This window comes from Rattus norvegicus, chromosome 12 (assembly GCF_036323735.1).
Source record: "Rattus norvegicus strain BN/NHsdMcwi chromosome 12, GRCr8, whole genome shotgun sequence".
Taxonomy (NCBI): Eukaryota; Metazoa; Chordata; class Mammalia; order Rodentia; family Muridae; genus Rattus; species Rattus norvegicus.
Window position 1 is genome coordinate 24,399,791 of NC_086030.1, and position 102,029 is coordinate 24,501,819.

At 44.8% G+C, this 102,029-nt stretch overlaps 3 protein-coding genes, 1 long non-coding RNA gene and 3 pseudogenes across 11 annotated transcripts; 2 read left to right on the forward strand and 5 right to left on the reverse strand.

Moving 5' to 3' along the window:
• Window positions 1–8,858: 8,858 nt before the first annotated feature.
• Window positions 8,859–18,478, reverse strand: Pilrb-ps2 (paired immunoglobin-like type 2 receptor beta, pseudogene 2; annotated as a pseudogene).
• Window positions 18,479–29,855: 11,377 nt separating this feature from the next.
• Pilrbl1 (paired immunoglobin-like type 2 receptor beta like 1) lies at window positions 29,856–36,463 on the reverse strand. 3 transcript variants are annotated; one of them, NR_172124.1, is made up of 5 exons: window positions 35,502–35,674; window positions 34,823–35,206; window positions 32,466–32,655; window positions 30,704–30,911; window positions 29,856–30,166 (listed from the first exon to the last, which is right to left on the reverse strand). NR_172124.1 is itself a non-coding variant. In XM_039089745.2 (5 exons), the coding sequence occupies exons 1-4, from the start codon at window positions 35,513–35,515 to the stop codon at window positions 30,722–30,724; spliced, it is 630 nt and encodes a 209-aa protein (XP_038945673.1). In that variant the 5' UTR covers window positions 35,516–36,463; the 3' UTR covers window positions 29,856–30,166; window positions 30,704–30,721. The 3 variants fall into 3 exon arrangements, 2 of the variants coding, with proteins under 2 accessions (XP_038945673.1, NP_001381321.1); XM_039089745.2 differs by having other exon boundaries at window positions 30,704–30,734; window positions 34,823–35,235; window positions 35,502–36,463; NM_001394392.1 differs by having other exon boundaries at window positions 30,704–30,734.
• Window positions 36,464–38,688: 2,225 nt separating this feature from the next.
• Pilrb-ps3 (paired immunoglobin-like type 2 receptor beta, pseudogene 3) lies at window positions 38,689–44,581 on the reverse strand. The gene is made up of 3 exons (XR_010056495.1): window positions 44,248–44,581; window positions 40,289–42,129; window positions 38,689–39,796 (listed from the first exon to the last, which is right to left on the reverse strand). It is a non-coding gene; the product is annotated as a paired immunoglobin-like type 2 receptor beta, pseudogene 3 (long non-coding RNA).
• A 3,715-nt stretch (window positions 44,582–48,296) lies between these two features.
• On the reverse strand, window positions 48,297–74,527 carry Pilrb1l2 (paired immunoglobin-like type 2 receptor beta 1 like 2). Of its 6 annotated transcripts, none has more exons than XR_010056496.1 (5): window positions 74,285–74,526; window positions 71,259–71,448; window positions 53,878–53,908; window positions 53,305–53,332; window positions 48,297–52,629 (listed from the first exon to the last, which is right to left on the reverse strand). XR_010056496.1 is itself a non-coding variant. In XM_063271773.1 (4 exons), exons 1-3 carry the CDS (start codon window positions 74,367–74,369, stop codon window positions 53,896–53,898), a joined length of 288 nt encoding a protein of 95 aa, XP_063127843.1. In that variant the 5' UTR covers window positions 74,370–74,524; the 3' UTR covers window positions 52,637–53,332; window positions 53,878–53,895. The 6 variants fall into 6 exon arrangements, 3 of the variants coding, with proteins under 3 accessions (XP_063127843.1, XP_006249130.1, XP_001062063.4); XR_010056497.1 differs by lacking the exon at window positions 74,285–74,526 and adding an exon at window positions 72,838–73,260; XR_001840747.3 differs by lacking the exons at window positions 71,259–71,448; window positions 74,285–74,526 and adding exons at window positions 55,626–55,815; window positions 56,405–56,618.
• Window positions 58,162–59,681, forward strand: LOC103693637 (ras-related protein Rap-1b pseudogene; annotated as a pseudogene).
• A 633-nt stretch (window positions 74,528–75,160) lies between the features above and the next one.
• Window positions 75,161–77,159, forward strand: Rap1b-ps3 (RAP1B, member of RAS oncogene family, pseudogene 3; annotated as a pseudogene).
• Window positions 77,160–85,992: 8,833 nt separating this feature from the next.
• On the reverse strand, window positions 85,993–98,233 carry Pilrb2l7 (paired immunoglobin like type 2 receptor beta 2 like 7). Its single transcript, XM_063271774.1, has 4 exons — window positions 97,746–98,233; window positions 97,072–97,455; window positions 94,692–94,881; window positions 85,993–87,131 (listed from the first exon to the last, which is right to left on the reverse strand). Exons 1-4 carry the CDS (start codon window positions 97,792–97,794, stop codon window positions 87,044–87,046), a joined length of 711 nt encoding a protein of 236 aa, XP_063127844.1. The 5' UTR covers window positions 97,795–98,233; the 3' UTR covers window positions 85,993–87,043.
• Between the last annotated feature and the right edge of the window lie 3,796 nt (window positions 98,234–102,029).

Below are 102,029 nucleotides of genomic sequence, written 5' to 3' on the forward strand. Positions count from 1 at the left end.
AAAAAATTGTAGCTAAGGATCTTTAGGATAATGATTGTCAAACTCTCCATCAAAACTACAGCGTAACATAGCCCAATCATCTATCAAGGCACACAATGTTTCCATCTGAGCGGTAGTATATGGTATAATAATTTTCTTGGGTAAAATACCAAAATGCTGAATGCAAGATTTAACGCCTAACACAGCAAGCTGTGCAATGGCAGAAGGGTAACATTCAAGGGTCTTATTAGGAGAAATATGGGGATAAATCCAAAGAAGTGGTCCTTGTTGCCACAGCAGTCCTGTAGGCTGACGAAAGGTTCTCAGTATACACAAAAGGAGATCCTCCTTTTCCTTGTACCTTCTTAGCATTGCCTTTTCCAGTCTTTCTTCTACTTTCCTCAAGGATAATCATGCTTCCTTGGTTAAAGCACAGGGTGAAGTAAGCTGAGGATCCCCTTTCAGGATCTCATAGAGTGGTTGCAAATCAACATTGGGCATTTTAATATAGGGTCGAATCCAATTTATGTTTCCTAGTAATTTCTGAAAGTCATTTAATGTTTTTAAATGATCTTTTCATAATTCTATTTTTTGAGGGGAAATACTATGAGGAGTGATATTAGTTCCTAGATAGTCCCCTATTTGGCCCATTTGAACCTTTCCAGGTATTATGAACAATTGATTGTTTTCAGTCACCTTAACCACTTTCACATAAGCCACTTCTAGGGTGCCACAATCTATAGCTGAAGGCAAAATATCATCCATATAATGTATTATTCTTAATTTTGGGAATTGGTCATGTACAGGCTGTAGGGATTGTCCTACATAAAGCTGACACATAGTAGGGCTATTAGCCATACCTTGAGGCAAGAACACCCACTGATAGCGCTTATCAGGCTCTTCATTATTCATAGAGGGCAAAGTAAATGCAAATCGCACACTATCTTGTGGAGCAAGAGGGATGGAAAAAACAATCTTTAATATCAATAATAATAATAGGCCAATCAGCAGGGATGCTGGAGAGTAATGGTAAACCTCTCTGTATGGGACCCATTATTTGCAACTGAGAATTGATAGCTCTTAAATCATGTAATAATTGCCATTTTCCTGATTTTTTTTTTCTTAATAACAAATATGGGTGTATTCCAATGCGATCTGGATGGTTTAATATGTCCTGATTGTAATTGTTTGAATACTAATTCGGCAGCAGGAATTAATTTTTCAGAGTATAGAGGGCATTAAGGAACCCATACAGGCTCCTCTGTTTTCCACGAAATGGGTATTTCCCCCTCAATGGCCCCTAGGAAAAACCCAGACCCATCCTGTCTTGTTTTTGTTTCGATAGTACTGGGTCAACTTGTCCTTGTAAGTTTTTTCACACACCTTTTCTAGGCACGTAGCCCATTTCTGCCATCATATCCTTGACTTGCAGGGAGTAATCATTAGTCAGTTTCATGTCTAGATTTATCAAAACATCTCTGCCCCACAGTGTCACAGGAATGTCTATAACATAGGGAGTAATCTTTCCTGATCTCCCTTCTGTATCCTTCCATGTCAATTCTTTGGAGCTTATTAAAGGAGCCATTTCGTACCCTAGACCACGTAGGGCCTGAGATGATGTTTGTGTAGGCCACCTAGGTGGCCAGTCATGAGCAGAGATAATACTACGATCTGCTCCAGTGTCCAACAGGCCAAGGAATGATCGTCCCTCCACAATCAATGTTAACATTGGACGATCACCCAGTTCCAATGAGATAAAGGCAAATGGGGATCCTGTAGATCCTAAGTCCCTGTCTCCTCTGATTCTATTTTCAGCAGGAAAGTGTTTATGCAAGCCAGGCAGAAGCAGCATTTGAGCAATTCTGTCTCCAGGGGAAATGGCAGTGATTCCCTGGGGGCAGGCTACCAGGATTTTTACTGTGCCTAAATAATCAGGGCCAATTACTCCGGGCACAAGCTGTAAACCTTTCAGTGCAGAGGAGGAGCATCCCAACAATAGCCCAACTGTATCTTTAGGGAGGGGTCCTCTAAAATCTGTGTCTACAGGCTGCACTCCCATTTGGGGGTCAGTATGAGTCTGGTAGTAGAGTGAAGGTCCAGTCCTGCGGAGCCTTTAGTGGTTCTCCTCGGTCCTTTGGGTGGCAAAGGAAAGGCCAAAGCCTCTGTTTGTCCTGTCCCTGTCTGTTGCCCTGCAGAGCCCCATATATTTGAGGGCCCTGGGGACGTGGGCCCTGTTGTCCGTTTTTTGGCCATGCACCACCATATGGTGCAAGTCGATAGGGGTCGGCCATCCAAGTCTTTCACAGATCGAAACTCATTTGTCCACTGGTTTCCCTTCTTACACCGTGGACATAGTCCAGGCTGCATGGGTCTATCGCTAATTTTCCCCCTACTCCTTTCAGGACACTGTCTTCAATAATGCCCTTTACGGCCACATTTGAAACAGGTATCCGTGATGGTGGTTTTCCCTAACTGCACCACAGCTGCCGCTAGGCCAGCATTAGTCAATGGCCCTCCCATTTCCCTGCAGACTTTCATCCAAATTTCTAAACCTTTATGTTTATATGGTGTTATAGCAGTCCTACATTCTTTTGTACATTGTTCATACACTAGCTGTTTAATGAGAGGCATGGCTATATCAGGGTCTCCGAAGATCTTAGTAGCGGCCTCTACCAGGCGGGCTACAAAGTCTGAAAAAGGCTCTGTGGGCCCTTGCAGAACCTTGGTAAGGTTCCTGGAGACTGCAACCCTATTAGGCAGTGCTTTCCATGCCTTGATGGCTATTTCATTAATTAGGCTATAGACTTGTTCTGGAAAACCATCTGGTCCAGAGCAAATCTCCCTAGACCCAATAGCATGTCAGCGTCCCAATATCTCTGAGGGTCTACTCCTGAGGCCTTTTCTGTGTGCAGCTGCCTGTGGTGTTGCGATGCAAATGGACAACTATGGATGACTACACAGACCATCATGGCATCCTTCTATATGAACACATCAGGGATGCTCAGAGAAAACACCACCCCAGCTCCAAAGGTCACCATGCCCATGAGTGCTGCTGAGTTCAACCTTAAGAGGCTTGGGTGACAACCACTGCAGACACAACGAAAAAATTCCAGGACCCTTCACTTTAGCCATAAGAAGGCTTGATGACCACTCTATGACCCCAGTTATCTCCATTTACTCTCATAGGATTGGAGATAATTTTCCAAATACTTCAGCAAAGTCCCATGAATGATACTCATTTGAGGCTTGTAATTGGTGGACTGGAGATCATTGGTATAACACTGCAGCTATGACACACTGTGCTTGAAGGAACTCTATCAAACATGGGTCAGAATGGAAAGTTTCTGTGTTCAGTTAGGAGCAGGTCTGCTGACTATCAAAAGTTACGACAGACTGAACTTGGCAAAAAGGAATATCCTAGAAGAGAACCCAGAGTCCAGAATATCAACATGGAAGGAAATGAGAAAATTAGTGTGTATACTTGGACCTTTCAGGAAAAGCCCAACATGGGCCTTAAACATGACATGTTGTCTGTCACTGAATGTGAAACATGGAGGGATTGGGGGTCAAGTTTCTTGATGAGATGGCAGCGTGCAGGGAATAAGGGAGAGGGGAACCCTGATTCTCAGGCTGTTATTCTCAATATGGTCCTTGCCCCTGTCCCACTGACTTGTATCCTAGACAGAGTCTGCCACTCTCTTAGAGGTCACATATGGGAGAAAATGGTCAAGACAAATACTGAGAAGGACGCTTGGAGTGAGACTTTCATTTGCTGGACTGGTTCTTCTTCTGACCTTAAGGTCTACAGGAAAGATGAGCTCTCTGCTGGAAGGAGAGGAACAAAGTTTTTCCAGGGGTGTACACTCACAGGATCTCTTCTGAATTGTGTCCTGTGGAGAAACAGGTTTCTCTGAGAGGTTTTCAGTGATAGAGCTGTGATTTATTGGAAGTAACAGAGGCTAAATGAAATTTCCAAAATGATTATTGGTTATAGGATGAATGTACATGATTGGCTTGTGCTGAGGGTCTGAGAGAGCTTCATTTGCATGAAAAGATATTACAGGTTATGGATATGGCTCTATGGCAAAAAATGAAATTAGACCTGTAATTCGGCCATCTTGTTATTACTTCTTCAATAATGGCAGAGGTGGGGGTGGTACACGCTGCTTGGACCTGAACACGCAGACTGGAGAATGAGGCAACACTCCTAAGTTCTGCTCCTCTCAGAATGTGATTTTCTGGCTTGATCTTAGTATTGCTCTGAACTGGCTCCTTGAATTGTTTTATGTATTATCCCACATTCATTAAAAAGTACTACAAATTCTTAAACACACAGAGAACACCAGTCAGGCTCTCGTGACCAGAGACAGACAGGATGACATGGGTTCAAAGGAGAGGACATCAGAGCTGACATGGATTCCTAGGATGTGTCACACACAATCCTGCATCCATGTGCTCTCATTCTCATGCAGGAGGCAGGGAGGGTGGTGATATGCAGGGTGGGTACCCTCAATCACTATTTGAAGTAACTCACCTCCATGGTGAGAGGTCATGGCACCAGGAGATCTGTTACCTGAGGACTAACAGATGATGTGTCACCAGGAGGCTATGGGTGACCCTGACAGGCAGAGGACAATTGTCCACAGTCAGATTTCTCCATGTACCAATTGAGTCCCCAGGAATCACACCCAGGTCACTGTGCTAGGCAGCATTTCTACTGAGCCCATATCTCACTGCCATACACTGATTTGTTGTTCATTAATGTAGCATTTTAAAATACTTCATTTACTATAAACTTATAAAATGGTATGACCATGATGGATCATCTGGAGAAATCCACACATTTTTTATACCATGGCTCTCATGGGTTTTGACCTCACCAATTAGGCTAGACTAGGTATACGGTCAGCCCCATGCCTCTCTCTGTCTCTTGCTCATGCAGGGCTGGGATTACACATTCCTGCCATATCCCTGATTTATAGTGTGGCTGCTCCACATCAAACTCAGGCCCTGCTACCCATGTACACCTCTATAGCTGAAGCATCTCTCTTGCTCCCTTGCTTGACTCTCATAATAAACTTTCCCAAAGGGTCCCCAACCTTTTGGGATGACAAGTAAACATCTGACAGATATTTAGGCTGTGGTTTGGCCAAGCTTGTCCTTAAATGTGTTATGTATTCAAGGATGATCTGAAACTACTACAGACCCTCCTATCTGTGCCTCCCCGCAGTGGTGAATACAGGTGTACATAATCCTGCTCCTTTGTCTCTCAGTGGAGAAAGAACATCATTTTCTGTCCATGACAGGCAAGAACACACTCGACCAGATGAACATCTTTGGCTCAGTGAGGTAAAAATATCCTCATGGTCATGAGCACTCACACCCAGAGTTCATCTACTTTACCCTGCCTGTCAGAGTTCTCTGGGTAGACGGTCTTCTGGTTACTAACCCAACTAAGGAGTGCCTGGATCTAACAAGACTGTCATAAGTCAGCTGCTGGACACCAGGTTTTTAATACAGCAGGCTCTGCTGGTTTCTAAGGATGCCAACAACACCCTGTGCTCAGCTGCACTGCTACCACCTGCTGGCTCCTTAATCCCAAGTCATGATCTCCTCTTGGGATAGGAAGTCTGTGGTTTTCCTGTGCACACTGGGCTTTTGCATATCACAGGACCATGAGGAGTGTCACCTTACAGGGTTGGAATATGAGTGAGGCTCAGGGAGTAGCACATGTGTCCCTACCTACCCTACACACCCCAGAATGAATGAGTAAGTGTTATTTTAAAAATTATAACCCACATTGGTCATGGGCTTGCAAGTCTAGGGTTTGGGAGAAAGAAGACAGAAGCACATGGATCTCATTGAGTATGAAGCTGTATGGTCTATGTATCCGAATTTTAGACAGCAAAGGGAACAGGGTGAAAACTTGTGTCAAAGAATAAACAAACCAAAAAAAAATCCAACAACATAACCAATAAATCCCAGCCAAACCTACAAAAGTCTATGTATCAAACAAAACACCAACCAATCAAACACAGAAACACAAAGTTGATGGTGAATTTGGATGGTGTTGCTGATTACCATACCTGAGGTTGTCCTCTCCACTTCCACACATGAGCCCAAACTGACTTGCACACACATGCACCAAATCTCAAACATGTACCATCCAATGATTCTTTCACATATGATCTGCTACAACATATTGCCTGTCATCATCCTGACTAAACAAGGCCTCCCTAAGATGAGGCTCTGTGATTCTTGAGACTCTAGTTCCTGACATTGTTCACAACATTCAGACTCTCTGACTTTATAACTAATTAACTTATCCCATGACAGCAGAGGGAGAAAACAGGCTCAACCCTTCCTGTTTCTCTGTGGATGATTCAATTCCAGGGCCATCCCTCAGATAACACATACTGCAGGCTCTGTGGGCCCAGGAGATAACCTCATAGATGACAACTGTCCCTGTGTTCTCCATTCTTTTCACCACTTCCTTACACACACACTCATTGATCTCTCTTCCCTAGTGACAACCCAAAGATCCAGATTGTGGTCACAAAGTTAACCCCCAGACTGCTGCCGGAACAGAGTGGAGAAGCTAGAGAGGGTGGGGGAGGGATGGCAGCTGGTGGTGTAGTCAGGATGCTCAGGCCGAAGCTTCACTTTTACGATAGCACAGTTGCCTGCTGCCAACTGACCTCATGTTTCTTCCCTAGGATGACGTCATCATCTTCATCTGCCTCACCTGCTACCAAGCCTCAAATGAGCTCCTGCCTGGACCCCTGCCCAGGGGAGTGCCGAGTAAGAGACTCTACGCTGTGTTCTAAAGGTCCAGTGAGTGGGACTGGGGAAAGAGTTCAGTCTCCCCCAACATCTGCTGATAGTCAAGGACAGAGACATTTATAGGTATGTCATCAATTTGTGGTCACAGAAACAAAGAAACTCACACCCCCCTCCTCAGAGTTATTATATTTAGCTTAAAATAAACCAAAGCCAAAACAAATAAATGAAGAAAAACCGGAAAGTGTTAATACCCTACCATGTAGGTACATTTAGTAGGATGCAGCAGCAGGAGATTTTCTGACTTTGAGGCCAGCCTTTGTGTACAAAGCAAGTTCCAGGACAGTCAGATGTATGTAATAGAGAAAGCCCCTCCTCCAAAACAGGGGAAAACAAAAACAAACATACAAAAAACTGAAGTACTGTTAGTCACATTATATTTTATATAAATTTGGAGAGAAGCTAAGTATCATATTCAAGTTCTCCATCTCCAACAAAAAGGGAGCTAAGTGAGGCCCTTTCTTCATGACACACTTTACTGATTTCAGTTTTGTTAAGCTTTGCTGTTGATTTAAAGACAGAGTCTCATGTAACCCAGGCTGGCCTAAACTCAAGAACTACCAAGAATAGCCTCTAATACTGTGGTTCTCAAGCTTCCTAATGCTTTGACATTTCCTCATGTTGGGGCGACTCCAATCATAGGATTATTTCATTTATATTTCAAGATGGTAATTTTACTACAGTTATGATCATATTATAGACATCTGATATTCAAGATATCTGAAATGTGACTCCTGTGAAAATGTTCTCCTAGCTTCAAAGAGGTGGTGACCCACACCTTGAGAATCAGTGTTAAAATTGATAATATTCCCATCACTACCTCTCAATTGTTGCCATGACATGAATGTTATGATCCCCAATTTCTTTCAGTACTTTTTCTTACTCATCAGTTCGGTCTAGGAAATATAAATTCCAAACACTTGTCACCAGGGCAGAAGCCAATATCTACTTTCTAGTTGGAACATAATGTTCCCTTTTGGCAGATCAGAGACACAGGCTGCCTAAGTGTATACACCTGAGCTTAAGCACATATGTAGAGATGAGAATGTTGACTCTGAAAGTCTTTGCTCTGGGCTTATCTCTCGATTTTCCCTCTTATGCAATGGAAAAGGACCTGAGACGTCACGTGACCATTTGAACAAGTGGATTAAGGCCCCTTCTTTCAGGTGTTAAGACTCCTTGAGATGACTGGACAGAGCAGCATCTTGGTAGCCTTCTGTGTAAACACATCAGAAATGCCCAATATCACCATGCCCATGAGAGCTGCTGAGTTCAGGCTAAGGGGCTAGGATGCAGTCACAACCACAGTAGACATCTCACAGCTGCTCCAGGACACTTCACGTTAGCCACATGAGTTTTTGTGACCTCATCATGACCCCAAATATCTCCAGCTTGTCTCATGGCATTGGGAACAGCTTCCAAATAACCAAGAAAAGGCCCATGAATGATATTCATTTGAGGACTGTGATTGGAGAACTGGAGCTGTATCCATACCTCTTCATTTATGGCTCACTATCGTTGGTAGATCTCTATGGAGCATGACCATAAAATTCTTCTCCCATGAGAAGTATGGTTTCATTCATTCTGGGTCACTCTGGATGGTTTCCTCTGTACCCACAAATTTTAATTATAAGGTGACCTGCTGACTCTCAAATATTACGACAGACTGGACTGGAATCAAATTTCCAATTTTAGGAGAGAACCCAAAGGGCAGAATGTCAGCATGGCAGGAAATGAGAAAGTGAGTACATACAGTTGGGCTTGTGAGTAAAGAAACCTAAACATGGGACTCAAGCAAGCCACGCTCTGACATTTGATGTGAAGCATGTGGGGTGGGGGTTGGGCTCTAAATGAGATGTCAGCATCCAGAGAGCAAGGAAGAGGAGAACTCTGATTCTCAGGCTGTGGGTTTCAATGAAGACAATGGCCCTTACGTCTATTCCAGTGACCTACACCCTAGACACAGTCTACACTATCTAAGAAGTGTCAGGAAGGGGAAGGGATGGGGGCTCAGGAGAGAAACTGAGATGGATTGCTGGGAGTAAGATATTTATTAACAGTGTCAATAACTCCATGAGCAGGGAGACAACAGCACAGTCAGGCTCAAAGGCCCAGAGACTCACAGGAGGACCTTGGTTCCAGGAGAAGGTATCCGAGCCCCCATGGCAAAACTGGAGGTTATCCAAGAATGATTTTCACAAGAGAATCCTGCAGCCATGAGCTCTGACTCCCAGCGAGAAGACATGGAAGGCTGTGGGATGCAGGGTTTATAATCACAACTACTTTGATGTAAACTTGCCTCCCTGGTGGAGAGATCCTAGCATTGGGGAGCCTGTTATTTAAGGAATAAAAGATTATTTATCACCATGATCTGGTGGCCGACCATGAAACACAGATGACAGTGTTCTCTGTGTACAATTTGGGTCCCCAGAAATCATTCCCAGGTCAATGGGATAGGCAGCAGATTCCATTTCCGACTGAGCTATCTCCCTGGCATGTACTATTTTTCTTCCTTCATGTGTAATTTAAAATATTTAAGGTAACATCAATTTGGAAAATATTATGTCCATGATTCATCACCTTGAGCAATCCCCCTCGTTTTTAAAGACACAATCTTTCACAGGCCTGAACCTCACCAGTTGTTCTAGACTAGGTGTTCAGCCAATCTGTCTCTGCCTGTCTCTTGCTTGACCAGGGTTGGAATTGCAAATTCCTGATACATCCCTGGGTGCAAGCTCCTGATCCATCAAACTCAGGCCCTTGTACCTGTGTGCCATGCGTTTCTGACTGAATCATCGCTCAGGCTCCCTTCCATGCCTCTCATAATGGACTTCCAAGCAGCTCGTCATGTGTCCCTTGAGATGACAGGCACTCAACTTACTAGGGTTTAGTCTTTACTCTGCTGGCCTGTAGGAGAAGAAACTATGTCAGTGGGTCAGCCACGCTGGTTCTCATTCCTGCATCTCAGCTGTTGTGTGCACACAACAGGAGGGGACCAGGGCATCACACATGTCTGCAGCATCCAGGTAGGCACAGGTCTGAGAATCCGCAGGACCTGACACCAGGAGTCAGCCTACTTTCTGTACAACACAGCATGTCAGATGACTACTAGTGCACTCACCCATATCCCATCTCACTTTCTGACATTTTCCCTGCTCTGCTTTCTTAACACATCTCTGCCTCCTGTGCTCTGCACTCACTGTGTCTCCCTCTTGCCTCCCTGAAACCTTGCTTTCTAGCTGTCCCTCTCAGTGTAGGCTGCTGCATCCTGCAGTTTGAGACTCAGGGATTTCATCCCAGTCAGACTTCTGTGGTCGTTCAGGCTGCTGCTCTTCCACCTCTCAGTTCTTCTACTTACAGTTACAGGGGGCAGAGCCTGTCTGAACAGTGGGATGCACATTTAAATGTTCATTTGTAAACTCCCATTACACTCCAACATCTATGCATCTCTATCCATATCCTGTAGTCCCAATGGCTTTAAATCAACTCTGACCTCAGTTCACATGTAGGTCTTGTGTTGGGTGTACAAGACATTTGAAGCCCGGTGGCCTACAGCTTGCTATGTAACTGTAGATAGACTTGAACACCTGAATCCCTTCTCTGGATTTCACAATGGCTGGAATTTTTTGTGCCCCACTGTGTCCCCATCTTTATTTCTTAGAGTACCCATAAATATTTGAAGAAAATTTATTTATACAAAAATATAATGGGATTTTGCAAAAGAACACTGTATTTTCCAGTGTGTGTGTGTCTGTCTGTTTGTGTGTTGTGTATGTATGTGTGTGTTTTGCAGGGACATAACATATAAAATTTTCCATTCTGCCAATATGCTTGAATTTAGAGTACTTCCCTAATCTTTTTGTAAAATTTACTTTGAACAGAGCATAACCACATGTGAATATTTGCAAATGTGAACACTCATGTGCTGCTGGAGGACAACCTTGGGCATTTTCCTTTAGGAGCTGTCTTCTCTGGATTGTGAGACAGGTCAGTCATTGGTCTCACCCAGTAGATAAGGTTGGGAGCACAGGGAGCCTCAGGGATCTACTGCATCAGCCTGTCCTAGCATCTCACAACTCTTTATAAGGCTCCTGGGATGATGCTCATGTGACTGTGGAAAAATCACTTCGACTGAGACACTTCAATGGGTGTTTCATGATTTCACTGAGGGGGGTGAGATCTCTAGTGTCCAACTCTTGCTTGTTGTAGTGTTAACTTCTCCATACACATTTCTTTCCCTTTCTGTGTCCCTTAATTTCCACTTTAGTTACACATGCCCAACTCAAAGAGGTGTCTCTACTTATACATATCACTTCCTGTAACATGTTATCTGCAAAAGCTGGTCTACCCTCGTTTCTTCTACAGCAGACATAGTTCTTCCAGATGAACAGTCAGCCCCTGAGGTTCCTGCGTGCCTACTTGAATTCCGTAGGAGCAGGCATTGTGTTCATCTGCATTTGCTCCTCTGATTTCCAGATGGTCAGGAAGGACAGCAGGCTCCATGCAGTTCTTGAGGAGTTCAGGCAAATTTCTCTCCTTCTGTTCTCTTCACTGTTCCCTACCCTTCTCCATCTCCCACAGCTAAGAACACTCCCTGTGGGGAAGCTTGGGTGAGGTCTCTCCTGGACCACTTACCTTTGCTTCCACCACAGGAAGATCACCCATCCATAGAGGGGGATGATGACCACAACTTTGGACACAACCATCCCAACCATGGCTCCCAAGTTCAGCAGTGAAGGATTCCTCTGGCCCCTTGTGTCCTCCAGGCCAGTTGTGGGGACTGCAGAGGGGATGATGGAGGGGCTCCTCAGGGTAGTACTGAAAGCTGTGAAGAGATGAGAAGTGAGAACATCCTCCATGGATAAAGTGAGGAATGGGTGAATGTCACACCTTGTCTCCTCGGTTGGATGTGGGATTAAGAAGAGCAGTTAGAAGTTCACACAAGGAAGGGAACACATGCTTAAGACTGAGACTCCAGAAGAGTAAGCTCAGATGCACAGTCCCCAACTGTCCTGGCTCTGTACACACAAATTTTCATTGGCTCACAGGTAACTGAGTTAGAAAAATTCAGCAATATTTTTTCCACATAAATGTATGTAGCACACAGATAGACTTAGTTCAGAGTGAGTTTGCTGCCTAGACCCAAGAACCTGAGTTTGGTCCCCAATATCAATGTCAAGAACCTGGTGAAGTGTGCATGATCCTTGTTCCTAGCCCAAGAGACAGATGCAGGCAGAGCGGTGTGAGTAGATAGGTAACCTGGTCTATGTGACTAGTTCATGTCTAACAGAGCCAAGGGAGCTATAATCCTAGAGCTGAGGAAGTGGAGACAGACTTGTCTATGTGGCACACTGGCCTGCCAACCTAGCCTCCATGGAAAACTTAAACCAGTGAGAGAGCTAGTCCTCCAAAGTAAGGTGGATGTGACCTTAGGATCTCCTCTAGACACTTCAGACATAAACATATGTGTACACACACACACACACACACACACAAACACACACACACACACACACACACACATCTGCCTTTACAGACCCACATGTTCATACACACTGAATAAACCAAAATGTATAAAAGAAAAAACACAATTTTAGATTTATGTGTGCAGCTCTGTCCAGGGCAGAATACATTCCTATGCTTTACACACATAACTGAGAAAATTTTTCCCAATACTTACCTATTTGTGAATTCTATCCCAGGGGTTCTTGACCTGTGCATCATTTTCCATCATGGATTATATATCAGGTATCATACATTTAAGTTATTTCATTGTGATTGATAAAAACAGGATAATTAAAGATAGGAACTAGCAATGATATACTTTTAGGCATGTGGGTCCCCTGAACATGAAAAAATGTATAAAAGATTTGCAGCTTTAGTAAATTAGAGAATGACTCAACTAGACACATACATAAAATGGCTCACTTCTCTCTAAGTCCAGGCAGCGGCTCTCAAACTTTACTAGAGGTCAACATTGTAGCTATAACCTGCACAGATAACTGTGCTGTGCACATCCTCTCATAGTTTGGCTTAGGAGAGTCAAGAGGCACCTCCGGATGTTGTGAAACACACTGTACTGTCCACACTCAGGAGGCAGAGGCAAAGAAGATTGGTGTGAGTTCAAGACCAGATGGGTCTATATACTGAGTATTGGAAAAGCCAGGGCTACAAGCTGAGAAACTGATATAAAATAAATAAACAAGATAGAAATCAAACAGGAAATAAAGAAGTATTCACATTAAAAAAAGTGGGGTTGTGGGGAGCAGCAGAGAAAGGAGGAAGGAAACAATGCAGCAACACACAGGACCCAGATTCTCTTGGTTCCTATGCAGAAACACAAGTCACTACAAAGGGCTCAGGGCTTCCAATCCAGGGGTCTCCAGTTCCTTCAGCATCAAAGGGGCTGGAGGGATCAGAAGACAGAGCGGCCACATCATGGAAATGGAAACACTTTCTTAATCATGTTCTAATGACTGAAGAGACTGGGGAGAGAAGATAGGTGTGTCCTGGGGAACTATGAGGTGAAATGAGGGACTATGGTGACATGTAGCAGTTACAGTTAGACATGAGAACACCAGAACATCCAATGGCCCCTACTCTATGTTCTGTGCTGACATTGGAGCTATGTGAAGATGCAGCACAGAGGTACCAACTAGAGCCCTGCCATAGAAACAAGAGAGTCAGCTCCATCCTGGAGAATTATATTCACCTTGAGGTCACGGGCAAAAGAGGGCAGGACTGTAGTTAGTTTTGGGACAATAAGGGTGTGAACTATGGGGTACTGAAGCCTAGAGTCTACTCTGATTCTGTCTGAGCAGAGGATGACAGACATAGTAGGTAGCAAAGACATCTCCCAACTGCAAGAAAAGATGCTGGTGGCAGATGTTTGGGCAGGACCGAGGGAAAGGAATATGAAAAGAAGCTCAGACTTGTGGACCCTAATGTAATATCTAGGGAACCAGGAAGCCACAGGTGTCAAAGCCTGAGCCATGGTGACTCACCATGAATGATGAGTTGGGAGCCAGGGATTGACTGCCACAACTTGAGGTCTTCTGTTGTTTGCAGAAAAACTCAGCTGAAGTATGTGGCCTGGTCATTCTCCTTCAAGTTCAGGATTCTGAGGACTCCAGATGTCTGACCCTGTGTCCAGTTCATGATGAGCCGGCCCTTAAAATGCTCATGAATGAAAGGATGGGTGGAGTTGTAGATGAATTCCCCATGGAAGACCTTCCATCTCCAGGCTATGTTTATCAGCCGATCATTGGCCATCTCCCAGGGGAAATAGAAGGAGAAGGGGATCTCGATGGAGCAGCCCTGGACTCCAGAGAGGACAGCTGGTTGGTCCACAGCATAGTCATACTTTTTTGGATATCCTGCTGAATTCCCTATGAAAGACAGGGAGAATCTGAAGCCACTGCAGGGATTTAAAGGACAACCCTGAGCATCCTGAGCCTTCATCTGAAGGGAGGGGTGGGACAAAGGGCAGGACTGTCCCTATGGCTGCAGGGAGACAGAAAAAAGAGGGAAGGGTTGGGTTGTGCTCACTCTGAGTGTTGATCTCTTGGGGTAGAGAGTCCTGGCTGGCTCCTCTACCAGACACTGTTCACAAGACACCCACTTTTCCCAGCCACTCTGCCCCCTCCTCTGGTTCAGTCCCTGATAATGAGGGCCCCACCACTCACCAGTGTACAGACATGCTGCCGACAGCAAAAGAAGGAGAAGCCGAGCCATAGCCAGATTCTGTTCAGGAAGTGAGACCAGCAGGGCCATCAGGAAGTCGAGGTTGCCCTGTCTAGGGACACTGGGACACTCAGCAGTCCAGTGAGAATCAGGGTAAATAAAAACACACGCTCAGGCATTCTCAAGTGGAAGACTGAGGTGAGCAGGACCATCTCCACCTCCTTGTGGCCAGCATCTGCCTTTATTGATCTGGTTTCTTCTTTTCCAATATTGCAAAAGGTCCACCCATGTGGTTACTGACAACATGACAGGGCTCTTGGGCCCAGCCCCCACTCCTGGTTGGGAGACATATCCTAGCCCTTGGCATAGCTGGTTTTCCTCTCTGGTTTGAGCTGGTCTTTCTCTCTCTGACAGTGGCTTGACTCTCCTGTAATTCTGAATGTCAGCACTACTGAGAAACCAGCTCTCTCCCAGGGGTATTTGGGTACAGAGAGCAGTGGTTCAGGGTCAGGTCAGGGTGCAGGCAGAAACTGGGAGGAATCTATTCCAGATTGCTCATCACTTCCTGTATGCTGAGGGCTCCAGGCAGGTTCCTCTTCAACCAGATGTGAGCAGAAGGGGTGTGATGTGCATGAAGCAAAGGATTGTATTCTGCTCTTAACTGAGCTTTACACATATGGCTGTTTCATAGTTCTTTTACACATTCTGGTGTATCCAGTGTGTGTGAACATGTGGATCTGTTACATCAGATGTGTGTCTGTGTGTTTATGTGTGTGCATGTGAGTGTGTGTGTGTCTGTGTAAGAATCTGTGTCTGTATGTCTCTTTGGGTGTATGTACCAGTGTGTGTGTGTGTGTGTGTGTATGTGTGTTTGTGTGTTTCTTGTGTGTGTCTATGTATAAGTCTTTCTATAGGTGTGTCTGTGTATCTGATTGTATGTCTCTCTGTGTGCATCCCTGTCTGTGTGTCTATGTCCGTGTGTATCTGTGTATCTGTCTTTGTGTGCATGCATTGGTTTAGGCATGTTGAGGCTAGAGGAGAGCCTAAGGTCTCATCCTCCTCATTTCTTGGATCTGGCTCTCTCTCACTGACTTCAAGTTTCCCATGGACACTAGATTGACTGGCCAGTGAGCTGGACAGACAAGCCTGTCTGTACTTCCTCAGTCCAAGGATTAGAGCTCACTCAGCTCTGTTTGGTGTGGAACTAGACACATAGACCAGGCTAACTGTCCACTCACAGAGCTCTGCCTGCCTCTGTCACTTTTGTTAAAATTAAAGGTTTTGCTGGTCTCTTTACATGGACACTAGACATCAAATCTGGTTCCAAGGCCCGAGCAGCAAACTCAGAAATGGGGGTAACAAGGGTTATATGAAACTTTCTGTGTGATAGGTTCTTGAAAGCTTCATTTGCATGAAGAGAAATTCCATGTGCTTGCTGGATCTGTCCTTATAGCCCAAGAGAAAGATAGACCTGTCATTCAGCCATCTTTTTCCGTGACTACCACAAGGTTGTAGGAGTGGGGGTGGTATCTGGTTCCAAGGCCCAAGCCTTGCTTCTTGCTCCTGAATTTGCAGAACTGTCCTAACTCAGCTGGTGTCAGGATAAGATTTTCAGGGTTTGGACACATCTACACCTGAGCCTTGCTCTGAACTAGCTCCCTGAGTTGCCTGAATTTCTGATCCCACTTTTACTAAAAAGTATCATTAGCTCCATGAGCAAAGAGAGAACAGCACAGTTGGGCTCTCAGGACCAAAGACAGACAGGATGACCTGGGTTCTGAGGACAGGACATCAAACCCATATGGCAGAAGTGGGGTTATCTTGCTATCCCTGCTCAAGAATGTTTTGCAGAACAGTCCTGCAGCCATGCATGTTCTGATTCCCAACAACATGAATTTGAAGGTGTAGGATGCTGATATGGGTTCACCAATTACTACTTTGATGCACTCTCCTCCCTGGTGAGAGAAACTGGCACCTGGAGGTCTGTTAGCTGGGGACAAATAGACAATATCTCACCAGGAGCATGTGAGCAACCCTGAGAAGCAGAGGACAATTGTCCAAAGTCAGTGTTCTCTGTGTACAATTTGGGTTCCCTGGAATCGCACCCAGGTCACTGTGCTAGGCAGCTGACTACATTTCCCAATGACACACACTATTGTTTTTCAATTAATACATAATTCAAAATACTTCACTTCAAATTAATATAGAGTATGACTACTTTATCACCTTGAGAAATTTCCTCTTTTTTAAAAGGGATCTTTCATTAGCCCTGGAACTAATCAATTAGGCTAGAATACGTGGACAGTAAAACCATGACTGCCTGTCTCTTGCTTGTCCAGAGCTGTGACTACAAATTTAAGGCACATCCCTGGGTTATAATGTGTAAGCTCAGTATCAAACTCAGGTCCTTCTACCCATGTGTCATGCATTTCTAGCTGAATCATCTCTCTGTCTCGCTTGCATGCCTTTCAGGATAAACTTCCCAACGGATCCTCAGCTGTCCCTTGGAATGACATGTGCTCACCTGTCTGGGGTTTAGTCTTTACTCTGCTGGCCTGTAGGAGAAGAAACTGTGTCAATGTGTCAGCCAGATTCATTCTCAGTCCTCCCTTGGAGCTGTTCTCTGTGTTCAGACAACATGAGGGGTCCAAGACCACAAAGAGCTCTGCTGCAACCAATAGGGACAGGTCTGAGAATCAGTAGGTCCCAAAGGTAGCGCTCAGCTGACCTTCTGTACAACACAGCAAATCAAAGGAAAACTCTACTGGTCCACTGACCCATGTGCATCTCCCATCTCCCTTTCCCATCATCTCCCTGCTCTGACCTCTTGACCCTTTCATGCCTTCTCTGCTCTGCAGTCACCATGTCTCACCATGTCTGCGGCCACCCTAGCCTCAGGTTATGAATCCTAGTCAGACTTTTGCTGTCTCTTAGGCTGCTGGTCTCCTCTTCTAAGTTTTTCTACTTAACATTTAACATTGTTAAATGGTATTTATAAACCCTCTACCATCTATGCATATCAGTCCTTATCTTTTAATCTGCTAGGTCCCACGGCTTTAAATCCGCTATGACCTCAGTCCACACTTGAGTCTTGTGTTGTGTGTACAAGGTCTTTGGAGCCTAGTGACCCATGGTGCTATGCAACTGTAGATAACCTTGAACCACTCTGCATTATCCTCCGGCTGGAATTATTGTGTCCCCCTCTGTGTCCCCATTTTTATTTCTTAGATGAACCATGAATGTTTGAAGACAAATCATTTATTTTTACAGAAATGCATTTGTATTTCAGCACAGCGAGCCCCAGGAATCGCACTGTCTCTGCCTGTCCAAGTATCTGACAACTCTTTATGTGGTCTATGGGATACTCATGTCCCTGTTTGTGGGGCAATCACTTCAACTGAGACCCTTCAATAGATGTTTCATATTTTTGCTCAGGAGGATTAGATTTCTAGTGTCCAACTTTTTCTCTTGTTGTAGTGATAGTTCTGCATATAGATTTCTTTCTGTTTATGTGTCAATTACTTTCCATTTTAGTCATACATGCCAAACGAAAAGAGGTGTTACTTTTTATATGTATCAATGCCCTTAACATGTTGTCTGCAAATGCTGGTCTACACTCAGATATTCCTTGGCAGCCACAGCTCATTCCAGATGTCAGCCCCTGAGGCTCCAGCATGCCTCCTTGAATTCCTTAGGAGCAGGCTCTGTGTTCATCTGCATTTGCTACTCTAATTTCCAGATGGTCAGGAAGGACAACAGGCTTCATGGATGCAGTCCTTGTCCAGTTCAGGCACATTTCCCTTATTTTGTTCTCTTTACTGATCCCTGCACAAGCCTGCCATTCTCCAACTCCCACTGCTGAGAACACTCCTAGTGGGAAGTTCAGATGAGGCCTGTCATGAACCACTTACCTTTGCTTCCACAACATAAAGATCATCCATCCGTAGATGGGGAAGGTGACTACAACTTTGGCCATGATCATCCCTACTATGGCTACCAGATTCAGCAGTGAATGATTCATCTGACCTCCTGTGTCCTCCAGACTAGTTGTGAAGACTGCAGAAGAGATGATGGATGGGATCCCAATGGTGGTGCTGAGTGCTGTGGAGAGATGAGAAGTGAGCAGACCTTCCCTGAATGAGGGAGGATGGGTGACTTTCACATCTTGTCTACTCTGTGGGATGTGAAATGGGAAACAGCTGTCAGATGTTGACACAGAACAGGAAACACATCCTTGAGAGTGAGACTCTAGGAGAGCAAGCTCAAATTCACAGTTCCCAACTGTCCTGGCTGTGTGTCCACAGATTTTTATTGGGTCACAAATAACTAAGCCAGAGAAATACAGTGAATTTTGATGTAAACTTAAGTAAGTAACTGACATGAACCATCCACATTCTACTTGAATCTTAGAACCTGAGTTTGATCTTGAATATCCATATGAAGAACCACCTAAACCTTTAATCCCAGCCCAAGAGGCAGAAGCACGCAGAACTCTGTGAGCTGACAGCCAGCCTGTCTAGTTCCACACCAAACAGAGCAGAGTAAGCTGTAATCCTAGTACTTTGACGGTGGAATCAGGATTGTCCCTGTGGCTCACTGGCCAGCCAAAGTAGTGTCCTTGGGGAATTTCAAGGCAGTGAGAGCACCTGGTCCAAAATTGAACAAATTAAACCTTAGAATCTCCTCTACCCTCCACGTATAGATGAACAAATGTGCAATCACACGGGCACACACACACACACACACACACCTTAATAGACCCAGATGTTCACATATACTACATACAAAGTGTGTATAATAGGAACTATATCATTTAAGCTGTACAAAACAGCTCAGTGCAGGGCAGAGGTCATTCCTTTACTGTACAAACATCATAGACCAGCAGTTCTCAACCAGTAGGTAACTATGTCACCGGGGTCCAAAACAGGTATCTGGCATATCAGATATTTACACTATAACTCATAACAGTAGTAAAGTAAAATTATAAAGCAGCACATGATAGTGGTTTTTATTGTTTTTGTTTTGTTTTGTTTTTTGGTTTTGTTTTGTTTTGTTTTGTTTTTTTTGCTGTCACAAAATGAGGAACTGTGTTGAAGTATGGCAGCATTAGGAAGGCTGACTCCGGAAACAGTTATATTCTCTCTGTCGTGTAAACCCTAAAAATTGTGGTTTGAGATTGCATTAGGTCAATGTCCGCTGTAGCCTGCACAAATAATGAAGCTACAGGTATCCCTCTTGTAGGTGGACCTTGATGTGATCATAAGCTAATGTCAGCACTTATGAGGCAGATTCAACAGATTTCTCTGAGTTCCAGGCCAGCCTGGTCTACATACTGAGTATAAGGACAATCAGGATAAATGCTAAGACCCTGTCTTACAAAAACTTAAACACACAAACAAACAACAATGATAACAAGAGCCACTGAGTAAGGTCCTGATAAACACTGACAGTTGGGAGCATCCCCAATGCTGTAGGGCCAGGTGTAGGACCACACAATGACTAGGCTGGGGCTCAGGGTTCCTGGGAGAATGCGGTTACATCTGCTTACAAAGACCACAGGGATCAAAAGACAAAACATCCAAATCATGTAAATGGGGACATTATATTTGAAGAGCCTGCTGTCTTGTGTGAGAGAGGGGAGGGGAAGGGAGGGGAACCGGAAGTTGGAAAACCAAGACAGGACAGTAGATAGGGAGAAATGACAAATGTGTCCTGGGGAACAGGAAGGGATAATGAGGGACAACGAAGACAGGTGCAGTTACACTTAGACCAGAAGTTACCAAAATGATCCAGTGCTACCCACTATACGTTCTGGGTTTAGGTGGAACCATGTGGAGATGCTGCACACAGGGACCAATTGGAGCCCTGCCACAGGACCAAGAGTGTTAGCCATAACTGGACACTTTCATGCAACTTGAGGTCATAAGGAAGGGTGTACTTGGGGAGGACAGCAGTTGCACTGGGAGGAAAGTTTTGAGATAAGGGGGAGGGCACATGCTGAAGCCTAGGGAGTAGGTGTGATTCTGCCTGAGCAGAGAATAACAGACAAGAGCAGAGGAGTCCGGAAAGACTTGTCATGATTATACAGAAAAGATGCTGCTGGAAGAGGTGTTAGCAGGGCCAAGGGAAAGGGATGTGAAAGAAAGCTCGAAGCTGAGGAGACTGAGGTGACATCTAGGGGACAAGAAACCTGCAGCTGTCAAAGCCTGAGCCCTGGTGGCTCACCATGGACGATGGAGAGTTGTGTCCCAGGAATCCACTACAATCTCTTCCTATCTTCTGTGGTGCTCAGGCAGATGTTACAGAAGTATGTGTCCTGTTCATTCTCCTTCAAGTTAAGGATTCTGAGGAGTCCAGATATCTGTCCCTGTATCCAGTTCAGGATGAGCCTGTCCTTGAAGTGCTCATGAATGAAAGGTAGAGTGGAGTTGTAGATGAATTTCCCATGGTAGTCTTTCCATCTCCATGCTGTGCTCATCTGTGGATACTTGTCCAACTCCCAGCAGAAGCAGAAGAAAAAAGGGATCTCAATGGAGCCACCCTGGACTCCAGAAAAGAGAGCTGGTTGGTTAATACCATTGGCATTTTTTCTTCTGTATCCTGTTGAGTTCCCTGGGAAAGACAGGGAGGAGGACAAGGCCTGTGAATGCTTGCTGTCTTTGCCTGCCCCCTCTGGCACAGTTTCCAACTCCCTGGACTTTTTGGACAGGGACTCTAAAGCTACTCCACTTTCTAAAGGAGTCTTTCTACCTCCCCTCCACCTTCATAAAATACACACACACACACACACACACACACACACACACACACACACACACACACGAGAGAGAGAGAGAGAGAGAGAGAGACAGAGACAGACAGAGACAGAGAGACAAGGACAGATAGTCAGAGAGAGATGTAGACAGACCGAGACACACACAGAGAGAAAGAGAGACCCAGTCACAGAGACACAGAGAGAAAACAAGGCACTGTTGACAGCTGACCAGATTCTATGACCATCCCCAGTCTTCATCCTGAGCAAACATGGCCTCCCTCAGACCAGACTCAGTGACTATTCAGACACCAGTTCTTCACAAGACCCCAGCATTTAGACTCTCTGATTTTATGGGCAAGTTGTTTATTCCATAATAGACAGTGGTCAGAGAGGAAAGGCTCAAGCCGTCCTATTTCTTTCTGATGCCTCCCATTGCAGAAACTTCCCTCCCAGGACATCTCTTAGATAACACATACTGCAGGCTCTGTCTCCCCTCACATAGTAGTTAATGTCCTGGATGAAAACTATCCCTCTCTTCCTTCTTCGTGTAACACCACCTACCCACATACTTCCTGCTATCTCTTCCATAGTGACAACACCCAGATCCCAGATGGCACCCCAAAATACCTCACCCAGACTGGGACCTATGGAAAGTGAAAGAGATGATAGAGAGGGTGGTGGAAGAACAGTGGCAGGTGATTGTGGGGCAGTGGATTGTGCATCCACAAAAATGTGGTAAGGTTGAAAGGATTAAGCAACCCAGGCAATTATCATAATTGAAAATGGTGTTTAAATCTACTCCCAACCATATTGCTTGAGGGATGATGAAAGGAACCCTGGTTCCTGTTGAGGAGGCTTGAGGCCCCAGGGACACTGAAAGGAATGGTATGAGCTTCTCATGATTACCAGGACACTAGGACGGTCACTGGCTACAGTCCTCCATATATTTGTGGTTATCAATCACATAAGAGCAATGCCACAAGCCTTCCACAGGTAAAGGGCATGAAACAGGTCCCATAGGCTCAAGACAGATCTCCATTATAAGGAGGAACGTAAAGGCCTAGCAGCTTAGCAAATGAACCTTTCCTTACCAGACACTTCTCCCTGAAAAAGGTAATTAATCACAGGCCCACCTTGAGAAGTGGGGTAGAGTTTTATTCATCCACTTTCTGCCATGACAATAAGTGTCTTAAAACCATGGACCATCTCTTTTCATTGGGATACACCATGGAGAGCTGTAGAGAAACCCCTTTGCCTACAGAACCATTATCTACTCTCCCACACAAGGCCTCTCTGCACTCAAAGGCACCTCTACCATAAGGGCAAACCAAGCACACCATCCTCTAGCTAAGGACCCTCGCTGCTGGACCAGCCAGCCACAGCTCTCCCTTTTCACCCTCAGCCCTGGGCTAGATCCATCCTGTGGACACCCATTGTGTTGTCTACTCTTCCGTGGCATTACAGCAGTGCTTCAATGCACAAGAGCCTGAGAACCCAAAGGCTCTGACCTCCTTGGAGGCCCAGGGACTCCCAAGCCAGGTCCAGATGTGTCCTGCTTCAGACCATGCTTCCCCACACCTACAATGCTGTCTGGCTCTTTACTATAGGCAACCAGGTGGTAGCCTGTGGTAAGCATGTTCAACTTCCCTCAACCTGCTTCCCAGAGTAGCCTGATCCCTGCCGCGGAGCAGACAAGAAACCACATTAATCCTAAAATTGCTGTACTGAAACACATGACCATGAAACCCCATTGAGAGGACTATGACAATCTGTCTCAAAGGAGCAACAGACAAAGCCCATCCCCATGCAAATGAGGCATCCCTAACATCTCAAACCAAGCCAATAGAAATCATCTACCTTTAGACCCCATCCCACTGCAATGTATTTATAAGATTGTATCCATAAGGAATAAAGAACATAAGTTATTTCACCAAAGTCCCTCTGAGGCTGTGTTATGGGCCCTACCTTGGTGTTTCCCTCCCCACTCAATGAGCCTTTTAGCCTGCTATAGCAAGAAATTGTTTACACCCTTGGCAGCTGCTCTTAGCCCCTGATTTGGGGCTGGCATTTTCCATGGCACCCTTCCTCCACACCGAGCCTTCCTGCTTGTTGTTGTTAAGAAGTTGTTTATGCCCCTGATTGGGCTCAGGATTTTCCACCACACAGACTTTTCCTGTTTTCCTGGTTAGGGATTTTCACGTGCCTTGTTTTCCACGGCTTTTGCCTCTGGTATATAAGGAGATCTCAGTAAACCCTTGGTGGCATTTGTTGAAAACTTGTGACACATGTACGTGTTTTCTTTCAATCCCGCAGACCTATGCCCGATATTCACACACTGGCGGTGCAGGCACCGACAGCTGCTTGTTTTATTGAGCTGTAACACCCTAAGGAAAGAGTATTCTCTCCTGAAGCTTTGTCACAGGAAGCTGCTACAGCCTACTTCACCAATTCCTTTTATCATGCCCAAGTTCCTCTAGTACTTTTTCCTACTGTTTCTCTCAGGCCACAGAACATACACTGTAAACAAGTTTAGCCAGGGGAGAAGTCAACATCTACTCCCAACATGAACCCTAAAGTTCCCTTGTAGCAGATCACAGATTCTGTCTCCCTACATGTAATCAATTAAGGATAAGCACCTATGTGATGTTGAGAATGGTGGTTCTGTCTGAATCATTGCTGTGGGACTATCTATGGTTTTTCACTATTGAACAATGGAAATGGACCTGTGAAGTCACATGACAATTTGAGCAACTGCATTTAGGTCGCTTTTCTGTGTGCTGCTGCCTGTGGTGTTGAGATGCAAATGGACCACTATAGATGGCTACACAGACCATCATAATGACATCCTTCTGTATGAACACATCAGGGATGCTCAGAGAAAACACCACCCCAGCTCTATAGGTCACCATGCCCATAAGAGCTGCTGAGTTCAACCTCAAGAGGCTTGGGTGACAACCACTGCAGACACAACGGGAAAATATTCCAGGATCCTTCACTTTAGCCATAAGAAGCCTTAATGATCTCTTTATGACCCCAGATATCTCCATTTAGTCTCATGGGATTGGAGAAAATTTTCTAAATGCTTCAGCAAAGGACCATACATGATATTCATTTGAGGCTTGTGATTGGTGGACTGCAGTTCATTGGTATCACAGTACAGCTATGAAACACTGTGGTTGAAGGAACTCTATCAAGCATGTGTCAGAATGGAAAGTTTTTGTGTTCTGTTAAGAGCTGGTCTGCTGACTGTCAAATGTTAAGACAGACTGAACATGGCACAAAGGAACTCTCCTAGGAGAGAACCCAGAGTCCAGAATATCAACATGGCAGGAAGTAAGAAAATTAGTGTGTATAGTTGGACCTTTGAGGAAAGGAAGCCCAACATGGGGCTTAAACATGCCTTTGTCTGTCACTGAATGTGAAGCATGGAGGGAGGCGGGTCAAGTTTCTGGATGAGATGGCAGATTGCAGGAAATAAGGGAGAGGGGGACCCTGATTCTCAGGCTGTTATACTCAAAAAGGACCATGGTCCTTGCCCCTGTCCCTCTGACTTGTATCCTACACAGAGTCTGCCACTCTCTTAGAGGGCACATATAGAAGAAAAGGGTCAAGACAAATACTGAGAAGGATGCTTGGAGTGAGACTTTCATTTGCTGGACTGGTTCTTCTTCTGACCTTAAGGTCTACAGGAAAGATGAGCTCAGTGCTGGAAGGAGAGGAACAAAGTTTTTCCAGGGGTGTTCACTCACAAGATCTCTTCTGAATAGGGTCCTGTGGAGAAACAGGTTTCTCTGAGAGGTTTTCAGTGATAGAGCTGTGATTTATTGGAAATAACAGAGGCTATATGAAATTTCCAAAATGATTATTGGTTATAGGATGAATGTACATAATTGGCTTGTGCTGAGGGTCTGAGAAAGCTTCATTTGCATGAAAAGATATTACAGGGACTGGATAGGTCTCTATGGTGAAAAAGGAAATTAGACCTGTAATTCAGCCATCTTGTTATTACTTCCTCAAGTGTAGCAGAGGTGGGGGTGGTACACGCTACTTGGACCTGAACACACAGACTGGAGAAGGAGGGAACACTCCTAACTTCTGCTGTTCTCAGAATGAGATTTTCTGGTTTGATCTTAGTATTGCTCTGAACTGGCTCCTAGAATTGTTTTATTTATTATCCCACATTTATTAAAAGTATTACAAATTCATAAACCAACAGAGAACACCAGTCAGCCTCTCATGACCAGATTAACACATGTTGACATGGGTTCAAAGGAGAGGACATCAGAGCTGACATGGCTTCCTAGGATGTATCACACACAATCCTGCGTCCATGTGCTCTCATTCCCATGCAGGAGGCAGGGAGGGTGGTGATATGCAGGGTGAGTCCCCTCAATCACTATTTGAAGTAACTCACCTCCATGGTGAGAGGTCTTGGCACCAGGAGGTCTGCTACCTGAGGACTAACAGATGATGTGTCACCAGGAGGCTGTGGGTGATCCTGACAGGCAGAGGACAATTGTCCACAGTCAGATTTCTCCATGTACCATTTGAGTCCCCAGGAATCACACCCAGGTCACTGTGCTAGGCCGCATTTCTACTGGGCTCCATATCTCACTGCCATACACTGTTTTGTTGTTCATTAATGTAGCATTTTAAAATACTTCATTTACCATACGCTTATAAAATGTTGTGACCATGAAGGATCACCTTGAGAAATCCACACAGTTTTTTATACCATGGCTCTCATGGGTTTGCACCTCACCAATTAGGCTAGACTAGCTACATGGTCAGCCCCATGCCTCTCCCTCTCTCTTGCTCATGCAGGGCTGGGATTATAAATTCCTGCCATATCCCTGATTTATAGTGTGGCTGCTCCAGATCAACCTCAGGCCCTGATAACCATGTACACCTCTATAGCTGAATCATCTCTCTTGCTCCCTTGCATGCCTCTCATAATAAACTTCCCCAAAGGGTCCCCAACCTTTTGGGATGACAGATGCTCATCTGACAGATATTTAGGCTGTTGTTTGACCAAGCTTGTCCTTAAATTTGTTATGCATTCAAGGATGATCTGAAACTCCTACAGACCCTCCTATCTGTGCCTCTCCTCAGTGGTGAATACAGGTGTACATAATCCTGCTCCATTGTCTCTCAGTGGACAAAGAACATCATTTTCTGTCCATGACAGGCAAAAACACACTCTACCAGATGTCATCTTTGGCTCAGTGAGGTAAGAATGTCCTTGTGGTCATGAGCACTCACACCCAGAGTTCATCTACTTTACCCTGCCTGTCAGAGGTCTCTGGGTAGAAGGTCACCTGGTTACTAACCCACCCAAGGAGGGCCTGGACCTGACAAGACTGCCATAAGTCAGCTGCTGGACACCAGGTTTTTAATACAGCATGCTCTGGTGTGGTCTAAGGATGCCAACTACGCCCTGTGCTCAGCTGCATTGCTGCCACCTGCTGGCTCCTTAATCTCAAATCATGAACTATTCTTGGGACAAGAAGTCTGTGGTTTTGGTGTGCACACAGGGCTTTTGCATATCACAGGACCATGGGAAGTGTCAGGCTGCAGGACAGGAATATGAGTGATGCTGAGGGGGTAGCATATGTGTCCCTACCTACCCTACACACCCAAGAATGAATGAGTAAGTATTATTTAAAATATTATAACCCACATAGGTCATGGGCATACAAGTCTAGATTTGGGAGGAGGAAGACAGAAGCACATGGATCTCATAGAGTTTGAAGCTGTATTGTCTATGTATCCAGATTTTAGACAGCAAATGGAGCAGAGTGAAGACTTGTGTCAAAGAATAAACAAACCAAAGACAAAAACAAATCCAACAACATGACCAATAAATCCCAGCCAAACATACAAAAGTCTATGTATCAAACAAAACACCAACCAATCAAAAACAGAAACACAAGGTTGATGGTGAACTTGGAGGGTGTTGCTAATTACCATACCTGAGGTTGTCCTCTGGACTTCAATACCTGGGCCCAAACTTACTTGCACACACATGCACCAGATCTCAAACAAATATCATGCAAGGATCCTTTTACATATGTTCTGTTATAACATATTGCCCGTCATCATCCTGACTAAACAAGCCTCCATAAGATGAGGCTCTGTGATTCTTGACACTCTACTTCCTGACATTGTTCACAGCATTCAGACTCTCTGACTTTATAACTAATTAACTTATCCCATGACAGCAGGGGGAGAAAACAGGCTCAACCCTTCCTGTTTCTCTGTAGATGATCCAATTCCAGAGGCTTCCCTCAGATAACACATACTGCAGGCTCTGCGAGCCCAGCAGATACCCTCATAGATGAAAACTGTCCCTGTCTTCTCCATTCTTGTCACCACTTCCTTACACACACACTAATTGATCTCTCTTCCCTAGTGACAACACAAAGATCCAGAGTGTGATCACAAAGTAATCCCCCAGGCTGGTGCCAGGACAGAGTGGAGAAGCTAGAGAGGGTGGGGGAAGGATGGCAGCTGGTGGTGTAGACCTGGTCGTCAGCCTCAGATGAGCTCCTGCCTGCACCCCTGCGCAGGGGAGTCCCCAGGAAGAGACTCTATACTGTGGTCTAAAGGTCCAGTGAGTGGGACTGGGGAAAGAGTTCAGTCTGCCCCAACATCTGCTGATAGCCAAGGATAGAGACATTTATAGGTATGTCATCAAGTTTGTGGTCACAGAAACAGAGAAATTCACAGCCCCCTCCTCGGGGTTATTATATTTAGCTTAAAACAAACCAAAACCAAAAGAAATAAATGAACAAAAACCAGGAAAGTGTGAATATCCTAACATGTCGGGAAATTTAGTGCGATGCAGCAGGAGATTTTCTGACTTTGAGGCCAGATTTTTTGTACAAAGCAAGTTCCAGGACAGTCAGATGTATGTAATAGAGAAACCCCCTCCTCCAAAACAGAAGAAAACAAAGACAAACAAAAACTGAAGTACTGTTAGTCACATTATATTTTATATAAATCTGGAGAGAAGCTAAGTATCATATTCAAGTTCTCCATCTCCAGGGAAAAGGGAGCTAAGTAAGGGTCTTTTTTCATGACACACTTCACTAACTTCAGTTTTGTTAAGCTTTGCTGTTGATTTAAAGACAGAGTCCCATGTAACCCAGGCTGGCCTAAACTCAAGAAGTACCTAGAATATCCTCTAATTCTGTGGTTCTCAAGCTTCCTAATGCTCTGACATTTCTTCATGTTGTGGTGACTCCAATCATAGAATTATTTCATTGGTATCTCAGGACTGCAATTTTGCTACAGTTATGATCATAATATAAACATCTGATATTCAGGATATCTGAAATGTGACTCCTGTGAAAATGTTCTCCTAGCATCAAATGGTGGTGACACACAGGTTGGTAATCAGTGTTACAATTGATAATATTCCCATCACTACCTGTCAACTGTTGGGATGACAGGAATGCTATGATCCCCAATTTCTTTTAGTCCTTTTTCTTACTGATCAGTTCAGTCTAGGGAACATAAATTCCAAATATGCATCACCAGGGCAGAAGACAATATCTACTTTCTAGTTGGAACATAATGTTCCCTTTTGGCAGATCAGAGACACAGTCTGCCTAAGTGTATACAAGCTGAGCTTAAGCACATATGTAGAGATGAGAATCTTGGCTCTGTAAGTCTTTGCTGTAGGCTTATCTCTGGATTTTCCCTCTTATGCAATGGAAAAGGACCTGAGAAGTCACATGACCATTCGAACAAGTGAATTAAGGCTCCTTCTTTCTGGTGCATGAGACTCCTTGAGAGGACTAGACAGACCAGCATCTTGGCAGCCTTCTTAGTAAACACATCAGGAATGCCCAATATCACCATGCCCAGGAGAGCTGCAGAGTTCAGTCTCAGGGGCTAGGATGCAGTCACAACCACAGTTGACATCTCACAGCGGTTCCAAGACACTTCACGTTAGTCACATGAGTTTTGGTAACCTCCTCCAGACCAAACAGTTTCCCAATGACCAAAGAAAGGCCCATGAATGATATTCATTTGAGGCTTGTGATTGGACACCTGGAGCTATATCCATACCTCTTCATTTATGGTTCACTATGGTTGGTAGATCTCTATCGAGCATGGCCATGAAATTGTTCTATCATGAGAAGCATGGTTTCATTCTTTCTGGGTCACTGTGGATGGTTTCTTGTGCACCCACAAATTTATATTATAAGGTGACCTGCTGACTATCAAATATTAGGACACACTGGACTTGGGACAAATTTCCCATTTTAGGAGAGAATTGAGACTGCAGAATGTCAACATGGCAGGAAATGAGAACTTTATACGGTTGGGTTTGTGAGTAAAGAAAGCTCAACATGGGTCCCAAGCAAGCCATGCTCTGACACTTGATGTGAAGCATGTGGGGAGGGGTGGCTCTGGATGAGATGTCAGCATCCAGAGAGTAGGAAGAGGAGAAATCTGCTTCTCAGGCTGTGGCTTTCAATGAAAACCATGGCCCTTACATCTATTCCATTGACCTAGACCCTAGACACAGTCTACACTCTGTAAGAAGTGTCAGGAAGGGGAAAAGACAGAGGCTCAGGAGAGACACTGATCTGGATTCCTGGGAGTAAGATATTTATTAAAAGTGTCAATAACGCCATGAACAGAGAGAGAACAGCAAGCACAGCCAGGCTCTCAGGCCCAGAGACACACAGGAGGACCTTGGTTCCAAGGAGAGCATGTCGGAGTCCCCATGACAGAAGTGGGGGTTATCCAAGAATGACTTTCACAGGAGAATCCTGCAGTCATTAGCTCTGACTTCCAGAGAGAAGACACGGATGGCTGTGGGATGCAGGTGTGTAATCACCAATAACTACTTTGATGTGAACTTGCCTCCCTGGTGAGAGATCCTAGCAGGAGAGCCTGTTATTTAAGGAAAAAAAAAGATTATTTTTCACCACGATCTGGTGGCCGACCAAGAGACAGTGTTCTCTGTATACGATTTGGGTCCCCAGAAATCATTCCCAGGTCACTGGGCTAGGCAGCAGACTCCATTTCCGACTGAGCTATCTCCCTGGCATATACTATGTTTCTTCCTTAATGTGTAATTTAAAATATTTCAGGTAACATCAGTTTGGAAAATATTATGTCCATGATTCCTCACCTTGAGAAATCCCCCTACTTTTTAAAGACACAATCTTTCACAGGCCTGAACCTCACCAGTTGTTCTAGACTAGATGTTCAGCCAATCTGTCTCTGCCTGTCTCTTGCTTGACCAGGGTTGGAATTGCAAAATCCTGCCACATCTCTGGGTGCAAGCTCCTGATCCATCAAACTCAGGTCCCCCTACCGCTGTGCCATGCATTTCTGACTGAATCATCGCTCTGGCTCCCTTCCATGCCTCTCATAATGAACTTCCAAGCAGTTCTTCATCTGTCCCTTGAGATGACAGGCACTCACCTTACTAGGCTTTAGGCTTTACTCTGCTGGCCTGTAGGAGAAGAAATTGTGTCAGTGGGTCAGCCACATTGATTCTCATTCCTGCCTCTCAGCTGTTCTCTGTGTGCAGACAATAGGAGGGGACCAGGGCATCACACAAGTCTGCTCCATCCAGGTAGGCACATGTCTGAGAATCCGCAGGACCTGACACCAGGAGTCAGCCTAATTTCTGTACAACACAGCATGTCAGATGACTACTAGTGAACTCACCCATATCCTGTCTCCCTTTCAGTCCTTTTCCCTACTCTACTTTCTTGTCACATCTCTGCATTCTCTGCTCTGCACTCACTGTGTCTCCCTCTTGCCTCCCTGAAACCTTGCTTTCTAGCTGACCCTCTCAGTGTAGGCTGCTGCATCCTGCAGTTTGAGACTCAGGGTTTTATTCCCATTCAGACTTCTGTGGTCATTAAGGCTGCTGCTCTTCCACCTCTCAGTTCTTCTCCTTATAATAACAGAGGGCAGAGCCTGTCTGAAACATTGGGATGCACATTTAAATGTTCATTTGTAAACTCCCATTATACTCCAGCATCTATGCATCTCTATCCTTATCCTGTAGTCCCAATGGCTTTAAATCAACTCTGACTTCAGTTCACATGTAGGTCTTGTATTGGGTGTACAAGACATTTGGAGCCCAGTGGCCTACAGCTTGCTATGTAACTGTAGATAAACTTGAATTCCTGATTCCCTTCTCTAGATTTCCCAAGGGCTGGAATTATTTTGTACCCATCTTTGTCCCCATTTTTATTTCGTAGTGTACCCATAAATATTTGAAGACAAATAATTTTTTATACAAAAATGTAATGGGATTTTGCAAAAGAACATTGTATTTTCAAGTGTGTGTGTGTCTGTTTGTGTGTTGTGTATGTATGTGTGTGTTTTGCAGGGACATAATGTATAAACTTTTCCATTCTGCCAATATGCTTGGATTTAGAGTACTTCCCTAATCTTTTTGTAAAATTTACTTTGAACAGAGCATAACCACATGTGAATATTTGAAAATGTGAACACGCATGTGCTGCTAGAGGACAACCTTGGGCATTTTCCTTTAGGAGCTGTCCTCTCTGGATTGTGAGGAAGTTCACTCATTAGACCCAGTAGCTAAGGTGGGCAGCACAGGGAGCCACAGTGATCCTAGCGCATCAGCCTGTCCTAGCATCTGACAACTCTTTCTATGGCTCCTGGTATCATGCTCATGTGACTGTGGAAAAATCACTTCAAGTGAGACACTCCAAGGGGTGTTTCATGATTTCGCTGAGGAGGGTTAGACTTCTGGTGTCCAACTCTTTTGATTGTTGTAGTGTTAAGTTCTCCATACACATTTCTTTCTCTTTCTGTGTCCATTCATTTCCATTTTAGTTACAGATGCCCAACTCAAAGTGGTGTCTCTACTTATACATATCACTTCCGGTAACGTGTTGACTGCAAAAGCTGGTCTCCCCTCATTTCTTCTACAGCAGACACAGTTTTTCCAGATGAACAGTCAGCCCCTGAGGTTCCTGCGTGCCTACTTGAGTTCCCAGGAGCAGGCACTGTGTTCATCTGCATTTGCTCCTCTGATTTCCAGGTGGTCAGGAAGGACAGCAGGCTTCATGCAGTTCTTGAGGAGTTCAGGCATGTTTCCCTCCTTCTGTTCTCTTTACTCTTCCCTGCCCTTCTCCATCTCCCACAGCTGGGAACACTCCCAGTGGAGAAGCTCAGGTGAGGCCTGTCCTGGACAACTTACCTTTGTTTCCACCACAGGAAGATCATCCATCCACAGAGGGGCATGATGACCACAACTTTGGCCATGACCATCCCAACCATGACTCCCAAGTTCAGCAGTGAAGGATTCCTCTGGTCCCTTGTGTCCTCCAGGCCAGCTGTGGGGATTGCAGAGGGGATGATGGAGGGGCTCCCTGGGGTAGTAGTGAGAGCTGTGGAGAGATGAGAAGTGAGAAAATCCTCCCTGGATGAAGTGAGGAATGGGTGAGTGTCACACCTTGTTTCCTTGGTTGGATGCAGGACACAGAACAGCTGTTAGAAGTTCACACAAGGAAGGGCACACATGCTTAAGGCTGAGGCTCCAGAAGAGTAAGCTCAAATGCACAGTCCCCAACTGTCCTGGCTGTGTGTTCACAAATTTTCATTGGCTCACAGATAACTAAGTCAGGAAAATACAGTGATTTTTTTTTTACTTAAATGTATGTAACATACAGATGTGGTTAATTCACAGTGAGTTTGGTCCTTGGACTCAAGAACCTGAATTTGGTCTCCAGTATCAATATCAAGAACCTGGTGAAGTGTGCATGACCTTGCTCCTAACCCAAGAGAAAGAGGCAGGCAGAGCCCTGTGAGTGGATAGGTAACCTGGTCTATGTGTCTAGTTCCCTGTCAAACAGAGCCAAGAGAGCTGTAATCCTAGAGCTGAGGAGGTGGAGACAGACTTGTCCCTGTGGCTCACTGGCCTGCCAACCTAGCCTCGATGAAAAACTTAAAGCCAGTGAGAGAGCTTGTTCCCCAAAGTAAGGTGATGAGACCTTAGGATCTCCTCTAGACACTACATACATAAACATATGTACACACACACAGACACACACAAACAAACAAAAACATATATCTGCCTTTACAGACCCACATGTTCATATACACCGAATATGCCAACATGTGTAAAAGAAAAAACACAATTTTAACTTTAGGTGTGCAGCTCTGTCCAGGACAGAATACATTCCTTTGCTTTACACAAATAACTGAGAAAATTTTTGCAATATTTACCTATTTGCAAATTCTAAACCAGGGGTTCTAGACCTGTGCATCATTATCCATCATGGATTACATATCAGGTATCACACACTTCATGTATTTCATTGTGATTCATAAAAATAGGATAATTAAAGTTATAAAGTAGCAATGGTATACTTTTAGGGATGTGGGTCCCCCATTTTAGGGATGTGAAGAACTGTATAAAAGATTTGTAGCTTTAGGAAATTAGAGAATGACTGAACTAGACACATATATAAAATGGATACTTTCTCTCTAACTCCAGGAAGCAGCTATCAAATGCTACTACAGGTCAACATGGTAGCTATAATCTGCACAGATAACTGTGCTGTGCACATCCTCTCATAGTTTGGTTTAGAACAGTCAGGAGGCACCTCTGGATGTTGTGGCACATGCGGTACTGCCCACAATCAGGAGGCAGAGGCAAGGCAGATTGGTGTGAGTTCGAAATCAGAAGTGTCTCTATACTGAGTATTGGAAAAGCTAGGGCTACAACCTGAGAAACTGATATAAAATAAATAAACAAGATAGAAAAAAACAGGAAATAAAGAAGTACTCACATTTAAGAAAGTGGGGTTATGGGGAGCAACAGAGAAAGGTTGAAGGAAACAATGCAGCAACACACAGGACCCAGATTCTGTTGGTCCCTATGTAGGAACACAAGTCACTACAATGGGCTCAGGGATCCCACTCCAGGGGACTCCAATTCCTTCAGCATCAGAGAGGCTGGAGGGATCAGAAGACAGAGCAGCCCAATCATGGAAATGGAAACACTTTCTTAATCATGTCCTAATGACTGAAGAGACTGGGGAGAGAAGATAGGTGTGTCCTGGGGAACTGTGAGGTGAAATGAGGGACTATGGGGACATGTGCCAGTTACAGTTAGACCTGAGAACACCAGAACTTCCAATGGCCCCTACTATATGTTCTGTGCTGACATTGGAGCTATGTGAAGAAGGTGCACAGAGGTACCAACTAGAGACCTGCCACAAAAGCAAGAGAGTCAGCTCCATCCTGGAGAATTATATTCACCTTGAGGTCACAGGTGAAAGAGGACAGGACTGTAGTTAGTTTTGTCAAAATAAGGGTGTAAACTATGTGGTACTGAAGCCTAGAGTCTAATCTGATTCTGTCTGAGCAGAGGATGACAGACATAGGAGGCAACAAAGACTTCTCCCAACTGCAAGGAAAGATGCTGGTGGCAGATGTTTGGGCAGAGCCGAGGGAAAGGAATATGAAAGGAAGCTCAGACTTGTGGACCTGATGTGATATCTAGGGAACAAGGAAACCACATGTGTCAAAGCCTGAGCCATGGTGACTCACCATGAATGATGAGTTTGGTCCCAAGCATTGACTGCCAAAACTTCATGCCTTCAGTTGTTTGCAGAAAAACTCGGCCGAAGTATGTGGACTGGTCATTCTTTTTCAAGTTCAGGATTCTGAGGACTCCAGATGTCTCACCCTGTGTCCAATTCAAGATGAGCCGGCCCTTAAAATGCTCATGAAATAAAAGCAGTGTAGAGTTGTAGATGGCTTCCCCAAAGAAATCCTTCCATCTCCAGGCTATGCTCATATTTGGATCCTTGGCCAACTCCCAAGGGAAGTAGAAGGAGAAGGGGATCTCGATGGAGCCACCTTGGATTCCAGTGAGGTGTTCTGGTTGGTTGACACCATAGTCATACTCTTTTGGATATCCTAATGAATTCCCTGGTAAGGACAGGGAGAGTCTGAAGCCACTGCAGGGATTTAAAGGACAACCCTGAGCATCCTGAGCCTTCATCTGAAGGGAGGGGTGGGTCACAGGGCAGGACTGTCCATATGGCTGCGGAGCAGCAAAAAGAGGGAAGGGTTGGGTTGTGCTCACTCTGAAGGTTGAACTCTTAGGACAGAGAGGGCCTGGCTGGCTCCTCTACCAGACACTGTACACAAGACACCCACTTTTCCCAGCCACTCTGCCCCCTCCTCTGGTTCAGTCCCTGATAATGAGGCCCCCAGCACTCACCAGTGTGCAGACATGCTGCTGACAGCAAAAGAAGGAGAATCCAAGCCATAGCCAGATTCTGTTCAGGAAGTGAGACCAGCAGGGCCATCAGGAAGTCAAGGATGACCTGTCTAGGGACACTGGAGCACTCAGCAGTCCAGAGAGAATCAGGGTAAATAAAAACACATGCTCAGAAATTCTCAAGTGGAGAACTGAGTTTGACAGGACAATCTCCACCTCCTTGTGGCCAGCAACTTCCTTTATTGATCTGACTTCTTCTTTTCCCACGTTGCAGAAGATCCGCTCTTGTGGTTAATGAGAACATGACAGGGCTCTTGGGCCCAGCCCCCACGTTGGGCTGAGAAACCTATACTAACCCTTGTCATAGCAGGTTCTTCTTTCTTCCACATTGACTGTCTACCTTATTTACTCTATTCCATTTCCTAAGTGGCTTGTAATCTCTTTGCCCCTTTCCTCTATATTTTCTCTATTCCTTCCTTCCCCTCCTCAATCTCTTTTGTATTGTGTCCATAACTGTTCCAGTAAAAAAATTTAAAAATGGTTTCTTTTAGACCACATTAGTGCCAGCACCATAGGGCCACAAGGCATCTGTTGGATATTTTCATTTCAGTCAACAAAGCTTCTCACACACTATGTTCCATCCCATATCACACTGCCGATGGCTACTCTCTGCGCCTAGCAACAATCTCTCCAGCCATCTAGTTCCCAAGACAGATTGACACGGTGCCGGACATACACATCCCAATTCCATGGTAGACCAGTGTGTACAGTCACAACACAATCTCTTGAACTCAATTAAATCACCACAAGAAAGAACACACAACACAATAACCTCTGATCCAATTGATAAGATATAAATGTCCACCTAAATAAGATATAATTTGCTCATCTAGACACATAAAATCATGTACACATACATCTCTTAAGAATAGTCATAACAGAGGTTGGGGATTTAGCTCATTGGTAGAGCGCCTGCCTAGCAAGGGCAAGGCCCTGGGTTCGGTCCCCAGCTCCGAAAAAAAGAATAGAAAAAAAAGAGTAGTCATAACAACTTGTAAATGTGCAGAGAAAAGTCTCTACCTCTGCCTACATGTTCTCTCAGCTGCCCGCCCTCCCTCCCGCTCCAGTCTTCTCCTCCTCTGAAAATTTTCTCCTGCCCATCCTTCCTTCTCATCCAATGACAGGCCTCATTCTATCTTGTACCTGCCTTCCTGCATAAAGACATCAACATATATTTCACCCTTTCTGTCTAATTAAAAAAAAACTTTTCTCTTAAATATAAGCTGAGCACAACTATTATCATTTTGTACATTAAACATATAAAGAAACCTAACACCCAGTCCAACATGTTATCAGTTAAACAGAACATTGAGTTATCCATTCCAGCTTAAGAAGGCTTAAAATCTATGTTATATCCTGGCAAGTTTGTATACTCTCTGATAACTATCTAATTAAATATGTATTGTCAAAGTTAAACAGCATTGGTAGGCTTTGAGACTATAATCAGTCTTCAACCCCATCAGAAATCTGAGAATAACCAAATATCTACACATATAGGAAACCTAACATGGCTTCCAGAACTGAGACAGGCTGTTCAGACTAATCTCCACTAGCCCAGTCCTCTGTTAGCAACATGTGAGCTCAAGTCTTCAGCCTTCTGCCCAAAAATTAACTCACAGACTCTTGAAATGCAGAAATCTTTTTTTTTTATTCTTTTTTTTCCGGAGCTGGGGACCAAACCCCGGGCCCTGCACTTGCTAGGCAGGCACTCTACCACTGAGCTAAATCCCCAACCCCTGAAATGCAGAAATCTTGAAGGGCTGATAATTCTGGCTTTGCAAACATTTTCAGTCAACTATTTTGCAAAATGTCGACCTTTTTGGCCAGTATTAGTCTGTAAATAAAATAGGCAGTTCCTGCCCATTGGCTACCTAGCCACAAAGTATTACCTCACCTGGAGGTAGAGATGATCAATTTCTTCATTAAATCCACCAAAGGGGAACTGTTAGGAGCAGATATTGCCCAGGATCTTCTGGCTTTCATAGTCTCTGGTAAGAAGTCCAGTGTAATTCTGATAGGTCTGGCTACATGTTACTTGACCTGTTTCCCTTACTACTTTTAATATTCTCACTTTGTTTTTTGCATTTGGTGTTTTGACTATTATGTGATGGGAGGAATTTCTTTTCTGGTCCAATCTATTTGGAGTGGATGTTTTGGGTTAGGAGTTACTTGGTTTTGCATTTTCCTTAACGGTTATGTCAATGTTTTCTCTGGTATCTTCTCCCCCTGAGATTCTCTCTTCCATCTTCTGTATTCTGTTGGTAATCCTTGTGTCTATGACTCCTGATTTCAGTCCTAGATTTTCTTTCTCAGGGTTCTTTCCCTTGGTGATTTCCTCATTGTTTCTATTTCCATTTTTAGATCCTGGATGGATTTGATCAATTCCTTCACCTGCTTGGTTCATTTTTGTGCTTCCTCTTTAAGGGTTTCTACCTGTTTGCCTGTATTGTCCTGTATTTCCTTAAGGGAGTTACTTATTTATGTCCTTCTTAAAGGCCTTTAATGTCATCATGACTTGTGATTTTAAGTCAAGATAATCCTTTTCCAGTGTTGGGTTATCCATGGCTTGCTGTGGTGGGGAACTGGGTACTGATGATGCCAAATGACCTTGGTTTACGCTGTGAAGGTTCTTGCCCTTCCCTCTCGCCATCTGCTTATCTCTGGTTTGAGCTGGTCTTTCTCTCTCTGACAGTAGCTTGACTCTCCTGTAAGTCTGAGTGTGAGCACTACTGGGAAACCAGCTCTCTCCCAGGGGTATTCGGGTACAGAGAGCGGTGGTACAGGGTCAGCTCAGGGTGAAGGCAGAAACTGGAAGGAATCTGTGCCAGATTGCTCCTCAGTTCCAGTATTCTGAGGCCTACAGGAGGGTTCCTCTTCAGCCAGGAATGTGAGCAGAAGTGGTGTGATGTGCATGAAGCAAAGGATTGTATTCTGCTCTTGACTGAGCTTTACCCATATGGCTATTTCATAGTTCTTCTTTTACACATTCTGGTATATCCAGTGTGTGTGAATATGTGGATCTGTTACATCAGATGTGTGTCTCTGTGTTGATGTGTATGCATGTAAGAGTGTGCATCTTTGTGTAAGAATCTTTGTCTGTATGTCTCTGTGGGTATATGTACGTGTGTGTGTGTGTGTGTGTGTGTGTGTGTGTGTGTGTGTGTGTGTGTATCCCTGTTTGTGTATCTATGTTCCTGTGTCTCTCTATATCTGTCTTTGTGTGCATGCATTGGTTTATGCATGTTGAGGCTAGAGGAGAGCCTAAGGTCTCATCCTTCTCATTTTTTGAATCAGGCTCTCTCACTAACTTCAATTTTCCCATGGAGACTAGATTGACTGCCCAGTGAGCTGTACAGACAAGCCTGTCTGCACTTCCTCAGTCCTAGGATTACAGCTCACACAGCTCTGTTTGGTGTGGAACTAGACACATAGACCAGGCTAACTGTCCACACACAGAGCTCTGCCTGCCTCTATCTCTTTTGCTAAGATTAAAGGTTTTGCTGGCCTCTTTATATGGACACTAGAGGTCAAATATGGTTCCAAGGCCCAAGCAGCAAACTCAAAAATGGGGTAACAAGGGTTATATTAAACTTTCTGTGTGATAGGTTCTGGGACACCTTCATTTGCATGAAGAGAAATTCCATGTGTTTGCTGGACCTGTCCTTAGAGCCCAAGAGAAAGTTAGAACTGTAATTCAGCCATCTTTCTCTGTGCCTACTAAAAGAGTGTAGGAGGTGGTGGTGGTATAGGCTTCTTGCTCCTGAACGCTCAGACCTGTCCTAACTCAGCTGGTGTCAAGATAAGATTTTCAGGGTTTGGACACATCTACACCTCAGCCTTACTCTGAACTAGCTCCTTGGTTTGCTTTACTTTCTGATCTCTCATCTACTAAAAAGTATCATTAACTCCAGGAGCAAAGAAAGAACAGCACAGTTGAACTCTCAGGACCAAAGACAGACTGGATGATCTGAGTTCTGAGGACAGGACATCAGAACCCATATGGCAGAAGTGGGGTTATCTTGCGATGCCTGCCCAAGAATGTTTGGAAGAACAGTCCTAGAGCCCTGCATGTTCTAATTCCCAAGATCAAGAATTTGAAGGTGTAAGATGCTGATGTGGGTTCACCAATTACTACTTTGATGAAAATTCTCCTCCCTGGTGAGAGAAACTGGCACCTGGAGGTCTGTTAGCTGGGGACAAATAGACAATGTCTCACCAGGAGCATGTGAGCAACCCTGAGAGGCAGAGGAAAATTGTCCAAAGTCAGTTTTCTCTGTGTACAATTTGGGTTCCCTGGAATCGCATCCAGGACACTGTGTTAGGCAGCTGACTACATTTCCAACTGACATATACTATTGCTTTTCCATTAATATGGAATTCAAAATACTTTACTTCAAATAAATTTAGTGAATGACTGTAATTTATGACCTTGAGAAATTTCCCTTTCTTAAAAGGGATCTTTCATTAGCCCTGGAACTAATCAATTAGGCTAGAATAGTGGACTGCAAACCCATGACTCTGCCTGTCTCTTGCTTGTCCAGAGCTGCGATTACAAATTTCTGGCACATCCCCGGGGTTATAATGTGTAAGCTGGGGTTCAAAGTCAGGTCCTTCTACCCATGTCCCTTGCATTTCTGGCTGAATCATCTCTCTGTCCCGCTTGCATGCCTTTAGGAATAAACTTCCCAACAGATCCTCAGCTGCCCCTTGGGATGGTGGGAGCGCACCTGTCTGGGGTTTAGTCTTTCCTCTGCTGGCCTGCAGGAGAAGAAACTGTGTCAGTATGTCAGCCAGACTCGTTCTCAGTCCTGCTTTTCAGCTGTTCTCCGTGTTTAGACAACATGAGGGTCCCAAGACCAGAAACAGCTCTGCTCCAGCCATTGGGGACAGGTCTGAGAATCAGTAGGACCTGAAGGTAGTGTTCGGCTGACCTTATGTACAGCACAGCAAATCAATGGAAAAATCTACTGGTCCACTGACCCATGTCCATGTCCCATCTCCCTTTCCCACCTTCCCCCTGCTCTGACCTCTTGACACTTTCATGCCTTCTCTGCTCTGCCGTCACCATGTCTCCTGCCACCCTGCAGATTCAGCCTTAAGTTATGAATCCAAGTCAGACTTCTGCTGTCTCTTATGCTGCTGGTCTCCCTCCTCTAAGTTTTTCTACTTAACATTTAACATTGTTAAATGGTATTTGTAAACCCTCCACCATCTATGCATATCAGTCCTTATCTTTTAGTCTGCTAGGTCCCATGGTTTTAAATCCGCTATGACTTCAGTCCACGCTTGAGTCTTGTGTTGTGTGTAGAAGGTCTTTGGATCCTAGTGACCTATGGTGCCATGCAATTGTAGATAACCTTGAAACACGTTGCATTTTGCAAGGGCTGGGATTATTGTGTCCCCCTCTGTGTCCCCATTTTTATTTCTTAGAGTAACCATGAAAATTTGAAGACAAATCATTTATTTTTACAGAAATACAATTGGATTTCAAACAGGAACTTCATTGTATTTTTAGCTGTATGCGTGTATGTTTGTGTGCATGTGTGTAATTAGGACTTAATGTATAAAATTTGCCATTCTCCAAAAATCACTACATTTAAAGTATTTCTCCAGGAACATGTGTATATGTGCATATGTGCAGACACATGTGGATGGTAGAGGAAAACTTTGACATTGTCTTTCGGGAGATGTTCTCTCTGGATTTTGAGACAGGTCAGTCATAGTTCTCACCCACTAGGGAAGGCTTACAGCACAGTGAGCCCCAGGAATCATAGTTTCTCTGCCTTTCCAAGTATCTGAAAACTCTTTATGTGGTTTATGGGATACTCATGTCCCTGTTTGTGGGGCAATCACTTCAACTGAGACCCTTCAATAGGTGTTTCATATTTTTGCTCAGGAGGATTAGATTTCTAGTGTCCAACTCTTTAGCTCGTTGTAATGATAGGTTCTCTGTATAGATTTCTTTCTGTTTATGGGTCTATTACTTTCCATTTTAGTCACACATGCCCAACAAAAAGAGGTGTTCCTTTTTATAGCTATCACTGCCTGTAACATGGTGTCTGCAAATGCTGGTCTACCCTCAGATCTTCTTTAGCAGCCACAGCTCTTTCCAGAGGAGCAGTCAGCCCCTGAGGCTCCTGCATGCCTCCTTGAATTCCTTAAGAGCGGGCTCTGTGTTCATCTGCATTTGCTACTCTAATTTCCAGGTGGTCAGGAAGGACAGCAGGCTTCATGGATGCAGTCCTTGTAGAGTTCAGGCACATTTTCCTCTTTTTGTTCTCTTTACTGGTCCCTGCCCAAGCCTGCTGCTCTCCATCTCCCACTGCTGAGAACACTCCCAGTGGGAAGTTCAGATGAGGCCGGTCATGGACCACTTACCTTTGCTTCCACAACAGAAAGATCATCCATCCACAGATGGGGAAGGTGACCACAACTTTGGCCATGACCATCCCATCTATGGCTACCAGATTCAGCAGTGAATGATTCATCTGATCTCCTGTGTCCTCCAGACCAGTTGTGAAGACTACAGAAGAGATGATGGAGGGGATCCTCATGGTGGTGCTGAGTGCTGTGGAGAGATGAGAAGTGAGCAGACCTTCCCTGAATGAGGGAGGATGGGTGACTTTCACATCTTTTGTCCTCTCTGGGATGTGAAATGGGAAACAGCTGTCAGATGTTAACACAGAACAGGAAACACATCCTTAAGACTGAGACTCTAGGAGAGCAAGCTCAAATTCACAGTTCCCAACTGTCCTGGCTGTGTGTCCACAGATTTTTTAATTGGGTCATAAATAACTAAGCCAGAGAAATACAGTGAATTTTGATGTAAACTTAAGTAAGTAACTGATATGAATCATCCATATTCTACTTGAATCTTAGAACCTGAGTTTGACCTTGAATATCCACATGAAGAACCACCTAAACCTTTAATCCAAGCCCAAGAGGTAGCAGTAGGTAGAACTCTGTGAGCTGACAGCCAGCCTGTCTACTTCCACACCAAACAGAGCAGAGTAAGCTGTAACCCTATTACTTTGACAGTGGAATCAAGATTGTCCCTGTGGCTCACTGGCCAGCCATCCTAGTCTTCTTGTGAAATTTAATGCCAGTGAGAGAACCAAGTCCAAAATAAAGTGGATTAGACCTACAATCTCCTATAGCCTCCACATGTAGATGAACAAATGTGCACACACAAACACACACACACACACACACACACACACACACACGGCTTAATAGACCCAGATGTTCACACAAACTATGTACAAAATGTGTATAATAGAAACTATATCATTTAAGCTGTACAAAATATCTCAGTCCAAGGCATAGGTCATTCCTTTACTCTACAAACATCATAGACCAGCAGTTCTCAACCATTAGGTAAGTATCTCACTGGGGTCCCATAACAGGTATCTGGCATATCAGATATTTACACTATAACTCATAACAGTAGTAAACTAAGAATTATAAAGTAGCACATGGTAGTGTTTTTATTGGGTGTCACAACATGAGGAACTGTGTTAAAGTATCGAAGCACTGGGAAGGCTGACTCAGGAAACAGCTATGTTTTCTCTGTCCTGTGAACCCTAAAAACTGGTTTGAGTTTGCATTAGGTCAATGTCAGCTGTAGCCTGCAAAAATAACCAAACTACAGGTATCCCTCCTGTAGGTGGACCTTGATGTGATCATAAGCTACCTCTGGAGGCACATGGCTCTAATGTCAGCACTTATGACACAGATTCGAAACAGATTTCTGTGAGTTCCAGGCCAGCCGGGTCTACATACTGAGTATAAGCACAGTCAGGATAAATGCTACGACCCTGTCTTACAAAAACTTAAACACACACAAAAAAAAACAACAATAATAACAAGAGCAACTAAGGAAGGTCCTGATAAACACTGCAACTCCTAGCATCCCCAGCTGCTATAGGGCCATGTGTAGGACCACACAGTGACTGGGCTTGCCCTCAGTGTTCCATGGGGAGGGTGCAATTACATCTGCTTACAAAGAGCACAGGGATCAGAAGACAAAACATCCAAATCATGTCAATGGGGACATTATTTTTTAAGAGCCTACTGTCTTGTGTGAGAGAGGGGAGGGTAAGGGAGAGGAACGGGAAGTTGGAAAACCGAAAGAAGACAGGACAGTAGATAGGGAGATATGAAAGATGTGTCCTGGGGAACAGGGAGGGAAAATGAGGGACTGTGGAGACAGGTGGCAGTTACACTTAGACAAGAACACCAACATGATCCAGTGATACCCACTATATGTTCTGGGTTTAGGTCAGAGCTGTGTGGAAATGCTGCATACAGGGACCAATTGGAGCCCTGCCACAGGACCAAGAGTGTTAGCCATATTCTGGACACTTTCATGCACCTTGAGGTCATGGGGAAGGGTATACCTGGGCAGGACAGCAGTTGCACTGGGATGAAAGGTGTGAGATAGGGGGTAGGGCACATGCTGAAGCCTAGGGAGTGAGTGTGGGTCTGTCTGAGCAGTGAATAAGAGACAAGAACAAAGGAGTCAGCAAAGACTTGACATGATTATGCAGAAAAGATGCTGCTGGAAAAGGTGTTAGCAGGGCCAAGGGAAAGGTATGTGAAAGAAAGCTCAAAGCTGTGGAGCCTGAGGTGACATCTAGGGGACAAGCAAGCTGCACATGTCAAAGCCTGAGCCATGATGGCTCACCATGGACAATGGAGAGTTGGGTCCCAGGGATCGACTGCCATCTCTTCCTATCTTCTGTGGTGCTCAGAAGTATGTGGCCTGGTCATTCTCCTTCAAGTTAAGGATTCTGAGGAGTCCAGATATCTGACCCTGTGTCCAGTTCAGGCTGAGCCCGTCCTTGAAGTGCTCATGAATGAAAGGTAGAGTGGAGTTGTAGATGAATTTCCCGTGGTAGTCTTTCCATCTCCAGGCTATGCTCATCTGTGGATCCTTGGCCAAATTCCAGGGGAAGTAGAAGGAAAAAGGGATCTCAATGGAGCCACCCTGGACTCAAGAGAAGAGAACTGGTTTGTTAATTCCATAGTCATTTTTTCTTCTGTATCCTGCTGAGTGCCCTGGGAAAGACAGGGAGAAGAACATGACCTGTGAACTCTTCCTGCCTTTGCCTGCTCCCTCTGGCACAGTTTCCAACTCCCTGAGTTTCATGGACAGGGACTGTAAAGCTACTCCACTTTCTAAAGGAGTCTTTCTACCTCACCTCCACCTTCATAATTCACAGACACACACAGACACACACACAGACACACACACAGACACACACACGAGAGAGACAGATAAACAGAGATAGAGAAAGAGACAGACAGAGACAGAGAGACATGGACAGATAGTCAGAGAGAGAGGTAGACAGACCAAGACACACAGAGAAAGACAGAGAGACACAGGCACAGAGACACAGAGAGAAAACAATGCACCATTGACAGCTAATCAGTTTCTAGGACCATCTTCAGTCTTCATTCTGAGCAAACATGTCCTCCCTCAGACCAGGCTCAGTGACTCTTCAGACTCCATATTTTGACAAGACCCCAGCGTTCAGACTCTCTGATTTTATGGGCAAGTTGGTTATTCCATAATAGACAGTGGTCAGAAAGAAAAGGCTCAAGCCTTCCTATTTCTCTTTGATGCCTCCCATTAAAGAAATATCTTTTAGATAACACATACTGCAGGCTCTGTCAGCCCTCACATATCAGTTAATGTCCTGGATGAAAAATATTCCTCTCTTTTCTGTTCATGTCACACCACCTGCCCACATACTTCCTGTTTTCCCTTCCATAGTGACAACACCCAGAGCCCAGAGGGAATCCCAAAATACCTCACCCCAACTGGGACCTGTGGAGAGAGAAAGAGATGCTAGAAAGGATGGTGGAAGGAGGGTGGCAGGTGATTGTGGGGCAGTGGATTGTGCCACCACACAGAAAATGTGGTAAAGTTGAAAGGATTAAGCAACCTAGGCAATTATCATAATTGAAAATGCCATTTAAATCTATTCCCCATCAGATGGCTTGAGGGATGATGAAAGGGACCCTGGTTCCTGTTTGAGGAGGATTGAGATCCCAGTGACCCGGAAAGGGATGGTAGGAGCTTCGCCTGACTCCCAGGACACCAAGACAGTCACTATCCATAGTCTTCCATATATTTGTGGTTATCAGTCACAGAAGAGCAATTCCCCAAGCCCTTCCACAGGTATAAGGCATGACAACAGGTCACATAGACTCAAGACAGATCTCCATTATAAGGAGGAACCTAAAGGCCTAGCACCTTAACAAATGAACTTTTCCTTACCAGAAACTTCACCCTGCAAAAGGTATTTAATCACAGGACCACCTTGAGAAGTGGGGTACAGCTTACTCATACACTTTCTGCCATGACAATAAATGTCTTAAAACTTAAAATGGACTGTCTCTTTTCATCACCATGGGGAACTGTAGAGAAACCCCTTTGCCTAAAGAACCATCATCTAATCTCCCATAGAAGGCCTCTTTGCACTCACAGGCATCTCTACCAGGAAGACAAAACAAGTCCACCAACCTCTAGCCAAGGACTCTCCCTGCTGGACCAGACAGCCACAGCTCTCCCCTTTCACCCTCAGCCCTGGGCTAGATCCATCCTGTGGACCCCCATTCTGTTCTCTGCTCTTCCGTGGCATTACAGCAGTGCTTCGATGCACAAGAGCCTGAGAACCCAAAGGCTCTGACCTCCTTGGCGGTCCAGGGACTCCCGAGCCAGCTCCAGATGTGTCCTGCTTCAGACCATGCTTCCCCATACATACAGTAAGGTACCACAGATTACCACAGACAACCAGGTGGTAGCCTGTGGTAAGCATGGTCAACTTCTCTCAACCTCCTTCCCAGAGCAGCCAGATCCCTGTTGCAGAGCAGACATGAACCCACATTAATCCTACAATTGCTGTACTGAAACACATGACCAGGAAACCCCATTGAGAGGACTATGACAATCTGTCTCAAAGGAGCAACACACAAAGCCCATCCCCATGCAAATGGGGCATCCCTAACATCTCAAACTAAGCCAAGAGAAATCATCTGCCTTTAGACCCCATCCCAGCCCAACGTATTTATAACACTGTATCCTTAAGGAATAAAGAGCGGAAGTTATTTCACTAAAGTCCCTCTGAGGCTGCTTGTTTACTGAGCTGTAACACCCTTAAGGGAAGAGTATTCTCTCTGAAGCTTTGTCACAGAAAGCTGCTACAGCCTACTGCACCACTTCCTGTTCTCATGCCCAAGTTCCTCTAGTACTTTTTCTTACTGTTTCTCTCAGGCCAGAGAACATACATTGTAAACAAGTTTGGCCAGGGCAGAAGTCAACATCTGCTCCCACCTTGAACCATACAGTTCCCTTGTAGCAGATCAGAGATCCTGTCTCCCTACGTATACCCAATTAAGGATAAGCACCTATGTGATGTTGAGAGTGGTGGCTCTGTGTGAATCATTGCTGTGGGACTATCTATGGTTTTTCACTGTTGAACAATGGAAATGGACCTGTGAAGTCACATGACCATTTGAGCAACTGCATTTAGGTCGATTTTCTGTGTGCAGCTGCCTGTGGTGTTGAGATGCAAATGGACCACTATGGATGGCTACACAGACCATCATCATGGCATCCTTCTGTATGAACACATCAGGGATGCTCAGAGAAAACACCACCCCAGCTCCAAAGGTCACCATGCCCATGAGTGCTGCTGAGTTCAAACTCAAGAGGTTTGGGTGACAACCACTGCAGACACAACGAAAATATTCCAGGACCCTTCACTTTAGCCATAAGAAGCCTTAAGGATCTCTTTATAACCCCAGATATCTCCATTTAGTCTCATGGGATTGGAGATAATTTTCCAAATGCCTCAGCAAAGGACCATATATGATATTCATTTGAGGCTTGTAATTGGTGGACTGCAGTTCATTGGTACCACACTACAGGTATGAAACACTGTGGTTGAAGGAACTCTATCAAGCATGTGTCAGAATGGAAAGTTTCTGCGTTCTGTTAGGAGCTGGTCTGCTGACTATCAAATGTTGAGACAGACTGAACATGGCAAAAAGGAACTGTCCTAGGACAGAACCCAGAGTCCAGAATATCAACATGGCAGGGAATGAGAAAAGTAGTGTGTGTACTTGGACCTTTGAGGAAAGGAAGCCCAATATGGGGCTTAAACATGCCTTTGTCGTCATTGAATGTGAAGCATGGAGGAAGGGGGGTCAAGTTTCTGGATGAGATGGCAGTGTGCAGGGAATAAGGGAGAGGGGAACCCTGATTCTCAGGCTGTTATTCTCAATATGGACCATGGTCCTTGCCCCTTGTCCCACTGACTTGTATAGTAGACAGAGCCTGCCACTCACTTAGAGGTCACATATGGGAAAAAAGGGTCAAGACAAATACTGAGAAGGATTGCTTAGAGTGAGACTTTCATTTGCTGGACTGGTTCTTCTTCTGACATTAAGGTCAACAGGAAAGTTGAGCTCAGAGCTGGAAGAATAAGAATAAAGGTTTTCCAGGATTGTGCATTCACGGGATCTCTTCTGAATTGTTTCTTGTGGCGAAACGGCTTTCTCTGAGGGGTTTTCAGTGAAAGAGCTGCGATTTATTAGGAGTAACAAATGCTCTATGAAATTTCCTAAACGATTATTGGTTATAGGATGAATGTACATGATTGGCGTGTGCTGAGGGTCTGAGAAAGCTTCATTTGCATGAAAAGAAATTACACTTGATTGATATGTCTCAATGGAGAAACAGGAAATTAGACCTGTAATTCGGCCATCTTGTTATTACTTCATCAAGAATGGCAGAGTAGGGGTGGTACACGTTTCTTGGACCTGAATATACAGACTGGAGAAGGAGTGAACACTCCTAACTTCTGCTGCTCTCAGAATGAGATTTTCTTCTTTGATCTTAGTATTGCTCTGAACTGGATCCTTGAATTGTTTTATTTATTATCCCACATTTATTAAAAAGTATTACAAATCCATAAACCAACAGAGAACACCAGTCAGGCTCTCATGACCAGAGACAGACAGGATGACATGGGTTCAAAAGAGAGGACATCAGAACTGACATGGATTCCTAGGATGTATCACACACAATCCTGCATCCAAGTGCTCTCATTCCCAGGCAGGAGGCAGGGAGGGTGGTGATATGCGGGGTGAGACCCCTCAATCATTACTTTGAAGGAACTCACCTCCATGGTGAGAGGTCATGGCACCAGGAGGTATGTTAAATGAGGACTAACAGATGATGTCTCACCAGGAGCCTGTGGGTGATCCTGACAGGCAGAGGACAATTGTCCACAGTCAGTTTTCTCCATGTACCATTTGAATCCCCAGGAATCACACCCAGGTCATTGTCCTAGGCAGCATTTCTACTGAGCTCCATATCTCACTGCCATACACTGTTATGTTGTTCATTAATATAGCATTTTAAAATTCTTCATTTACCATACACTTATAAAATGTTATGACCATGATGGATCATCTTGAGAAATCCACACAGTTTTTTATACCATGGCTCTCATGGGTTTTGACCTCACCAATTAGGCTAGAATAACTACACGGTCAGCCCCATGCCTCTCCCTGTCTCTTGCTCATGCAGGGCTGGGATTACAAATTCCTGCCATATCCCTGATTTACAGTGTGGCTGCTCCACATCAAACTCAGGCCCTGCTACCCATGAACACCTCCCTACCTGAAACATCTCTCTTGTTCCCTTGCATGCCTCTCATAATAAACTTCCCAAAAGAGTCCCCAATCTTTTGGAATGACAGGTGCTCATCTGACAGGTATTTAGGGTGTGGCTTGACCAAGCTTGTCCTTAAATTTGTTATGTATTCAAGGATGATATGAAACTCCTACAGACCCTCCTATCTGTGCCTCCCCTCAGTGGTGAATACAGGTGTGAATGATCCTGATCCTTTGTATCTCAGTGAACAAAGAACATCATTTTCTGTCCATGACAGGCAAGAACACACTCTACTAGATGAACATCTATGGCTCAGTGAGGTAAGAATGTCCTCATGGACATGAGCACTCACCTCCAGATTTCATCTACCTTACCCTGCCTGTCTGAGGTCTCTGGTTACAAGGTCATCTGGTTACTAACCCACCCAAGGAGGGCCTGGACCTGACAAGACTGCCATAAGTCAGCTGCTGGACACCAGGTTTTTAATACAGCAGCCTCTGGTGGGGTTTAAGGATGCTAACTAAGCCCTGTGCTCAGCTGCACTGCTGCCACCTGCTGGCTCCATAATCCCAAGTCCTGATCTCTTCTTGGGACAGGAAATCTGTGGTTTGTGCGCACACAGGGCTTTTGCATATGACAGGACCATGAGGAGTGTCAGCCTGCAGGGTTGGAGTGATGCTGAGGGAGTAGCACATGTGTCCCCACCTACCCACACACCCCAGAATGAATGAGTAAGTATTATTTAAAAATTATAACCCACTTTGGTCATGGGCATACAAGTCAAGATTTGGGAGGAGGAAGACAGAAGCACATGGATCTCATTGAGTTTGAAGCTGTATGGTCTATGTATCCAGATTTTAGAGAGGAAAGGGAACAGACTTAAAACTTGTGTTAAAGAATAAACAAACCAAAATAAATCCAACAATGTGACCAATAAATCCCAGCCAAACCTACAAAAGTCTATGTATCAAACAAAACACCAATCAATCAAAAACAGAAACACAAGGTTGATGGTGAACTTGGATGGTGTTGCTAATTACCATACCTGAGGTTGTCCTCTCCACTTCCATACATGGGCCCAAACTGACTTGCACACACAGGCACTGGAACTCAAACATGTACCATGCAAGGATCCTTTCACATATGGTCTGCTACAACATATTACCCGTCATCATCCTGACTAAACAAGGTCTCCCTAAGACGAGGCACTGTGATTCTGGAGACTCTAGTTCGTGACATTGTTCACAGCATACAGACTCTCTGACTTTATAACTAATTAACTTATCCCATTACAGCAGGGGGAGAAAACAGGCTATACCCTTCCTGTTTCTCTGTAGATAATCCAATTCCAGAGGCATCCTTCAGATAACACATACTGCAGGCTCTGTGGGCCCAGGAGATACCCTCATAAATGAAAACTGTCCCTGTCTTCTCCCTTCTCGTCACCACTTCCTTACACATACACTCATTGATCGCTCTTCCCTAGTGAAAACACAAAGATCCAGAGTGTGGTAACAAAGTTCCTCTGCAGACTGGTGCAGGGACAGAGTGGAGAAGCTAGAGAGGGTGGGGGAAGAATGGCAGCTGGTGGTGTAGACAGAATGCTCAGGCCGAAGTTTCACTTTTATGATAGCACAGTTGCCTGCTGCCAACTGACCTCATGTTTCTTCCCTAGGATGACATCATGGTCTTCATCTGCCTCACTGCTCCTCAGCCTCAGATGAGCTCTTGCCTTCACACCTGTCCAGGGGAGTCCCCAGGAAGAGACTCCACACTGTGTTCTAAAGGGCCAGTGAGTGGGACTGGGGAAAGAGTTCAGTCTCCCCCAACATCTGCTGATAGCCAAGGACAGAGACATTTATAGGTATGTCATCAAGTTTGTGGTCACAGAAACAAAGAAACTCACACCCCCCTCCTCAGGGTTATTATATTTAGCTTAAAACAAACCAAAACCAAAACAAATAAATGAACAAAAAAATGGAAAGTGTTAATACCCTACCATGTGGGTACATTTAGTAGGATGCAGCAGCAGGAGATTTTCTGATTGTGAGGCCAGCCTTTGTGTACAAAGCATGTTCCAGGACAATCAGATGTACATAATACAGAAACCCCCTCCTCCAAAACAGAAGAAAACAAAAACAAACTTACAAAAACTGAAGTATTGCTAGTCAACATATATTTTATATAAATATGGAGAGAAGCTAAGTATCATATTCAAGTTCTCCATCTCCAACGAAAAGGAAGCTGAGTGAGGGCCCTTTTTCATGACACACTTTACTGTTTTCAGTTTTGTTAAGCTTTGCTGTTGATGTAACAACAGAGTCTCATGTAACCCAGGCTGGCCTAAACTCAAGAAGTACCAAGAATAGCCTCTAATTCTGTGGTTCTCAAGCTTCCTAATGCTCTGACATTTCTTCCTGTTGCGGTGACTACAATCATAGAATTATTTCATTGGTATTTCATGACTTCAATTTTGCTACAGTTATGATCATAATATAAATATCTGATATTCAGGATACCAGAAATGTTACTCCTGTGAAAATGTTCTCCTAGCTTCAAAGAGGAGGTGACCCATACGTTGAGAATCTGTGTTAAAATTGATAATATTTCCATCACTACCTGTCAATTGTTGGGATGACAGGAATGGTATGATCCCCAATTTCTTTTAGTGCTTTTTCTTACTCATCAGTTCAGTCTAGGGAATATAAATTGCAAATATTTGTCACCAGGGCAGAAGACAATATCTACTCTCTAGTTGGAACATAATGTTCCCTTTTGGGAACAGAACAGAGACACAGTCTGCTTAACTGTATACAACCTGAGCTTAAGCACATATGTACAGATGAGAATGTTGGCTCTGTAAGTCTTTGCTATGGGCTTATCTCTGGATTTTCCCTCTTATTCAATGGAAAAGGACCTGAGAAGTCACATGACCATTTGAACAAGTGGATTAAGGCTCCTTCTTTCTGGTGCATGAGACTCCTTGAGATGACTGGACAAACCAGCATCATGGCAGCCTTCTGTGTAAACACATCAGAAATGCTCAATATCACCATGCCCATGAGAGCTACTGAGTTCAGTCTCAGGGGCTAGGATGCAGTCACAACCAGAGTAGACATCTCACAGCTGTTCCAGGACACTTCACATTAGCCACATCAGTTTTGGTGACCTCCTCGAGACCAAACAGTTTCCCAATGACCAAGAAAAAGCCCATGGATGATATTCATTTGATGCTTGTGATTGGAGAAGTGGAGCTGTATCCATACCTCTTCATTTATGGCTCACTATGGTTGGTAGATCTCTATTGAGCATGGCCATGAAATTGTTCTGTCATGAGAAGCATGGTTTCATTCCTTCTGGGTCACGGTGGATGGTTTCCTGTGTACCCACAAATTTATATCATAAGGAGACCTGCTAATATCAAACATTAGGACAAACTGGACGTGGGACAAATTTCCCATTTTAGGAGAGAATCGAGAATGCAGAACATCAACACGGAAGGAAATGAGAAAGTGAGGGCATACAGTTTGGCTTGTGAGTAAAGAAAGCTCAACATGGGACCCAAGCAGGCCATGCTCTGACACTTGATGTGAAGCATTTGGGGTTGCGGGGGGCTCTGGATGAGATGTCAGCATCCAGAGAGTAGCAGGAGGAGAACTCTGATTGTCAGGCTGTGGGTTTCAATGAAAACCATGTCCCTTACATCTATCACAGTGACCTACACCCTAGACACAGTCTACACTCTCTAAGAAGTGTCAGGAAGGGAAATGGATGGGGGCTCAGGAGAGACACTGAGATGGATTGTGGGAGTAAGATATTTATTAAAAGTGTCAATGACTCCATGAGCAGAGAGAGAACAGCACAATCAGGCTCTCAGGCCCAGAGACACACAGGAGGACCTTGGTTCCAAGGAGAGGGTATCCGAGCCGCCATGGCAGAAGTGGGGGTTATCCAAGAATGACTTTCACAGGAGAATCCTTCAGCCATGAGCTCTGACTCCCAGAGAGAAGACATGGAAGACTGTGGGATGCAGGGTACGTGATGTAAACTCACCTGATGAGAAATCCTAGCAGTGGGGAGCCTGTTAGTTGAGGAATAAATGATTATTTGTCACCAGGATCTGGTGGCCGACCATGAGACACAGATGACAGTGTTCTCTGTGTACCATTTGGGTCCCCAGAAATCATTCCCAGGACACTGGGCTAGGCAGCAAACTCCATTTCCCACTGAGCTATCTCACTGGCATATACTACTTTTCTTCCTTTGTGTGTAATTTAAAATATTTCAGATAAAATCAATTTGGAAAATGTTATGTTCATGATGTATCACCTTGAGCAATCCCCCCTCGTTTTTAAAGACACAATCTTTCACAGGCCAGAAACTCACCAGTTGTTCTAGACTAGGTGTTCAGCCAATCTGTCTCTGCCTGTCTCTTGCTTGACCAGGGCTGGGATTGCAAATTCCTGCCACATACCTGGGTGCGAGTTCCTGATCCATCAAACTCAGGTCCTCCTATCCCTGTGCCATGCGTTTCTGACTGAATCATCACTCTGGCTACCTTCCATGCCTCTCATAATGAATTCCCCATCAGCTCCTCTTCTGTCCCTTGAGATGACAGGCACTCACCTTACTATGCTTTAGGCTTTACTCTGCTGGCCTGTAGGAGAAGAAACTATGTCAGTGGGTCAGCCACACTGGTTCTCATTCCTGCCTCTCACCTCTTCTCTGTGTGCAGAAAACAGGAGGGGACCAGGGCATCACACATGTCTCCTACATCCAGGTAGGCACAGGTCTGAGAATCAACAGGACCTGACACCAGGAGTCGGCCTAATTTCTGTACAACACAGCATGTCAGATGACTACTAGTGAACTCAACCATATCCTGTCTCCCTTTCAGTCCTTTTCCCTACTCTACTTTCTTGACACATCTCTGCCTTCTCTGCTCTGCACTCACTGTATCTCACTCTTGCCCCCCTGAAATCTTGCTTTCTAGCTGTCCCTCTCACTGTAGGCTGCTGCAACCTGCAGTTTGAGACTCAGGGATATAATCCCAGTCAGACTTCTGCAGTCGTTCAGTCTGCTGCTCTTCCACCTCTCAGTTCTTCTACTTACAGTGACAGAGGGCAGAGCCTGTCTGAAACAGTGGGATGCACATTTAAATGTTCATTTGTAAACTTCCATTACACTCCACCATCTATGCATCTCTCTCCTTATCCTGTAGTCCCAACGGCTTTAAATCAACTCTGACCTCACTTCACATGTAGGTCTTGTGTTGGGTGTACAAGAAATTTGGAGCCCAGCGGCCTAAGGCTTCCTATGTAACTGTAGATAGACTTGAACTCCTGATTCCCTTCTATGGATTTCCCAAGGGCTGAAATTATTTTGTACCCCTCTTTGTCCCCATTTTTATTTCTTAGAGTACCCATGAATATTTGAAGACAAATAATTTGTTTATGCAAAAATGTAATGGGATTTTGCAAAAGAACATTGTATTTTCAAGTGTGTGTGTGTCTGTTTGTGTGTGGTGTATGTGTGTGTTCTCCAGGGACATAACGTATAAAATTTTCCGTTCTGAAAATTTGCTTGAATTTAGAGTACTTCCCTAAACTTTTTGTAAAATTTACTTTGAACAGGGCATAACCACATGTGAATATTTGCAAATGTGAACACTTATGTGCTGCTGGAAGACAACCTTGGGCATTTTCCTTTAGGAGCTGTCCTCTCTAGATTGTGAGGCAGCAAAGTCATTGGTCTCATGCAGTACATAAGGTGGCCAGCACAGGGAGCCTCGGGGATCCTAGTGTATCAGGCTGTCCTAGCATCTGATAACTCTTTCTATGGCTCCTGGGATGATGCTCATGTGATTGTTTGTGGAAAAATCACTTCAACTGAGACACTTCAATGGGTGTTTCATGATTTCGCTGAGGAGGGTGAGATTTCTAGTGTCCAACTCTTGCTTGTTGTAGTGTTAAGTTCTCCATACACATTTCTTTCTCTTTCTGTGTCCATTAATTTCCATTATACTTACACATGCCCAAGTCAAAGTGGTGTCTCTACTTATACATATCACTTCCTATAACGTGTTGTCTGCAAAAGCTGGTCTACCCTCATTTCTTCTACAGCAGACACAGTTCTTCCAGATGAACAGTCAGCCCCTGAGGTTCCTAAATGGCTACTTGAATTCCTTAGGAGCAGGCGCTTTGTTCATCTGCATTTGCTCCTCTGATTTCCAGGTGGTCAGCAAGGACAGCAGGCTCCATGCAGTTCTTGAGGAGTTCAAGCAAATTTCCCTCCTTCTGTTCTCTTTAATATTCCCTGCCCTTCTCCATCTCCCTGTGGGGAAGCTCATGTGAGGCCTCTCCTGGTCCACTTACCTTTGCTTCCACCACAGGAAGATCACCCATCCATAGAAGGGGATGATGACCACAACTTTGGACACGACCATCCCAACCATGGCTCCCAAGTTCAGCAGTGAAGGAGTCCTCTGGCCCCTTGTGTCCTCCAGGCCAGCTATGGGGACTGCAGAGGGGATGATGGAGGGGCTCTCCACGGTAGTACTGGGAGCTATGGAGAGAAGAAAAGTGAGAAAATCCTCCGTGGATGAAGTGAGGAATGGGTATCACACCTTGTCTCCTCGGTTGGATGTGGGATGCTCATGAAGGAAAGCCAGGGTGGAGTTGTAGATGAATTCCCCATGGAAGTCCTTCCATCTCCAGGCTATGCTCATCTGCGGATCCTTGGCCAACTCCCAGGGGAAGTAGAAGGAGAAGGAGATCTCAATGGAGCCGCCCTGGACTCCAGAGAGGAGAGCTGGTTGGTTGACACCAAAGTCATTTACTCTTGTATCCTGCTGAGTTCCCTGGGAAGGACAGGGAGAGTCTGAAGCCACTGCAGGGATTTAAAAGTCAACCCTGAGCATCCTGAGCCTTCATCTGCAGGGAGGGGTGGGACACAGGGCAGGACTGTCCCTATGGCTTCGGGACAGGAAAAAGAGGGAAGGGTTGGGTTGTGCTCACTCTGAAGGCTGAGCTCTTAGGAAAGAGAGGCCTGGCTGGCTCCTCTGCCAGACACTCTACACAAGACCCCCACTTTTCCCAGCCATTCTGTCCCTTCCTCTGTTTCAGTCCCTGCTAATGAAGTCCCCACCACTAACCAGTGTGCAGACATGATGCCGACAGCAAAAGGAGAAGTTGAGCCATAGCCAGATTCGTTTCAGGAAGTGAGACCAGCAGGGCCATCAGGCAGTCAAGGTTGCTCTCTGTAGGGACACTGGGGCACTCAGCAGTCCAGAGAGAATCAGGGTAAATAAAAACACATACTCAGACATTCTCAAGTGGACGACTGAGTTTGACAGGACCATCTCCACCTCCGTGTGGCCAGCAACTTCCTTTATTGATCTGGTTTCTTCTTTTCCGATGTTGCAAAAGATCCACCCTTGTGGTTACTGACAACATGGCAGTGTTCTTGGACCCAGCCCCCACTTTTGGTAGGGAGACATATCCTAGCCCTTGGCATAGCTGGTTCTCCTCTCTTCCACCTTGACTGTCTACCTTATCCACACTATTGCATCTCCTAAGTGGTTTGTAATCTCTCTGCCCCTTTCCTCTATATTTCCTCTATTCCTTCACTCCCCCTCCTCAATCTCTTTTGTATTATGTCCCCCACTGTGGCAGTAAAAAAATTTTAACTTGAGTATTTCTTATATACATTTCGAGTGTTATTCCCTTTCCCGGTTTCCGGGCAAACATCCCCCTCCCCCCTCCCCTACCTTATGGGTGTTCCCCTCCCAACCCTCCCCCCATTTCCGCCCTCCCCCCAACAGTCTAGTTCACTGGGGGTTCAGTCTTAGCAGGACCCAGGGCTTCCCCTTCCACTGGTGCTCTTACTAGGATATTCATTGCTACCTATGAGGTCAGAGTCCAGGGTCAGTCCATGTATAGTCTTTAGGTAGTGGCTTAGTCCCTGGAAGCTCTGGTTGCTTGGCATTGTTGTACATACGGGGTCTCGAGCCCCTTCAAGCTCTTCCAGTTCTTTCTCTGATTCCTTCAATGGGGGTCCTATTCTCAGTTCAGTGGTTTGCTGCTGGCATTTGCCTCTGTATTTGCTGTATTCTGGCTGTGTCTCTCAGGAGCGATCTACATCCGGCTCCTGTCTGTCTGCACTTCTTTGCTTCATCCATCTTGTCTAATTGGGTGGCTATATATGTATGGGCCACATGTGGTGCAGGCTCTGAATGGGTGTTCCTTCAGTCTCTGTTTTAATCTTTGCCTCTCTCTTCCCTGCCAAGGGTATTCTTGTTCCCCTTTTAAAGAAGGAGTGAAACATTCACATTTTGATCATCCGTCTTGAGTTTAATTTGTTCTAGGCACCTAGGGTAATTCAAGCCTTTGGGCTAATAGCCACTTATCAATGAGTGCATACCATGTATGTCTTTCTGTGATTGGGTTAGCTCACTCAGGATGATATTTTTAAAAAGGTTTCTTTTATACCACATTAGTGCCAGCGCCATAGGGCCACATGGTATCTGTTGGATATTTTCATTTCAGTCAACAAAGCTTCTCACACACTATGTTCCATCCCATATCACACAGACAATGGGTACTCTCTGCGTCTAGCAACAATCTCTCCACCCATCTAGTTCCCAAGACAGGTTGACACGGTTCCAGACATACACATCCCGATTCCATGGTAGCCCAATGTGTCCAGTCACCACACAATCTCTTGAACTCAATTAAATCACCACATGAAAGAACACACAACACAATAACCTCTGACCCAATTGATAAGATATAAATGCCATCCTAAATAAGATATAATTTGCTCATCTAGACACATAAACTCCTATACACATCCATCCCTTAAGAATAGTCATGGCAGAGTCAGGCGTGGAAAGCAGCCTGAGTGGCGGCGATGGTGGCAGCAGTGGCAGAGACCCATAGCGCCTTGAGCTGGGACCCAAAGGGAACGTGGGGCAACGGTGACGGCGGCGACCTAGTGACAGCGCGAGAGGTACTAAGTGTAACATGTGTGCGTGAATATAAGCTAGTCGTTCTTGGCTCAGGAGGTGTTGTGAAGTTGGCTCTGACTGTACAGTTCAAGGAATTTTTGTTGAAAAATATGATCCTATGATAGAAGATTCTTATAGAAAGCAAGTTGAAGGAGATGCACAGCAGTGTATGCTTGAAATCCTGGATACTGCAGGAATGGAGCAGTTTACAGCCATGAGAGATCTGTACATGAAGAACGGACAAGGCTTTGTGTAGGTTTACTCCATCACAGCACAGTCGACATTTAATGACTTACAGGATCTAAGAGAGCAGATTCTTTGGGTTAAAGACACTGACGATGTTCCAGTGATTCTGCTTGGTAATAAATGTGACTTGGAAGGTGAAAGCATTGTAGGAAAGGAACAAGGTCAGAACCTAGCAAGACAGTGAAACAACTGCATTCTTAGAATCCTCTGCAAAGTCCAAAATAAATGTTAATGAGATCTTTTATGACCTAGTGTGGCAAATTAACAGAAAAACCCTGGTGCCTGGAAAGGCCCGCAGAAAGTCATCATGTCAGCTGCTTTAATGTACTGAATGCATTGTAGCTCTGAGCCAGGTCTGAAGAACTGTTGCCCATTTCAACACTGCCAGCATTCCAACTTTGTTAAACCTACCAACATCTTAAATGGACTTTCCTGCGGTGGTACCCTGTAAGAGGCAGACGAAAGCTACTCCATCAGTTTGCACATTCTAATCACTTTCCAGTATCACGAGAGGTTTTTACTTATATGATAGTTCTAGAGTATGCAGCTGGTAAAACCAGAGGCTACATCCAGTATTACTGCTAAGAGACATTTTTCATCCACCAATGTTGTACATGTATGAAAATGGTGTACTGTATACTTTAGCACACCCATACTTTGTATTGGAGAGTACAATAATGTAAATGCTAAAAACACCACTATTTTAGCATAATAAAAGAAAGTCCAAAGAGCTCCTATATAGACTACTCCAGATAACTTTGCTTCTTTGATACTCGTAGCTTACTGTAATTTTATTAAATTCAAGGTCATTATCATTGTATTATACAAGATAAGCGCTTTGATTAACACAGCTATATAGGTTTTTTTTTATTTTTTCAAAAACCTGTGGAGACAGTGATCTTGTCTTTAAAATATGATAGTCCTTTCAGTAAATGTCTTAGATTAAAGACGTTGCCTTTAATATCTGTTGGGAAGGAAATGTCCAGACTTTTCAAATCTCCTTATTATATGTTTCCTTCTTTGTTTACATAGGGAACAATGTTTATAGTAGTCTGTACAGTGGGCATCTACAACAAGAAGTGTGTATTTTCAAACAATTTTTTAATGATTTAACAACTTTGTAAATCATTTTCAGGCTTCTCCAGCTGTAGATTCTCACTGTGCCTCCCTTGCTTGCTCATGCATACATGTGTCTGAAATACCAAACACACAGGATTAGTATCTTTGCCTGTTAGTGATTGTTTCCATGTGTTTCCATGTTTTGGTAGAGATGTTAAATGGTGGACGAGTACCATGGATGTGAATGTGCGAAGTAATTTTAATCATGTGTAATTGGTCACAAGGCTAATCTGCAGTAACTTGCTGTTCTATTTAACAATGCCTTGTTTCTTTGTATGCATTAACGTTTGGGTGTAAAGATTGTGTGTCCATCCAACAGGGAGCCACAGTATTTAAATTGACCAACCTCATGTTACAACTTTGAGGTGGCCAAATGTAAACTCAAAGCCTTAATTAAAGTGAGGCAATTTTAGATAACGTAGCATCCGTAGTTCAATAAATTTGGATTGCCATGCCAAAACAAAAACAAAAACAAAAATAGTCATGGCAGTCCAGACATTGCCCAGACGTGAAGGGAACCAGTCAACAATTCTCTACACCCAAATCCTGTGGAAGGGAGAGCTAAACCTTCAGAGGGGCAGAAATACCTGGGAAGCCAGAAGAGCTACACTCTGCCCACATTTCTGACTCCAGAGAAAAACACCTAACACCATCTGGGACCATGATGCACCGGGGCCCCAGGAACAGGTGGCACAGGCCCTCCTGGTTGCCACCCTCACCGACAGCTCAACAGCAGCCCCCCACGAGCAACTTGAGCCTCGGGACCACAGGTAAGACCAACTTTTCTGCTCCAAGCAACGTGCCTGGTAGACTCAGGACACAGGCCCACAGGAACAGCTGAAGACGAGTAGACAGGAAAGACTACACGCCCAAAAGCAGAACACTCTGTTCCCACATCTGGCTGAAAGAAAGCAGGAAAACAGGTCTGCAGCACTCCTGACACACAGGCCTATAGGACGATCTAGCCACTGTCAGAAATAGCAGAACAAGGTAACACCAGAGACAACCTGATGGCGAGAGGCAAGTTGCCTGACTCCCAGGACACCAGGACGGTCACTATCCACAGTCCTCCATATATTTGTGGTTATCAATCACATATGAGCAATTCTCCAAACCCTTCCACAGGTATAGGGCATGACAACAGGTTGCATAGGCTCCAGACAGATATCCATTATAAAGAGAAAAGTAAAGGCCTAGCAGCTTACAAAATGAACCTTTCCTTACTAGACACTTCTCCCTGCAAAAAGTATTTAATCACAAGCCCATGTTGAGAAGTAGAGAAGAGTTTTACTCATCCACTTTCTGCCATGACAATAAAGGTTAAAACCATGGACCGTCTCTTTTCATTAGGATACACCATGGGGAGCTTCAGAGAAACCCCTTTACCTACAGAACCATCATCTAATCTCCCATAGAAGGCCTCTCTGCATTCACAGGCATCTCTACCAGGAAGACAAACCAAGCCCACAAAGTGTAGTCAAGGACTCTCCCTGCTGGACCAGCCAGCCACAGCTCTCCCTTTTCACCCTCAGCCCTGGGCTAGATCCATTCTGTGGACCCCCATTGTGTTGTCTAGTCTTCCGTGGCATTACAGCAGTGCTTGGATGCACAAGAGCCTGAGAACCCAAAAACTCTGACCTCCTTGGAGGCCCGGGGACTCCTGAGCCATCCCCAGATGTGTCCTGCTTCAGACCATGCTGCCCCACACCTACAGAACTGTACCAATGTTTACCATAGGCAACCAGGTGGTAGATTGTATAAGATTGTATCCGTAAGGAATAAAGAGGATAATTTGTTTCACCAAAGTCCCTCTGAGGCTGCTTGTTTTATTGAGCTGTAACACCCTAAGGGAAGAGTATTCTCTCCTAAAGCTTTTGTCACAGGAAGCTGCTCCAGCCTACTGCAGTCACTTCCTGTTCTCATGCCCAAGTTCCTCTAGTACTTTTTCCTACTGTTTCTCTCAGGCCAGAGAACATACATTGTAAACAAGTTTAGCCGGGGGAGAAGTCAACATCTGCTTGCAACTTGGACCATAAATGTTGTGCCCACCTTGGCCAGCAAGGAAGACACCACACGGTTGGATTCTTCTCAACAGCTGTTGACACAGGGACACAAGCAGCAAAAGCGCTCGCCTTATATACACAACAGTATGCTAATATTCTTTCAGGGATTGGCAGGGCACGAATCACCCCATGTCATCCCAGCAGGGTAGGCTGGCCTGTTTATTTACACACGACTTCATAGCCTGGCACTTGTTGGCTATTCCCAGCAAATGCACTCATGTAGGGGACGGTGGCAATTCAAAAGAAAACAAATCCACCACACAAAGAAGAAAAGAAACAAAATTATAAGTCCTACCCACAAGGGATCAATTGGAGAAAACAACATTGCTGTAGTTCACAGACTTTATAGCCTCTATACCAAGGCTTCCATAGTCTCTGCTTACCTCCAGAGAACTTTATCATCCCTTACCCGGGAACTTACCAACAGCGCCTTCCTGGGTTTGAAGAGTTCTGAAACCACGAGGATGTCCTCGGGACTCCATACGGACCACCAGTTGTCGCGCCCACCTCGGCCAGCAAGGAAGACACAAAACGGTCGGATTCTTCTCAACAGCCTTTATTGCAGGACCACCTCATTGCTGATACGGGGACCTCAAGCAGCAAAGGCCTTATATACACAACAGGCTATGGCTGTGCTACTTGTCCTCCAGGGATTGGCGGAGCATGAATCACCCCATTAGCATGGTACCACCCTGGCCGGATTGGTGCCAGGGGCAAACCCGTGCATGCGCAGTACTGTTGTTTACCACAGGAGGGCACCGGATGTCGGCTCCATCTTAGTTCGCTGGGACTGCGCCCTACACATAAAGTTCCCTTGTAGCACATCAGAGACCCCGTCTCCCTGCGTGTATTCAGTTAAGGATGGTGGCCATGTCTGAATAAATGCTGTGGGAGTATCTATGGTTTTTCACTATTGAATAATGGAAATGGACCCGTGAAGTCACATGACCATTTGAGCAACTGAATTTAGGTCACTTTTCTGTGTGCAGCTGCCTGTGGTGTTGAGATGCAAATGGACAACTATGGATGACTACACAGACCATCATGGCATCCTTCTGTATGAACACATCAGGAATGCTCAGAGAAAACACCACCCCAGCTCTAAAGGTCACCATGCCCATGAGTGCTGCTGAGTTCAACCTCAAGAGGCTTGGGTGACAACCACTGTAGACACAACGAAAAAATTCCAGGACCCTTCACTTTAGCCACAAGAAGGCTTGGTGACCACTCGATGACCCCAGTTATCTCCATTTACTCTCATGGATTGGAGATAATTTTCCAAATGCCTCAGCAAAGTCCCATGAATGATACTCATTTGAGGCTTGTAATTGGTGGACTGGAGTTGATTGGTAGCACACTGCAGCTATGACACACTGTGCTTGAAGGAACTCTATCAAGCATGGGTCAGAATGGAAAGTTTCTGTGCTCTGTTAGGAGCAGGTCTGCTGACTATCAAAAGTTAAGACAGACTGAACATGGCAAAAAGGAACTATCCTAGGAGAGAACCCAGAGTCCAGAATATCAACATGGCAGGAAATGAGAAAAGTAGTGTGTATACTTGGACATTTCAGGAAAAGGCCAACATGGACCTTAAACATGACATGTTGTCTGTCACTGAATGTGAAGCATGGAGGGGGGGGGTCAAGTTTCTAGATGAGATGGCAGTGTGCAGGGAATAAGGGAGAGGGGAACCCTGATTTTCAGGCTGTTATTCTCAATGTGGACCCTGATCCTTGCCCCTGTCCCACTGACTTGAATCCTAGACAGAGTCTACCACTCTCTTAGAGGTCACACATGGGAGAAAAGGGTCAAGACAAATACTGAGAAGGATGCTTGGAGTGAGACTTTCATTTGCTGGACTGGTTCTTCTTCTGACCTTAAGGTCTACAGGAAAGATGAGCTCTCTGCTGGAAGGATAGGAACAAAGTTTTTCCAGGGTTGTTCACTCACAGGATCTCTTCTGAATTGTGTCCTGTGAAGAAACAGGTTTCTCTGAGAGGTTTTCAGTGATAGAGCTGTGATTTATTGGAAGTAACAGAGGCTATATGAAATTTCCAAAATGGTTATTGGTTATAGGATGAATGTACATGATTGGCGTGTGCTGAGGGTCTGAGAGAGCTTCATTTGCATGAAAAGATATTACAGGTTATAGATATGTCTCTATGGCAAAAAATGAAATTAGACCTGTAATTCGGCCATCTTGTTATTACTTCTTCAATAATGGCAGAGATGGGGGTGGTACAGGCTTCTTGGACCTGAATGTGCACACTGGAGAAGGAGGGAACACTCCTAAGTTCTGCTCCTCTCAGAATGTGATTTTCTGGCTTGATCTTAGTATTGGTCTGAACTGGCTCCTTGAATTGTTTTATGTATTATCCCACATTCATGAAAAAGTATTACAAATTCATAAACACTCAGAGAACACCAGTCAGGATCTCATGACCAGAGAAAGACAGGATGATATGGGACCAAAGGAGAGGACATCAGAGCAGACATGGGTTCCTAGGATGTATTACACACAATCCTGCATCCATGTGCTCTCATACCCATGCAGGAGGCAGGGAGGGTGGTGATATGCAGAATGAGTCCCCTCAATCACTACTTTGAAGGAACTCACCTCCATGGTGAGAGGTCATGGCACCAGGAGGTCTGTTACCTGAGGACTAACAGATGATGTGTCACCAGGAGCCTGTGGGTGATCCTGTTGGGCAGAGGACAATTGTCCACAGTCAGTTTTCTCCATGTACCATTTGAGTCCCCAGGAATCACACCCAGGTCACTGTGCTAGGCAGCATTTCTACTGAGCTCCATATCTCACTGCCATACTCTGATTTGTTGTTCATTAATGTAGCATTTTAAAATACTTCAATTACCATAAACTTATAAAATGGTATGACCATGATGGATCATCTTGAGAAATCCACACAGTTTTTATACCATGGCTCTCATGGGTATGGACCTCACCAATTAGACTAGACTAGCTACACAGTCAGCCCCATGCTTCTCCCTGTCTCTTGCTCATGCAGAGCTGGGATTACAATTCCTGCCATATCCCTGATTTACAGTGTGGCTGCTCTAGGTCAACATTAGCCCCTGCTACCCAAGTACACCTTCCTAGCTGAATCATCTCCCTTGCTCCCTTGCACGCCTCTCATATTAAACTTCCCCAAAGGGGCCCCAACCTTTTGGGGTGACAGTTGATCTGACAGATATTTAGGCTGTGGTTTGGCCAAGCTTGTCCTTAAATTTGTTATGTATTCAAGAATGATTTGAAACTTCTACACACCCTCCTACCTGTGCCTCCCCTCAGTGGTGAATACAGGTGTTCATGATCCTGCTCCTTTGTCTCTCAGTGGACAAAGAACATCATTTTCTGTCCATGACAGGCAAGAACACATTATACCAGATGAAAATCTTTGGCTCAGTGAGGTAAAAATGTCCTCATGGCCATGAGCACTCACCTCCAGATTTCATCTACCTTATCCTGCCTGTCTGAGGTCTCTGAGTAGAAGGTCATCTGGTTACTAACCCACCCAAGGAGGGCCTGGACATGACAAGACTTCCATAAGTCAGCTGCTACACAACATGTTTTTAATACAGCAGGCTCTGGTGGGGTGTAAGGATACCAACTAAGCCCTGTGCTCAGCTGCACTGCTGCCACCTGCTGGCTCCTTAATCCCAAGTCATGATCTGTTCTTGGGACAGGAAGTCTGTGGTTTTGGTGTGCACACAGGGCTTTTGCATATCACAGGACCATGGGGAGTGTCAGCCTGCATGATAGGAATATGAGTGATGCTGAGGGAGTAGCACATGTTTCCCTACCTACCCTACACACCCCAGAATAAATGAGTAAGTATTATTTAAAGTATTATACCCCACATTGGTCATGTGCATACAAGTCTAGATTTGGGAGGAAGAAGACAGAAGCACATGGATCCATTGAGTTTGAAGCTGTATGGTCTATGTATCCAGATTTTAGACAGCAAATGGAGCAGAGTGAAGACTTGTGTCAAAGAATAAACAAACCAAAAAAAATTCAACAACATGACCATTAAATCCCAGCCAAACCTACAAAAGTCTATGTATCAAACAAAACACCAATCAGTCAAAAACAGAAACAAAAAGTTCATGGTGAACTTGGAGGGTGTTGCTAATTACCATACCTGAGGTTGTCCTCTGCACTTCCACACATGGGACCAAACTGACTTGCACACACATGCACCAGATCTCAAACACATATCATGCAAGGATCCTTTAACATATGGTCTGTTACAACATATTGGCCGTCATCATCCTGACTAAACAAGGCCTCCTTAAGACGAGGCTCAGTGGTTCTTGAGACTCTAGTTCCTGACATTATTCACAGCATTCAGACTCTCTGACTTTATAACTAATTAACTTATCCCATGACAGCAGGGGGAGAAAACAGGCTCAACCCTTCCTGTTTCTCTGTAGATGATCCAATTCCAGAGGCTTCCCTCAGATAACACATACTGCGGGCTCTGTGGGCCCAGCAGATAACCTCATAGATGACAACTGTCCCTGTCTTTTCCGTTCTTGTCACCACTTCCTTACACACACATGAATTGATCTCTCTTCCCTAGTGACAACACAAAGATCCAGATTGTGTTCACAAATTAACTCCCCCAGGCTAGTGCCGGGACAGAGTGAATAAGCTAGAGAAGGTGGGGGAAGGATGGCAGCTGGTGGTGTAGACCTGGTCCTCAGCCTCAGATGAGCTCCTGCCTGCACCCCTGCCCAGGGGAGTCCCCAGGAAGAGACTCTATACTGTGTTCTAAAGGTACAGTGAGTGGGGCTGGGGAAACAGTTCAGTATACCCCAACATCTGCTGATAGCCAAGGGCAGAGACATTTATAGGTATGTCATCAAGTTTGTGGTCACAGAAACAGAGAAACTCACAGCCCCCTCCTCACGGTTATTATATTTAGCTTAAAACAAACCAAAACCGGGGCTGGGGATTTAGCTCAGTGGTAGAGCGCTTACCTAAGAAGTGCAAGGCCCTGGGTTCCGTCCCCAGCTCTGAAAAAAAGAACCAAAAAAAAAACAAAAAACAAAAACAAAACAAATAAATGAACAAAAAAATGGAAAGTGTTAATACCCTACCATGTGGGTACATTTAGTAGGATGCAGCAGCAGGAGATTTTCTGACTTTGAGGCCAGACTTTTGTGTACAAAGCAAATTCCAGGACAATCAGATGTATATAATAGAGAAACCCCCTCCTCCAAAACAGAAGAAAACAAAAACAAACATACATAAACTGAAGTATTGCTAGTCATGTTATATTTTATATAAATCTGGAGAGAAGCTAAGTATCATATTCAAGTTCTCCATCTCCAACGAAAAGGGAGCTAAGTGAGGGCCTTTTTTCATGACACACTTTACTGATTTCAGTGTTGTTAAGCTTTGTTGTTGATTTAAAGACAAAATCCCATGTAGCCCAGGCTGGCCTAAACTCAAGAAGTACCAAGAATAGCCTCTAATTCTGTGGTTCTCAAACTTCTTAATGCTATGACATCTCTTCATGTTGAGGTGACTCCTATCATAGAATTATTTCATTGGTATTTCATGACTGTAATTTACTACAGTTATGATCATAATATAAACATCTGATATTCAGGATATCAGAAATGTGACTCCTGTGAAAACGTTCTCCTAGCTTCAAAGAGGAGGTGACCCATATGTTGAGAATCTGTGTTAAAATTGATAATATTTCCATCACTACCTGTCAATTGTTGGGATGACAGGAATGGTATGATCTCCAATTTCTTTTAGTCCTTTTTCTTACTCATCAGTTCAGTCTAGGGAACATAAATTCCAAACACTTGTCACCAGGGCAGAAGCCAATATCTACTTACTAGTTGGAACATAATGTTCCCTTTTGGCAGATCAGAGACACAGGCTGCCTAAGTGTATACAACCTGAGCTTAAGCACATATGTAGAGATGAGGATGTTGTCTCTGTAAGTCTTTGCTCTGGGCTTATCTCTCAATTTTCCCTCTTATTCAATGGAAAAAGACCTGAGAAGTCACATGGCCATTTGAACAAGTATATTAAGGCTCCTTCTTTCCGGTGCATGAGACTCCTTGAGATGACTGGACAGACCGGCATCTTGGAAGCCTTCTGTATAAAAACATCAGAAATGCCCAATAACACCATGCCCATGAGAGCTGCTGAGTTCAGTCTCAGGGGCTAGGATGCAGTCACAACCACAGTAGACATCTCACAGCTGTTCCAGGACACTTCACATTAGTGACACCAGTTTTAGTGATCTCATCATGACCCCAAATATCTCCAGCTTGTCTCATGGCATTGGGAACAGCTTCCCAATGACAAAAGAAAGGCCCATGAATGATATTCATTTGAGGCTTGTGATTGGAGACCTGGAGCTGTATCCATACCTCTTCATTTATGGCTCACTATGGTTGGTAGATCTCTATCGAGCATGGCCATAAAATTCTTCTGTCATGAGAAGCATGGTTTCATTCCTTCTGGGTCACTGTGGATGGTTTGCTGTGTACCTGCAAATTTTTATTATAAGGTGACCTGCTGACTATCAAACATTAGGACAGACTGGACTTGGGACAAATTTCCCATTTTAGGAGAGAATCGAGAGTGCAGAACGTCAGCATGACAGGAAATGAGAAAGTGAGTATATACAGTTGGGCTTGTGAGTAAAGAAAGCGCAATATGTGAGCCAAGCAGGTCATGCTCTGACACCTGACGTGAAGCATGTGGGGAGGACGGGTGGGCTCTGGATGAGATGTCAGCATCCAGAGAGTAGGAAGAAGAGAACTCTGATTCTCAGGCTGTGGGTTTCAATGAAAACCATGGCGCTTACATCTATCCCAGTGACTTGCACCCTAGACACAGTCTACACTCTCTAAGAAGTGTCAGGAAGGGAAAAGGATGGGGGCTCAGGAGACACACTGAGATGGATTGCTGGGAGTAAGATATTTATTAAAAGTGTCAATAACTCCATGAGCAGAGAGAGAACAGAACAGTCAGGCTCTCAGGCCCAGAGACACACAGGAGGACCTTGGTTCCAAGGGGAGGGTATCCGAGCCCCCATGGCAGAAGTGGGGGTTATCCAAGAATGATTTTCACAGGAGAATCCTGCAGCCATTAGCTCTGACTCCCAACGAGAAGACATGGAAGGCTGTGGGATGCAGGGCGTGTAATCACCAACAACTACTTTGATGTAAACTTGCCTCCCTGGTGAGAGATCCTACCACTGGAGAGCCTGTTATTTAAGGAATAATAGATTATTTGTCACCATGATCTGGTGGCCAACCATGAAACACAGATGACAGTGTACTCTGTGTACCATTGGGGTCCCCAGAAATCATTTCCAGGTCAATGGGCTAGGCAGCAGACTCCATTTCCGACTGAGCTATCTCCCTGGCATATACTACTTTTCTTCCTTCATGTGTAATTTAAAATATTTCAGGTAACATCAATTTGGAAAATATTATGTCCATGATTCATCACCTTGAGCAATCTCCCTCGTTTTTAAAATCACATTCTTTCACAGGCCTGAACCTCACCAGTTGTTCTAGACTAGGTGTTCAGCCAACCTGTCTCTGCCTGTCTCCTGCTTGACCAGGGTTGGAATTGCAAATTCCTGCCACATCCCTGGGTGCAAGCTCCTGATCCATGAAACTCAGGCCCTTGTACCCCTGTGCCATGCGTTTCTGACTGAATCATCGCTCAGGCTCCCTTCCATGCCTCTCATAAAGGACTTCCAAGCAGCTCTTCATGTGTCCCTTGAGATGACAGGCACTCACCTTACTAGGGTTTAGTCTTTACTCTGCTGGCCTGTAGGAGAAGAAACTATGTCACTGGGTCAGCCACACTGGTTCTCATTCCTGCCTCTCAGCTGTTCTCTGTGTGCACACAACAGGAGGGGACCAGAGCATCACACATGTCTGCAACATCCAGGTAGGCACAGGTCTGAGAATATGCAGGACCTGACACCAGGAGTCAGCCTACTTTCTGTATAACACAGCATGTCAGATGACTACTAGTGAACTCAACCATATCCTGTCTCCCTTTCAGTCCTTTTCCCTACTCTACTTTCTTGACATATCTCTGCCTTCTCTGCTCTGCACTCACTGTGTCTCCCTCTTGCCTCCCTGAAATCTTGCTTTCTAGCTGTCCCTCTCACTGTAGGCTGCTGCAACCTGCAGTTTGAGACTCAGGGATATAATCCCAGTCAGACTTCTGCAGTCGTTCAGGCTGCTGCTCTTCCACCTCTCAGTTCTTCTACTTACAGTGACAGAGGCCAGAGCCTGTCTGAAACAGTGGGATGCACATTTAAATGTTCATTTGTAAACTTCCATTACACTCCACCATCTATGCATCTCTCTCCTTATCTCGTAGTCCCAACGGCTTTAAATCAACTCTGACCTCACTTCACATGTAGGTCTTGTGTTGGGTGTACAAGAAATTTGGAGCCCAGCGGCCTAAGGCTTCCTATGTAACTGTAGATAGACTTGAACTCCTGATTCCCTTCTATGGATTTCCCAAGGGCTGAAATTATTTTGTACCCCTCTTTGTCCCCATTTTTATTTCTTAGAGTACCCATGAATATTTGAAGACAAATAATTTGTTTATGCAAAAATGTAATGGGATTTTGCAAAAGAACATTGTATTTTCAAGTGTGTGTGTGTGTGTCTGTTTGTGTGTGGTGTATGTGTGTGTTCTCCAGGGACATAACATATAAAATTTTCTGTTCTGAAAATTTGCTTGAATTTAGAGTACTTCCCTAAACTTTTCGTAAAATTTACTATGAACAGGGCATAACCACATGTGAATATTTGCAAATGTGAACACTCATGTGCTGCTGGAAGACAACCTTGGGTATTTTCCTTTAGGAGCTGTCCTCTCTGGATTGTGAGGCAGCAAAGTCATTGGTCTCACACAGTACATAAGGTGGCCAGCACAGCCTCAGGGATCCTAGCGCACCAGTCTGTCCTAGCATCTGATAACTCTTTATATGACTCCTGGGATGATGCTCATGTGACTGTTTGTGGAAAAATCACTTCAAGTGAGACACTTCAATGGGTGTTTCATGATTTCGCTGAGGAGGGTGAGATTTCTAGTGTCCAACTCTTGCTTGTTGTAGTGTTAAGTTCTCCATACACATTTCTTTCTCTTTCTGTGTCCATTTATTTCCATTTTACTTACACATGCCCAAGTCAAAGTGGTGTCTCTACTTATACATATCACTTCCTGTAACATGTTGTCTGCAAAAGCTGGTCTACCCTCATTTCTTCTACAGCAGACACAGTTCTTCCAGATGAACAGTCAGCCCCTGAGGTTCCTACATGGCTACTTGAATTCCTTAGCAGCAGGTGCTTTGTTCATCTGCATTTGCTCCTCTGATTTCCAAGTGGTCAGCAAGGACAGCAGGTTCCATGCAGTTCTTGAGGAGTTCAGGCAAATTTCCCTCCTCCTGCTCTCTTTAATGTTCCCTGCCCTTCTCCATCTCCCACAGCTAAGAACATTCTCCGTGGGGAAGCTCGGTTGAGGCCTCTCCTGGACCACTTACCTTTGCTTCCACCACAGGAAGATCACCCATCCATAGAGGGGGATGATGACCACAACTTTGGACATGACCATCCCAACCATGGCTCCCAATTTCAGCAGTGAAGGATTCCTCTGGCCCCTTGTGTCCTCCAGACCAGCTGTGGGGACGGCAGAGGGGATGATGGAGGGGCTCACCACGGTAGTACTGGGAGCTATGGAGAGAAGAAAAGTGAGAAAATCCTCTGTGGATGAAGTGAGGAATGGGTGAGTATCACACCTTGTCTCCTCAGTTGGATGTGGGATGCAGAACAGCTGTTAGAAGTTCACACAAGGAAGGGAACACATGCTTAAGGCTGAGACTCCAGAAGAGTAAGCTCAGATGCACAGTCCCCAAGTGTCCTGGCTGTGTGTTCACTAATTTTCATTGGGTCACACATAACTACGTTAGAAAAATTCGGCGATGTTTTTTTTCCACTCAATATATGTAACATACAGATATGGTTAGTTCATAGTGAGTTTGCTGCTTGGACACAAGAACCTGAGTTTGGTCTCCAATATCAATATCAAGAACCTGGTGAAGGGTGCATGACCCTTGCTCCTAGCCCAAGAGACAGAGGCAGGCAGAGCCCTGTGAGTGGACAGGTAACCTGGTCTATGTGTCTAGTTCTGTGTCAAACAGAGCCAAGTGATGTAATCCGAGAGCTGAGGAGGTGGAGACAGACTTGTGCCTGGGGCTCACTGGCCTGCCAACCTAGATTCCATGAAAAACTTAAAGCCAGTGAGAGAGCCTGTCCCCCAAAAGAAGGTCGATGAGAACTTAGGCTTTCCTGTAGCCACTACATACATAAATATATGTACAAACACACACACACACACACACACACACACACACACACACATGCACTTGCCATACACACTGAATATGCCAAAATGTGAAACAGAAAAAACACAATTTTAGCTTTTCGTGTGCAGCTCTGTCCAGGGCAGAATACATTCCTTTGCTTTACACACATAACTGAGAAAATTTTTCCCAATATTTACCTATTTCCGAATTCTAAACCAGGGGTACTTGACCTGTGCGTAATTATCCCAACATGGATTACATATCAGGTATCACATATTTCAGGTATTTGTTGTGATTCATAAAAATAGGATAATTAAAATTATGAAGTAGCAATGATATACTTTTAGGCATGTGGGTCCCCAGAACATGAAGAACTTTATAAAAGATTTGCACCTTTAGGAAATTAGAGAATGACTGAACTAGACACATACATAAAATGGCTCCTTTCTCTCTAAGTCCAGGCAGCAGTTATCAAACCCTACCACAGGTCACCATGGTAGCTGTGGCCTGCACAGATACCTGCTCTGTGCACATCAACCCATATTTTGGCTTAGGACAGTCAAGAGGCACCTCAGGATGTTGTGGCACATGCTGTACTGCCCACAATCAGTAGGCAGAGGCAAGGCAGATTGCTGTGAGTTCGAGACCAGATTGATCTATATTGTGAGTATTGGAAAAGCCAGGGCTACAAGCTGAGAAACTGATATAAAATAAATAAACAAGATAAAAAGAAAACAGGAAATAAAGAAGTACTCACATTTACAAAAATGTGTGGTTATGGGGAGCAACAAAGAAAGGTTGAAGGAAACAATGCAGCAACACACAGGACCCAGATTCTCTTGGTCCCTATGCAGGAACACAAGTCACTACAATGGGCTCAGGGCTCCCAATCCAGGGGACTCCAGTTCCTTCAGCATCAGAGGGGCTGTAGGGATCAGAAGACAGAGCAGCCACATCATGGAAATGGAAACACTTTCTTAATCATTTTCTAATGACTGAAGGGACTGGGGAGAGAAGATAGGTGTGTCCTGGGGAACTATGAGGTGAAATGAGGGACTATGGTGACATGTGGCAGTTACAGTTAGACCTGAGAACACCAGAACATCCAATGGCCCCTACTCTATGTTCTGTGCTGACATTGGAGCTATGTGAGGATGCTGCACATAGGTACCAACTAGAGCCCTGCCACAGAAACAAGAGAGTCAGCTCCATCCTGGAGAATTATATTCACCTTGAGGTCACAGGTGAAAGTGGACAGGACTGTAGTTAGTTTTGGGACAATAAGGGTGTGAACTATGGGTTACTGAAGCCTAGAGTCCTGTCTGATTCTGTTTGAGCAGAGGATGACAGACATAGGAGGCAGCAAAGACTTCTCCCAACTGCAAGGAAAGATGCTGGTGGCAGATGTTTGGGCAGAGCTGACGGAAAGGAATATGAAAGGAAGCTCAGAGTTTTGAACCCTGATGTGATATCTAGGGAACAAGGAAGCCACAGGTGTCAAAGCCTGAGTCATGGTGACTCACCATGAATGATGATGAGTTGGGTTCCAGCTACAGACTGCCACGACTTCATGCCTTCAGTTGTTTGCAGAGAAACTCTGCTGATATATCTGGCCTGGTCATTCTCCTTTAAGTTCAGGATTCTGAGGACACCAGATGTCTGACCCTGTGTCCAATTCACAATAACCCGGCCCTTAAAATGTTCATGAAGGAAAGCCAAGGTGGAGTTGTAGATGAATTCCCCATGGAAGTCCTTCCATCTCCAGGCTATGCTCATCTGAGGATCCTTGGCCAACTCCCAGGGGAAGTAGAAGGAGAAGGGGATCTCGATGGAGCTGCCCTGGACTCCAGAGAGGACAGCTGGTTGGTTGACACCAAAGTCATTTACCCTTGTGTATACTGCTGAGTTCCCTGGGAAGGACAGGGAGAGTCTGAAGCCACTGCAGGGATTTAAAAGTCAACCCTGAGCATCCTGAGCCTTCATCTGAAGGGAGGGGTGGGACACAGGGCAGGACTGTCGCTATGGCTGGGGGACAAGAAAAAGAGGGAAGGGTTGGGTTGTCCTCACTCTGAAGGCTGAGCTCTTAGGAAAGAGAGGCCTGGCTGGCTCCCCTACCAGACACTCTACACAAGACACCCACTTTTCCCAGCCATTCTGTCCCTATCTCTGGTTCAGTCCCTGCTAATGAGGTCCCCACCACTCACCAGTGTGCAGACATGATGCCGACAGCAAAATAAGGAGTTGAGGCATAGCCAGATTCCTTCCAGGAAGTGAGACCAGCAGGGCCATCAGGCAGTCAAGGTTGCCCTGTCTAGGGACACTGGGGCACTCAGCAGTCCAGAGAGAATCAGGGTAAATAAAAACACATGCTCAGACATTCTCAAGTGGACGACTGAGTTTGACAGGACCATCTCCACCTCTGTGTGGCCAGCAACTTCCTTTATTGATCTGGTTTCTTCTTTTCCGATGTTGCAAAAGATCCACCCTTGTGGTTACTGACAACATGGCAGTGTTCTTGGACCCAGCCCACACTTTTTGTTGGGAGACATATCCTAGCCCTTGGCATAGCTGGCTCTCCTCTCTTCCACCTTGACTGTCTACCTTATCTACACTATTGCATTTCCTAAGTAGTTTGTAATCTCTCTGCCCCTTTCCTCTATATTTCCTCTATTCCTTCACTCCCCCTCCTCAATCTCTTTTATATTATGTCCCCCACTGTGGCAGTAAAAAAATTTTTTAAAAGGTTTCTTTTATACCACATTAGTGCCAGCGCCATAGGGCCACATGGTTATCTGTTGGATATTTTCATTTCAGTCAACAAAACTTCTCACACACTATGTTCCATCCCATATCACACAGACAATGGCTACTCTCTGCATCTAGCAACAATCTCTCCACCCATCTAGTTCCCAAGACAGGTTGACACAGTGCCAGACATACACATCCCGATTCCATGGTAGCCCAGTGTGTCCAGTCACCACACAATCTCTTGAACTCAATTAAATCACCACATGAAAGAACACACAACATAATAACCTCTGATCCAATTGATAAGATATAAATGCCCACCTAAATAAGATATAATTTGCTCATCTAGACACATAAACTCCTATACACATCCATCCCTTAAGAATAGTCATGGCAAAGTCAGGTGTGGAAAGCAGCCTGAGCTGCGGCGATGGTGGCAGCAGCGGCAGAGACCAGTAGCGCCTGGATCTGAGACCCAAAGGGAATGTGGGGCGATGGTGACGGCGGCGACCTGGTGACAGCGCGAGAGGTACTAAGTGTAACATGTGTGCGTGAATATAAGCTAGTCGTTCTTGGCTCAGGAGGTGTTGTGAAGTTGGCTCTGACTGTACAGTTCAAGGAATTTTTGTTGAAAAATATGATCCTATGATAGAAGATTCTTATAGAAAGCAAGTTGAAGGAGATGCACAGCAGTGTATGCTTGAAATCCTGGATACTGCAGGAACGGAGCAGTTTACAGCCATGAGAGATCTGTACATGAAGAACAGACAAGGCTTTGTGTTGGTTTACTCCATCACAGCACAGTCGACATTTAATGACTTACAGGATCTAAGAGAGAAGATTCTTTGGGTTAAAGACACTGACAATGTTCCAGAGATTCTGCTTGGTAATAAATGCGACTTGGAAGGTGAAAGCGTTGTAGGAAAGGAACAAGGTCAGAACCTAGCAAGACAGTGGAACAACTGCATTCTTAGAATCCTCTGCAAAGTCCAAAATAAATGTTAATGAGATCTTTTATGACCTAGTGTGGCAAATTAACAGAAAAACCCTGGTGCCTGGAAAGGCCCGCAGAAAGTCATCATGTCAGCTGCTTTAATGTACTGAATACATTGTAGCTCTGAGCCAGGTCTGAAGAACTGTTGCCCAATTCAACAGTGCCAGCATTCCAACTTTGTTAAACCTACCAACATCTTAAATGGACTTTCCCGCGGTGGTACCCTGTAAGAGGCGGATGAAAGCTACTCCATCAGTTTGCACATTCTAATCACTTTCCAGTATCACGAGAGGTTTTTACTTATATGATAGTTCTAGAGTATGCAGCTGGTAAAACCAGAGGCTACATCCAGTATTACTGCTAAGAGACATTCTTCATCCACCAATGTTGTACATGTATGAAAATGGTGTACTGTATACTTTAGCACACCCATACTTTGTATTGGAGAGTACAATAATGTAAATCCTAAAAGCACCACTATTTTAGCATCATAAAAGAAAGTCCAAAGAGCTCCTATATAGACTACTCCAGATAACTTTGCTTCTTTGATACTCGTAGCTTACTGTAATTTTATTAAATTCAAGGTCATTATCATTGTATTATACAAGATAAGCGCTTTGATTAACACAGCTATATAGGGTTTTTTTATTTTTTCAAAAACCTGTGGAGACAGTGATCTTGTCTTTAAAATATGATACTCCTTTCAGTAAATGTCTTAGATTAAAGACGTTGCCTTTAATATCTGTTGGGAAGGAAATGTCCAGACTTTTCAAATCTCCTTATTATATGTTTCCTTCTTTGTTTACATAGGGAACAATGTTTATAGTTGTCTGTACAGTGGGCATCTACAACAAGAAGTGTGTATTTTCAAACAATTTTTTAATGATTTAACAACTTTGTAAATCATTTTCAGGCTTCTGCAGCTGTAGATTCTCACTGTGCCTCCCTTGCTTGCTCGTGAATACATGTGTCTGCAATACCAAACACACAGGATTAGTATCTTTGCCTGTTAGTGATTGTTTCCATGTTTTGGTAGAGACGTTAAATGGTGGACGAGTACCGTGGATGTGAATGTGGGAAGTAATTTTAATCATATGTAATTGGTCACAAGGCTAATCTGCAGTAACTTGCTGTTCTATTTAACAACGCCTTGTTGCTTTGTATGCATTAACGTTTGGGTGTAAAGACTGTGTGTCCATCCAACAGGGAGCCACAGTATTTAAATTGACCAACCTCATGTTACAACTTTGAGGTGGCCAAATGTAAACTCAAAGCCTTAATTAAAGTGAGGCAATTTTAGATAACGTAGCATCCGTAGTTCAATAAATTTGGATTGCCATGCCAAAACAAAAACAAAAACAAAAATAGTCATGGCAGTCCAGACATTGCCCAGACGTGAAGGGAACCAGTCAACAATTCTCTACACCCAAATCCTGTGGAAGGGAGAGCTAAACCTTCAGGGGGCAGAAATACCTGGGAAGCCAGAAGAGTTACACTCTGCCCACATTTCTGACTCCAGAGAAAAACACCTAACACCATCTGGGACCATGATGCACCAGGGCCCCAGGAAAAGTTGGCACAGGCCCTCCTGGTTGCCACCCTCACCAAGAGCTCAACAGCAGCCCCCCACGAGCAACTTGAGCCTCGGGACCACAGGTAAGACCAACTTTTCTGCTCCAAGCAACCTGCCTGGTAGACTCAGGACACAGGCCCACAGGAACAGCTGAAGACCAGTAGATAGGAAAGACTACACGCCCAAAAGCAGAACACTCTGTTCCACATCTGGCTGAAAGAAAGCAGGAAAACAGGTCTGCAGCACTCCTGACACACAGGCCTATAGGACGATCTAGCCACTGTCAGAAATAGCAGAACAAGGTAACACCAGAGACAACCTGATGGCAAGAGGAAAGTCGCCTGACTCTCAGGACACCAGGACGGTCACTATCCACAGTCCTCCATATATTTGTGGTTATCAATCACATAAGAGCAATTCTCCAAACCCTTCCACAGGTATAGGGCATGACAACAGGTTGCATAGGCTCCAGACAGATATCCATTATAAAGAGGAAAGTAAAGGCCTAGCAGCTTACCAAATGAACCTTTCCTTACTAGACACTTCTCCCTGCAAAAAGTATTTAATCACAAGCCCACGTTGAGAAGTAGAGAAGAATTTTACTCATCCACTTTCTGCCATGACAATAAATGTCTTAAAACCATGGACTGTCTCTTTTCATTAGGATACACCATGGGGGGCTTCAGAGAAACCCCTTTGCCTACAGAACCATCATCTAATCTCCCATAGAAGGCCTCTCTGCACTCACAGGCATCTCTACCAGGAAGACAAACCAAGACCACCAAGTCTAGTCAAGGACTCTCCCTGCTGGACCAGCCAGCCACAGCTCTCCCTTTTCACCCTCAGCCCTGGGCTAGATCCATTCTGTGGACCCCCATTGTGTTGTCTACTCTTCCATTGGATTACAGCAGTGCTTGGATGCACAAGACCCTGAGAACCCAAAGACTCTGACCTCCTTGGAGGCCCGGGGACTCCTGAGCCAGCCCCAGATGTGTCCTGCTTCAGACCATGCTGCCCCACACCTACAGAGCTGTACCAATGTTTACCACAGGCAACCAGGTGGTAGCCTGTGGTAAGCATGGTCAAATTCCCCCATCCTGATTCCCAGAACAGCCTAATTCCTGTCACGGAGCAGACATGAAACCACATTAATCCTATAATTGCTGTACTGAAACACATAACCGTGAAACCCCATTGAGAGGACTGTGACAATCTGTCTCAAAGGAGCAACACACAAAGCACATCCCCATGCAAATGAGGCATCCCTAACATCTTAAAACAGACCAATAGGAATCATCTGTCTTTAGATCCCACTCCACCCCAATATGTTTATAAGATTGTATCCATAAGGAATAAAGAGGATAATTTGTTTCACCAAAGTCCCTCTGAGGCTGCTTGTTTTATTGAGCTGTATCACCCTAAGGGAAGAGTATTCTCTCCTGAAGCTTTTGTCACAGGAAGCTGCTCCAGCCTACTGCAGTCACTTCCTGTTCTCATGCCCAAGTTCCTCTAGTACTTTTTCCTACTGTTTCTCTCAGGCCAGAGAACATACATTGTAAACAAGTTTAGCCGGGGCAGAAGTCAACATCTGCTCCCAACTTGGACCATAAATGTTGCGCCCACCTCGGCCAGCAAGGAAGACACAACACGGTCGGATTCTTCTCAACAGCCTTTATTGCAGGACCACCTCATTGCTGGTACCGGGGACCTCGAGCAGCAAAGGCGCTCGCCTTTTATACACAACAGGCTATGGCTGTGCTACTTGTCCTCCAGGGATTGGTGGAGCATGAATCACCCCATTAGCATGGTACCACCCTGGCCAGATTGGCGCCAGGGGCAAACCTGTGCATGCACAGTACTGTTTTTTACCACAGGAGGGCACCAGATGTCGGTGCCATCTTAGTTCGCTGGGACTGCGCCCTACATCTCCCCCTTTTTTGTTTTATAAAAAAAAAAATGACTGGTCTAGATCATGGTGCCATGCCAGTATGTCATTGCTCCTGTCTTAGGTCGTTCCTGATGATGACTTGGACATACCCGTCATAGGGTAACCCTATTGCCATCAGGCCCCGTGTCTTAGGTTGGTCCGGGCTCAAGGGAAGTTGCCCATCTCTGGACACTATGACTAAATATGACAGTGACTAAAATGATCTAGGGTGAACTCTTAATCTTTCAAAGAGGCCAGCCATATGTTGGGAGAAGCACCATTTTCAATGGTGATCATAGCCTGGTAAACAACCGCTTTGTGTCTGGCATGTTCTCTTTTTAAACGGACAATAAGCCAGAGACATACTCCGCATCCCAGGAGGACAATAGCTCCCCAGGCAAACATGCCAGCCCACTCCTTAAAAAAGGAGAAAGCATTGGTGATCCATAAGGTAAAATCTTCAACTTTGATGGGGTCGAACCTAGTGCTGTTAAGGACAGCAATTTGCATCAACAATTGTCTTGATAGTCGCTCTGCTTTCATGGACCAGTTTCCTTTCAGATAATTCGAGATTTCTTTGCTCTGTTGAGAATGCTGAGAAATGTTAGCTTGCAAAGGAGTAGTTTCCTCTAAGGGAGGAAACACAGGACAGCTGTGTCATATGATACAGTGCTTCAATTTGTTCTTGAATTAAATCTATCTTAGCTAATAGAAGGCCAGATGCCAAATGAGTATTAAATTCTTCTTGTATCTCTAGTGCCACTGCAGTTCTTTCTACAATCTGATTGACAGTCTCAGCCGTCTGTACTTCATTAGTCATGGTTATTGAGGCTGTAATAGCTGCAGCAGCAGACAGCACAATAGCTGAAATTATAGCTGCCATAATTCCAAAATCCCTTCTGGCTCTTAGCAAATTAAGAATAGGAAAGCTATCTGGGTTTGCCTCCACTGGGATTGGCACAAAGGAGGGAAAATTAACCATCACTGTGGTGTCGTTGGTGCCATCCCAGCATTCAGCTAAATAGCAGACTACATCAGAGCTATTACAATTTAAAACATCATTGCTTACATTAGTGCTTATGAGAAAGAAAAAAGGTGATCTAACACATACTGAAGTACTAGTGGCAGTATCATTTGCCAAAAGGTTATTATATTGAATATTGATCAACCTGGTATCATTTTTCTGGTAGCTGAAACATTATACAGTGTGAAGTTCTCACCCACTAACCTAGCAAAGGGGGTCAGGGATGTATATGCCCCTTGCTCATTGGACAGCACCCATTGAAACCAAGGCCAGAGATTTTCCATGCCAGACTTATTCTGTTTCCAATTAAATTGTGTTTTGCCAAGAGGTGGGGAAAACTCAAATCCTGGCAAGAATTGTTTCACTCTATGAAATGGACTCTGACATGGGGTAAAATCAGGTGGGAACTCTTGATATGGTGGGCAAGCAGGTAAGACTCTACGACGGGTAGAGTTATCCTGTGTATAGTTACCATGCCCCGGGTGTGATGGAATGCTACAATTATGCATCATAATCAAATGTAATGTTCAAATCAGCAGAACTATTGACTGACATTTTTCTGCTGGCTGAAGAGAACCCCTTGGTAATTTGACTCAAAGCAGCCAGGATGACCCCGGTGCCCACTGCACTGCCACTCATAGGATCCAACCAATTAGCTAGTGTGGCCCTATGCAACCAAACACAGGACAGGGAAGATTTCTTAACAGTAAAACATAAGGTATGCGACAGAGAAAAGTTAGTGGCGGCATACCGTTGGGGCATTTCTCCATTTGGCACTATACAGGGAACATCACTCAAACAGGAGGTGGAGAAAAAGGTTGGCAAAACAGTAGAATTGCTATGAACTGGCATGGGTACTGGCCAGGATCTGGCAATAGCCCACAGGTTGAGTGAATCAACCTGGATTACCATTCCCAGTAGTAATAGTAGGGTTCATAGTCTCATCTTCAGGAAGAGCAGAAGGCAATTTTTGAGTCAAGCGCTCAGGTACCCAAATTGGATTTTCTTGATTCTGCGGAAAAACACAAACAGCTCCCCTAGATCTCAAAATCACGGGATCTGGGCCACACCATTCATCAGTTAAGACATCCTTACACTTTACTTCTGCATTAGTCATAGGGGTAATGGCAGTATGGCGGTCCGCGGCAGAGTGGCCATGCACATTTAAAATTAAAAAATTTAAAGTAAAAAGAGCTAAAGAAAGTTGTTCTTTTGGTGTCCAGCTGCTAGCAATTCCCTCTTTTTGTTTTTGTATCAACTCTTTTAAAGTACAATGTGCTCTTTCCACGATGCCCTGGCCCTGGGGGTTGTATGGCAATCCTGTGGCATGGCCAACCTGCATTGCCTGGAAAAAAGTCTGAAAGGACTTTGCTGTGTAGGCAGGACCGTTGTCCATCTTGAGACTATCAGGCTTTCCCCAGGCTGCCCATGCTTCTAAGCAATGACTAATGGCATTACGAGCCTTTTCACCAGTCATCAGAGTGGCGTGTATAATATCGGAACAGGTAAACAGAAACATGAGCATATTTTAAAGTTCCAAATTGAGATATGTGTGTGACAGCCATCTGCCAAAGTTTTAGCGGGATCAGACCACGAGGGTTAATCCCCCATGAGGAGGGTGGTGAAATTGAACACAATTCTGGCAACGTAACACCACATCCTGGGCTGTAGCCCTAGAGATGTTAAATTTTTGTTGAAGAGTAAAGGCAGGAACATGAAACTTGTGATGAAATTCTCTAGCGAGATCAACCGGACCGGCATGAAAAATAAACTCTCTACGAGTACAAGCATCCACCAGGGCGTTATTACTGGTCATGGGACCAGGCAAATTAGTATGGGCTCGAATATGTTGTATGGAAAATTTATTTTTTCTGGCCCAAATCAATTTTTGTAATTCTAAAAGAATTTGACACACGGTACTAGTGGACCGAATTGGCCCTGCAATTTCACGTGAGCACACAGCATTAACTACATAAGCAGAGTCAGAAATTAAATTAAAAGAATCATGAAATCTTTTAAAAACTTCCAATACGATTCACCAGGAAAGCGCTTATGCAAGCTAGGCAGAAGCAGCATTTGAGCAATTCTCTCTCCAGGGGAAATGACAGTGATTCCGGGGGGGGGGGGGGGGTGGGGAAGGCTACCAGGACTTTCACTGTGCCTAAATAATCAGGGTCAATTACTCCAGGCACAATCTGTAAACCTTTCAGGGCAGAGGAGGAGCGTCCCAACAATAGCCCAACTGTATCTTTAGGGAGGGGTCCTCTAAAATCTGTGTCTACAGGCTGCACTCCCATTTGGGGGGTCAGTACGAGTCTGGTGGTAGAGTGAAGGTCCAGTCCTGCGGAGCCTTTAGTGGCTCTCCTCGGTCCTTCGGGTGGCAAAGGAGAGGCCAAGGCCTCTGTTTGTCCTGTTCCTGTCTGTCGCCCTGCAGAGCCCCATATATTTGAGGGCCCTGGGGACGTGGGCCCTGTTGTCCATTTTTTGGCCATGCACCACCATATCCTGTCGATAGGGGTCGGCCATCCAAGTCTTTCACCGATCGACACTCATTTGCCCAGTGGTTTCCCTTTTTACACCGCGGACATAGTCCAGGCTGCTTGGGTCTATCGCTACTTTTCCCCCTTCTCCTTTCAGGACACTGTCTTCAATAATGCCCTTTATGGCCACATTTGAAACAGGTATCCGTAGTGGCGGTTTTCCATAACTGTACCACAGCTGTCACTAGGCCAGCATTAGTCAATGGCCCTCCCATTTCCCTGCAGACTTTCATCCAAATTTCTAAACCTTTATGTTTGTATGGTGTTATAGCAGTCCTACATTCTTTTGTACATTGCTCATACACTAGCTGTTTAATGAGAGGCATGGCTGTATCAGGGTCTCCAAAGATCTTAGTAGTGGCCTCTACCATGCGTGCTACAAAGTCTGAAAAAGGCTCTGTGGGCCCTTGCAGAACCTTGGTAAGGTTCCCGGAGACTGCACCCCTATTAGGCAGTGCTTTCCATGCCTTGATGGCTATTTCATTAATTTGGCTATAGACTTGTTCTGGATAACCAGTCTGGTCCAGAGCGAATCTCCCTAGACCCAATAGCATGTTAGCGTCCCAATGTCTCTGAGGGTCTACTCCTGAGGCCTTTTCTGTGTGCAGCTGCCTATGGTGTTGAGATGCAAATGGACAAGTATGGATGACTACACAGACCATCATGGCATCCTTCTGTATGAACACATCAGGGATGCTCAGAGAAAACACCACCCCAGCTCCAAAGGTCACCATCCCCATGAGTGCTGCTGAGTTCAACCTCAAGAGGGTTGGGTGACAACCACTGCAGACATAATGAAAAAATTCCAGGACCCTTCACTTTAGCCATAAGAAGGCTTGATGACCACTCTATGACCCCAGTTATCTCCATTTACTCTCATGGCATTAGAGATAATTTTCCAAATTCCTCAGCAAAGTCCCATGAATGATACTCATTTGAGGCTTGTAATTGGTGGACTGGAGTTCAACTCTGTACTAACACAGCTGAAGCTTTATCTCCAATGTGCATAACAAAGACCTAAGTCCTCTAGTAGGGTGAGGTAGTTAGCCAACTAACATATCTTTAGTAGCTTAAAATTAGCTTCAAATATTCTTATCTGGAGTAGTGTAACAGCTACTCCCCAAATATCAAAGCTCATTTTGAGAGCAAAGGTTTGTAGTAAAAATTTCCATATACATTGAAAGATTTAAGTTCTAACTTCTTACACTGAGGAAGCAACAAAATTACCTAATATAAGGCTGTTAGCAATCCTCTAAATCTATCCTGAAATGGCAGTTGGAGTAAGTAAACTGGCTGTAATGTTCTCACAAGTTCCAAAACCTCATCAATCCTTCATAAATCTTGTAACAATCTCTACCTGTTTGATTTTTCCTTAATTAAAAATAAGTTTGAGTTAGTCAATGTAACACTGGCAATCCTTAATCACAATCTTTAAGTTCTCTTTGTAACACCAGAACACAGCCACAACTTTGGAAGGTCACCTGAGTTCTGAGTACATGACTAAGCAGCTGTCCTTAGGGCAGTGGAATTAGCATCAAAATGCAGATACAAAGTTTGACTGCCAATTCCTATATATGAACGCACGATGGCGTAGTCTCTAGTACCTCAACAAAGAGACATTGTCCTAAATTCTTTTAGAAGCCTGGTTCCTAGAATAAGAATTCCATAAAAACATTACCTCAATTTAGACCTGTTTCCCTAGGTTGGCCCATGTCACATGTTATCTAGAATGACTCCATCCAGATTACCAGCTTTATGTCAACTTTCTGTTACCAATATTATACCCTTTTAACCGTATCCAATAACTTGAAAGCCAATAGTTCATAACCAAGGCAAGTAGAGCATATTTATACATTTAAAACCAATGAGAAACAAAATTGAAGTGGCTACACATATCTTTAATATTTAGACCAAATACCATTTTTACCTTTTTAGCTATGATTATAAGAGAAGCACCTTGTCACCTGTTGAGTCAAATAATAAGTCAGGGATCTCTCTAAGAGAAACAGCTATCAACTCTTGTATCGAAGAAGCTGAGAAGCTGTTGGCACCTTTAAGATCAGCTTGTGTAGACGCTTAGCCTCTGGGCAGTTTCTCCAGCTAATCTAGACACCTGGCTCCAGGCACAGGGCTCCAAAGGCCTGATTGAAACTGTTTTTTATTCATTTGTTCCTTTTTAAAACGAGTTAAAACCAAGTCAAGGTGTGAATGACCGTCAGATAAAGTTTTTACCATTTTTTCTTTTGAACATGAAACATAAAACATTTAAACAACGAGAAACAAAAACCACAGACATACATTGACAGACATGGGGACATCCTGGTGCACCAGAGACAAACAATAGACAAAGAGGGAAAAAAACAGATGGTGTTCATGGTGACTATCCACTCGAGTGGAGTCGATATGGGCGATGGATTGTCTCAATTCCTGGACTAGTCCACCAACGTGTTGAAACCCAATTCCTGTAAGATACAGAGATATATTATCTGAGCAGCTCGACTGACATTCGCCAATGGTATGGAAGTGAAACACAGCCCTGAATATTTTTACTCACAACCCAATTACATTAACTCCATCAAGCTGTGCACGGGCACTGAGATGTCCTTTTGTTTGATTCTCCTGAATAAATTTTCAGGCAGTCTGCTTCTATCAAATCTGATCAGTATGGCTCTGTAAAGCTGTCGCGTCAGTGCACGGACGCCGCGGCGTCCCGAGAGCCGGCGCCGGAGCTTAAGCACACTTCTTACAGGCACAAAGACAAAATTTTTCTCCCAAAATGCTGTGTTCCTTTTATCTCCTCCCTTCTCCTCACCCGGGGCGTTCTTTCCCCAACCTTTCACTTCTGCATTGGAAGGGCCTGGTGCTTGAGATCAATCAGGATCCTTTTCTCGTTGCAACCTTTCACTACCCTCTGTTTCTGACACTCCGCCGCCTCGCCCTTCCCCCTACACTCTCTGCTTTGCTGTTACAGCTGGGCAGTTCCCACGCGACCTCTGACGCCGTTTGGCGGTAACTAGAAACTCAAAGGTCAATAGAAACAACCCGAGGGCGGCCAGAGCAACCATAAAGGTTCCTGCCGCATACGGCAGAGGACTGAGCTGGAACAGATCAAGGCTAAACATGGTCTCTCAGAGTCTTACCCCCACTCACAGCTTCTGGACTTCTTCCATGAAAGGGAGCCTCCTCTTGGCACCGGTGATGATGTAGCTTTTTTGTGTCCCGGGTTCTTGGCACCAAATGTCCCACGCGTGACTTCTCGCCGGCAAGAAACACGCGGGTACATAGAAATCCTTACTGTGACCAAACTTTATTATGATCTTAAAGAGGAAGCCTTGGCGCGCCAACATGGTGTGCTTATATACACCCTAGCGTGGCACATCCACACCTGATTGGTTGTTTACCCATGATCTCATCAGGCACGCCCCAGAGTGGGCAAAGACCTGGCATGAAGGCACTCTTGCACATGCGCACAGTTAACTTCCTGAAAGGGAGTCGGCTGGCGCGGCGAAGGCTGGCGCCATCTTGTAATGGCGGAGGCTATCCTGACCTTCCACATGGGGCACAGTGGAAGCCAGCGCCATCTAGCGGTGGCGAATGTTATTGCGGCCCTCTACACATTGGTACCACACTGCAGCTATGACACACTGTGCTTGAAGGAACTCTATCAAGCATGGGTCGGAATGGAAAGTTTCTGTGTTCTGTTAGGAGCAGGTCTGCTGACTATCAAAAGTTAAGACAGACTGAACATGGCAAAAAGGAACTATCCTAGAAGAGAACCCAGAGTCCAGAATATCAACATGGCAGGAAATGAGAAAATTAGTGTGTATACTTGGACCTTTCAGGAAAAGCCCAACATGGGCATTAAACATGACATGTTGTCTGTCACTGAATGTAAAGCATGGAGGGAGGGGGGTCAAGTTTCTAGATGAGATGGCAGTGTGCAGGGAATAAGGGAGAGGGGAACCCTAATTCTCAGGCTGTTATTCTCAATATGGACCCTGGTCCTTGCCCCTGTCCCACTGACTTGTATCCTAGACAGAGTCCGCCACTCTCTTAGAGGTCACACATGGGAGAAAAGGGTCAAGACAAATACTGAGAAGGATTTCTTGGAGTGAGACTTTCATTTGCTGGACTGGTTCTTCTTCTGACCTTAAGGTCTACAGGAAAGATGAGCTCTCTGCTGGAAGGATAGGAACAAAGTTTTTCCAGGGGTGTTCACTCACAAGATCTCTTCTGAATTGTGTCCTGTGGAGAAACAGGTTTCTCTGAGAGGTTTTCAGTGATAGAGCTGTGATTTATTGGAAGTAACAGAGGCTATATGAAATTTCCAAAATGATTATTGGTTATAGGATGAATGTACATGATTGGCTTGTGCTGAGGGTCTGAGAGAGCTTCATTTGCATGAAAAGATATTACAGGTTATGGATATGTCTCTATGGCAAAAAAATGAAATTAGACCTGTAATTCGGCCATCTTGTTATTACTTCTTCAATAATGGCAGAGATGGGGGTGGTACACGCTTCTTGGACCTGAATATGCAGACTGGAGAAGGAAGGAACACTCCTAAGTTCTGCTCCTCTCAGAATGTGATTTTCTGGCTTGATCTTAGTATTGCTCTGAACTGGCTCCTTGAATTGTTTTATGTATTATCCCACATTCATTAAAAAGTATTACAAATTCATAAACATACAGAGAACACCAGTTAGGCTCTCATGACCAGAGAAAGACAGGATGACATGGGACCAAAGGAGAGGACATCAGAGCTGACATGGATTCCTAGGATGTATCACACATGATCCTGCATCCAAGTGCTCTCATTCCCATGCAAGAAGTAGGGAGGGTGGTGATATGCAGGGTGGGTCCCCTCAATCACTACTTTGAAGTAACACACCTCCATGGTGAGAGGTCATGGCACCAGGAGGTCTGTTACCTGAGGACTAACAGATGATGTCTCATCAGGAGCCTGTGGGTGATCCTGCCAGGCAGAGGACAATTGTCCACAGTCAGTTTTCTCCATGTACCATTTGAGTCCCCAGGAATCACACCCAGGTCACTGTGTTAGGCAGCATTTCTACTGAGCTCCATATCTCACTGCCATACCCTGATTTGCTGTTCATTAATGTAGCATTTAAAAATACTTCATTTACCATAAACTTATAAAATGTTATGACCATGATGATCGTCTTGAGAAATCCACACAGTTTTTGGTTTTTTTTTTTTTTTTTTTGGTTCTTTTTTTTTTTTTCGGAGCTGGGGACCGAACCCAGGGCCTTGTGCTTCCTAGGTAAGCGCTCTACCACTGAGCTAAATCCCCAGCCCCCACACAGTTTTTTTATACCATGGCTCTCATGGGTATGCACCTAACCAATTAGGCTAGACTAGCTACATGGTCAGCCCCATGCCTCTCCCTGTCTCTTGCTCATGCAGGGTTGGGATGACAAATTCCTGTCATATCCCTGATTTATAGTGTGGCTGCTCCAGATCAACCTCAGGCCCTGCTACCCATGTACACCTCTCTAGCTGAATCATCTCTCTTGCTCCCTTGCCTGCCTCTCATAATAAACTTCCCCAAAGGGGCCCCAACCTTTTGGGATGACAGGTGATCATCTGACAGGTATTTAGGCTATGGTTTGACCAGGCTTGTCCTTAAATTTGTTATGTATTCAAGGATGATCTGAAACTCCTACAGACCCTCCTATCTGTGCCTCTCCTCAGTGGTGAATACAGGTGTGCATAATGCGTATCCTTTGTCTCTCAGCGGACAAAGAACATCATTTTCTGTCCATGACAGGCAAAAACACACTCTACCAGATGACATCTTTGGCTCAGTGAGGTAAGAATGTCCTAGTGGCCATGAGCACTCACCTCCAGATTTAATCTACCTTACCCTGCCTATCAGAGGTCTCTGGGTAGAAGGTCATCTGGTTACTAACCCACCCAAGGAGGGCCTGGACCTGACAAGACTGCCATAAGTCAGCTGCTGGACACCACGTTTTTAATACAGCAGCCTCTGGTGGGTTCTAAGAATGCCAATTACGCCCTGTGCTCAGCTGCACTGCTGCCACCTGCTGGCTCCTTAATCTCAAATCATGAACTATTCTTGGGACAAGAAGTCTGTGGTTTTGGTGTGCACACAGGGCTTTTGCATATCACAGTACCATGGGAAGTGTCAGGTTGCAGGACAGGAATATGAGTGATGCTGAGGGAGTAGCACATGTGTCCCTACCTACCCTACACACCCCAGAATGAATGAGTAAGTATTATTTAAAATATTATAACCCACATTGGTCATGGGCCTACAAGTCTAGATTTGGGAGGAGGAAGACAGAAGCACATGGATCTCATAGAGTTTGAAGCTGTATTGTCTATGTATCCAGATTTTAGACAGCAAATGGAGCAGAGTGAAGACTTGTGTCAAAGAATAAACAAAACTAAAACAAAAACAAATCCAACAACATGACCAATAAATCCCAGCCAAACATACAAAAGTCTATGTATCAAACAAAACACCAAACAATCAAAAACAGAAACAGAAGGTTGATGGTGAACTTGGAGGGTGTTGCTAATTACCATACCTGAGGTTGTCCTCTGGACTTCAATACCTGGGCCCAAACTTACTTGCACACACATGCACCAGATCTCAAACACGTATCATGCAAGGATCCTTTAAAATATGGTCTGTTACAACATATTGCCCATCATCATCCTGACTAAACAAGGCCTCCATAAGATGAGGCTCTGTGATTCTTGACACTCTACTTCCTGACTTTGTTCACAGCATTCAGACTCTCTGACTTTATAACTAATTAACTTATCCCATGACAGCAGGGGGAGAAAACAGGCTCAACCCTTCCTGTTTCTCTGTAGATGATCCAGAGGCTTCCCTCAGATAACACATACTGCAGGTTCTGTGAGCCCAGCAGATACCCTCATAGATGAAAACTGTCCCTGTCTTCTCCATTCTTGTCACCACTTCCTTACACACACACTAATTGATCTCTCTTCCCTAGTGACAACACAAAGATCCAGAGTGTGATCACAAAGTAATCCCCCAGGCTGGTGCCGGGACAGAGTGGAGAAGCTAGAGAGGGTGGGGGAAGGATGGCAGCTGGTGGTGTAGACCTGGTCCTCAGCCTCAGATGAGCTCCTGCCTGCACCCCTGCCCAGGGGAGTCCCCAGGAAGAGACTCTATACTGTGGTCTAAAGGTCCAGTGAGTGGGACTGTGGAAACAGTTCAGTCTGCCCCAACATCTGCTGATAGCCAAGGATAGAGACATTTATAGGTATGTCATCAAGTTTGTGGTCACAGAAACAGAGAAACTCACAGCCCCCTCCTCGGGGTTATTATATTTAGCTTAAAACAAACCAAAATCAAAAGAAATAAATGAACAAAAAACAGGAAAGTGTTAATACCCTAATATGTCGGGAAATTTAGTACGATGCAGCAGCAGGAGATTTTTCTGACTTTAAGGCCAGATTTTTTGTGTACGAAGCAAGTTCCAGGACAGTCAGATGTATGTAATAGAGAAACCCCCTCCTCCAAAACAGAAGAAAACAAAAAGAACATACAAAAACTGAAGTACTGTTAGTCACATTATATTTTATATAAATCTGGAGAGAAGCTAAGTATCATATTCAAGTTCTCCATCTCCAGGGAAAAGGGAGCTAAGTGAGGGTCTTTTCTCATGACACACTTTACTGGTTTCAGTTTTGTTAAGCTTTGCTGTTGATTTAAAGACAGTGTCTCATGTAACCCAGGCTAGCCTAAACTCAAGAAGTACCAAGAATAGCCTCTAATTCTGTGGTTCACAAGCTTCCTAATGCTCTGACATTTCCTCATGTTGGGGTGACTCCAATCATAGAATTGTTTCATTGGTATTTCAGAACTGCAATTTTGCTACAGTTATGATCATAATATAAACATCTGATATTCAGGATATCTGAAATGTGACTCCTGTGAAAATGTTCTCCGAGCTTCAAAGCGGTGGTGACACACAGGTTGAGAATCAATGTTACAATTGGTAATATTGTCAATTGTTGGGATGACAGGAATGGTATGATCCCCAATTTCTTTTAGTCCTTTTTCTTACTGATCAGTTTGGTCTAGAGTACATAAATTCCAAATACGCATCACCAGGGCAGAAGCCAATATCTACTCTCTAGTTGGAACATAATGTTCCCTTTTGGCAGATCAGAGACACAGTCTGCCTAAATGTATACAACCTGAGTTAAGCACATATGTAGAGATGAGAATGTTGACTCTGTAAGTCTTTGCTCTGGGCTTATCTCTGGATTTTCCCTCTTATGCAATAGAAAAGGACCTGAGACGTCACATGACCATTTGAACAAGTGGATTAGGGCCCTTTCTTACAGGTGCATGAGACTCCTTGAGATGACTGGACAGACCAGCATCTTGGCAGCCTTCAGGAATGCCCAATATCACCATGCCCCTTAGAGTTGCAGAGTTCAGTCTCAGGGGCTAGGATGCAGTCACAACCACAGTAGACATCTCACAGCTGTTCCAGGACACTTCACTTTGGCCACATGAGTTTTGGTGACCTCATCATGACCAAACAGCTTCCAAATGACCAAGAAACAGCCCATGGATGATATTCATTGGAGGCTTGTGATTGGAGAACTGGAGCTATTTCCATACCACTTCATTTATGGCTCACTATGGTTGGTAAATCTCTTTAGAGCGTGGCTGTGAAATTCTTCTGTCATGAGAAGCATGGTTTCATTCCTTCTGGATCACTGTGGATGGTTTCCTGTGTACCCACAAATTTTTATTATAAGGTGACCTGCTGACTATCAAATATTAGGACAGACTGGACTTAGGAAAAATTTCCCATTTTAGGAGAGAATCGAGAGTGCAGAATGTCAACATGGAAGGAAATGAGAAAGTGAGGGCATACAGTTGGGCTTGTGAGTAAAGAAAGCTCAACATGGGACCCAAACAAGCCATGCTCTGACACTTGATGTGAAGCATGTGGGGAGGGGTGGGCTCTGGATGAGATGTCAGCATCCAGAGAGTAGGAAGAGGAGAAATCTGATTCTCAGGCTATGGGTTTCAATGAAGACCGTGGCCCTTACATCTATCCCTGTGACCTACACCCTAGACACAGTCTACACTCTCTAAGAAGTGTCAGGAAGGGAAAAGGATAGGGGCTCAGCAGACACACTGAGATGGATTGCTGGGAGTAAGATATTTATTAACAGTGTCAATAACTCCATGAGCAGATAGAGAACAGCACAGTCAGGCTCTCAGGCCCAGAGACACACAGGAGGACCTTGGTTCCAAGGGGAGGGTATCCGAGCCCCTATGGCAGAAGTGGGGGTTATCCAAGAATGATTTTCACAGGAGAATCCAGCAGCCATTAGCTCTGACTCCCAGCGAGAAGACATGGAAGGCTGTGGGATGCAGGGTGTGTAATCACCAACAATTATTTTGATGTAAACTTGCCTCCCTGGTGAGAGATCCTACCACTGGGGAGCGTGTTATTTAAGGAATAAAAGATTATTTGTCACCATGATCTGGTGGCTAACCATGAGACACAGATGACAGTGTTCTCTGTGTACCATTTGGGTCCCCAGAAATCATTCCCAGGTTACTGGGCTAGGCAGCAGACTCCATTTCCCACTGAGCTATCTCACTGGCATATACTACTTTTCTTCCTTCGTGTGTAATTTAAAATATTTCAGATAAAATCAATTTGGAAAATGTTATGTCCATGATTTATCACCTTGAGCAATCCCCCCTTGTTTTTAAAGACACACTCTTTCACAGGCCAGAAACTCACCCGTTGTTCTAGACTAGGTGTTCACCCAATCTGTCTCTGCCTGTCTCTTGCTTGACCAGGGCTGGGATTGCAAATTCCTGCCACATCACTGGGTGCGAGTTCCTGATCCATCAAACTCAGGTCCCCCTACCCCTGTGCCATGCGTTTCTGACTGAATCATCGCTCTGGCTCCCTTCCATGCCTCTCATAATGAACTCCCCATCAGCTCCTCTTCTGTCCCTTGAGATGACAGGCACTCACCTTACTAGGATTTAGTCTTTATTTTGCTGGCCTGTAGGAGAAGAAACTATGTCAGTGGGTCAGCCACGCTGGTTCTCATTCCTGCCTCTCACCTGTTCTCTGTGTGCAGACAACAGGAGGGGATGAGGGCATCACACATGTCTCCTACATCCAGGTAGGCACAGGTCTGAGAATCAACAGGACCTGACACCAGGAGTTTGCCTAATTTCTTTACAACACAGCATGTCAGATGACTACTAGTGAACTCACCCATTTCCTGTCTCCCTTTCTGTCCTTTTCCCTGCTCTGCTTTCTTGACACATCTATGCCTTCTCTGCTCTGCACTCACTGTGTCTCCCTCTTGCCTCCCTGAAACCTTGCTTTCTAGCTGTCCCTCTCAGTGTAGACTGCTGAATCCTGCAGTTTCAGACTCAGGGATTTAATCCCGGTCAGACTTCTGCGGTCGTTCAGGCTGCTGCTCTTCCACCTCTCAGTTCTTCTACTTACAGGAACACAGGGCAGAGCCTGTCTGAAACAGTGGGATGCACATTTAAATGTTCATTTGTAAACTTCCATTACACTCCACCATCTATGCATCTCTATCCATATCCTGCAGTCCCAACGGCTTTAAATCAGCTTTGATCTCAGTTCACATGTAGGTCTTGTGTTGGGTGTACAAGATATTTGGAGCCCAGTGGCCTACAGCTTGCTATGTAACTGTAGATAGACTTGAACCCCTGATTCCCTTCTCTGGATTTCACAAGAGCTGGAATTTTTTGTCCCCCATTGTGTCCCCATTTTTATTTCTTAGAGTACCCATGAATATTTGAAGACAATTTATTTATACAAACATGTAATGGGATTTTGCAAAAGGACACTGTATTTTCCAGTGTGTGTGTGTCTGTTTGTGTGTTGTGTATGTATGTGTGTGTGTTGCAGGGACATAACGTATAAAATTTTCTGTTCTGCCAATATGCTTGAATTTAGAGTACTTCCCTAATCTTTTTATAAAATTTACTTTGAACAGAGGATAACCACATGTGAATATTTGCAAATGTGAACACTCATGTGCTGCTGGAGGACAACCTTGGGCATTTTCCTTTAGGAGCTGTCCTCTCTGGATTGTGAGACAGGTCAGTCATTGGTCTCACCCAGTAGATAAGGTTGGCAGCACAGGGAGACTCAGGTATTCCAGCGCATCAGCCTGTCCTAGCATCTCACAACTCTTTATATGACTCCTGGGATGATGCTCATGTGACTGTTTGTGGAAAAATCACTTCAACTGAGACACTCCAATGGGTGTTTCATGATTTCACTGAGGAGGGTGAGATTTCTAGTGTCCAACTCTTGCTTGTTGTAGTGTTAAGTTCTCCATACACATTTCTTTCTCTTTCTGTGTCCCTTAATTTCCACTTTAGTTACACATGCCCAACTCAAAGAGGTGTCTCTACTTATACATATCACTTCCTGTAACATGTTATCTGCAAAAGCTGGTCTACCCTCGTTTCTTCTACAGCAGACACAGTTCTTCCAGATGAACAGTCAGCCCCTGAGGTTCCTGCGTGCCTACTTGAATTCCGTAGGAGCAGGCGCTGTGTTCATCTGCATTTGCTCCTCTGATTTCCAGATGGTCAGGAAGGACAGCAGGCTCCATGCACTTCTTGAGGAGTTCAGGCAAATTTCCCTCCTTCTGTTCTCTTTTCTGTTCCCTGCCCTTCTCCATCTCCCACAGCTAAGAACACTCCCCATGGGGAAGCTCATGTGAGGCCTCTCCTGAACCACTTACCTTTGTTTCCACCACAGGAAGATCACCCATCCATAGAGGGGGATGATGACCACAACTTTGGACACGACCATCCCAACCATGGCTCCCAAGTTCAGCAGTGAAGGAGTCCTCTGGCCCCTTGTGTCCTCCAGGCCAGTTGTGGGGACTGCAGAGGGGATGATGGAGGGGCTCCCCGGGGTAGTAATGAGAGCTGTGGAGAGATGAGAAGTGAGAACATCCTCCATGGATGAAGTGAGGAATGGGTGAGTGTCACACCTTGTCTCCTCGGTTGGATGTGGGATTAAGAAGAGCTGTTAGAAGGTCACACAAGGAAGGGAACACATGCTTAAGGCTGAGACTCCAGAAGAGTAAGCTCAGATGCACAGTCCCGAACTGTCATGGCTGTGTGTTCACTAATTTTCATTGGCTCACAAGTAACTGAGTTAGAAAAATTCAGCAATATTCTTTCCACATAAATGTATGTAACACACAGATAGGCTTAGTTCACAGTGAGTTTGCTGCCTAGACCCAAGAACCTGAGTTTGGTCCCCAATATCAATGTCAAGAACCTGGTGAAGTGTGCATGACCCTTGCTCCTAGCCCAAGAGACAGAGGCAGGCAGAGCGCTGTGAGTGGATAGGTAACCTGGTCTATGTGCCTAGTTCATGTCTAACAGAGCCAAGGGAACTATAATCCTAGAGCTGAGGAAGTGGAGACAGACTTGTCTCCGTGGCTCACTGGCCTGCCAACCTAGCCTCCATGGGAAACTTAAACCAGTGAGAGAGCTAGTCCTCCAAAGTAAGGTGGATGAGATCTTAGGATCTCCTCTAGCCACTACAGACATAAACATATGTATACAGACACACACACACACACACATACACACACACACACACACACACACACACACACACACATCTGCCTTTAGAGATCCACATGTTCATACACACTGAATAAACCAAAATGTGTAAAAGAAAAAACACAATTTTAGATTTATGTGTGCAGCTCTGTTTAGGGCAGAATACATTCCTATGCTTTACACACATAACTGAGAAAATTTTTACCAATATTTACCTATTTGTGAATTCTCCCAGGGGTTCTTGACCTGTGCATCATTTTCCATCGTGGATTATATATCAGGTATCATACATTTAAGGTATTTCATTGTGATTCATAAAAACAAGATAATTAAAGATATGAACTAGCAATGATATACTTTTAGGCATGTGGGTCCCCCTGAACATGAAAAAATGTATAAAAGATTTGCAGCTTTAGTAAATTAGAGAATGACTCAACTAGACACATACATAAAATGGCTGATTTCTCTCTAAGTCCAGGCAGCGGCTATCAAACTCTACTAGAGGTCAACATTGTAGCTATAACCTGTACAGATAACTGCTCTGTGCACATCCTCTCATAGTTTGGCTTAGGAGAGTCAAGAGGCACCTCCGGATGTTGTGGCACACACTGTACTGTCCACACTCAGGAGGCAGAGGCAAAGCAGATTGGTGTGAGTTCAAGACCAGATGGGTCTATATACTGAGTATTGGAAAAGCTAGGGCTACAAGCTGAGAAACTGATATAAAATAAATAAACAAGATAGAAAGAAAACAGGAAATAAAGAAGTACTCACATTAAAAAAAGTAGGGTTGTGGGGAGCAGCAGAGAAAGGAGGAAGGAAACAATGCAGCAACACACAGGACCCAGATTCTCTTGGTTCCTATGCAGAAACACAACTCACTACAAAGGGCTCAGGGCTCCCAATCCAGGGGACTCCAGTTCCTTCAGCATCAAAGGGGCTGGAGTGATCAGAAGACAGAGCAGCCACATCATGGAAATGGAAACACTGTCTTAATCAATCATTTTCTAATGATTGAAGAGACTGGGGAGAGAAGATAGGTGTGTCCTGGGCAACTATGAGGTGAAATGAGGGACTATGGTGACATGTAGCAGTTACAGTTAGACATGAGAACACCAGAACATCCAATGGCCCCTACTCTATGTTCTGTGCTGACATTGGAGCTATGTGAAGATGCAGCACAGAGGTACCAACTAGAGCCCTGCCATAGAAACAAGAGAGTCGGCTCCATCCTGGAGAATTATATTCACCTTGAGGTCACGGGCAAAAGAGGGCAGGACTGTAGTTAGTTTTGGGACAATAAGGGTGTGAACTATGGGGTACTGAAGCCTAGAGTCCACTCTGATTGTGTCTGAGCAGAGGATGACAGACATAGGAAGCAGCAAAGACTTCTCCCAACTGCAAGGAAAGATGCTGGTGGCAGATGTTTGGGTGGAACTGAGGGAAAGGAATATGAAAAGAAGCTCAGACTTGTGGACCCTGATGTGATATCTAGGGAACCAGGAAGCCACAGGTGTCAAAGCCTGAGCCATGGTGACTCACCATGAATGATGAGTTGGGTGCCAGGGATTGACTGCCACGACTTCATGCCTTCTGTTGTTCTGAGAAAAACTCGGCTGAAGTATGTGGCCTGGTCATTCTCCTTCAGGTTCAGGATTCTGAGGACTCCAGATGTCTGACCCTGTGTCCAATTCATGATGAGCCGGCCCTTAAAATGCTCATGAATGAAAGGCTGGGTGGAGTTGTAGATGAATTCCCCATGGAAGACCTTCCATCTCCAGGCTATTCTCATCTGCGGATCCTTGGCCAACTCCCAGGGGAAGTAGAAAGAGAAGGGGATCTCGATGGAGCCGCTCTGGACTCCAGAGAGGACAGCTGGTTGGTCGACACCATAGTCATACTTTTTTGGATATCCTGCTGAATTCCCTGGGAAGGACAAGGAGAATCTGAAGCCACTGCAGGGATTTAAAGGACAACCCTGAGCATCCTGAACCTTCATCTGAAGGGAGGGGTGGGACACAGGGCAGGACTGTCCCTATGGCTGCAGGGACAGCAAAAAGAGGGAAGGGTTGCTCACTCTGAGTGTTGAGCTCTCTTAGGAAAGAGAGACCTGGCTGGCTCCTCTACCAGACACTGGACACAAGACACCCACTTTTCCCAGCCACTCTGTCCCCTCCTCTGGTTCAGTCCCTGCTAGTGAGGTCCCCACCACTCACCAGTGTGCAGACATGCCGCCGACAGCAAAAGAAGGAGGATCCGAGCCATAGCCAGATTCTGTTCAGGAAGTGAGACCAGCAGGGCCGTCAGGAAGTCGAGGATGCCCTGACTAGGGACACTGGGGCACTCAGCAGTCCAGAGAGAATCAGGGTAAATAAAAACACATGCTCAGACATTCTCCAGGGGAAGACTGAGTTGAGCACGGCCATCTCTACCTCCTTGTGGCCAGCAACTTCCTTTACTGATCTGGCTGCTTCTTTTCCGATGTTGCAAAAGATCCTCCCTTGTGGTTACTGACAACATGGCAGTGTTCTTGGACCCAGTCCCCACTTTTGGTTGGGAGTCATATCCTAGCCCTTGGCATAGCTGGTTCTCCTCTCTTCCACCTTGACTGTCTACCTTATCTACACTATTCCATTTCCTAAGTGACTTGTAATCTCTCTGCCCCTTTCCTCTATATTTCTTCTATCCCTCCCCCTCCTCAATCTCTTTTGTATTGTGTCCACCACTGTTGCAGTAAAAAAAATTTTTAAAATAGTTTCTTTTATACCACATTAGTGTCAGCCCATAGGGCCACAAGGCATCTGTTGGATATTTTCATTTCAGTCAACAAAGCATCTCACACACTATGTTCCATCCCATATCACACTGCCGATGGCTAATCTCTGCACCTAGCAACAATCTCTCCACCCATCTAGTTCCCAAGACAGGTTGACACGGTGCTGGACGTACACATCCCGATTCCATGGTAGCCCAGTGTGTACAGTCACCACACAATCTCTTGAACTCAATTAATTCACCACATGAAAGAACACACAACACAATAACCTCTGATCCAATTGATAAGATATAAATGTCCACCTAAATAAGATATAATTTGCTCATCTAGACACATAAAATCCTGTACACATCCATCCCTTAAGAATAGTCATAACAACTGGTAAATGTGGAAAAATCTCAACCTCCGCCTCCACGTTCTCTTGGCTGCCCTCCCTCCCACTCCAGTCTTCTCCTCCTCTAAAACTTTTCTCCTACCAAGCCTTCCTTTTTATCTAATTGCAGGACTCATTCTATCCTATACCTGCCTTCACCTGCATAATGACATCAACCTATATTTCACCCTTTCTGTCTAATTAAAAAAAATTTCTCTCAAATATAAGCTGAGCACAACTATTATCATTTTGTAAACTAAAAGCATAAAATATACCTGTATGTGTGTCTATGTGTGTGTGTGTGTGTGTGTGTGTGTGTTTCTGTGTGTCTGTCTTTGTGTGCATGTATTGGTTTATGCATGTTGAAGCTAGAGGAGAGTCTAAGGTCTCATCCTCCTCATTTTTTGCATCAGGCTCTCTCACTGACTCCAAGTTTCCTGTGGAGGCTAGTTGTCTGGCCAGTGAGCTATACAGACAAGGCTGTCTGCACTTCTTCAGTCCTAGGATCACAGATCGCTCAGCTCTGTTTGGTGTGGAACTAGACACATAGACCAGGCAAACTGTCCACTCACAGAGCGCTGCCTGCCTCTGTCTCTTTTGCTAAGATTAAAGGTCTTGCTGGCCTCTTTATATGAACACTAGAGATCAAATCTGGTTCCAAAGCCCAAGCAGCAAACTCACTATGAACTGATCATATCTGTATGCTACATACAATTATGTACAAAAAAAATCACTGGCTTTCTTTTCTGTGACCCATTGAAAATCTGTGGACACACAGCCAGGACAGTTATGGACTGTGCATTATAGCTTACTTTCTAATAGTCTCAGCCTTAAGCATATGTTTCCTTCCCTGTGTGAACTTCTAAGAGATGTTCCCCATCCCACATCCCACAGAGGAGACAGGATGTGACACTCACCCATCACTCCCTCATCCAGCGAGGGTCCACTCACTTCTCAACTCTCCCCAGCATTCAGCACCACCATGAGGAACCCCTTCATCATCCCCTATGCACTCAAGACAATTGGCCTGGAGGACAGAGTAGGCCAGATAAACCCTTCACTGCTGATCCTGGGATCCATGGTTGGGAAGGTCATGGCCAAAATTGTGGTCATCATGTCCTTTAGATGATCTTCCTGTGGTGGAAGCAAAGGTAAGTGGTCCAGGACAGGCCTCACATGAGCTTCTCCTCAGGTAGTGTTCTCAGCTGTGGGAGATGGAGAAGAGCAGGGAAGAGTAAAGAGAACAGAAAGAGGAAAATGAGCCGGAACTCCTCAAGAATTGTATCCCTGGGACCTGCTGTCCTTCCTGACCACCTGGAAACTAGAGGAGCAAGTGCAGATGAACACAGAGCCTGCTCTTAAGGAATTCAAGGAGGCACCAGGAGCCTCAGGGGCTGACTGCTCATCTGGAAAGAGCTGTGGCTGTTAAAGAAGATCTGAGGGTAGACCAGCACAGTCAGACAACATGTTACAGGCAGTGATAGCTATAAAAAGGGACACCTCTTGAGTTGGGCATCTTGAGTGAGACTAAAATGGAAATTAAAAGCATGGTGTGTAATAGAATCACAAACAGTCAGAAATGTGGAGGGAGATCTTAAAACTACAAGAATCAAAAAAAAAAATGTTGGACACTAGAAACCTAACACTCCTGAGCAAAATTACAAAGCACCATCTGAACTTTTGGCTCAGTTGAAATGTTTGTTCCACAAACAGGGATATGGGCATCATCCCAGGAGCCATATAAAGAGTTGTCAGATGATTGGGCAGTCAAAGACACTAGCATTGCTGGGGCTCAATGAGCTGCCAGCCTTATATAGTGGGTGAGACCAATGACTGACCTGTCTTACAATCAAGAGAGGACACCTCTCAAAGGGCAATGCCCAAGGTTTTCCTCTATCATCCACATGTGTGTACATATGCAAATATGCACATGTGGAAACAAACTGGGCATAGTAAAGTTTTTAAAACATTAGGGAAATACTAAAAGCATAAGTATATTTGCAGAATGGAAAATTCTATACATTATCTCCTTACAACACAAAAACACTAAAAATACAATGCAGTTCAGTTTTGAATTCCAATTGCATTTTTATAAAATTAAATGTTTTGTCTCCTAAAACTCGTAAGTATTTTAAGAAAGAGTAATGGTTACAAATTGGGGGACGCCATAATCCCAGCACTAGGGAAGGGAAGGGAGGAGGATCAGGAGTTCAAGGACATCAGCAGTTACAGCAAGCTGTAGAACAATGTACTCCACTGAACACACAGCACAAGAGCCAAGAATGAACTGAGGTCAGAGCAGATTTAAAGCCGTGGGAACTAGAAGACTACAGGATAAGGATACAGATGCATAGATGCTGGCCTGTAACAGAAGTTTACAAATAAACATTTAAATGTGCATCCCACTGTTTCAGACAGGCTTTGCCCTCCACTACTATAAGTAGAAGAGCTGAGAGGTAGAAGATCAGACAGCAGAAGTCTGACTGAGCTTCAGATCCTGAGACTAAATCTGCAGAGTGGTAGCACCCTGCATCAAGAGGGAGAGTTAGAGATTCAGATTCCAGGGAGGCAAAGGGGACACATGGTGTGTACAGAACAGAGAAAGCAGAGATGTGTCAAAAGCTTAGAGCAGGGGGAAGGAAGGGAAGGGAGAAGGAAGGGAAATGAGTCAGTACACTAGTAGGCATTGCTCTGACTTGCTGTGTTGTACAGATCAGCTGACCAATACCCTCAGGTCCTGGTGACTCTTAGTCCAGTCCCTGCCTGGCTGTAGCAGAGCTGTTTGCTGCCCTGGTCCCCTCCTGTTGTATGAACACAGAGATCAGCTGAGAGTCAGGACTGAGAACCAGCATGGCTGACAAACTGACACAGTATCTCCTCCTACAAGCTAGCAGAGTAAAGTCTAATCCCCAGCCAGGTGAGCACATGTGATCTCAAGGGACACTGAGGAAATGTTGGGAAGTTTATTATGACAGACATGCAAGGGAGCCAGAGGGAGGATTCAGTCAGAAAAGCATGGGACATGGGTAGGAGGACCTGAGTTTGATCCCGAGACTACATGTTACAACCCAGGGATATGCCAGAAATTTGCAATCGCAGCCCCGTCCAAGAAAGAGACAGGAAACAGATTCATCAATTGGCGGTCCGTGTAGTCTAGCCTATTGATGAGTTTCAGGCCAAAGAAAGATCATGTCTTTAAAAACAACAGGGATTCCTCAAGGTGATAAATCAGTTGGAGCACTGGTTCTCAACCTGTGAGTCCTTACCTCTTTGAGAGTAGAAAGAAGTTTTCACAAGGGTTGCATAACAGATATCCTGCATATCAGATGTTTATATTAAGATCATAATCGT

Bases quoted from the DNA above. Each gene is read 5' to 3' on its own strand.
- Pilrbl1 (NM_001394392.1), bottom strand. From the start codon at position 35,589: ATGGCCCTGCTGGTCTCACTTCCTGAACAGAATCTGGCTATGGCTTGG. The intron at 35,207-35,501 runs GTGAGTGCTGGG...TGTCCTTACCAG, and splicing joins AGCAGCATGTCTGCACACTG to GGAATTCATTAGGATATCCA. The intron at 32,656-34,822 runs GTGAGTCACCAT...ATCTCTCCACAG, and splicing joins GACCAAACTCATCATTCATG to CTCTCACTACTACCCCAGGG.
- Pilrb1l2 (XM_001062063.8), bottom strand. From the start codon at position 74,369: ATGGCCCTGCTGGTCTCACTTCCTGGAAGGAATCTGGCTATGCCTCAA. The intron at 73,991-74,284 runs GTGAGTGGTGGG...TGTCCTTCCCAG, and splicing joins GGCATCATGTCTGCACACTG to GGAACTCAGCAGTATACACA. The intron at 71,449-73,603 runs GTGAGTCACCAT...TTCTCTCCATAG, and splicing joins CCAACTCATCATCATTCATG to CTCCCAGTACTACCGTGGTG.
- Pilrb2l7 (XM_063271774.1), bottom strand. From the start codon at position 97,794: ATGGCTCGGATCCTCCTTCTTTTGCTGTCGGCGGCATGTCTGCACACT. The intron at 97,456-97,745 runs GTGAGTGGTGGG...TGTCCTTCCCAG, and splicing joins GGCGGCATGTCTGCACACTG to GGAATTCAGCAGGATATCCA. The intron at 87,132-94,691 runs GTAAGTGGTTCA...GTTTCTCCACAG, and splicing joins TTCCTGTGGTGGAAACAAAG to GACACAATTCAGAAGAGATC.